The following is a 134,395-nucleotide window of genomic DNA, read 5'->3' on the forward strand; positions in this document are numbered from 1 at the left end:
CAACTAACTTATCAAGACGCTATGTCGGGCTGGAGAGATGGCTCAGTGGTTAAGAGCACTGTCTGATCTTCCAAAGGTCCTGAGTTCAATTCCCAGCAACCACATGGTGGCTCACAGTCATCTAGAATGTGATGCTGCAGGTGGTACATCCAGGCAGAGTACTGTATACGTACTAATAAATAAATCTAAAAAAAAAAAAAAAAAAGACGCCATGTCATATGCATCTTACAGGGGTACCCTGAGGCTTAATGAATAACCAGTACAAGGTGCACTAATAGAAGCAGTTTGCATTACCCCGACACAGCCCTCCTGTCCTCAGAAGACATAAAGACACGACGACACGCTGAGGAGGACTTCTAGAAAAGGCAGGTCACTCAGCCTGGCCCATGCCTATAGTAATATCACTATGCAGGAGGCTGAGGCAAGAGAGCGGAGCAGGATAGGGAGCTTGAGGGAAGGGCAAGGAAGGAGGAAGGAGAAAAGGAGAGGGAAAGTGAGTGGAGGGAGTGAGAGGGTCAAAGGGGGAAGAGGGAAAGACAGAAATATTGAATATATCAGCCCCTACAGACATTTAGGAACTGATCCCTGGGGGGCGTCTATGTGATCTTATCGAACCCCTCTTCCCATCCCCTTTGTGCCACCTTTGTTACCGCGCTCTGTCATCCGCATGGGTGGTCAGTTCGGCCAGGTCCAATACCCAGTGGCCCTTAGCCAGAAGCAAGAAAATTCACTGGCTGGATGCCCCATGGCTCAGTTATGAAGTAGGAGCCTGACTCTTTCCCACTCCGCTAGACCTGTAACTGCTGCTCCGCCTCGGGAGCTCCATCCTTTGCCGCGTAGCCCGGCGAAAGCGAACTCGGCTTTTGCAAACCGTAGGATCTCCACGTGTCGTGTAATCCAGCCAGCCTAGATCTATACTCTGTAAATGCCAGCCCAGCAGTCGGGCGCAAGACGGTCACTAGGGCAGTGGCCCGGAGGTGTCAGGGATGCCCAGGCAATTTGGACCATTGGAACTCACCGCCGGCTGGAGCAGGAGGAAACCAAGCCAGTCCTTCCCAACGGCACCACCCACCTAGAACCAACAGGACGAGTCGCCCCTAGCAACAGCAGCCGGCAGCTTGCTCCGAACACGCTGATTGGCGGAACTCCAGGTGGCCGCGGCGTCACTTCCGGCAGCCGGAGGCAGCGGAGGAAGCCGAGGGGCGGCCATCTTGGGTCTGTGAGGCTCCTGAGGTGCCGGGGAGCGGCGGTGGCAGCCGGCAGGGCGAGGCCGGGCGGAAAGCGAGCGGGAGAAGGGAAAAGCAGCCGGGCGTGGGCGCCTCCTCCGCGGCCCCCTCCATGGTCGGCGCCTGCAGGCCGCGGCGGCCTGTCTTGCGCTTCATCTCCGCTGCATCCTCCTGCGCCGCCGCCGCCTCTTCAGGGGCTGCCGGCCGCGCCGTGTCGAGCCGCCGGGGCTGAGCTCTGCGGCGCTGCGGCTGCGAGCGGCGAGGAGGCGCCCCCGAGGCTTGCGGCAGCCAGCCGGCCCGCTTCCACCGGGCTCCTCGCCGCGGCCGCCGGCGCTGGGGGAGAATGAGCCCCGGGGCCCGCGGGCGCACGGCCCGGGCCAGGCCGGAGATCTAGACTCCGGCAGGGGAGGGCAGGGCCCGGAGGCTCGCGGCCGCTGCTCGCCGGCCGCCCACAGCTGGGCGGTTTTGTTTTCGCCTTGGCGTTGTGCAGAATCAAAGCGCAGTAAGATGTCCACTAGGACCCCTTTGCCAACGGTGAATGAACGAGACACTGAAAACGTGAGTGGACCGCGCCGCGGGCGGGGTGGCAGACCCTCGGGGTGGCAGACCCGCAGGGTGGCAGCAGCGGGGGGATGCTCCAGGCCGGGGCGGGGGGTCAAGGCGCAGCCCTGTCCTGCCGCGCGCGTGCGGGGCGGCCTGCGCGCTGTCCTTACGGTCCGCTGAGCATTACGGGTCCGTGCGCTGGCGCGGCCGGGGCGTGTTTGAACACAACTCTTCCTTTTACACCGGGCAGGTTGACAAACAGCCTGCCTGTCCTTTGGGTGCAGAGTCATAGGACCCGGTCGGGCCGAGTGGACCGTCCTTTAAGATGGGACTAAGTTTAATGACAGGGGCTAAAACCAAGTGCCCCCTGGAGAAAGAGAGAGATCCCTGTGGGCCCCCTTAGTTCCCGAACGCACCCGGGTAGTTGTGCGCCGGCTGCTTTTTTATCAAGGGGTAGCTTCCCGTCTTGCACATCTAAATCAGCTCGGAAGCAGTAGACTTGAGCGTTTTGAGAGACAGATACGAAGCTGTGCGCTGTCCTGCTGCCCAGCTGAGGGACACCCACTGGGTTGGCTTTTCTTTCCGCTGCAGAGGTTGCCTCAGAGGAGCTCGGGCCAGGTCCAGTGTGCACACCCAGCACATCTGTATAAAAGGATTTTGTTCGGAAGGACCTTCAGAAACCACCCAACCAACCACCTGGAGCAGGATTGCTAGGGAGTGACAAACGTGTAGTAGCAGTTCTGTTGAGGAAAGGTTTGGCCTGCCCAAGTGTTTCTTGAACCCTTCTTCCCGCATCGGATTCCAATGTGTCCCAGCCTAGCTTTTGTCCTCTGGAAAGCATTCAGCAACTAACTTGTAAAGAAACTTCACTGGCCTTTCATTATACGGAGCTATGAGGTAACTGCTGGCAAGAAAATGCCATCCTTTTGGAAAAGCTTCTATGCTTCGGTGTTTTCCTGCTTTGAAAATCATCCTGAGACATGGTGACCTAGTGGTATCAAATTCTTTTAATTTTCATCTTCAAGGTACCGCTTGTGCTTGATTGCTAGTGGGTAAATTTAATCTATTTACGTAGACGTTGGTCTGAGTCATCTCGGTAGTGTATTAATATAGTTGTATACGTTCTTCCACGTGAGATAGATTAGAAAATTACCTAGACTGGACCTTTCGCCTTTTCTTCCTCTTCCTTCTTTCCACCGCCCTGCGCTCTTCACTCTTTTCGGTCCATAGTTGTTACTGGGTTGCTTGGCCTAGCTCACAGGAGCTTCTGCCCCACTCTGCCCATAGCTGCCCCACCCATGAGAATGTGGTCATGTCCCACCAGCCCTGAGGTTCAGAGACCTGATGTTCTTTTGAAGAAACTTATTGACTCGATTGACCATCATATTCTTTAGTCACTCTAAAAAACGAAGCAAGTAAATAGATTGATTGGCCTCAATCATTGCTTTGTTTTTGTTTTTTACTCAAAGTCAAAACTTTTTTTTTTTTTTTTTTTTGAGATAGCATTTCTCTGTGTAGCCTTGGCTGTCCTAGACTCGCTTTTGTAGACTAGGCTGGCCTTCTCAATCCGCCTGCCTCTGCCTCCTAAGTGCTGGGATTAAAGGCATGCGCAACCACGCCTGGCGTCAAAATCAAAACTTTAAGTAGAACCAAAATATGGTTTTCTAAACTGAAATAAAAACCAAAAGACTGCATTTGAGTCCTCTTTCAATATGTGTACCACTTATCTATTATCCATCCATCCATCTGTCTGTCTTTCTATCTATAGTCTCACTACGTAGCTCTGACTATCCTGGACTTCACTGTATAGACTAGTGACCTGCACCAGCCTGCCTCTGCCTTCTACGTGCTGGGATTAAAGGCATGTTCCACCATGCCTTGCTTTAATAAGTATATTTCAAAAGAGGTGGGAGGACACAAGGAGAAGAAATTTATTTTTAGTCTGGAATGCATGGTTTAGGTGGTATTTGTGATTATTATAGGCTGAAGTGGCTCATTCTTTACAATTCTTCCCCTTTTTTTCGAGGCAGGGTTTCTCTGTGTAGTTCTGGCTGTTGTGGACTTTGTAGACCAGGCTGGCCTTGAACTCACAGAGATCCATCTGCTTCTGCCTCCCTGAGTTCGGGTTTTACAGGCATGTGCCACCATGCCCAGCAAAGTTACGTATCATTGCTAAAATCAAGAGGTTTGTGGCATATCCAAACTGGTCACACTAATTCATCTTGCCATGCTCCCCTTGTAGTTCTTGCATATGCCTGATATGGAAATAGCTGCCACAATGTGGGGCCTGAGTCACTGTCACATCTCACGTTCAAGCACAGCCTGCCCTTACCTGTCATCGCTGCACAACTTAATGTAGACCTCTGAAGGTAGCATGAAGGTACAGCAGTGAATGTGCGATCTCTGCCTCTTGAGAAGCTCTTGTTAGTCTGGCTTGCAGAGACACAACATCAACACTTTAAGTGGACAGTCTGATGAGTCTGACCGATAATGCAGTCATGTAGGCACCACCACAGTCAAGACAGAGAACATGCTGGGCGTGGTGGCGCACGCATTTAGTCCCAGCACTGGGAGGCAGAGGCAGGCGGTTCGCTGTGAGTTCAAGGCCAGCCTGGTCTACAAGAAGAGTCTAGGACAGGTAGTGTGACACAGAGAAACCCTGTCTCAGAAAACAAAACTAAACTAAACAAAAAACTAAACAAAAAACTAAAACAGCAAGTAAATGATGTACATATCTAGAGCTGTTAATAAGCAAACCTCTGCCTCCAGTCCTCTACCAAATAGTCCAGGCTTGCAAAGTGTCAAACACTTTGAAATCTTTATTCAAATCAACTACAGAACAAAAAATTGGTGGGTAAAGTATCTTTTAAAAGCCTTGTATTTGGGGGCTGGAGAGATGGCTAAATGGTTAAGATGACTGAGTCCCAGCACCCACAACGGGCCTCATAACCACCTGAAATTCCAGTTGCAGGACGTTAGATACACCTTCTGGCGCTAGACAGTTAACTAGTTTTTCTGAGCTTTGATGAACTTTTATTACCCATAAAGGTGAATAGTAACATGTGAAAATCAAAACGCATGAGAACAGAATAGTAGATAAGGAGGAAAAATTATTTTTGCAAATCATGTTTCTTTATTTATATTTACACTGCAGATAAAAGCCAGAGCTTCCACCCACCCCCTCCCCCCCTTTTTTTTAACCCCCACCCCCTCCTGCCCATGACAGGGCCTTCACTGTCTTGGACTCACTTTGTAGACCAGAATGGATGAGTTTGAGGCCAACCTCAGCTACATTGTAAAACTGTCGTAAATTTTGTTTGTTTGTTTTTACTTTTTTTGTTTTTTTTTTTTTTTTTTTGTTTGTTTGTTTGTTTTTTTGGTTTTTCGAGACAGGGTTTCTCTGTGTAGCCTTGGCTATCCTGGACTCACTTTGTAGACCAGGCTGGCCTTGAACTCACAGCGAACCGCCTGCCTCTGCCTCCCAGTGCTGGGACTAAATGTGTGCGCCACCACGCCCAGCATGTTCTCTGTCTTGACTGTGGTGGTGCCTACATGACTGCATTATCGGTCAGACTCATCAGATTGTCCACTTAAAGTGTTGATGTTGTGTCTCTGCAAGCCAGACTAACAAGAGCTTCTCAAGAGGCAGAGATCGCACATTCACTGCTGCACCTTCATGCTACCTTTAGAGGTCTACGTTAAGTTGTGCAGCGATGACAGGTAAGGGCAGGCTGTGCTTGAACGTGAGATGTGACAGTGACTCAGGCCCCACATTGTGGCAGCTATCTCCGTATTTCCATGCCAGGCTTTACTTACTGTTTTATTTATTTCTCCATGGCAGCAGTTCTCTACCTGAGGGTTGTGACCTCTTTGGCTAACCTCTGTCTCCATAAATATTTACATTATGATCTGTAACAGTAGCGACAAAAATAATTTACAAAAATAATTTTATCGTGGAGTCACCACAACATGAAAAACTGTATTAAAGGGTCACAGTGTGTTAGGAAAGTTGACAACCACTGCTCTATGGGCCTGTTCAGGAATTTGCTGTATAGACCAGGCTGGCCTGGAGCTCACAGTGATCTTACTGCCTCAGCCTCACAAATGCTTAAGGTGTGCACCACTGCGCTTTTTTGATCCCATAGCTATAGCAGGTATTTAAAAGTTAGTGCAGAGGGGTCAGAATTGCTGATGTGTGGTATTGTCTAGCCAGCTGCTGATTGGGTGACAGTGAATTAACCTGTTGAACAAATTGGAATGCTTACTGAGTATGAAGCTGTGCCCCAGAGGATGTGTTGTTTACCAGAGAACCAGATTGTTCTTGTGCTTTAGGACTTGCTTGTCCAGCAGAACAAAGTACCCAGGGCTTTGGAACTGTGCTGTCTAACCTGAGCGAACATACCTAGAGGGTTGCTGTTGCTGAGTACTTACCTCACCTTCAACCAGGCTCCACGACAGTGGTGCAGCACACCTAGGGCTCACACTTCAGAAGTCAGTGCCGTGATGTTTAGCTTGCTGACTAGGGACCGTTTAGATTGTCCAGGTTCCTAGAAGAGATTTTTTACTAGATATAATGGGGTTTTCAGATATTAGGAGTTGTTTTGTTTTGGAGACAGGGCTCACATGAGTCTTAGATGCTTGGACTGTCTGCGTAAGTCAGCTAGCCCCAAATGCTATGTGAGTTTTCAATAAATGACTTTAAAAGAAGGTGTGGCTGAATAACAGGAATAGTTAGTACTTGTTCTTACTTCATTATATTCAGGCAACAGTACAAAGTAGTTTATATAGCATCTCATTTAAATATGTACCATGTGGCAGCTGGGCGTGGTGGCCACGCATTTAATCCCAGCACTTGGGAAGCAGAGGCAGGTGGATCACTGTGAGTTTGAGGCCAGCCTGGTCTACAAAGTGAGTCCAGGACAGCCAAGGCTACACAGAGAGACCCTGTCTTGAAAAAAATAAAAATGAAAAATAAATATGTACCATGTGGGGCTGGAAAAATACCTCAGTGGGTAAGAAGAGCACTGGCTGTACATCCAGAGGGCCCAGGTTCCGTTCTGCTACCTACATGGTATAACTCCAGTTCCGGGGGATCCAACAATCTTTTTTGGATTCCTTGGGTACCATGTGTATATGTGGTTCATACACATATATGCAGGCAAACACCTATACACATAAAATAACTTTTAAAATATCTAGCATGGTGGCACATGCCTTTAATCCCAGCACTTGGGAGGCAGAGGCAGGCGGGTCACTGTGAGTTTGAGGTCAGTCTGGTCTACAAAGCGAGTCCAGGACAGCCAGGACTGCACAGAAAAACCCTGTCTTGAAAAGCAAAAAGCAAAACAAACAAACAAACAAAAAAAAATAGCATGAGCTGGGCATGATGGTACATGCTTGCAGTTCCATCAGACTGGGTTGTCTGATGGCCAGTCAACTTGAGTCCAACCTCAAAGTTAATCTTTTTTGGGGGGGCAGCGTTTCTCAATGTAGTCTTGGCTGTCCTGGATTCACTTTGTAGACCAGGCTGGCCTCAAATTCACAAAGATCCGCCTGCCTCTGCGTTGCCATGTGTGGGGATTAAAGGCATGAGCCACTGCACCTGGCAAAGTTAAATTTTTTGTTTTGTTTTGATTTTTTGGTTTTTCGAGACAGGGTTTCTCTGTGTAGCCCTGGCTGTCCTGGACCCGCTTTGTAGACCAGGCTGGCCTCGAACTCACAGCGATCCCCCTGCCTCTGCCTCCTGAGTGCTGGGATTATAGGTGTGCAACACCATGCCCAGCTAAGTTAAATTTTTAAAAAATGATATTTGCCATTTACTTCAAAAAATTATTTTGTACGTGCATAACCATGGAAGTCAACTTTTACCTTCTACCACATGGGCCCTGGTGATTATTATTTTTTTAAAAAGATTTATTTATTTATTAGTATTATGTATACAGTGTTCTGCCTTCATGTACACATGCCAACCAGAAGAGGGCATCAGATCACATTGTAGATGGTTAAGAGCCACCATATGGTTGTTGGGAATTGAACTCAGGACCTCTAGAAGAGCAGCCAGTCCTCTTAACCATTGAGCCATCTCTCCAGCCCTAGGCCCTGGTGATTAAACTCAGGTTGTCAGTAAAGGACCTTTACTTGGTCAGCATTCTCACTCAGTCCAGCTTGTTTCATGTGTAGGGTTGTCTTGCCACCTTTGTGTCTGTATTACATGTGTCACTAGTGCTCCAGAGGCGTCATTGGATCTTTTGGAGATTGTGAGCTGCTGTGTGAGTACTGGGATTAAAACCTGGGTCCTCTGGAAGAGCAGTGCTCTTCAATCAGCAGTTCCCAACCAATGGGGCTGAGACTGGGTTGTCAAAACTTGTATGTCCAAAATATATTTACATTACGATTTATAACAGTAGCAAAACTACAGTTATGAAGTAGCAACAAAAATAGTTTTATGGTTGGCGGTGACCACAACATGAGGAGCTATATTAAAGGGTCACAGCATTAAGAATGTTGAGAACCACTGCCTTAGACTTATACCTGCCAGGTCTGGTGATGCACGTCTTTAATCCCAGCATTTGGGAGGCAGAGGCAGGTGGATCTTTGTGAGTTCGAAGCCAGCCTGGTCTCATGAACGAGTTCCAGGACAGCTAGAGCCTGTCTGGGGGTGGGGGAGGAGAGAGGGACACGGACGGACACACGGACGGACACACGGACACACACACGGACACGGAGACACACACACACACACACACACACACACACACACACACACACACACACTCACACTGACTTATACCCAGTGAGCTAGGTAATCCTAGCACTTGAGAGGCAGAGGATCCAGGATGGGTGGGATGAGGTCAAGAACAACCTGGCTATATACTAAGACCCTGTCTGTCTCTGTCTCATACACAGAGAAAGTGGAAGGATTGGCTCAGTGATTAAGAGCACCCAGCACTGGGAGGTAGAGGTAGGTGGATCTCTGAGTTCGAGGCCAGCCTGGTCTACAAAAAGTCAGGGCAGCCAAGGCTACACAGAGAAACCCTGTCTTCAAAATTAAAAAACAAACAAAAACCACACACACACAAAAAACAAACAACCATGAAAAGAGTGCGTGCTGCTTCTTCCAGAGTGCTTGGGTTCCATCCTCAGTGCCCGCAAGATGACTTGCAACCATCCATAACTCTAGGTCTAGGGTATTTGATGCTCTTTTCTGACTTTTTCATGCACCAGGCATGCAAGTGGTGCACATACATTCATTCAGGCAAAACATTCATATATAAAAATAAATCTTTTCTTTTCTTTTATAAATCTTTTTTTTTTATATCCAAAATGTGTTTATTGGGGTGGTTTCCCCCTCATCTTGAATTAGGTACTTTCAGTGCTGCTTCCTCCTGAAGGAGCATCCTTCTGTCAGCCTTGCTTTTCCTCCTGTAGGCTGACAGAGAACAGTGGAGCAGCCAACACACAAGACCACCGTTTGTGCATGGCTAAAGACCGTGGTGATTTTATAGCAGCCTGGGCACTTCACATCCATAAAGTAGGAACTGGGGCTCTGCCCCAAGTGCTTTTTCTTGTGTTTCCTCTTCTCCTCTTCTGGAGAGGGATGAAGGAGATCCTTTGCGAGAGGCATGTTCTCATGGGGAGGTCGTCACCACCGGAAAGGCAATAATTCTTTTTTTTAAAAAAGGTTCTGGATTTTATTATTCTAAGTTATAACCAAATTTTAGCCCTAGAGTTTGTCCCTAGCTAGAAGTAAGAGCCAGCTTGTGCAGATCCTCCTGACTTGTATCACACCTATTTGGCAATTTCAAATTAAATTTGAACAAAGACTAAATCTGCCTAGAACATTTTCATGTCCATTTGACAGAAGTTAAAGCATACACTTGAGGACTTGGGTTTACCTCCCAGCACCCGCATGATGGCTCACAACCATCTGTAACTCCATTTGGAGGATCTGATGCCCTCTTTTGGCCTCCAGGGTATCAGGCACATATTTGGTTTACATATATACATGTAGGGAGAACATCCATACATATAAAATAAAATTTAAAAAGAAATAAAAAGAATACACGTGAAGGGCTGGAGAGATGGCTCAGAGGTTAAGAGCACTGCTTGCTTTTCCAGAGGTCTTGAGTTCAATTCCCACAACCACATGGTGGCTCACAACCATCTATAATGAGATCTGGTGCTCTCTTCTGGTGTGCAGGCACACGCAACACTTTAAAAATATATATATATAAAACATATATGTATATATATTACACTTGAAGCATTCAAGAGCCTGAGACAAGGAACAACATAGGCTATGAGTTTGAAGTGAGCCTAGGCCCCACTGTGAGATACTCTGTCCTATCTCCATGTGTGGCCTTTTTTGGAGTTGATGTGCCAACCTAAACATGCTTACATCTGACCTACTGACCTGTATGTGCCCTCCTTTAGGAGTAGGGAGAGCAGACATTCACTCAGCAGGACTTTTCACTTTTAGCAGTGAAAAAGGAAAACTGCCTTTTTTTTTTTTTTTTTTTTAAAGATTTACTTATTTATATAGTATTCTGCCTGCATGTACATCTGCAAGCCAGAAGAGGGCACCCAATCCTATTATAGATGGTTCTGAGCCACCATGTGGTTGCTGGGAATTGAACTCAGGACCTTTGGAAGAGCAGCCAGTGCTCTTAACCTCTGAGCCATCTCTCCAGCCCTAGTTCAGATTTTTGTTTTTTTTGTTTTTGTTTGTTTGTTTGGTTTGGTTTTTGTTTTTTTTCCAGACAGGGTTACTCTGTGTATCCTTGGCTGTCCTGGACTCAGTTTGTAGACCAGGCTGGCCTCATACTCAACAGTGATCCACCAGCCTCTGCCTCCCGACTAGTTCAGATTCTTAACAGTTACGTGTCACTGCTGACATAGTTCTCCTTTCAACTGTAGTCACACACTTTCCCAAGTTAATAGTATAAAACAAAGATTGAGAGAGAGAGAGACAGAGAGAGAGCACGCATGTGTGTGTGTGTACGTGTGTGTACATGTGTGTATGTATATGTATGGGTGTTTTGTCTGCATGTGTGTCTATGCAGGCCTGAAGAGAGTGTTAGATCCCCAGGAACCAGAGTTACAGTTGTGAGACATGTGGTTGCTGGGAATTGAATTTAATTCTTTGGAAGAACAGTCAGTGTTAACCACTGAGCCGTCTTTCCAGCCCTGTGAAGCATTTTATTATGTTTAGATTGTTGTGGAAAAAAATCTGATAGAAATGGCTTATCTCTGCTATGCCTGAGGCTTTGCATGGGCTCTTGAAAGGTCCACATTCCACCAGCATTTTGACAGGCATGGTTAGAAGAACGGGTGCTCACCTGGGGCTCTTGGCAAGAGCAGCTACAGTAAGTAGGCTTTGGTAAGGTCATGCTTTGATTGTGTTAACTGTGTTTCTTTCACGGTGGCTCATTGTTTCAGCCAGCCTTTTAGAACAGTCTCAGAAGTCAGTGTTGCTGCCAGTCTATCTTGCCAAAAGCAGCCTAGACACTCAGATTTCAAGAGGAGTGTGAATGTTAACCAGGAGGTGTGTGAAACTTTTTACTTTTTTGTACATAGGGTTTTTCTATGTTATCTTTTTGGCTGTCCTGGGCTCCCTTTGTAGACCAGGTTGGCCTGGAACTCACTTGATCCGCCTTCCTCTGCCTCCAAAGTGCTGGGATTAACATTTCACAGGCTTTAAAAAAAAAAAGAATCACACCACTTCCTTGTGTGTGGTGGTGCTGGTGATTAAGCCTTGGCCTAGACTTGGTAGCAAGTATTCTACTGAGCCAGACCCCACATTTCCTTCAGAGTGATTACTTCCTTTTTTGTTTGTTTGTTTTCAAGACAGGGTCTCTGTAATAGCCCGGGCTGTCTTGGACTCAACTTTGTAGACCAGGCTGGCCTCAAACTCACAGAGATCGGCCTGTCTCTGCATCCCAAGTGCTGGGATTACAGGCGTGCACCACCACAGCCTGGCTCAAATCTGTCTGTCTGTCTCTCTTTCTTTTGTTCTGCTTTCTTTCTTTCTTTCTTCTTTTTTGTTTTTTGTTTTTTGAGACAGGGTTTCTCTGTGTAACAGCCCTGGCTGTCCTGGACTCCCTTTATAGACCAGGTGGGTCTCAAACTCTGTCCTGAACTCCCTTTGTAGACCAGGCTGGCCTCGAACTCAGAGATCCTCTTGCCTCTGCCTCTCAATTGGTGGGATTAAAGGAGTGTGCCACCACGCCTGGCTTTGTGCTGTTTTCATGCACACCAGGGCCTCTGCTAGAGCAGCGAGTGCTCTTAACCACTGAACTATCTCTCCAGTGCCTCAGACTAGTTTCTTTTTGTTTTCTTTCTTTCTTTTTTCTTTCCTCCCCAAGACACGTTTCTCTGTATAGCCTTAGCTGTTTTGGACTTGCTTTGTAAACTAGGCTGGCTTTGTAGACCAGTAATCTGCCTGCCTCTTGCTTCCAGAGTGTGTGCACCACCACACCTGGCCAGACTGATTTCTTAAAGAGTGGATGAAGCCTGGGCATGCTTGGGAGGCATCACTGTGAGTTCGAGGCCAACCTTGTCTACCAAGTGAGGTCAGGACAGCCAAGGCTACACAGAGAAGCCTTGGGGGTGGGATGGGGGGGAAGTGGCCTGATGGAGAAAGGAGAATGGACACGTACCTGAGCCTGTGATGGAGGAAAGGCTGGGTGGAAAAGGTGCGAGCCTCAGTGCAGGAAAGGTTTGGTGTTAGAGACGTAAGCAGGTCTTCAATGGGGTAATCCTTATTTATATATTAAAAAAGCGTGCCAGGCAGTGGTGGCACACGCCTTTAATCCCAGCCCTTGGGAGGCAGAGACAGGTGGATCACTGTGAGTTCGAGACCAGCCTAGTCTACAATGGAATTTCAAGACAGTCAAGGCTACACAGAGAAACCCTATCTCAAAGAGTAACATCATCTACACTTCATTGCTGCTATGATTAAAGTAAAATGCCTATGAAGTGTTTTCCTTTTTTTTTTTTTTTAAAGGCTGGCCACTAAACTGTTTTTAGACACTCACTTTTAAAAAAATTTTTTATTATGTATACAGTATGCATCTGATCACATTATAGATGGTTGTGAGCCACCATGTGATGCTGGGAATTGAACTCAGGACCTCTCCAAGAGCAGTCAGTGCCCTTAACCACTGAGCCATCTCTCCAGCCCCCTATGAAGTGTATTTCAAAGTCCATTCCAGCCAGTAGGGCTTTTTAAAATGTTGATTCTACCTTAAGATAACTTTTGTAGTTTCTCTGGATAAAGTATTTCTGTGCAAAAACTGAATAATCCAAAACCATTGATTTCGTAGTCAGACATTTATTATTGTCATCATTATTACTTATTAATCTATTTTGCCATACTGAGAATTGAACTAGGGCCTCACTTGTGCTAGGCAAGTATCTGTTCTCTTTGTATATCTAACTGTTCACCTATACAAATAATATCCAACCAGACAAGTCAGCTTGGCCATTTGTTTATTTAGCAATTTGATAACTCTTGTGTACAGAGTCCTGTGTACTGATAGTAGAGACTCTTGAGCTCCTCAGTAGAGTTCACAATGAAGCCCTGGGGAGAGAAGGGCAGGTGTGGCATAAGGACCGTCTAGTGAACAGACTGCAGATAAGACATTGCTCCCAGCACTCGGGAGGAAGAAGCAGACGCAGGCGGGTCTCTCTCTCCAGCCTGGTCTACAAAGTGAGTCTAGGACAGCCAAGGCTACACAGAGAGACCCTGTCTGGAGAAACCAAAACAACAACAAAAAAGGATAAGACATTGCTATCACAAGGGGTGGGGGTGCATGCCTTGGCTCGCAATTTGGGGCCTGCATAGGGAGGGGGAATTCCAGACTAGCCAAGGTTACAGACTAAGTGGATAGAGACCCTATCTCAAAAAACCAGGGTAGGGGGCGTGTCAGGGATCTGAAGCTGTGGCTTCAGCATTAAAGGCGTGTGAAGTGAGAGGCATAGGAGGTGAAACAAGCAGATTGAGCTAGAGCCTTGCTCTCTGGCTTTGGTGTGTGAGGAGCTGAAGAGGCTGTATTTGGAGAAGGCTGAGATATGGGCTCTTACCAAATATTCTTGCAAGGATGGTAGAAATGGGGAAGTGATTGAAATGGAGAAGTGGTCAGAGAGACTGAAGATGAAGCCCAGATTGACTTAAAAATGAGGGGAGAGCCGGGCGTGGTGGCGCACGCCTTTAATCCCAGCACTCGGGAGGCAGAGGCAGGCGATCGCTGTGAGTTCGAGGCCAGCCTGGTCTACAAAACGAGTCCAGGACAGCCAAGGCTACACAGAGAAACCCTGTCTCAAAAAAAAAAAAAAAATGAGGGGAGATAGAGAGGTAGGAGCAATGGGTGACTGTAAAGTTCTCTGAACAAGGGAGATTTACAACTGAAAAAAGTAAGATTAGGTTTTAGGAAAAGTTTCATTTCTCTACAACAGACCATCTTAATGGAATGACTGATACCAACAGTTTTTGTTGTTGTTGGGCTTGTGGGCTTTTGTCTAGTTTGTTACTGCTTTTGACTCACTATGGAGCCCAAGCTGGCTGCTTCTCCTCCCCAGCCTTATCAGTGCTAGGATTTCAGACATGTGTTACTATACCAAGCTTTGGACTGCAGTTCTGTGGTTTTTATTTTTTGAGACAGGGCTTCTCTGTGTAGTCCTGGCTGTCCTGGACTCTTGTAGATCAGGCTGGCCTTGAACTCACAGAGGTCCACCTGCCTCTGCCTCCCTGAGTGCTTATATAAAGTCAATTTAATTTAAATATAGCTGACTTTCCAAGAACTACTTACTTAGTGAATTTATAACAGTTGGTCTTATAGCTGAGTGTGGTGGCACATGCCTTTAATCTCAGCACTTGGGAGGCTGAAGCAGGCGGATAGTTGTGAGTTTGAGGCCAGCCTGGTCTACAAAGAGAGTCCAGATTAAAACCCTGTTTTAAAAAAGAAAAGAAAAGAAAGAAGAAAAAGAAAAGAAAAAGTATTAGGTTTTCTTATTCAAACATACTTAGTTTTGGACCCTATGTTGTAAAAGTACCAGTAACTTTTATTCTCCTTGCACAGTTGTTGTCTGGGAGGCGTGTTGCCTCCTTCTGCTAACCTAGGCCTAGTCCTGGAAGCTTCTATCCTCTGTAAAATCTAGTCTAGGCCTAGAATGTTTTAGCCTCTGAGACTTACTTCTTAATAAGCTCACCCTTATTTCTTCTTTCTGAGCTCTGGGCTGGCTGGTTCAACTCAGGTGTCCTGGCTCAAACTCTTATTTAATCTGGCTTCTCTCTCGGCTTGGTCTCAAACTAACTCAGCAATCTGCTTTAATCTTCTGGCTTCTTTTGGCTTCACCTAAGTTGTCCTGGCAAAACTGCCTGCTCTCTCTCTATAAAACTGCCTCTTAACTAGCTTTCCTTTCCTCTCTTCTCTGATTTGTCACCTTCTCTGCCACTCAAGTAGACATCACTTTCAAACACATAAACTAACTTTACCTTTATTTGGGAATAAAGGCATGTATCACTGTGCCTGGATCTAAGCTTTTCTTTACTTGGTTTTTTTGTTTGTTTGAAAAAGCTACAAATATTTATTTACAGTCTCAAAACGAGAAAATATGTGCAGATGTGAGCCATTTATAGGGTTTACCTGATTCTGGCTCTGTACCAGGCTGGCCTTGAACTCACATCTGTTTGCCCGTCTCCTGGATTAAAGGCATGCTTGTGTTCCAGCTGTATCACACAGACCTAGATCTTTGGATGTGATCTCTTGCCAGAACAGCCATGTTCTGAATTAACACTCCTTTACCCAGTTTTAGGCATTTTCTATTGACTTCCCACTAAGGAAGAACAGGGCACTGCCTTTCAGCTACCACTTCTTTTTCTTCCATCCGTTTATGCTTGAGCCCTTTCTAGTCAGGCCAAGTATGATTGTTAGCTCTATCTACTCTGCGCACTATTGTGGGCATGTGGACCTTTTACAGTTGTATAGCATGCAATGATGAGTCTTCCATTTTGTCCATATCGAGATAGTAATAATGATTTGGAAACTGTGCAAAATACATATATTTGTCTGGTAAACTGTGACTCCCCTGTGAGAGTCCTCTGTGGAGCTATTTGTTCTCCATATGCTTTGGTTTTTCATTTGTTTGTTTGGTTTTGAGATATTTTCTTTTCCTTTTTTCTATTTTGGTTTTTTGAGACAGGGCTTTTCTGTGTATCCTTGGCTGTCCTGGACTCACTTTGTAGACCAGGCTGTCTTTGAACTTACAGAGATTTGCCTGCCTCTGCCTCCCAAGTGCTAGGATTAAAGGCGTGCGCCACCGCTGCCTGGCTTTCCCTTTTCTCATTTGTGCCTTGTGTTTCTAGTCACATAAGACCTTCTACTTTGCCTTTTCTCTCTTACTTCCTTACTCAGTTTCCCAAGTGCTTGTTTGTCCTTTCTAGGAAACCTGGATTTTGCTTGTCTTGTGTTTCATTTTGTTTTGTTTTACTAGACTGAGAGAGGAGAAATCCAGTGCACATGGCATTACACAGACTTGCACATCCTGTCTGACTCCTATTTCCAGATGTACTAGATATTGCCAACTAGTGAGTCTTAAGGGCTGAGGGTTAAATAGTATATAATCAAGGGACCCCATTATCTTTTTAGCTGACTAGGAATTCATCTTCATATGTATTAAAGACATTTTCTCTGGAGATAGAGATAGCTGGGCGAGTAGCTGAGATAGCATACTTCTCTTCCAGAGGACCTGAGTTAGACCCAGCACCCATACCAAGTGGCTCACCACCAGCTGTAATTCTAGCTCCAGGGGATCCTCTTCTGGACTCCTTGGACACTTACCCACACTTGCTCATATCCATACAGACATATACATATATACATAATTTAAAAAGAAAAGTAAATCCTAAGCTGAGCTCAGTGGTGCTTGTGTTTAATCCCAGCACTTGGGGAGGCAGAGGCAGATGAGATCTCTGTGAGATTGATGTCAGCCTGGTCTACACAGTAAAGTTCTGTTTCGAGTGCCCCCCCCCCCCGCAGGTAAATCTTAAAGATATTTTCTCTTTTTCAGTTTCTGAAAGATATGATTTTTATCTATTCCTTTGGTTGTTGTTTGTATTGATGAAGCCTCAGGCCCACCATGGGCTGGGCCTTTGTAGCTGATGATGGCTTTGCCCCCCCCCCCCAACCCCAACGTCCTGTTGTGTCTACTTCAAAAGTGCTGGAATTGCAGGTTTACACCAGAACACCTGCCTTGTCATCTGTTCATTTTGTCGTAGGTGGTTTTACTTTCTTTTCATTTAGATGGAATTTTTGGAAAGACAGAGGTAGATGTGGGCATAATCTTTAACCAGAATTGGGTTACATATTTATATGTGCCAATATATCTCTGAAATTTTGCTATTGCTGACTGATAGCACACTAAGATTGAGGAGGATCTGGAGAAGTTGTTGCTAAGTTGGACTATGATGGCATTTGTGCCAGGGAAGTTTTGCCTAGCTGTCTCTGAACTTCATTTTCAGTTAGAACTCTTGTTAATTGGATACTTCACCTCTTCACTTGTAGGACACTTCATTTTCTTCATGTCACCAAAATATGATCATATCCTTTGAGTGCTTAGGGCTACATTATTAGCCTATAGTCACATGGTTATTAGGCATTTGAAATGTTTCTGATCTGACTTAAGATGTTCTGTAAATATGAACCAACTATCCCAAAAACTATTTGTATATGTGCATGTATATGTATGTGTGGGGAACACTTGCATCTCATTACATACGCACCTGTGTATGGGTGCTTGTAGACGTCAGAGGTTAGTTAACATTCCTTGGGTCTCTTTAGATGCTGTCCACCTTCTTTTGTTTTTGTTTTAATATATATTTTTAATGATTTATTTTTATTTTCTTTTATGTTTTAATTTGTTCGCTTTACATCCTGATTGTAGCCCCCTCCCTCATTGTCTCTTGGTCCCACCCTCCTCCCCTAACATCTGACCTCAGCCTATCAAGTCTGATCTCGTTTATCTTCTTCCTCTGTGGCCTGGCAAGGCTGCCCCACCAGGGGGAAGTGATCCACAAGTGGGCACCAGAGTCCATGTCAGAAGTGGTCCCTACTCCTCATATTATGGGGCCCACAAGGAGACTGTGCTGCCTATCTACTACATCTGAGCAGAGGGTCTAGGTCCTCACTGTGTATGGTCCTTGGTTGGTGCATCAGTCTCTCTAGCACCCTCCTCCTCTGCTCGGTTGTTTTAATATTTTTAACATTTATTGTGGGAGTGTATGTGCCACAGCAAACATGTGGAGGTCATCAGGCTTGGCAGCAGGCACCTTTACCTACTGAGGCTTCTCACTCCTTAGTTTGTGAGACCTGGAGTCTGCTGATTAGCCTAGACTGCCTGTCCATGAGGCCCCGAGGTAGTCTTGTTTCTGCCCCCTTAGCACTGGGATTACAACTTGAACCACAGTGCTTGTCTGTTTTGTGTGGGTTCTTGGTTTCAACTCAGATTCTTATGGTTGCACAGCAAATAATGATACTGTGCTTTATCTCTTCAACCCTAAAGACAGTATTTAAAAAAAAAAAAAAGCCAGGCATGGTGGTGCATCCTTTAAAGCCAGCATTCAGGAGGCAGTTTGAGGTGCACACCTTTAATTTTAGTACTCTGAGGCAGAGGCAGGTGGATCTCTTTGAGTTCTAGGCCAGCCTGGTCTACAAAGAGACTTCTAGGACAGCCAGGGCTATTACATAGAGAAACCCTGTCTTGAAAAACCAAAAAAAAAAAAAAAAAAAAAAAAAAAAAAAAAAAGATGATGATGATGGAGGAGAAGAAGAAGAAGGAAAAAAAAAAAAAAACAACCAAGATTATTCTGGTTATATGTGGTGTTACCTGCCTGTATTCCCAACACTAAAGAGTTCGAGACAAAGATCTGCAAGTTTGTGGCCAAGCTGGGCCAATGATGAATAGAGAAAGGTAGGGTGAAATGAAAAGGGGCGGGGCACAAAGATTAAATTCTAAAATTTCTCCATTGACTGTAACATTTGCTAGGATTGTTGTTGGAGGACGAAAACAGGAGGATCAGGAATTCAAAGTCATTCTTCAGTTACGTAGTGAGTTTGAAGCCAACTTGTTATCAGAGACCCAGTATCCAAAATAGAGAGAGAGAGAACTGAAAAGAAGCAAGTTTATTTAGTACTCTGCCAAGAGAACAGTGGGCAGCATGGCAGTGCCTGGGCTATGGCACTGTGATCTTTATCAAGTCAAGGAAGATCCGTTGTATGTTTGTTTTTGAGACAGGGTGGCTGTCCTGGAACTCTGTAGACAAGGCTGGCCTTGAATGCAGAGATCTACCTGCCTCTGTCATCTCAGTGCTGGCATTAAAAGTATGTACTACACCATTCTGGGCTAGGTCTATTCTTATCCTAGTTTGCTAGTAGATTTTCTTTTTAGTCATAAGTTGTTCAGTTTTATGGAGTCCTTTTTCTGTAGTGGATAAAATAATGTCCTACCTATTTACCCCCACCCCAAGAATTCTCTGTATAGCCCTGGCTGTCAAAGAACTCACTCTATAGTCAAGGTTGGGCTCCAACTCAAAAGACCTACCTGCCTCCACCTCCGGAGTGCTGAGATTAAAGTTGTGCACCACCACCCCAGGCTCCCGAGATGTTTTTAAAAGTAAAATTTGGAAGATAGTCACTTAATGGCACAATTTGGCTTTGTAGATTATTATTTTTAACATTTAGAAAACCTTCCCTAGCCGGGTGGGGTGGCACATGCCTTTAATCCCAGCACTTAGGAGGCAGAGGCAGGCGGATCGCTGTGAGTTCGAGGCCAGCCTGGTCTATAAAGTGAGTCTACACAGAGAAACCTTGTCTCGAGAAAAAAAGAAAAAAGAAAAGAAAACCTTCCCTATAAGTTAAGGATATGGCTTATTTTCAAGATTAGACAAGATGTATAGTATATGTATTGTCTTATAGGGAAGAGACTAGGGCCTTATTCAGGATGACTGGAAATATATGAAGTAGCGTGGAGAGGCTAAAGAGATAGCTCAGTGGTTAAGAACACTTGCTGCTCTTGCAGAGGATTAGCATCCAATAGCTCTCAAAACCACTGTAACTCTCATACCAGAGGTTCTGATGCCCTTGTTTGGCCTCTAGACCACTGCATGCATGCAGGCAAAATAATCATACACATAAAAAAAAAAGCATCTTAAAAGAAGTTGTAGCGCTCTCTTCTTACTCTTCCGTCTTAGTGTTTCTGTCTCTCTCTCTCTCTCGCCCCTCCCTCCTCTGAGGTACCCTTCCCCCCTTTCCTTCTGTTCCCATGCTCATTTAATAAACTCCTCTATAACATTTAAAAAAAAAAAAAAAGTTGTAGCTTGTAAACCTTGGTGTCTTATTAGGGAGATACTGAAGTGGAACTCTTAAGTTCCGGGTTGTTTCTCTGCCCCATAAATATAAACACATAACAATTTTGGAACCATATTTGTTAGGTTAAAATAAAATTTAAAACATATACACACATGCACATACAGGTACCTACATTCTCCCCCCTCTCCAGACAGGGTTTTTTTGTGTCTACCTGGCTGTCCTGGACTCACAGAAGTCTGCCTGCTTCTGCCTCCCAAGTGCTGAGATTAAAGATGTGTGTCACCATGCCCAGCCCATACATACATACTTCTAAAGAGTGTAATTGATAACATTTAGCTCTTTTAAAAAATTGTTTTATATGCTTGAAGGGTTTGCTGCCTGCATGTTTGTACACCATGTGTGTGACTAATGAGTGAGGAGGCTTGAAGAGGGTATCAAATCCCTTGGAATTATTGGAGGTTTTGAGCCAATATATGAGTGCTTGGAATCTGCAGGAGAGACAGTACCCTGACCCATCAAGCCACTTCTCCAGCCTTACGCATCAAAACCTTTAGGATTCAAGTGAAAGGCTTAATGTTTGTTTCTTTCACTAGGTGCTTCTAACACTTGGCAGCACTGTTTATCCTCTAATTTCTTTGTCTGTCTACATTATGTTTCAGCACACTTCACATGGAGACGGGAGGCAAGAAGTCACCTCTCGCACCGGGCGCTCTGGAGCTCGGTGTAGAAACTCAATAGCTTCCTGTGCAGATGAACAGCCTCACATGGGAAACTACAGACTGTTGAAAACAATTGGCAAGGGGAACTTCGCAAAAGTGAAATTGGCAAGACACATCCTTACTGGCAGAGAGGTAAGTGCTTGGGCTTCCTTTTGCTGTGGTATGTGTTCAGTAAAAACTGGGGAGTTTTGCTTTTCTTCCGCTGTAAATACACCACGGGAGTGATCTAACTTGAAAAATGAGTAATGTTCTGTTCTTCTTCAGTGGAAAAACCAATAAAATTGTCTTGAGTTGCATGCATGTATGTCTGTATATAACATAAGCTCATGGCACGTGGAGATCAGTGGTTGTCTGTATTTTCAGGTTATCCCGTGGGTTCCCTCCTTTTCTGAGGATCTCTGGTAGCCCATGTGTGTTGCAAGGTGCATGCTTTCCCGGCTTCTGTAATATTGGGGGTTTCCTCTCTTGTGTTCCTTATCCAAGTACATGTAATGAAACCACAGAATTAACTTCCTCTTTGCTGCTTCTTTTTTTTTTTTTTTTTTTTTTTCTTTCTTTCTTTGCTGCTTCTTGTGTGGTGCAGTCTCTTTTCTGCTTTGACAAAGTTCTCGTGTTTAGGTCTTGGCACCTGTTGTCTGACTGCCTGAAGAGCTCTATATTCTTTGTGTAGGGCTTACTTCTGGGAAGTATTGGTACATCCCTTTGCTCAGGCATTAATAATCCATAAAAATCCAAATACCTCCTTTTTGTTGTTGTTTTTTCAAGACAGGGTTTCTCTGTGTAACCCTGGCTGCCCTGAACTCATAGAGATCAGCCTGCTTTTGCCTTCCGAGTGCTGGGATTAAAGGCGTGTGCCACCACACCCGGCTTGTAAATACTTTTAAAATCATGTATTTACTGTATACTTGCAGCTTCCTCCTTCCCTCTTTCTTTCATCAGGGTTTCTCTGTAGCCCTAGGCTATTCTGGAACTCTCTGCAGACCAGGCTGGCCTCAAGCTCAGGGATCTCACTGTACCTCCCTGAGTGCTGGGATTAAAGCCTTGTGCTGCCACACCCAGCTGTGTATGTGGCGCACATGCTTCTTGCTCTGCCTGCATGTACACCTGTAGGCCAGAAGAAGGCATCAGATCACAATACAGATGGTTGTGAACCGCCATGTGGTTTCTGGGAATTGAACTCAGGACCATTGGAAGAGCAGGTGGCAGTCTTAATCACTGAACCATCTCTCCAGCCCACTATTGTATTTTATTAAGTTGTAATTAGAAATCTTTCTTTAAAGATTTTTTTTTCTTGTATATGTGTTTTACTAGTGTTTAACTTGCATGTATGTATGTGCTACATTCATGTGCCTGGTGCACACAGAGGTCATAGGGTTTGGATCCTCTGGATCTTTTTTTTTTTTTTTTTCCGAGACAGGGTTTCTCTGTGTAGCCTTGGCTGTCCTGGACTCACTTTGTAGACTGGGCTGGCCTCGAACTCGCAGCGATCCGCCTGTGCCTGCCTCCCGAGTGCTGGGATTAAATCATGAAGTGCTTTTAACAGCTTAACCATCTCTTCAGCCCTTTAAGTTTTATTTCGTAACCAGCTACTGTCATTGTTTTAGTTTGCATCCACCATGGACTAAAGGTTTGTCCTCACGTTCACTTGTTGAAGTTCTGGCCTATAGAGTGATTATGTTTGGGTAGCAGAGTCTTTATAGACCTTATGTATCAACAGTATTTGTGTTTTTGTAAAAAGAGACAACAGAGTCATTTCTGTACTATGTAAGGACACAGTCTGGAAGTGGAACAAAGCCCTCACCAGAACCAACCCTGTTGGCCCTTGGATTTTGAAACATCATCCTCTAAAACAGAAAAAAGTGAATTTCTGTTGTTTAAGCTGCCTGTCTGTGGTGTTTATTATGGTAGCTTCAGCAGACTAATATTCCAGCTATTGGGAGAGTTCTTTTTATTATTAAAAGTTTTATTTTGTATGTGTGTGCGTGCGCGCGCGCTGTCTGTGTTGTTTTGTGCTGATGAGTGTAGGTGCCCAAGAAATCCAAAGACATTGGATTTCTCTACAGCCAGATTTCCAGGTGGTTGCCTGCTACTCATCTTGGTTGCTAGGAATTGATTGATCTCAGGCCCTCTGCAAGAGCACTGTACACTTTGGACAGCTCTTTCAATGGTTATGGATGCTTTAACACCTTTCAGGTCAAGATGTTAGGATCTTTTCTTTTCATTAGGAGTTAGGAGGTAAACATTTTTTTCCAGGGGTCTTTGCTTGGCCTGTTCTCCAAACTTTATACTTTGCTTCTGGCATCAGAGTTACTTAGCCTTCATCTTTTTGATACACCACAGTGCTCATACCCCATAGTCACCCTTTGTTGGTGACCTCAAGTTTTTACCTCTGTCTCAACTCTCCAGACTGCAGGTTAATGTGGTGATTGAGGCAGCCTAGCTTGGAAGAGATTGAGAGTGTTCTTCTCAGGCTGTGTAGATATGTTTGCTTTTTGTTTTTCCAGACAGGGTCACTCTGTGTAGCCTTGGCTGTCCTGGACTCACTTTGTAGACCAGGCTGTCCTCAAACTTACATCGATCCGCCTGCCTCTGCCTCCCGAGTGCTGGGACTAAAGGCGTGCGCCACCACGCTCGGCGATATGTTAAGTGATTATCTTTCACTCATAGTAGCCTCGATGACTTTCACCTAATTTAGTAAAGCTGTATACAACATATTTGACCTTTTTTGAAAAGCAATCCCTGATTGGAGTGATGATGGCTCAGCATTGAAAATAGTGGCTGCTTTTGCAGAGTGGGTTCAGTTCCTGACAGCTACATAGCAGCTTACAACTGTTGTAACTCTAGTTTCAGGAGATCCACAGCTGTCTTTTGGCCTCCATGGGCAGAACATGGTGCACCTACATATATGCAGGAAAAAGACTCATTTAAAAAGAAAAACAAACCAAAAAAACTTTGGCTAAGCAGTGGTGGTTTATGCCTTTAATCCCAGCACTTGGGAGGCAGAGGCAGGCAGATCTCTGAGTTGGAGACCAGCCTGGTCTACAGAGCGAGTTCCAGGACAGACGGAGCTGTTACACAGAGAAACCTTGTCTTGAAAAACCCAGAAACAAAGCGGTTCCTGAATGTGAACTATGCAAGAACAGAAGCGGGATAGAATCTTTAGAATAGGAAGATTTACAACCAGAGTAGGTGCTGTGAAGCACAGTATTGAGCTTGGAGACCAGGTTTCAGAATATCGAGGGAAGAAAAGGGAAAATGCCTCAACATTGCCAGACTGAGGGTGATGACCAGAAAAGAAAGGGCTCTCTTTGGAATTAGGGATTCCAAATATTATACCATATAAAACTGTTTATGAAAATTAAATTTGGGAGCTGGAGAGGTGGCTCAGGAGCTAATAGCACTTCCAGAGGACCTAGGTTCAATTCCCACCACCCACATGGCAACTTACAACTGTCTGTAACTCCAGTTTTAGGAGACCTGACACCCTTACACAGACACACATGCCAGCAAAACACTAGTGCACATAAAATCAAATAATAAAAAAGAAAAAGTTTGCTCGGCGTGGTGGCGCATGCCTTTAATCCCAGCACTCAGGAGGCAGAGGCAGGCGGATCGCTGTGAGTTCGAGCCCAGCCTGGTCTACAAAGTGAGTCCAGGATGGCCAAGGCTACACAGAGAAACCCTGTCTCGAAAAACCAAAAAAAAAAAAAAGTTTGAAGAAAAAAAAAGAAAAGAAAAAGGTTGAAAAAAGTTAATTCTTCCCTGAAATACTATACATAAGTGATATTACAATCTGTTAAAATGCTAGAAATCCCCAGCACTTTGGAGGCAGGGGCAGGTGGATGGATCACTGTGAGTTCGAAGCTAGCCTGGTCTACAAAGCGAGTCCAGGACAATCAAGGTTACAACAGAGAAACCCTGATGAGGGAAAAAAAACAAATGCTGGAAGTCATGTGTGTGTGTGTGTGTGTTTTTTTTTTTCCATTGTCCTATCTCCATATTTAATGTATTTTTGGTTGCTGATTACAAGTGGTCAAGGCCTTACATCAGGTCAGAAAACTTAAATACCGTGTTCTTTCTTTGCATGACAGAACTTTGCCTCGGGAGATGTTACCCAAAAATCTACTCACCCCAGCTCATGACAAATCGAAGTACACATACCACTGAAGTCCAGCTTGGTGAACCGTTAGTCTTGCTGGGGTTGCTTACAGGGCTATAAGAACAAAACCCACTCAGATAGCTGTATTCACTAAATCCACCCAGCTCACAAGGTTGGGAACCAGAGCACACTGCACAGCCTGCAGGCAGCTCAACAGGTTGCAGAGTGTCCTTTCCAGATGCCTCAGTTGGTCTTCCAGGCAGCTGGTCTGCTCTGTAGTCTTCTTTGCAGATAAACTCCATTTATCTGAGAGGGGTTCTCAGGTTTTTGTTGGTAGTGGTCAGTTGGTTTTGTTTTTTGAGACAGGGTTTCTCTGTATAACTCTGGAACTCACAGAAGTCCTTCTGCCTGCTGGAATTAAAGACATGTGCTACCACACCTCGTTAGGGAGGGGCCTAGTGAATCTAGTCAGTTTCAGGGATTTCCTGAAGCTATTTTGAGTTGTTTATCTTCCTGCTGAAGAGCTTCACAGCACAGTGGAATGTTTTAGCCTCAGAGGAAACTGTTATCCAACCCGTGCCCAACCAAAGTACAAGTTGGACTATAAAGATAAATAAATAACCTGGCTCTTCCCCAGATGAGATATGTGTAGGTAGTATTCGAATATCCTACCAGCAAATTAACTTTTTTTCTCTTTTTAAGTACAGTTTCCAATTAAATTTAATGTTTTCCAAATATGGAACTAGTATTTTGACTTGACTTTCTTTTTTCTTTTTGGTTTTTTGAGACAGGGTTTCTCTGTGTAGCCTTGGCTGTCCTGGACTCGCTTTGTAGACAAGGCTGGCCTTGAACTCACAGCGATCCGCCTGCCTCTGCCTCCCGAGTGCTGGGATTAATGGTATGCGCCACCACCGCCCGGCTGACTTTCTTTTTTAAACAAGTGTGTGCACATATATTCTCCACATTTTTCTCAGTTCTGAGTTGCCTTGAAGTAGATGGGGTAGTTTTTCACCCTAGAGTCAAAATTATTTCTATGGTGGTTCTTCTTCTTATTTCTGGAGGCTAACAGGTTCTTAGAGAATCAGTAATTTGATCAGGTAAAGGTTTTAGACCAAATTAAGTAGTTATTTTTTAAAAATATTATAGTGTTGGACTGGCAAAATGACTCTCAGCGAGTAAAGGTTCCTACAGCTTAGCCTCATCAGACGATCTAAATTTAATACCTGGAGACCACACAGTGGACAGAGAGAATTGACTTCAGACAGTTGTCATCTGAGGCACGCATGTGTGCACATACACACTAAATAGGCAGACAAATAATAAATGAATGAATGAATTTTATTGTTTGTTTTTTATTTTAAAGACAGGGTTTCTTTGTGTAGCCCTGGCACTCTTCTCTGTAGACACAGCTAGCCACAAACTCACAGATCTGCTGCCTCTGCCTCCAAAGTGCTGGGATTAAAGATGTGCACCACCATGCCAGACACAAAAATAAAACTTAAAAAGCAATTTTCCTACTAATATTAAGACATTTACTTTTTCTCATTTTCACACAAATGGAAAGTAGGATTCCCAGAGGCCGTGTTACAGCACGTATCACAATAGAGGAAATACAGATGCATAAGCTGGTACAACCTTTAATTCCAGTATTCAGGAAGCAGGGACGAGCAGACTTCTGTGAATTCAAAGCTAGCCTGGTCTACAGAGTGAGTTACAGGCTAGCTGAAACTATATAGTGAGACTCTGCTTTTAAAACAAAAATAATTTCATTAAATATGTCGTGGTAACATAGTGGGTTTGTTATTTTGTAATGAATGGGTAGATACTTATTTTTATAATTTTTCTGTTTTCATTTGTGGTGTGGTAAATGTTGACAGTGATTCTTAAAAAGGATCAAATGCACCAAGAAGTATGAGAAGCATTGGCATGGAGAGTCTGCAAGCCCTTGTCCCAGGCTTTGGCCAGCACATACTTTCTTGAGTGGGTTTTCAGGGTCTGAGTTGTGCAGGGCGCACAGTGGGAAAGGGCTCTCCTGCATCTTACGGGACAGTCTGCTGGCTGATCTGTACTTTAAGTGGAAGCTGAGTTCAATTCATACTCTAGTCGTAACTAATCCTTTTCTTCTTAAGTTCCCCTCCACTTTTCAGCACTTGACACATAATCTGTAGAAAAAAACATATTTAATTCCACTTTCCTTTTTTGTTGTTGGAGATCAAACCCAAGACCTTACGCATGGTATGAACATGCTCTTACCACTGCACTTCCAGCCATCTTAATGCAACAAGCTTGTTGCAGTCAGCTTGTGAGGTGAGGATACTCATCCATTTACTAAATATTACTGACACTGATCTCTTCCCTTCTAAGGAAGACATACTTTTTTGAGACAGGGTTTCTCTGTGTAGCCTTAGCTGTCCTGGACTTGCTTTGTAGACCAGGCTGGCCTCGAACTCAAGAGATCTGACTACCTCTGCCTCCTTAGTGCTGGGATTAAAGTTGTGTGCCACTACCACACCTGGTAGAAGCCATAGTTTTCCCCTATATTCTAGTAGCTTCTCCTCCCACCCCCTTCTAAAAGATTTTACTTATTTTATGTATATAAGTATTCTATCTGCATGTATACCTGCATGCCAGAACAGGGCATCAGATGGTTGTGAGCCACCATCTAGTTGCTGGGAATTGACGTCAGGACCTCTGGAAGAGCAGACAGTGCTCTTAACCACTGAGCCATCTCTCCAGCGCTCCTTTTTCTCTTAAATACTATCTGCTGGTATCCTCTTTCTGAACAAAGGTTGTCAGGTAACACACTTATTGCCTCAGTATATGTTTTGCATGGTTAGCCCACAGAATCGTCTGGAGCTCTCTCTGGGAGTTTTCTACTGTTCTCTGAAGCAGGTTCATGCTTGGATACTCCATCTGGTCTCCTGGCACCAGGACACTTCCTGCTGCTAGATGCTTTTACATTCAGCACCAGTTTAAGAAAGCTCTATGTACAAGACATTCCGACAGGTATTTAAGGCTGAACATTCCTTTCAGGTTTCTGCTCTGGGATTCCAAAATCTGAAATTAGTTTCAGTAAATAGCAAAGTGGCAATGGGGGCTAAAGATCAGTGGCAGAACACTTGTCCAGCATGAGAGAAGGATGGAGGGATCTCACCCTCCTCTATGTAAATAACAAATGTAAAAAATGTTAACATGTTATAATAATATCATTTGCGTGAACTATCTGTTTTTTTTGTTTTGACTTTGTGTTTTGGTTTTTAGAGACAGGCTTTCTCTGTGTAGCCTTGGCTGTCCTACACTTGCTTTGTAGATTAGGCTGGCCTCACAGCGATCTACCTGCCTCTGCCTCCAGAATGCTAAGATTCAAGATGTGGACCACTACCCCTGGCTTTTTTTTTTTTTTTTTTTTTTTTTTTGCTTTATGAGATAGGTTTACTCTGTAGCCCTGGCTGCCCTGGAACTCACTGTGCAGACCAGGCTGGCCTTGAACTCACAGATCTCCACCTGCCTCTCTCTCTTAACTGCTGGTATTAAAGGCATGCTCCACCACTGCCCAGAGAGGTCTCTGTTTTTTGGTTCTTGGTATTTTTTTTTAAAGATTTATTTATTTATTATGTATACAGTGTTCTGCCTGCACTTCAGAAGAAAGCACCAGATCTCATTACAGATGGTTGTGAGCCACCATGTGGTTGCTGGGAATTGAACTCAGGACCTCTGGAAGAGCAGTGAGTGCTCTTAACCTCTGAGCTATCTCTTCAGCCCAAGGTCTCTGTTTTTTAATCATATAGTCTTATGAAGTTCTAATTGCTTTGTCACAACTAGCTGAGATTTGCTTTTTTTTTTAATTGCCTTTTTGTTTTGTTTTGTTTTTTGAGACAGGGTCTCTCTGTGTATATCCTTGACTGTCCTGGACTCGCTTTGTAGACCAGGCTGGTCTTGAACTCACAGCAATACACCTGCCTCTGCCTCCCAAGTGCTGGGATTAAAGGCGTGCGCCACCACCCAGCCTTAAATTGCTGTTTAAAACAATGCCATATATGTGAGAATTTACAAAACTATTACTGGTTAATCTATAATTAGCAAGTTCTAAACGTCTGTAAATACTTTTTCCCTCCCTAGGTTGCAATAAAAATAATTGACAAAACTCAGTTGAATCCAACAAGTCTACAAAAGGTATGTTGATTTAGTATTTAATTTTTAATTTTTGTCTTAATTGCTGTGTAATTTGCCTCTTACATCTCTTAACTATTAGTAGTGCAGTAACCCTTTCTGTTCCTCCAGTGAGTGTAGTTGCTGAGCATGATAAGCGTACATGCCTTCAACCCCAGCATTGAAAGGCAGAGACAGAAACCCTGACCCCCTCAAGTTGAAGGACAGTCTGGGCTTTCTAGTTAGGCATCTCTCTTCTTTTTGTAAATGGAATATTTCATAAAAATAGTTCAGTTAACTTCAATTGAGGCTAATTTGACTAATTTAAGAATTTTTTAAAATTAAAATATTTTCATTTAAGACATTTACTTTCTTAAAGTGATACCAACTGAACCCAGTTGAAACAAATGAAGCCTGTACTACTTACAGCAAATGCTAAAGTCTTTGAGCCCTGCTCTGACCAGGCCTAGTGATTCACAGCTCTCGTCCCAGCTCCTGCTGAAGTGGCTGAAGAAAGACTGTTTGAACTCAAAACTGTGAGACTGGACCAAAAAATTTGGAAGCTGGGCACGGTGGCACATACCTGTAACCCCAGCACTCGGGAGGCAGAGGCAGGTGGATCACTGCGAGTTTGAAGCCAGCCTGGTCTGCAAAGTGAATCCAAGACAGCCAAGGCTACACAGAGAAACCGTGTCTTGGGGAAAAAAATTGAGATTATAATTTACAATGTTTCTCAGTTCTCTTTCTTCCCTTCAAGCCCTCCCATAAATCCTTCCCTGCTCCCCTGTACGTTCATGGCCTCTTTTTTTCACCAACTGTTATTGCATCTATTTCTAAATATAACCTGTTCAGCACATATATATAATGCCACTTATATGTATATTTTTAGCTGACCATAAGGCACTGGACAACCATTGTTTGCTCATCCCTAGGGAAGACTACCTTTCCTTTCCTCAGTTGTCTGTAGTTTTGTATAGGGTTGAGGCTCCATGATCCTTCTGTCCAGTTTGGTATATTTATTGGTGTCATCCTTGTTCAACTCACATTTGGACAGTCATGTTGATGAGACTTTATGAGTTACTAGGAGACACAGCCTCACGGAAAACTCCATGAACTCTGGCTCTTTCGATCTTTCTGTAATGTTTGACCCTTAGGTGCAAGACTATTGGTGTGCTTTGTTGAGACAGGTTTTCTGTTGTTTGGGTTTTTTTTTTTTTTTTTTTTTCTTTTTAAAGATTTATTTATTATCATGTACACAGTACTCTGCCTGCATGAACATAAGCAGGCTAGAAGAGGGCACCAGATCTCATTATAGATGGTTGTGAGCCACCATGTGGTTGCTAGGAGTTGAGCTTAGGACCTCTGGAAGAGCAGGCAGTGCTCTAAATCTCTGAGCCATCTCGCCAGCTAAAACAGGGTTTCTTTGTGTAGCCCTGGCTGTCCTAGAACTCCACTCTGTAGACGAGACTTTAAAGTTATTCCTCTCATAGGAAAGAAGTGAGATTTAGGAAGTGAATGGTGGTTTACAATCAGTTTTAAGTGTTATATTTGTGTTTACTCATTTAACTGTTGTAATTTATAAAGCAGATCTTATTCTATCCATCTGGTTTTTTTTGTTTGTTTTGTTTTGTGTTTTTCCTGCTACCGAGTCTTATTATGGAGGTCTGGCTGTTCTGGAACTTGGCTTCGTAGACCAGGCTGGCCTCAAACTTGCAGAGATCCACTTGCCTCTCTGTCTCTGGAATGCTAGATCGAAGGCATGTCCTACTTCTTACCCTGAGGTAGGCCTTGTTAAGGTGAGAGAGGCAGTGGGATTATGTTACCTGCCCTAATTGATGAAGGATGAAATTTAGCCACCTATTCATCCTGTGATATGTGTGAAGGAACCATTGATAGATAAAGCCTTGCTGGGATTGATACTGTGCGTTGGTGAGCATAGGCATTTGTTGCCATCAGATGCTAGACTGTACTTCTCCTTGCTCTTCTCTTAGAATGTTACCTGTGGGCTGGAGAGATGGCTCAGGGGTGAAGAGCACTGGCTGTTCTTCCAGAGGTCCTGAGTTCAATTCCCAGCAACCACATGGTGGCTCACAGCCATCTATAATGTGATCTGATGCCCTCTTCTGGCCTGCAGGGGTACAAGCAGACAGAGCACTGTATACATAATAAATAAATAAATCTTTAAAAAAGAAAAAGAATGTTACCTCTTCTGATGGACATGTTTTCACCTTCACTTTCTTTTTAAAAAGATTTGTTTGTTTATTGTATATGAGGGCTCTATCTGCATTGTGAGCCGCTGTATGGTTGCTGGGAATTGAACTCAGGACCTCTGGAAGAACAGCCAGTGCCCTTAACCTCTGAGCCATCTCTCCAGCTCCCACCTTCACTTTCTTATTGCCCTCTTACTTTCTACTGAGGAAACACTCCTGAGAAATTGATGTAGTCAAGCCCTCCATCTAGTCAGTGATGGAGCAGGAAAGAAAAAAATCCCCCATTTAATACTCTGTTATGCTGCATTTCTATGACTATATTTCCTTAGTTCAGGATTAGGTAAGAACTGAGCCGAGGCTTTCTGTTGAAAGAGCTATAAAGAAGTAAAGAAGGTGGTTATAGCCAGGCGGTGGTGGCTCATGCCTGTAATCAAAGCACTCGGGAGGCAGAGGCAGGTGGATCGCTGTGAGTTCGAGACCAGCCTGCTCTACAAAGTGAGTCCAGGACAGCCAAGGCTACACAGAGAAACCCTGTTGGGGCGGGGGGAATTAGTCATTAGTTTCAATCTGAGAGACTCTTTCAAGTACCTATAAGAAGCAGCTGTGAACCACCCTGGCGCGCCCAAGGCAAGCTAGGTTTTCAATCTACGTTCATTCCATTCATTCATTCATTTAATCCATCTATCCATTCATTCATTCATTAAGTAGCCGTTTAAATACCTGCTGCATGTCAGGCACTGTTCTGTGGACAATGAGTACAGCATTGAGCCAGCTAAAGTTCTTGCTTTCTTGAAAGCTACTATGAATAAAACCAAAGCTTTGCACTGTTATTTTTCTGTAGTCTTAGTTCTGTCTTATCTGGGCCCTTGCTGGCTCTACCCAGGGTGAGCTAATTCTTAGCCATAACAAAGTACCATCCCTTAGGTGTGCCTTTCATATGCAAAGCAGACATGTCATAGCCTGTATTTTAAACTACTGGCTCTCTCTTGCTTTTACATACACCCTAGGGCCATACATCAACAAGAGACTCTGTATCTCAAGAGTTTCTGAAATTATCCAGAGTAGCCAGTCCAAGCCAGCTTCTTGCTCTGGTTTGCTTTTCCCTGGGAGCCATAATAAAGGCCTGACTCTTTGTTTTCCCTGCCCCACTCTGCCTCCTGGCCAGCTCTGGTGCTCCTGGTGTGTGACTCTGCATATCATGGTGGGTCCCCTCCTCTTAGAAAACTGTAAGAAGCTACCTCTTCATTGGCAGTCACACGGTAGCATGGGTTGCAAATGAAAAGGGAGCTTCTTTGTAGTAGTTCATTTAAGAAATGTCCTTGCCCTCTGTGCAAGGCTCCGAAGCTACCAGGGAAGCACAGCTGACCTCAGCGCTGCACCGTAGCACTCTACCCCATGCAAAGACCTCATTTGAGTGAACACATGGGAGCTCAGTGTCAGTGCACAATGACTGATGAGTAACAGCCGTAGACGCTCTTAGAGGTCTCACTTCTGTCCTCTGACAGAAACTTGCCGCTACTGTAATATAATCAGCCATCTTTTTCTTAAACTGGAACCATCTAATTAAAAACAAGACATTTGTAACATGTGACAAAATAGTTGGTGTTTTTTAAATGTAGCCATGATTTAGGCTATTATCTGTGAGTTCGAGGCCAGCCTGGTCTACAAAGTAAGTCCAGGGGCCACACAGAGAAACCCTGTCCCAAAAAAGAAAAAGAAAAGAAAAGGAAAAAGAAAAAAAAATATAACCATGATTGCTGGCTGGTTTGCTGGTCAGTCTTACCTTCCCACAGTGCCTGGTGTCTAGCAGCTTTTATTATTATTTGTTGTTATTAGACAGCTTTTCTCCCTTGCTGTAGATGACATGTGTCTTGGAAACTTCTTTCTATACCTCTGTTCTCTGTTTCACCATATGGAGTTCCATATGTACAGTATACCGGTCCAAATAACAGCCAGCCTTTGAGGTCTTCTCAATTCTTTCTTCTCCAAAGTAAACACTCTCAGATTTTTGGTCGCCCACAGGAGATGTTCTCTTTTTGTTTTTTTGTTTCTCGAGACAGGGTTTCTCTGTAACAGCTCTAGCTATCCTGGAATTCTCTTTGTAGACCAGGCTGGCCTCGAATTCACAGAGATCTGCTTGTCTCTGCCTTCCAAGTGATGGGATTAAAGGTGTGCACCACCACTGTCACCACCAACTGAGCCACTAGACTTTTTGTTTGTTTGTTTTTCTTGTAGTCCTGTCTTTGTAGACCAGGCTGGCCTCGAACTCACAGAGATCCACCTACTTCTGCCTCCCTAGTGCTGGGATTAAAGGCATGCGCCATCACGTCTGGCTCCACGAGGCTTTTTGTATTAACTATCATTTCTACATTGATGCTATCTAAATTAAATATGGAGTTTTTACCCATTTAAAATACTCAGCAAGACAGTAAAGAATATTTCTTCTAAGTTGTTGTTGTGGACTTGGACTCAGTATTAAAGCATTTAGATTTACTTTGTGTTTTATAAACGTTTTGCCTGTGTGCAAAAATGTGTACTGCCTGTGTGCTTGTTGGATTCCATAGGACTAGAGTTATAGATGGCTGTGAGCCACCACATGTGGCTCCTCTGTAAGAGTAGTAAGGGCTCTTAACTACTGAGCCATCTCTCCAGCCCCCCTAAAGCATTTTTTTAAATTGTTTTTGGGTTTTTTGTTTGATTTTTTTTTTTCCCCCTTTTTTTCTTTCTTTCTTTCTTTTTGTTTTTTTGTTTTGTTTTGTTTTGTTTTTTGAGACAGGGTTTCTCTTTGTAGCTTTGTCTGTCCTGTTGTTTGGTTTTTTTTTTTTCAACATAGTATTTCTGTGTATCTCTGGCTGTCCTGGAACTAGCTCTGTAGACCAGACTAGTCTTGACTCACAGAGATCCTCCTGCCTCTGCCTCCCTAGTGTTGGGATTAAAGAGGTGTACCATCACGTCCGGCCATAACATCTTATTTTTGAAGACAGCATATCTTTATGCTGCCTAGGTTGGTCTCAAACTCCTAGGTCCATATGAGCCTCCATGTTAGTGCTGGAGCCATCAGCTTCTGTTTCTTCCCCATTTATTTGTTTGAATTTAATTGGTTGCTTGATGATTTAAAAAAAAAAAATTAAGCTGGGTGTGATGGTGCATGCCTTTAATCCCAGCACTTGGGAGGCAGAGGCAAGCAGACCTTTGCGTTCAGGCCAGCCTGGTCTACAGAGGTGGTGCCAGGACAGCCTGGACTAGACAGAGGAACCCTGTCTTGGAAAACCAAAAAGAAAAAAGAAATCTATCAATACATTTTAGTTTTCAAAAACATAGAGGCTTTCTTTTCTTCTTTTCCTTCCATCTACTAATTTAGACTAAAGTCTAAAAGGAGAAAACCAAGTCTTGTGCAGTATTTTAAGCACACATAACTAAGAAGTGTGTCTAAAACAGGCTGCCCTGTGGCTAGAGAGATGGCACAATACACATATAATAAAAGGAATTCATCTAACTAAAAAATTTTAAACAGGCTGTCTTGTAGAAGAGTGTCTTACCAGACCTTTCTCATCCCCATGGCTGTCTATTGTCCCAGCCCTTTTACTCAGGACCACTAGGGAAGAAGCCTTGTCTTTCAAAAAAGAAGTCACAAACGACTCTGATGTGCATCCAATGCACAGCAAATGTTGAAAGCTACTGTTTGTTTCTAACATTATTATTTTGTGTATTTGACAGTTTTGCCTGCCTGCCTTTCTTGGTATCATATACATGTCTGATGCTCCCTGAGATCAGAAGGTGTTAGATCCTATGAGACTGGAGTTACAAACAGTTGTGAATTGCCATATGGGTGCTTGGAATTGAATCCTGGTCCTCTACAATAGTAGCAAGTGCTGATAACCACTGAGCCACCTTCTAGCCCTAACTAGCCAATTGGCAGGAGTACAACAAGCCACATGAAGAACACTAAGTGGTTCTCTCTGCCTGGAAAATGGTTTTGTTTCTTTTTTTTTTCTCATTTTCCCCTAAGACAGGGTTTCTCTGTGTAACCCTGGCTGTCCTAGACAGTTTCTTGAATATGCCACACCTGAAAATCCTCATGATGCCATAAAGGCCACCACTGCTACATAACTATTATTTGCCAAAAGTGGCATCAAAAAAACCACCAGCATTGAAAAGAATATGGTCAGCTTGGTGGCCTCTGTCTATAATTCCAACTCTTAGAGACCAGTGGAGCGGACTAGTCTATAGAGTGGATTATTCTAACCCTCAGAGGCCAGTGGAGAGGACTAGTCTACAGAATGTATTTCGGCTTTGACTGGACAATTTAGTTAGACACTGTCTCAAAATAAAAGTGAGATAGTGGGTTGGTAATGTGCCTCAGTGATAGAACACTTGCCTTGTATGTACAAGGCCCTAGGTTGTTGACCCAGCACATTAGTGCTAATGGCTCCAAGATTAAAAAAAAGAAGTCTTAGATGCCAAGTCTCATCACGTTACATTGTTCCTTCTTACCTCCACCCCAACAGAAGACCGTCGATCTGTAAAGGTCTGATCTAGCTAACATTTAGAGGATTACTCCAAATTCATCACAACTGAGGACAGTAAAAAGAACAAAACCCAGTCCTAACAAAGGGTATGGTGGGGATGCATGGATTTTAACCCTAGTATTTGGGAAGCAGAGGCAGGTAGATTTCTGTGAGTTCAAGGTTACCCTGATCTACTTAGTAAGTTTCAGGCAAGCCAGCTACATTGTAGGACCTTGTCTTAAGGGAAAGGGGAGAGATAAAAAAGGAGGTTATAGGAAAGATGGCTCAGTAGTTACGAGCACTGGCTTCTCTTTCAGATGACTCAGATTTGGTTCCCAGCACCCATGTGGTGGCTCACAGTGACCTGTAACTATACTTCCTAGCATCCAGCACCCTCTGCTGCCCTCCACAGCACAGCATGCACGTAGTGCACTTATGTGCAGACAAAGTATTCATACTCATAGAATAAATAAATTTTAAAAATCCTTTAAAAAAAAAAGTCGGCTCAGGTGTGGTAGCACACACATTTAACCCCAGCACTTGGGAGGTAGAAGTAGGCAGATCTCTTGAGTTCGAGGCCAGCCTGGTATCTTAAAGGATCAAAAGTGTGCTATGCCACAGTGCTGGTTGATTTAGTGTGGGAATTCAACACAGGGTTTCTCTGGACTCACTTTGTAGACTAGGCTAGCCTCGAACTCACAGAGCTCTGCCTGTCTCTGCCTCCCGGGTGCTGGGATTACAGGCTTGTGCTACCACACAAAGTGATTTAGTGTTATTTTGCAGTCATTTATCAAGGGCTTTTGTTTCTGCTGAGTGTCAGACTTGGTCCTGTGGAAGATTGCATGATAATTAATAAACATCTGCACAAAAAATGTATAGAGCTGGGCACAGAGGCACACTGTTTGCTTGACAGAGGAAGCCAGAAAAGAGACCCAACCTGAGTGGTTGTCAGACTTGTGGTTGTGTCTGTCTGGTCCAGAGACTAATCTATGACAGTCAGACTTGGGTTTTGATTGAATGAGTTTATTAGGTATACAGGAAACCAAAAATAAAAGAGTTAAGTAGCAAGTAGAATTTAGACAGACAGCAGCCAGCAAACACCATCAAATTGGGGACTCAGAACATCAGACAGACTTCAGCTGGGGAATCCCTTTTGAGGCAGCCAGCTGGAGTTCCCAATAGAAAGACTCTTGGGCAGAGAAGAAGGTTCCCTCAGATGAGGTTTCCAAGTAAAGAAGTAAATAACAACAGAGAAAGCAGCAACTTCATCAGATTAGTAGAAACTGACTGGCTAGGAAAGTTGAAACAGTCAGCTAGTTAGTTTCCTGTTGAGCTTTCTCTCTATGCCTGAGCCTTCCATGGCTTTAGCCACTTTGATGCCATGGGATAAACAATAGTAACCTGTGTCGGAGATGCGCTGCTCTCTAGGGCTCTTCTTAAAGACTCTTTTTGCTTTGGGTTGTTTTGCTCTTATCTCCTCCCTGTCATAGTCAGGGGCCATCCCCAGGCAAGGAGTCCTGGAAGACACTTGACATAACCATGCCTGGGTTTGAAGTTCAAGAGATAAACCAGATTCCACAGCTCTAACAGCACATGGCAATTTTTTAATATAATGAACATTCCAGGGTGGCAGGAAGTATTTATGTTGGAAATAAAAGCACTTCTGTTCTGCTAGGCATGGTGGCATATGGCCGGGGAGACAAAGGCAAGATTAGTCAATGTTGGGACTGGATCAGTGATTAGAGCACCTGTGGCTTTTAGAGTCCTGGGCTTGGTTCCGTGCACCCTCTTGGCAACTCACAACGAGCAGAAACCCCATCTAGTTCCAGGGAATCAAGTGTCCTCTTCTGACTTCCTAGGGCACCAGGAATATATGTGGTGCACATAAACACATGCAAGCCAAGCAGTCTCCCTCCAATGCAACATTCTATCTCTCTGTTTCTGTCTCTCTTTCTCTCACGCACACACATATACACACACAGCCAAAAAAAAAAAAAAAAAAAATCAGTCTAACAAGATACTTGAGTTAGCTGGGTGGTGGCAGCATACACCTTTGATCCCAGCGCTTGGATCTCTGTGGGTTGGAGATCAGCCTGGGCTACAGAGTGAGTTCAAGGACAGCCAGGGATGTTACACAGAGAAACTGTGTCTCAAAAAGTTTTCTGTTCTTACTGAGGACCTTGGTTCAGTTCCCAGCACCTGCATTGGATGACTTAGAACCACCTGTAACTCCAGAGGTTCTGACACTTGGCCTCCACGGGTACTTGTGCTCACTTGGACTTACCCATTATTAAACGTATTCAGTATTTATCATAGGAGACTTTACCAGTCTTTATACTTACTAAGATCTGAGCTCAGATTATGTATCAAAACCTGCCCATAGCTATCTACCTGCAGCTGTTCGTTTAAACTTAGGTTAGACACAGTGAACAGAGCAGGCAAAGTGGGAATCCCGACCTTCTCAGCAGCCTCCTTTCAGCAGACACAAGCTGTTCCAAGACTTGATCAGTGTATTCCCCATAGAAAGATAGCACAACTTGGGAAGAGGTTGGCCAAAATGAGCCCTATCACTTCGTAGCTTTTGAGTCCTATTGTTAATTCAGTCCAAAGTGACAAACTTCTTCCCGTCTTCAAGTCCCCAGCATGTGTCTCTACCACACATTGTAGCTGTGTGGTGTGGTGTTGGCAGGGGCTGTACTCTGGGGAGAGGGTTTCTTTCTCTGTACTACCTCTCATCCTGAAAGGCAGGCCCAGCTTCATGCTGTTCTCAGATAGTAGACCCTGATAGCCTAACATTTCCTCCAGTTTCTGTGCACTTTGACTTTGCTAGTGTTGCATTGGCCCCTGTAGCTGTGTGGGGTGTGGCTCAGGGGGCCTGTGTGGCAGATGGCTCCCACTGTACTGTCACCCACCTTCTCCAGTGAGGCCTTCCACATTGGTACCCTTCAGAATCTTACTGAAGAATCATAACAAATCTCATGTAACTGGAACACAGGTCACTGGGACTGCACAGGGTTTTATTGGACTCAGGTATGTGGGAAAGGAATTGGGCCAAGTTTAACCACAAACTGTTCTTTTCATTTTTCTTTTCTTCTTCTCTTTTCTCTTTCTTCTCTTTCTTTCTTTCTTTCTTTCTTTCTTTCTTTCTTTCTTTCTTTCTTTCTTTCTTTCTTTCTTTTCGAGATAGGGTCTCTGTGTGTAGCCTTGGTTGTCCTGAACTCGCTTTGTAGACCAGACTGGCGTCAAACTCACAGAGACCCTCCTGCCTCTGCCTCCTGAGTGCTGGGATTAAAGGCGTGTGCCACCAGCACACAGCAGTCACAAACTATTCTAACCTAAAAATCTGTTTTTAAGATGGCAAATATATTCAGAGTGTGTGGTACTTGTTGCTCTCAGGACTGCTGCTGTCTCCGTTAATGGAAGTATTTAGGAATACTGTTTGGTAATAGTAAGTGTACTTCAGGGTTACTCTGGATTTCCGTGTTATTTTAATCTTAGGAATAGGGTAATAAATATAAGTAATGAAGCAGTTATCTAAAAGAAAATTTACAGAGTAAGTATAACATTTAATAATATAGGAGTTTGTCTTTTGCTTTGTTTTTTAGCTCTTCAGAGAAGTAAGAATAATGAAGATTTTAAATCATCCAAACATAGGTACTTTCTGTTTTCTTAAATACTTGGGGTTTAAATATGTAGTCTTTAAAATATGTCATAAAGCTAAACATGTATTTCTGAAGCGATAGGAAGATCTATCCCTTTTCCCCATTCCCATGTATTTTTTAATTTAAAAAATATATACATATATACATACAAGTTATTGTTTGTACTAGTTTGAAATTACAGGTATTAAGCATTTGAAATAAGCTTTAGTACCATAGAAGTATGTATAATCAGGCTGACTTTTTAAAAAAAATAGTTTATTTGGAAATGTAACTGCATTTCATTACTTGGTAATATTTTCAAAGAATAGTATATAAAAGACAGGATACATGTTATATAATGTAATTTGTTTTTTGGTTTTTCAAGGCAGGGTCTCTCTGTGTTAGCTTTGTAGACCAGGGTGGCCTCGAACTCAAGGAGGTCTGCCTGCCTCTACCTTCCAAGTGCTGGGATTAAAGGCGTGCACCACCATGCCCAGTTCTATAATATAATTTGTAAAGGAGCTATCTATATGTCCTCTGTGCACAACTGTGATAAGCATTTAAAGATGAGGAAAGAACTTTGTTCTGCCCTCATTTAACTATAGAACCAAGATGACACACACAGATTGACACCAATTAATTTGATTCTGGGGACTGGAGAGATGGCTCAGAAGCTAAGAGCACTGGCTACTCTTTCAAAGATCCTGAGTTCAATCCTAGCATCACATAGTGACTCATAATCATCTATAATGAGATGTGGTGCCCTCTTCTGGCAGGCAGGTATACATGCAGGCAGAAATTGTATACATAATAAATAAAAAAATCTTTAAAAATTTTTTTTGGAGAACTAACCTTTAAAGGATTAAAAAAAATCTATATTTCAGAATTTTGTAACAACATAGAAACCATAAAAAAAAAAAATAAAGATTTTCATTTTGTTTTTTGTTTTTTTTTCCAAGACAGGGTTTCTCTGTGTAGCCCTGGCTTTCCTGGATTCACTTTGTAGACCAGGCTTGCCTCGAACTCTCAGAGATCTGCTTGCCTCTCCGGAGTGCTAGGATTAGAGGTGTGCATCATCACGTTTGGCTAATAAAGATTATTTCTGTCTGGGTGTTGAGAATGCGCCCAGCAGTCTGGTCATATGACTGCTGCTCACTTCCTCTCTTCCTGTTCCTGTCTGTGATGGTTGATGGTGTCTGTGCGGGTGGGCTGTCCTCTTATCTGCTGATCTTCTGGAAAGTACAAGCAGGCCCTTTTCTTTGTCACTGTGGCCTGTTTTTGAAACAGGGTTTCTCTGTGTAGCCCTGGCTGTCCTGGAACTCTGTTTGTAGACCAGGCTGGCCTCAAACTCACAGCTGTCACTATGGTTTTAAGGTGAGATTCCACCTGAGACTTTTATAACTTGGGAGACTTATCACAACTCTTAGACAACTAGGTTCCATTGTTACTATTTTGAGAGTAAAACTAGAAATAATTAGCGAAATGTGGCAGTTAAATACCTTTCCCCCTGTTGTAGTACTGAGAATTCAGTCTAGGGTCTCAAGAATGCTAGTCAAGCGCTGTCCCCAAACCTTTTCCTGTTTATTTAGATATAAGTTGTAAGGTTGGCCTTGAACTCATTCTGCAGTTTAGACAAGCTGTGGATTAGGGTTTTCCTGCTTTAGCCTCCCTAGAAGGTAAGACTGTGCCACAACCCAGCTAAAATAACTTAGCCCCCCTTTCCTCTGGAATTGAGGTCTAAGCCCAGGATTTTAGGCTTGCTAGAAATGTTCTATCATCAAGCTAAATTCCCAACCCCCAGAACTTCTTTTAAAAAATGATTTTCAGAGTTCCAGGACAGCCAGAACTACACAGAGAAACCTTGTCTCAAAAAACAAAAACAAAAACAAAAACAAAAATTCCCAAACAAACCAAACCCAAACTTTAAATCTGTTACAATTATTAAGTAGATCAATCAAACTCACTTTACACTAGCCTGGCACACACAATGCCTTGTGCCCTGATCCCAGGGACGGTAGTGATCAAATATTTAGTGATAAAATTCTGAGCAGTAGTTATAAAGTAAATTTTTGGTGAAAAATTGAAATCTAAACTCCAGATATTAATGGTTAACCTCAAAGGGTTGAAATGAAAAACAAAGAAAGGGATTCTTTCCATCATTTTACTTTTAGTGATTTTTTTTCTTTTCCTTCAAACGTATTTATTGATTCTAATATATACAATTTTTCATTAATATCATTTTAGAATGAAGGTAGCATTTTTGCATAGTAGTATGGTTTTTTAAATGACTGACTAATTTAATAAAATAGAGTATACATTATTCAAGTACATATTCAAATAATTCTGTGTGGAAGCCTTTTATTTTCTGTGGTTATAGTCTGGAGAATTCATACATTGTCCTAAATATGACATAACCCATCTTATTTACTCTTGAAATAAAATACTTTATTAGAATTTTATTTTATTTTAAAGATGTATTTATTATGTATACATTGTTCTGCCTGCATGTACACCTGGAAGCTAGAAGAGGGCATCAGATCACATTGTAGATGGTTGTGAGCCACCATGTGATTGCTGGAAATTGAACTCAGGACCTTTGGAAGAACAGATAGTGTTCTTGACCTCTGAGCCATCTCTCCAACCCCTAGAATTTGTTAGAATAATGCCACTGGCAGGTTGTAGGTCTTTTGTTTTCTTTCTTTCTTGTCCCCCCCCCCCCCCCCAACCATGCTGGCCTTGAACTCACAGTGATCCGCCTGCCTCTGCCTCCTGAGTGCTGGGATTAAAGGCATGCGCCACCATGCCCAGCACCCTGAAGTTGTGTGTCTTTAATCCCAGCATTCAAAAGCAGAAGAAGACAGATCTCTATGAGTTCAAGGCAAACCTGGTCTACAGAGTGAGTTCCAGGATAGGCAGGGATGTACATAGAAAACCTGACTAGAAAAACAAAACAAAGCAAAGAATAAAGGAGCCAATATTTTATAAAAATGTACTTAGGTTATTTAAAAGGCTCTATAATGAATAAAAAACTTATTATGTATACAATGTTCTGCCTGCATTTGTGCCTGCCTGCCAGAAGAGGGCACCAGATCTCACTATTGATGGTTGTGAGCCACCATGGGGCTGCTGGGAATTGAACTTAGGACCTTTGGAAGAGCCGTCAGTGCTCTCAACCTCTGAGCCATCTCTCCAGCCCTCCAAAAACTTTTAACAGGAAACATTTGGGAATTTTGTAGTTTATAGGTGCATGTTCTATACATACAGACATTTGTTCTTTCCTCGTCTATCTTCTTCCTTCCCCCAGTGAAGTTGTTCGAGGTTGTTGAAACGGAAAAAACGCTCTACCTAATCATGGAATATGCAAGTGGAGGTAAGCACATTTATATTGCAGAGAGAGAGGGAGGAGGGAGGGGGAAAGAGAGAGAATATCTGTCTATTTTCCTTTTTTCTCTTTATAAACACTGCAGAACCACAGTGCCTGTATGGATAGTCATTAAAGTTTTATTTAACACTCAGGCATAGTAAACTGGGATCAGACTCAAAAATCCTGGCCTTGCCTCATCAGTTCTGTGGGTTGTAGTATTTGATTATTAACATTACTATTTTTTATTACATTTATTTGTTATGTATATGTATGGACATTTGCAACAGCACACATGTAGAGGTGAGAGGACAAGCAGTCAGACTTGGTTCTTTGCTTCCGCTGTGGCCTTAGACTCAAATGATTAGGCTTGCGTGACCTGCCCTTGGCTCTCTGACCCTCTCTCTGACTTCACTCACTGTTAGCATTACTACTTGATAATATACAGCAATCAGTGTTTCCATTGTGCTAAAGATGTATCACATAAAATGTGGGATTTGAATCTCTCTGTCTCTCCTGATAACCTTGAGCTCTGATCAACTTCCTTTCACCTCCCAGATCTGGAATTATAGATGTGTGCCACCAGCACCCAGTTTTGTTTTGTTTTCTTTTGTTCTGACGAGATTCTGGAGCTGGAACCCAGGGCTTTCTGAATGCTAAGTAAACACTCCACCAAGACAACAACATCTACCCCAGCATTTGCACCACTTTCAAGTGTATAGTTGAATGAGTGTTTCAGTCAAAGTTTCTTTGTTTTTTTTTGTTGTTGTTGTTTGTTTTGTTTTATTTTTGGAGACAGTGTTTCTCTGTGTAGCCCTAGCTGTCCTAGAACTTACTCTGTAGACCAGCTAGCCTCAAACTAGCCTGCCTCTGTCTTCTAAGTGCTGGGATTAAAGGCATATACCACCTGCTTTTAGTCAGGGTTTCTATTGTTGTAATAAACACCATGATCGAAAGTAAGTTGGGGCCTGGTAGTGGTGGTGCATCCCTTTAATCCCAGCACTCCAAAGGTGAGGCAGGAGGGTCTCTGTGAGTTCAAGGTCAGCCTGGTCTACAAGTTAGTTAAGGACAGCCAAGGCTACACAGAGAAACCCTGTCTCAAAAAAGAAAGAAAGAAAAGAAAAGAAAAACAAACAAAAAAAGATTTTAGAGCTAGGTGTGGTGGCGTGTGCCTTTAATCCCAGCACTTGGGAGTCAGAGGCAGACGGATCTCTGTGAGTTCGAGGCCAGCCTGGTCTACAAAGTGAGTCCAGGACAGCCAAGGCTGTTACACAGAGAAACAAACAAACAAACAAACAAAAGTAAGTTGGGGTGAGGGGGAGGGTGTGTTTGTCTTACAGTTCACATTGTACTCCCATCATTTATGGAAGTCAGGACAAGAACTCAAATAGGACAGGAACCTGGAGTCAAGAGCTGATACAGATGCCATGGAGGAGTGTTGTACTGGTTTGCTCCTCCTGGCTCACTCAGTCTGCTTTTTTTATAGAACCCAGGACCACCATCCCAGAGATGGTACCACCCCCAATGGGCTGGGCTCCACTTCACTAATCACCAATTAAAGTGCTCCACATACTCTGCTACAGTCCAGTCTTATGGAGCTATTTTCTCAATCAAGGTTCCCTTCTCTCAAATGTCCCCAGCTTTGTCAAGTTGTCATAAACTAGTTAACACAATGACATTAAGTACATTCAAATAATTATAATGAGGTTGTATAATATTCATCTATTTGTCCCTGACTTACAATAATTTACTTAATATGTCAGAGTCATCTACACTGTGGCATGTACTGGAATTTCCCCCCACACCCCACCCCTTTTTCTCTTTTTTGGTTTTTCCAGACAGAGTTTCAATGTGTAACAGCTCTGGCTGTCCTGGACTCACTTTGTAGACCAGGCTGGCCTCAAACTCACAGATATCTGGCTGCCTCTGCCTCCCAAGTGCTGGAGAGCGCCACCTGCTCTTCCAGAGGTCCTGAGTTCAATTCCCAGCAACCACATGGTGACTCACAACATTCTATAATGTGATCTAGTGCCCTCTTCTGGCATGCAGGTGTACATGTAGATAAGGCACTTAGATATATTAAACAAACAAACAAACAAATAAATCTTTAAAGATATGCCACTATCACGCAGGCCATTTGAGGTTTTTAATCCATATTAGATTTTTCATCTGTTTCTTAGTTTTGTTTGTTGTCATCTTGTTTTTGCTCTGAGGATTGAAATCTGAGGATTTAAAATCATATGGTTTATCACAGAACTACATCTCCAACTCTATCAGATTTTAATGCTATTGCTGTCTTTATCTTTCCCAAAGCCAAAAATGATGGTTTTAGCTCATATAACTACAAATATAGCTTCTGTGGTTCTAAAGAGTCTTCTTAAGGGTTGAGGTTGTTTGGAGCTACCTGAGTTCCACTGTCTGCATAGAACAGGTGCTTCCTGGTTGGCTGCTCTTACTCAGCCTTTAGCACCATGCTTGGCACATAATAGATACCCAACAAGTCAGAATTAGAGTTTATTTTTGTATTAGTTTGCTTTCTGTCCTATAATAAACATCATGACCAAAAGCAGTTGGGGAAGAGAAGGCTTATTTGGCTTCCACATCCTAATCACAGCCTATCACTGAGAAATTCAAGTTGGGATGTAGGCAGAACCATAGAGGAATGCTGCTTACTGGCTTGCCTCTGGCTTCCAGTTCAGCTGCCTTTCTTATGCTTTCCAGGACCACCTGCCCAGGATTGGCACATCCTACAGTGGGTTGGTTCCCCCACATTTAAGAAAGAGAATGCCACACTGGCACATGCCTATAAGCTATTCTGACAGAGGCATTTCCTTAATTGAAGTTTTCTCCTCCCAGGTGACTTTTGCTTTTTTCAAGTTGACAAAAACTAACTAGCACATTTATTAATTTACAAACTCCTAGAGACACATCCTGTTGCATGCCACAGGATTATAATTCTATGACTAATTCATTCATACAAGTTATAAAACCTGAAAGTATAAAGTTAAATCATAGCTTCATTGTTGTGAATTAACCATTAAATCAAGATTATAAGCTTATTGGGACTGGAGAGGTGGCTCAGTGGTTAAGAGCACATGTTTAGTTCCAGCACCCACTTGGGGTTTCACAGCCACTGAACTCCAGTTTCAGGGATCCAACACTCTTTTTTTTAGCCTCTTAGGGCACCATACTTACACATGATGCACAAATATACATGCAGACAAAACATCTATATACATAAAACAATTTTAAATATATTTAAAAGGGAGTTGTTGAAGAGATGATGACTGTTCTTCCAGAGGACCCAGGTTCAATTCCTAACACCCACATGGCAGCTCAGAATTGTCTGTAACTCCAATTCCAGAGATTTTGACATCCTCACATAGACATACATGCAGGCAAAATACAAATGCACATGAAATGGAAATAAATTGCAAAAGAAACATTTACAAGCTTATCATGGGATGGATGAGTTATTATGGGTCTACCCCCAACACCACTCTTCCATACTCTGAATCCATTATTGACTATATATTTTGTGTTTATTTTTATTTAATTTAATATTTAAGTTTTTTGTTTATGTATATGTGGGTGAGACTGCATGAATTTCTGTATACCACATGGATGCTGGTACCCACAGAGAGCATCTGATCCCCTGAAACTATAGTTAGAGGCAGTTGTAACAGTTGTAAGCCTCCTTATGTCAGTGCTGGGAACTGAACCCAAGTTCCCTGCAAGAGCAGCGTGCAGCGCGCAGCGCGCGCGCGCACACACACGCACACACACACTCCCCCCCACCCCCTTTCTCACCTCTCCAACACTCTTGAGGGCAAAGATAGGAGGGTTGAGGGGACTTGCTGGGTACCTTCCTAGCTTCAGATTCAGTTATAGAAAATAAAACAGAATGATACAGAAGTGCGCCTGATGTCATTCTCTGCCTTCCTCCAGCATAGGCTCCCACCTGCACATACATGTGCTTACACATATACTACACACAGGGGTGTTTTTTGTTTGTTTGTTTGTTTTGTTTTTTTATTAAACTAGTCTCTTTTAAAAAGGCAGGGTGGCAAAAAAATTTTTAATTGTGTGTTGGGGTATAGTGACTTGTACTTGTGGTTGTCTGTCCTTTTTTTTTTTAAGATTTATTTATTTATTATTATGTATACAGTGCTCTACCTGCATGTACACCTGCAGGCCAGAATAGGACATCAGATCACATTACAGATGGTTGTGAACCACCGTGTGGTTTCTGGGAATTGAACTCAGGACCTCCAGAAGTGCAGTCCATGTGCTTAACCTCTGAACCATCTCTCCAGCCCAGCAAAATTTTTTAAATTTTAATTTATTGTTATCCCCTTGCTTATATCGTCCTGTTCCCACCTTCCCTCCCTCTTCTGCCCTATTCCCCTCTCCTAGACAGAAGGGGACCTTCTCCCCCACCATATGACCACAGCCTAACAGTTCTCATCCAGAGAGTCTGTTTCCCCTTCTCTGTGTCCCACCAGGCCTCCCCACCAAGAGGAAGTGATCAAATCTGGGGCACCGGAGTTCATGTCAGAGGCAGTCCCCGCTCCCCCACAACCGTGGAGAATGACCTGTCCATTGGTTATATCTGAACAGGCACAATTTGTTTTAATCCCATCACTTCTGGCCGAACCAAAAGGATCTCTGAGTTCAAGGCCATCCTCTTCTACATAGTACATTCCAGGCCACCGACAGAGCTAGAACCTCTGTTTTGTTAGTCTGTCACTGGTTTCTGTTTCTTTTTAAAGTGTCCCAGCTACAGATTATTATGCTTAAGTGGAAGCAAGAATAAAACATAGGAGAAGCATCTTGGTTTGGTAAAATGAAGACAGGCTTTGGAAAGACAAATTGTGGGGTGAACTCAGTGGCTGTGGGGCCTGGCATATGGATGGCATCTGCTGGGCTGAACATCACAGTAGATATGCAGATGCAGCCCTCAGCAGTTTAACTTAAGGTGTCCTATGGTCTTCAATATGCCATGTCTTGTTTAAATGAACTCAGCAACACACTGTCAGTCAACTGGCTCAACCACTACCAAACTTGGTAGCTTTTCTCTTCCCTCTCTCCTCCTGTTTCCCTCCCTTTCTTTGTGTGTGAGACAGGCTTCCCTGTGCAGTTGTTGCTGCCTCAGAACTTGCTCTGCAGACAAGCTGGCCTGAAACCCATGGAGATGTGCCTGGTTTGGCCTTCTGTGCACTGGAAATAAACGCATGCAGATCTGCCTGGCAGCACCTTGTTGTTGGCTGATATCTTAGAATTGCCAAGAAATGTTTACAAGTCATTCATGGCATCTACTTGTTATAGGTAAAGTTAAAGCTCAGAAAGGTCATGCCTGCCAGGGATGCCATAGTGAGCTGAGTTCAAGGCCCGAAATTTACAGTTAAGTTAAAGGCATTCTGTTCCCCGTTCAGCCCTCCATCCCAGCCATGCTATCCCTGTCCTGGAGTGCTGCCAGCATTTCTCACATAGGAAATACCTTTAGAGGCTTTCAGTGCAGCTGCTTAATCTGAGTGCTAATACATTCTTAATAGGAAATTTTTTCCAGCTTATCAATTGTATTCCTGGTTTATAAAACCTAGTTATTTTGAGTGTGCTTCATATGTGCAGAAATCTCTTACTTAAGAGTTTATGTTGCATTTAAATTTATAAATTATGATTTGGATATTTGGACATCATCTACTTTTTTTATGTGTATGTGGTGTGTGTGCATGTGTGTGCATGGGGCTTGTGCTTGTGTATGCATGTCATAGAAAATGGGGTGTGGTTAGGTTTTCTCCTCTGTCACTCGGTCCCATACTCTTTAAGGTAGGATCTCTCCTTAGCTTAAAACTAGAGTTTTTCGGGTAGGCTGTGAGGCAGTATGCTCCAGAGCGCCTCCTGACTCTCCCTATATGGCACTGGGGTTATAGGCCCCACAAGAACACATCTGCCTTGTTCCGAGGATGCAATGATCCAACTTAAGTCTTCTTGGTTGAGTAACAAGCACTTTTAACCACTGACTAGGATTTGTTTGTTTGTTTGGTTAGTTGTTGGCTGGTTGATTTTGGGGTATTGGGTAGGGGGCTGGTTTGACAGAGTCTCACGTATCCCAGGCTAGCCATGAACTATGGCTATGTAGCTGTATGTTTGTGTGTTACTTTTCTGTTACTCTGTTAAAACCAAGAGGCAGGCAGAACTCAGAACTCGAGGCCAGCCTGGTCTACAAAGTGAGTCCAGGACAGCCAAGGCTACACAGAGAAACCTTATCTCGAAAAACCCCAAAACCAAAACAGAACAAACCCGCCATGACCTTTATAGAAGAAAGAGTTTACTTGGGCTTGTAGTTTGAGAGGGATAAGCATTCCTCTTGGCAGGGAGGCAGAGCAGCAAATCATGACAGCAGGAATAGGAAGCTGAGCGTTCCCATCTTCAGCCACTAGCACAAAGCAGAGAGAACAAACTGGAAGTGGGGTAAGATTTTAAGCTCTCAAAGCCCACAGTAATAAACATTTTCTTCAGCAAGGCCATACCTGTGAAGACTTCCCAAACAACTGTGAAGCAAGTATCCAAATACCAGAATGTACGGGAGCTCCTGTTTAAACTACTACAGTAGCTAAAGATTACACGCAGGTCCTCCTCTTCCACCATCCTAGGCATGGGATTGCTGTTGGGCACACCACCATACTGAGCTGTGCTGGCCTCACCTTCACCCTGCTCTGAGCCACTGCCACATCTCCATACCGCCAGTCATGCTCAAGCTTGACTTGATAACTGCAGTGGGCTTCTTATCCTGTCTCTCTTCCTGACTCTTTGCACTCTAGAATTCAATGATCCTTTCATGGAGTCAGTTATTTCTTGATAGTTTCTCACCTCACAGAGTCTAGCCAGGGCCCTTTCTAAACCTGATGAACTTTTGTGGCCTTGCCCTCCACTCCATCCATTGCTCACACTTCTCCAATACCTGTGGCTGCCTTACTACACCCTCCCCCCAGGTAGGTGTGTGTGTGTGTGTAGGTGTGTGTAGAATTTCACTCTGATAGCTTTAATGTCCACTCCATCAGACAGTTAGCAGAGTACAAACATGTGTCCTACAAACTTTTTTTTTTTTTTGGATTTTCGAGACAGGGTTTCTCTGTGTAGTCTTGGCTATCCTAGACTCGCTTTGTAGTCCAGGTTGGCCTCAAACTTACAGAGATCCGCCTGCCTCTGCCTCCTGAGTGCGCCACCACGCCCAGCTGTGTCCTACAAACTCTTGTTATTCCTGTTTCTTCACAGCATTCATGGCCCTCTGAGACTCTGAGTACTTGTGTTCCTTGTTTCTCCTGTTAGCAGGAGATCCCGATACTAAGGGCTCTGCTGAACTTGCTGCTGCACTTCCCAGGGCATGAGCCTTGCCTTAGTTAGTTACTAGTGATTCAAACACTTGTTGAATAAAGTAACACTTTATTCACTTACAGTAACACACGAAGATACATTTGGTGGGAGGCGGGGCGGGTGTGTGTGTGTGTGTGTGTGTGTGTGTGTGTGTGTGTATTGATTTAGAGAGAGAGGTAGGGTCTCTCTGTAGACTGGGTTGGTCTTGAACTCAGAGATCTGCCTGTCTCTGCTTTGTGTGTGCTGGGGTTAAAGGCATGTACCACTGTACCTAGCTTACCTTTCCATCTTGATTGCTCGGTTTCTGTTGAGGCCTATTGGAGAGACAGAAAGCTGCATAATTTAAATGTGTTAAGAGTCTTATGGTTATCTCTTTAGCCTGAGGATTATCCTTGTGAGCTTAGTTAAGCTTCAGTTATAGCTTAGTGATCATGTTTTACAACTGGTAACTTCAAACTTAGAGTTGAAGTTATATGAAATTTAAAAATAGGAGCTAGAGCCGGGCGTGGTGGCGCATGCCTTTAATCCCAGCACTCGGGAGGCAGAAGCAGGCGGATCGCTGTGAGTTCGAGGCCAGCCTGGTCTACAAAGTGAGTCCAGGATGGCCAAGGCTACACAGAGAAACCCTGTCTCGAAAAACAAAAACAAAAACAAAAAAAAAAAAATAGGAGCTAGAGAGTTGGCTCAGTGATTAAGAGCACTTACTGCTTTTTCAGGGGACCAGGGTTCAGTTCTCAGCACCCACATGGTGACTCACAACCATCCATTTGTAACTCAAGTTCTGGGGGAATAAAATACTTCTTTTTACCTCTACAAGCACCAGGCATACATCCAGGCAAAACACTTATACACATAAAATAAAATAAATAAATGTAAAAATTTTTAAATAAAAAAGGACTAGAACTTTGCTAAAACTGGATCATTATCAATTTGTGGGAAAATTAATGCCCAGATGTAGGATTTCTGCTTAATTATATTTCTCTCTATTGTAGGTGAAGTATTTGACTATTTGGTTGCCCATGGAAGAATGAAGGAAAAAGAAGCAAGAGCTAAATTTAGACAAGTATGAATTAGCATGTCTTTACTTTTTTTTTTTTTTTTTTTTTAATGTCTTTACTTTGTTAATTCAGTAAGTTACGTTGTTAATCCTGGAAGTGCAATTAAGAGTGGCATCCAGGGCTAAGAAGATGGATCAGTCAGTAAAGTGCCTGCTGTGCAAGCTCAAGGAACTAGGTTTGAATCCCCCAGAACCCACAGAAAGCTGCATCTATAACCACCACGCTGGGAAAGGAGATAGGAAGCAGTAAAGGAAGACACTCAGTGTTAACCTCTGACCTCCATATAGACACACACAGTCGTCAGTAAATAAAGGTGGAAAGCAATTGATGAAAAACATCTTGTGTTTACCTCTGGGCTCCACACAAACATGCACACGCAGTTTCTCAGAATATTGATTGGCTATTAAAAATATTTAAGTACTTTTTATACCTGAAACACTGTTAGCAGTGAATGTGGATCACACTTGATGGGTTCTGTAGGGTTTTTAAATTAGATTTATTTAGTGTGTATACATACTAGCACAGATTTGCCAGGGCATGCATGTAGCGGTCAGGACAAGCACCTAAATCTTCTTTTACTGCCTTCTGTTTTATTTTTGGGAAATGGTTTCTCACTGACTCTGGTTCTCACTGATTTGCTAGACTGACTGGACAGTAAGCTTCAAAGCTGTGCTGGTCCCCTCTTTCCCAGTGTTGCAGTTATAGGTGACATCACTATGCTCAGCTTTCTGTGTGTTCGGAGGGATTCAAACATAGGTCAGTTCTTTCCTTCCACCATGTGGGCCCCAGAGATTGAGCATAGGTCATCAGGCTTGAAGGTAGGTATCTCAGAGTCCAACGTAGAAAATACCCAGGCTCCAAGTCTTTCTTAGAAATAATTATTTTGGCCCTGCAGTGGTTGTGCATGCCTTTAATTTCAGCACCTAGGAGGCAGAGGCAGGTGGATCTATTGTGAGTTTGAAGCCAGCCTGGTCTACAGAGTGTCCAGGATAGCCGGGGATATTACACAGAGAAACCCTGTCTCAAAAGCACACCCCCTAACCCACAACAAAAACAACAACAACAACAAAAAGGAAAGAAAGAATTGTTTAATGTAGAAAACACTCAGGCTCTGGGTCTTTCTAAAAATAACTGTTTCTAGCTTAATACCAGAAAACGAACAACAAGGCTTTTTTTTAAAAAGTTATTTATTTTTACTTCATGTGCATTGGTGGCATGTATGCCTGTATGAGCGTATCAGATCTCCTAGAACTGGAGTTACAGATAGCTGTGATCTGTCATGTGGGTGCTAGGAATCAAACCTGGGTCCTCAGGAAGAGCAACTCTTAGCTGCCAAGACCCCCAGCAATCAGTTTTGAGTATTTTGCAGCCACTGTGGTGTCAGGTTAGAGTTGTTTGGAGCTAGAGGAAGAGATATGGAAAGCGGCAAGAGATTGTAAGATATGATTCAAAAGCAGAATCCAAAAGTAACCTTTAAGAAAAACCTCAAAAGCCAGGCACAGTGGTGCACGCCTATAATCCTAGCACTCAGGAAGGCAGAGGCTGGCAGGTCTCATTGAGTTAGAGGCCAGCCTGGTCTACAAAGGGAGTCCAGGACAGCTAAGGTTATACAGAGAAACCCTGTCTTGAAAAACACAGAAAAATGGGCTGGAGAGATGGCTCGGTGGTTAAGACTACTGTTTGCTTTTCCAAAGGATCTAGGTTCAATTCCCAGCACCCACATGGCAGCTCATAACTGCCTGTCACTCCAGTTCCAGGTGATCTGACAGCCTCACACCAATGCTCATAAAATAAAATTAAATGAATTAAAGAAAAAAAGGAAGACGAGACAAGGATAAACAAATATTATAATTGTGAGTTTATACCAGTGGTGATTAACCCAACTTTTCTCATATCCAGATTGTATCTGCAGTACAGTATTGTCACCAAAAACGGATTGTTCACAGAGACCTCAAGGTGAGCCCAAACACCCTTACTAAGTTATATATATAGTTCTCTTGGTGGACATTTTGCAGATGAAGGTTAGATCGTGTTGTTCAATAAGAAAAATATGTTGTGTGATGGTTGACTCCTTTTGACCAAGGTGGCGGGGGGGGGGGGGGGGAGTCTTAGGAGACAGGGTTTTTCTGTGTAGCCTTGGATATCCTGGATTCACTTTGTAGACCAGGCTGGCCTTGAACTCACAGAAATCTGCTTGCCTCTCCCTCCCTCAGTGCTGGGATTAATGGAATGCTCCACCTAGCCTGGCCTTTCACCAAGATATCTAGCGAAGAGCTTTTTGTTGTTTTAAGTAAAGTTTATAGAAAGTATTTCAGATCTCAGTAAAGGTGCCTAGTGGTTCATCTCTGGAGGACAGCCACACAGAGGTACCCTGAAACACAGTGGATGCCTGTACCTTTTAGAAGGCAATCTGTCTTGTAAGCTGTGGTGCCTGTTAGAGGCCTCCAAGGGCTGCATCACTGCTCTCCTTTGGCAAAGAATTAGGCCTCACAGAGCAGGAAGAAAATGCCCATAAAATTGTCATTTCCTTGTTCAACAACTCTTGAGTGGTTTTCTGTCCCCTTGAGGGTAGAAAACTGAAGTTCCTTAGCCCTGTTTGTTTGGTGCCTGCCCTCTCCCAAGCCATGCTCACTGTGGGGCCTCTTTCTCCATTCATTGCCTCTGAGTTGTTGACAGAATTGTTGTCTCACCTGTGTGCACGTCTAGCCCTTTAGTCTGCCCTCAAACACAGCTGAGACAAGCTATACCTTTCTCTGTCTCACTTCCTCTGAGAGTTTCTGTGAACCCCTTGTGCTTGGCCTGTAGCTTGTGGTTACCCACCCATCATAGTACTCAGATCTCCACAGCCTATTACCTTCCTGCTTTCCCACCCTACCATATGAGCTCCTGGGGCCAGCCCTGTCTTGTTCAGCTTTGTGCATCCAGAGAGCAGGCTATCAGCTGCAGTCAACACAAGTGACTGGTGTGTCTCTGCAGTGAGGCTGGGCGTTCTCCTTCCCCTGTAATACCCAATTACAGCCATTTAGTGGTTTTTATCAAATGTGACTACCTAAAACAACTTTTTTAAGCCTCTTAGTAATTGAAGAAGCTTTATAAGTTTCTTGACCTTGAAGTATTTGGTATTTAAATTTGTCTTACAATTTATCTGTATTTAGTTGTTAATATCAAATTAAGAATTTTAAGTTATCTTTTTTCTCTAAAAATAGTATTTTACTAATTAGGATATAAGTCTTTGTATAAAGCCTTTATGAAATACCTGAGACTGTTATCACAATTGTATTTTAGTTGAGTTTCATTTTTGTCTTGATGTTTTCCCTCTAGGCTGAAAATCTGTTATTAGATGCAGATATGAACATCAAAATAGCAGATTTTGGTTTTAGCAATGAATTTACTGTTGGCAGTAAACTAGACACGTTTTGTGGTAGTCCTCCATATGCAGCCCCTGAGCTCTTCCAGGGCAAGAAGTATGATGGGCCAGAAGTCGACGTGTGGAGTCTCGGCGTCATCCTGTATACCCTTGTCAGTGGGTCCCTTCCCTTTGATGGTCAAAATCTGAAGGTATAAGAAACAGTTGCAACTAAGAGCTTTGAAAACTAAGCAGTTTTATAAAATTGCATAGTTTAACGTTTTTGATGCTCCATTTGTTTGGGTGCTTTTATGAGTTTGGTTTTAGTGTCACTGTTTTTAATCTAAAATTAACTATTCATTCTTCCCTGCATCTCCAAAGGAACTAAGAGAGAGAGTACTGCGAGGGAAGTATAGAATCCCTTTCTACATGTCCACGGACTGTGAGAACCTTCTCAAACGCTTCCTGGTGCTGAACCCAGTTAAACGTGGCACTCTCGAGGTAACCACGCCAGTAGGAAGGGACACTATTTATAGAATTTGGCTCAGTTTGTGTGACACTGACACTTGCCTGGGGTTTTAAGTAGTAAGTGAAACAAACAAACAAATCCTCTTTTGTTTCCTTTAAAGTGTTATTCACTGAAGTGTTAAATGATGGCCCTAAATATTGTGATTGTTGAGGTACTTTGTTCTGTGCTGCTAACACACAGCTCACCTTTCAGCAAATCATGAAGGACAGGTGGATCAACGCAGGTCATGAGGAGGACGAACTTAAGCCATTTGTTGAACCAGAACTAGACATCTCAGACCAGAAGAGGATAGGTAACTACTATGTCTACAAGTTTGTGTGTGTGGACTGTACATGCTTTACTCCTGTGAGTGTGGCTCAAACAACAGTGAAGGGACGGGAAGCACAGAATTTAGAGATGGGTGACCTGTTGTGTCTTAGTCAGGAGCTTACTACCTGCAGTGTTCTGTAGCTGCTCCAAGAACCCAGGGATACCAGCAGCTCTTAAGTTAGAAAACAAGTAACCTTCTAAATCAAAGAACGTTCGTTTTCCTATGCTAGCATGATTTCCAATTCAAGTAAAATATATAAATCACATTTTATCTTTTAGATATTATGGTGGGAATGGGATATTCCCAAGAAGAAATTCAAGAATCTCTTAGTAAAATGAAATATGATGAAATCACAGCTACATACTTGTTACTGGGGAGAAAGTCTTCAGAGGTAAGAGTACTTAGAGAGGAAAAGCTGCATACCCTGTGTAGGAAAGATCAGTTTGCTATGCATGATGGCATATGCCTGTATTGGTAGCACTCAGGAAGTGGAAACAGGAGAATCAGGAATTTATACTGTCCTCAGCTGTATAATGAGTTCAAGGCCTGTACTTAAAAACAAAGCCCTGTCTCCAAAAAAGTTAATTTTAATTTATCTTAAAAGATAAAAAAATAGCCGGGCGTGGTGGCGCACGCCTTTAATCCCAGCACTCGGGAGGCAGAGGCAGGTGGATCGCTGTGAGTTCGAGGCCAGCCTGGTCTACAAAGTAAGTCCAGGATGGCCAGGGCTACACAGAGAAACCCTGTCTCGAAAAACCAAATAAATAAATAAATAAATTTAAAAATAAAAATTATGCTGGGCAGTGGTGGTGCACACCTTTAATCCCAGCACTCAGGAGGCAGAGGCAGGTGGGTCCCTGTGAGTTTGAGGCCAGCCTGGTCTATAATGCGAGACCAGGACAGCCAAGGCTACACAGAGAAACCCTGTCTCAAAAACAAAACAAACAAACAAACCCCCCAAAAAAACAAAACAAAAAAATTATTGGTTATGTAACTCTTTCCTTAATTTTTTTCAATATAACATTTGGTATTTATTTTAGAACTTTACCTATAGGGGCTGGAGAGATGGCTTAGTGGTTAAGAGCACTGGCTGCTCTTCCAAAGGTCCTGAGTTCAATTCCCAGCAACCACATGGTGGCTCACAACCATCTATAATGAGATCTGATGCCCTCTCCTATCCTGCAGGTGTACATGTAGGCAGAGCACTGTGTACATAATAATAACTCTTAAAACAAACAAACAAACAAACAAAAAACTTTGCCTATAAACAGTGATCTAACATCATTGACCATTATAAGCTACTATTTTATATTTTTGGTTGTGAGTCTAGCCTTTAATGCTTGCCCATCTCCCCAGCCCATAAGCTACTATTTTAACTTAAAGATAATAACCTTTATGATCAATAATGTCACAAATGTATACAATTATAAGTTAACTTTAGTCACTAGTAGTTTGAAAATGGTGTTAAAATAACCAGAAGGGGAAACAGCACATGCTATCTTAGTTCCTTGAAAAGGCCCAGGAAGGAGATCATTAATGTACAGTCTTGTTCCCAGCATTCCCAGCAGTCAGAAACACTGTTTTGACTGAGTTTACATTGTTGTTTTGTACATTGTGATGACCCCTCTCTGACTAAGAGGAGTGTGTCAGTGAGAAGTGTCCTGACAAGGCGTTGGGCTCTGTGCATGGTTGCTGCTCTTCTCATTTTCCCGTAGCTGGACGCTAGCGACTCCAGTTCTAGCAGCAACCTTTCACTTGCTAAGGTGCGGCCAAGCAGTGACCTCAGCAACAGCACTGGCCAGTCTCCTCACCACAAAGTGCAAAGAAGTGTTTCTTCAAGTCAGAAGCAGAGACGGTATAGTGATCATGGTAAGTTTGAGACCATTCTAGTAGCTTCTGAATGTGTTCTACTGTGTAGGCAAGATTGGTGGGGCAGGGGTGGAGAGATGGCTCAGTGGTTAAGAGCACTGCCTGCTGACCCGAGTTCAATTCCCAGCACCCACATGGCAGCTCACAACTGTCTGTAACTCCAAGATCTGACACCCTCACACCAACAGACATAAATTAAAATAAAATAAAAATGTTTAAGCTGGGTGTGGTGGAGTCACATGCCTTTAATCCCAGCACTCGGGAGGCAGAGGCAGGCGGATCACTGTGAGTTCGAGGCCAACCTGGTCTACAGAGTGAGTCTGGGACAGCCAAGGCTACACAGAGAACCCCTGTCTAAATAAAATTAGTGAGGCAGAGATTGGCTTGCTGTCCCTGTGTAGCATCAGAGGCTGGTGTGGGTACGGTCCTCTAACTGTTGGAACATCTGCTGGGCTGCTGTGGGTGGGCTTAGCAGAATTGCAGCCTCATGTTAGTTATGCACATCCTTCTTCTAACTGTGGGATCACTGTGGAGCACTGCAGGTGGCGGGGCTCTCTGTACTGATGGGAATATTCTCTGTTCAGTCAGGGTTACAACGACTAACCAGAGGAAGCTGTTGAGTGCTTAAATGGAGGAAATGACTTTCAGTGTAAGAGTATTTTAACTTGGTGCCCACGGAAGGCAGATAGTGTGTCAAGTCTCCTGGAACTAGGATTATAGATGCTTGTGAGCCATCATGTGGGTGCTGGGTCTCCTGCAAGAGTAGGCAGCGCTCTTAACTGCTGGATCATCTTTTTAGCTTCAAGGTTTTCTTATTTATTTGTTTGGTTGCTTGGTTTGGTGCACTCCTTTAATCCCAGCATTCAGGGAGGCAGAGGCAGGTGCATCTCTGTGAGTTCCGGGACAGCCAGGGCTACACAGTGAAACCCTGTCCCAAAAAACAAAAGCAAAAGCAAAAACAAAAACAAAAAAAATGAAGGTTGGGGCTAGAGAAATGGCTTTCTGGTTAAGAGCACTTGCTGATCTTCCAAAGGACCTGTGTGCCTGTGTTCAGTTCCCAGCACCCACACTTTCTAGTATTCACGTCTATCTGTAATTTCAGTTCTAGAGGATCTAACTCCATCTTTGCCCATTGTGCCCTCTAGGCACACATGTGCACAGACATACATGCATGCAAAACAACTATCTGCATAAAATACTATTTTTTTAAACTTCAAAAGAAGGTAAGGTTATCCTTGAATATATCCCAAGTTTGAAATTGCAAAAGAAGGAGGGGCTTGGGAAAAAGGACAGAAAGAAGACAAAAACCTGTGTGGGTAATTTACCCTGTCTGCAGGGTGTGTAAATAAGACGGTGTTGCTCTTTCTCTTCCTGTATACTCATGTTAGCTAGCAAGGGAGAGTCGTCAGGGCCAGTGGACTGAGTGTGAACTGCAGTTGCCTACATACTGCCCTTAAGATAGCCAGTTTAAGGAGAATTACTCCTAAATCCCTAAAGAAACCGATGGAATTTTCTCATTTACCAAGGGAATAATCTTAGTAAATTTATTCTTCCTTAAGTACGTAGATTTCACCTGGATTTCTTTTTTTTCTGTGAATATCATTGTTTTAATAACAAAATACAAGGTACAAAATACCGTACAAGTATACTTTTACTACACAGAGATGGAATAGCATGCATGTATTTTTACCAGAATCTGTATCACCAAATACTTTTACCACAGTACCAATGACTTTCCAGACATTTTAGGCTTCCTATGCAATTTATCATGAATAAAAAAGCTTACAACTCTTTTCAACCAATGCAGATTTACATTTGTTAATATTCCTCTTGTTCAAGGTGCTTTGGAAAACTGTTAAATATAAAATTACCTTTAAAAAAATTACCTTAGCTTAAAGGGCTTTTCTGGTTTTTGGTTTTTTGTTTTGTTTTCGAAACAGGGTTTCTCTGTGTGGCCTTGGCTGTCCTGGGCTTGCTTTGTAGACCAGGCTGCCCTTGAACTCGCAGTGGTCCACCTGCCTCTGCCTTCCGAGTGCTGGGATTAAAGGTGTGTGCCACCACGCCCAGCTAGCTTAAAGTTTTGAGTGGGTAGTGCTATCTCACATTGATCAAGTCTCCCTTATACTGGTATTGCAAAGACACAGTGCACTTATTTGGGGTCAAAGTTTTATGTATGTCAACAGCCCTGATACTATGTAGGAAAGCAAATAATCAGTTTCTGAAAAGTTCAGAATATCAGAAAAGCTACTGGTTAAGCAGAAATGCATGAAAGCCTCTTTACAGAACACAACAGCCACAGAGGATGATAGTGTCCTACTAAAGAAGAGCAGGCTTACAAATGTTGGAACTGTCTGTCTTCCCTGCCTCTAAAAGGTTCACCACATCAAGAGAGAGTAACATCAATCAGTAAAGAAAAAGTAAACTGTGCTGGTGACCAGCATTCAGCAGCCTCCGTAGCATTCCTCACAGTTTTCGGTCATTTCAGTTAAGAGTTGTCTTCTAATACATAAAATAAAACATAAGCAGCAGTACCTTGTAGGGAAATATGAAAAAAAAATACTGTTAATTTCATAAAATATTTTAAAGTAATGGTGTTTTTAAAGTTTTAATTATTCTTGCTGTGAAAAAAAAAAAGTACTGAAAGTTACATCAATCTTTAAAGATGAACATTGGCTTATTTAACATGTTTGGAAACCTGAACTACGTTTTCAGTTGCCAGTGTTTGCTTTATTCTTGATAGAATCATCTTTATTTCTTCTTTTTACATCCCAGTTATAAATGCTGGCCATATTGACTTCTGTAGTGGTAAATTGATCTCGAAGAAAGTCAAGGTCTTCTTCAAGAGAACTAAGATTCTTTGTGGCAGTAGATAAATTCTTTTCCAACAATGCCTGAGCTTCATCAATGTCATATTCAAGCATTACATTAGCCCCCAGCCACAGGCACACTTTATCAGGAAGAGGAACTAATGCTTTGCAGTACATGTTATCTGCCAGTAAGAATCTGGTCTCCATGGAATTGGTAGACCCTTTTTTCTTCTGCATGTATTTCAGAATTTCCAAAGTCTGTTTAATTTCAGAAATCTGACCCTTCAGCCTCTTTTTTTTTTTTTTTTTTTAATGCACATGGTTGAGTTCCATAAATGTATACTTCTGGTATTGTTCATTCAGCTTCTTTAACACTGCATCTGCAGTCTAATTCCCAGGCTGCTTCATGAAGAAATCTACATCTTCCACAAACACTGCTTCTGGTCTGGATTCCGTAGGTGGAGGCGCTACCCGTTTCCAGGAGCATTGTCTAGGCCACATCCATCCTTAGCCACGACCGTCTTAGGAAAAACCTCCCCTGGATTTTTTTTTTTTTTTTAAAGATTTATTTTATTATTATGTATACAGTGTTGTCTGCTTGTTTACCTTCAGACCAGAAGAGGGCACCAGGTTACATTATAGATGGTTGCTGGGAATTGAACTCAGGACCTTTGGAAGAGCAGATGGTGCTCACAACCACTGAGCCATCCCTCCAGCCCGCCTCCCCTGGATTTCTAATGACTTTTTTTCCAAAGATAAAAATGGCTTTAGAACTGGAGCCACATATCACTAAGGCATGGGGAAAGGAACGTCAGCTGTCTCCCAGGGGACAGAGCAACAGAGGAACGCTGGCACAGGCTGACTCCTCATGCCCAGTACTTAGCTTATCTACTCATAATCCATTTTCACCAGGCAAAGTTCTGTGTGGCCTCAGGTGTATAGGTGTATATAGACCTGCCAAATCACAAAAGTAATTATTTTCAAGTATACATGTGATGTCACTATTTTATTAAAGGGGAGTTTTGATGCTAATGAGATATCCATTCCTGCTTATTTTTACATGGAGAGAGTTTTTCTTGTTGGTTTTTTATTTTTCTTTGTTTTATTGAGACAAGGTAGTCCTGGGTGGCCTGAAACTTGATATATAGAATCAGGCTGGTCTTGAACTCCTAAAAGCTGCTTGCCTCTGCCTCCTGAGTTTGGGATTAAAGGACTATATCAATAGAACATTAATATTATTTTTCCAAATTGATTGATGTCTTTACTTTTGGTAATAATTTTGTATTATAAGAATAATATTTTATGCCAGGCAGTGGTTGAGCATTCTTTTAATCCCAGCACTCGGGAGGCAGAGGCAGGAGGATCTCTGTGAGTTTGAGGCCAGGCTCGTCTACAAAGTTAGTCCAGGACAGCCAAGAATATACAGAGAAACCCTGTCTCAAAAAAAAAAAAAAAAAGTATTTTACTATCTTTATAACAATATGAAACTGCTCTGCATATATATAGGGCTGGAGAGGGCTCACACTTAACTGCTCTTTACATATAGGACTACAGTTTGCTTCCCAGCACCCACGTCTCTTATATAATTGCCTGTAACTCCCTGGTTCTGGGGGATCCAGTTTCCTCCCTGGGCTCTTTGCATGCATATGTTCCACATAAACCCACAAAGGCAAACAAACACACACACACATTAAATGCATAGTACAAAGTGGCATTCATATGTTACCTCTGTTCTCAACACGTGTACACATGCCAAGAGGAGAAAAAAATGCTGTCAGGGTTCCTTAGCAGATAAAGATGCTTGCTGGGGGCACACACCTTTAATCCCAGCACTCAGGAGGCAGAGGCAGTAACTTTTGAGGCTAGCCTGGTCTACAGAGTGATTCCAGGACAGCCATGGCTACACAGAGCCTGACAGCTTGAGTTTGATATATGGGACCCATATAGTGGAACGAGAGAATCTTATCTGCAAGTGTCATCTGACCTGCATGCACACCATGGCATGTGTACACACACACACACACACACACACACACACACACACACACACACACACACACACACACACACACAAATAAATGAATGCTTTGCTTGCTTGCTCTATCTTTTTCTCTCTCTCTTTCTTTCTTTCTTTCTTTTTTTAGAGACAAGGTTTCTCTGTGTAACCTTGGCTGTCCTGGACTCACTTTGAGACCAGGCTGGCCTCATACTCAAAAGAGATCCACCTGCCTCTGCCTCCCTGAGTGCTAGGATTATAGATGTGGGCAATCTTGCCCAGCTTTTTTTTTTTTTTTTTTTTTTTTTAAACTTTAAAGAAAAGAGAAAAGAAACTGACTCTGTTGCACACAGCTTGGATGTATGTCAAGAGAGTGATTTAAGCAGAAAGAATAACTCGGGGTCTGGAGAGGTGGCTCAGGTTGTTTAGAGTACTTGTTGCTCTTGCCCAGGGTTAGGAGTCAATGCTGTTAGCTGCATGATGGCTTACAACTGTCCATAACCTCAGTTGCAGGGGATCTGCTCTTTCTGACCTCCACAGTCACCAGACATGCATGTGAAGTATGCTTACTTACATTCAGGCAAACTGTTGACACACATTAAGTAAAAAAAATTTTGAAGATTTATTTCTGCCTGCAGTGTGCCTGCCCACCAGAAGAGGGCACCAGTTCTCACTATAGGTGGTTGTGAGCCACCATGTGGTTGCTGGGAATTAAACTCAGAACCTTTGGAAAACAGCTAGTGCTCCTAGCCAGCTCTCTAGCCCACGTAAGTAAACCTTTAAGAAGAAAGACAATACCCAAGCCAGCAAAACAAGGTAGGAAGGATTTGAACCTGATTCTTTAGAAGCTGAGCCTTGGTTTGTATTTTCTTTTATTTCTTTAAGATTTTATTTATTTATTTATTAGGGGTTTTGTTTTGTTTTTCAAGACAGGGTTTCTCTGTGTTGTCTTGGCTGTCCTGGACTCACTTTGTAGAGCAGGCTGGCCTCGAACTCAGAACGATCCGCCTGCCTCTGCCTCCTGAGCGCTGGGATTAAAGGCGTGCACCACCACGCCCTGCTAGTTTTTTCAAGACAGGTTTTTTTCTGTATTATCTTGGCTGTCATGGAAGAGCAGCCAGTGCTCTTACCCTCTGAGCCATCTCTCCAGTCCCCCAGTTTGCATTTTCTAAATGGAAGTTTAAAAGCACATCAGTAGTAACCTGGAAGTTTACAGTTACACAAGTTGACCTTAACAATATTTGGAAGACAGATGAGTGCCAACAGCATCATCGCCCTATGCTTGGTTAATTCTTAGTTTTATATTTTACAATAGCAAATCTGAGAGCTAAATTAGTGGTCCTTCATAAGTAAAACCTTTTTAAAATTTAATTTCCAAATATAGCTACCATTTTGATTTTTGTGCAGGAAGTAGTTAACTCACCCTTCTTTCTATAGACCTAAGATATGTCTTCTCTATGTAATTGTTGCTGTGCTGTTTTGAGACAAGGTCTCACTGTAAAGTTTAGACTGTCTTAAAACTTGCTGTCTATCTGCCTCAACTTTTTTTTTGAGACACAGTTTCTCTCTGTAGCCCCGGCTGCCCTGGACTCACTTTGTAGATGAGGCTGTCCTCAAACTCACAGCGATAGATCTGCCTGCCTCTCCCTCTCTGAGTGTACTGCTGTGTCCAGCTGCAAGATAGTTTTTCAAAAGAAATGGTACATGAAATTTATGGTATCTTCCACAAAATGAGAATATTTTATGCATAAAGAATGCGGGAGAGATGGCTCAGCAGTTAAGAACACTGTCTGTTCTTCCAGAGGTCCTGAGTTCAATTCCCAGCACCCATATGGTAGTTCACAACTGTCTGTAACTCTAGTTCCAGAGGATCCAACACCCTCTCACAGACATACATGCAAGCAAAACACCAATGCAAGTAAAATAAATAACTGAAAAAAGAAGAAAAGAGTGTAATCTGCTGGGTATGGTGGCGCATGCCTTTAATCCCAGCACTTGGGAGGCAGAGGCAGGTGGATTGCTCTGAGTTCGAGGCCAGCCTGGTCTACAAAGCAAATCTAGGACAGCTAGGGAGGGCTATACAGAGAAACCCTGTCTCGGAAAAGGAAAAAAAAAAAAAAGGATGTAATCTGCAGGGCTGGAGAGATGGCTCAGAGGTTAAGAGCACTGACTGCTCTTCCAGAGGTCCTGAGTTCAATTCCCAGCACTCACATGGTGGCTCACAACCATCTATAATGTGATCTAATGCCTTCTTCTGGTGGGCATTAGATGCATAATAAATAAATCTTTTAAAACTGGAGGAAAGGGGGTCGGGTATGATGGGGCACACCTTTAATCCCAGCACTCGGGAGACAGAGGCAGATGGATCACTATGAGTTTGAGGCCAGCCTGGTCTACAAAGCAAGTCCAGGACAGCCAAGGCTACACAGAGAAACCCTGTCTCGAAAAACCTAAATAAATAAACAAACAAATAAATGGATGGATGGATGGATGGATAATAAGCAAATAAAAGACCCCTTAGAGAATTTTACTAGTTTGCAGTTATACATGAATAAAGATTTAAATGATCTTACAAAAATGTTCATTTTCACAGAATACTGTATGAAGTGCCTTCTGTCTTTTAAAGAGTGAACTCTTTATTGTAGCTGGACCGGCTATTCCTTCAGTTGTGGCATATCCCAAGAGGAGTCAGACCAGCACCACAGACAGTGACCTCAAAGAAGATGGAGTTCCCTCGCGAAAATCAAGTGGCAGTGCTGTAGGAGGAAAGGGGATTGCTCCTGCCAGTCCCATGCTTGGGAACGCAAGCAATCCCAACAAAGCGGATATTCCTGAGCGCAAGAAAAGCCCTGCTGTGCCCAGTGTAAGAGCTCTTGGATGGTAGCCCTCGGTGTTTGCGCTTGAACCTGCTACACTTTTGCATCTGTTCATCTCACACTCTTCTCTGCCTTCGTTGTCTTTCTTCCACACTACCATGCCCGTTTCCTGCACTGCACATATTTCTTTTGATAACTGCTGTTGTTTTGGTTTTACAAGATAGGTTCTCTCTGTGTAGCACTGGCTGTCCTGGACTGACTTTGTAGACCAGGCTGACCTCGAACTCATACCGATCCACCTGCCTCTGTCTCCAGAGTGCTGGGATTAAAGGTGTGCACTACCACACCCAGCCATTTCTTTGTTTATTCATTCGTATTATTTGTTTGTTTGTTTATTTGTTTGTTTGTTTGTTTATTCTATGAGTGCTCTGTCTGCATGTACATTTGCATGCCAGAAGAGGGCATCAGATCTCATTATAGATGGTCGTGAGTCACCATGTGGTTGCTTGTAATTGAACTCAGAACCTCTGGAAGAGCAGACAGTACTCTTAACCTCTGAGCCATCTCTCCAGCCCCCAATTACTACTAGTCTTAATCCTCAATGCTAATCTAGCTTCCTCCTAGTGTAAATCCCAGATGTACTTGCACTTTGTGGCTTTCCCTGTTCACCTGCTCTCTCCTGATGTCTCCTGGACCTCTGCTAGTGGCTAAATCCCCTACTTCCTCCTCTAACTGCCCCACCTCCCTGGCTGGCAGGAAGTCCAGCCCTATTCTCCCCCCTGCTCAGTGATTGGCTGTAAGCTGCTTTATTGGCATATCAGGACAACTGGGGAGCAGTGTTTACACAACATTGAGACAGGAGAATCTCACAAGGATTCTAGCCAGATATTGGGGGGCGTACAGAAATCAGCATTTGAATTAGACAGTAACCTTATTCTAATACTATAGTATGCTGGTAGTGGTCAGAGGACAACTCTGTAAAATTGTTTGTCTCTACCAAGTGGTTCCTAGAGATTGGACCGACATGGGGCCTCGCTGTGTAATCCAGGGTAGCCTTGAATTCAGAACAGCTCTCCTGCCTCAGCCTAAAGAGTGTTAACACTATGGCTAGGTTTTAGGCTTTCATTTTTCTTGTGTATATGACTAGGGATAAAAATTGTTGGATTGTATTGTAATTGTAGTTTAATTTGAGGAACAGCCAAACTGTTTTGTTTTACATGTTTTTTGTTTTGTTTTTGTTTTTGGAGACAGGGTCTCCCTGTGTTAGCCCTGGCTGTCATGGACTTGCTTTGTAGACCAGGTTGGCCTCGAACTCACAGAGATCCACCTGCCTCTGCCTCCCTAGTGCTGGGATTACAGGTGTGTGCGCCACGCCCGGCTTTGTTTGCATATGTATTTTTTATATTCCTTCCAGCAATAAGGGTTTCTATCATCTTCCTTCTTGCTAGTACTTGTGTGTTTGTTGTGATGGTGTATGTGTAGGTGTTTGTGGGCACACAGGTGTGCTCATAGAGGCCAGCGACTACCGTGCCCTCTTCAGTTACTCCCCAACTTCTGTCTTGGAGACAGGGTCTCAGTAAACCTAGATTGCTAATTGAGCTTGATTGGCTAGTCAGCAAGTCACAGGTTACACAGCACACTGCAATGCCTGACTTATACATGAGTTGTTCAGATCTGAATTCGGGTCCTTAGCAAGTGCTTTGCCCTCTAAATCCTTCACCTTTTCTTTTCTTTCTTTCTCTTTTTTTTTTTTTTTTTTTTTAAGATTTATTTATTATTTACACAGTATTCTGCCCACACGTGTGCCTGCCCACCACAAGAAGGCACCGGATCTCATTACAGGTAGTTGTAAGCCATGATATGGTTCATGGGAATTGAACTCAGGACCTTCAGAAGAACACACGGTGCTCTCAACCTCTAAGCCATCTCTCCTGCCCCCTCTTCATGTTTTCTTTTCTTCCTTCCTTCCTTTTTTTCTTTTTCTTTTTTTCTTTTTTATAGCCATCCTGAGTAGGTTAGAAGTAATACTTCCTGGTTCGTATTGAGCATCATTACATGTGCCTTTTTGTCATTGTATAACTGTTTTGGAGAATAATCTTTTCAAATTGCCAATTAAAAAAAACTTTGCCAGGCGTGGTGGCACACGCCTTTAATCCCAGCACTCGGGAGGCAGAGACAGTGGGATTGCTGTGAGTTTGAGGCCAGCCTGGTCTACCAAGTTACCAGGACAGCCAAGATATAACCTAGAGATACCCTGTCTCAAGAAAACATAACAAAGCTTTCTGTTGAGCTGGGCGTGATGGTTCACACCTTTAATCCCGGCACTACAGAGGCAGAGGCAGGCTGACTTTGTGAGTTCCAGGCCAGCCTCATCTACAAAGAGAGTTCCAGGGTTGGGGGGGAGGCGGCATGGGGGAGTAGTTATTCTGCAATTATGTTGTAAGGATTCCTGGTACATTCTGAATACTAGACACTAATCAGATATTTTGCAAGTATTTCCTGTCCTTGTGTGTATTCTTTCTTCCTTTCACAATATTCTTGGCACTTTTGAAAAAAATGTATTTGAATGTTTTACAAACTACATGTGCCCTAACCCTAACCCTGTGTGCCACACATGTTCATAGTGCCTATAGAAGCCTAAAGAACATCGGATCCCAGGACTGGAGGTACAGGTGGGATTGTGAACCACCATGTGCTACCTCTCCATTCCCATCCTTTATACTTTTTTAATTTTTTGTCCATATTTGTGCTATCTTTATCTGTTAATATGTTGTCAAATCCCAACATCTTGTAAATATATTCTAGTATCTAATTTTTTTCCTTTTGTCTTTTGAGATAAGGGCTTGCTATGTAACTCAGACTGGCCACAGCTTACGATCCTCCTGCCTTAGCCTCCCGTATGATAGGATTACTAGATTTATTTAGAGACTATTTTTCAAACACTGGACTGGAGTGATGACTCAGTGGTTAAGAGTACTTTCTATTCTTGCTGAGGACCAGAGTGTAGTTCCTAATACCTATGCTAGCAACTATGAGGAACTCAGCTCCAGAGGATCAGTGCTCTCTTCTGGCTTCTTCAGGCACACACATGCATGAACAAACAGACTATTTTTATTTGTTTGTTTGTTTGTTTATGAATGACAATGGTGGTTGGGGAAATGATTTAATGGATAATATGCTTGACATCCAAGTGTGAGTTCCAGAGTTCAGAACCCCAGCACCCACATAAAAAACAGGTGGATGTGGCTGCTTGCCTGTAATCTCGGTGCTCTAAATGCAGAGACAGGATGTCCTTGGAGAAACTGGCTAAATAGTGTGGCCTCAGTCTGCAAGCTCTGAGTTCAAGCACCTTTCCTACTGATAGAGAATGATCCAAGCCGGGCACAGAGGCAAGCAAATCTCTCCGAGTTCAAGGCCAGCCTGTTTATAAAGTGAGTCCAGGACAGCCAGGACTACACAGAAAAACCCTGTCTAGAAAAACAAAAATCAGTGATCCAGAAAGACAGCAGATGTTAACCCCAAACACATTAACAACTTCCCTCTTCCACTGGTTTTGTTTGCATAAACTTGTTAGATTTGGGGTTTTTTGGCTTGGTTTGGTTTGGTATTTTCATTGCTGAATTATACTTACCAACTAATCCAAGGTGACAATGTCTTTCTCTTTCAGAGTAATACAGCATCTGGTGGAATGACTCGGCGGAACACATACGTTTGCAGTGAGCGGTCTGCAGCAGACAGACATTCAGTGATTCAGAACGGCAAAGAGAACAGGTATGAGCTCTGCCTCCTGGCAGAAGTGTGTTTCCTCCTACGAGAAGTGGAAGCCTGTTACTTCTCATTTCATGATCAAATTCAAATGGCTAATGGTTGTTGTTTAAAGGTAAGTAAACTTTAAATGTTAATTCCTAGCAAGAGAGCATTTACCTCTATGACTGCTAATTATGACGAGGAAAAGTTACGGTCGAGCCAAAGCGGTTTTAGAAAGACTGATAGCATGCTGTGGTTTCAACAGAATGGTGAATAGGGCAATGGAGGAGATTTTGAGTGTGTTCATCTTTTGAAAAGGATCTGGGATATGGCTTGGGTATACTGCCATTATTGTGTGCATGGTTCCATTTCCAGCTCTGCAGTGATGATGATGATGATGATAAATACCATCGTCATCTTAAAGAGAATGAAAGGGAAGAATGTAGAAGACTGAGGCGAGGGGCCTCACCTGGGCGTACGAGCCCTAAGTGCAGGTGAGGGTTCAGTGAAAGGGTGACAGTTTGCCACCACGTGCCAATGGCTGGTAGTAGCATAGTCTCCACATCAGAGAAATACACTTGAGACTCTAAGAACACAGAGAGCCCGTCTTCTGCATGGCTTGAATTACTAATGAAATCATGTGTCCGTAAGATAATATCATACAAACAGCCTGCCAGAGTTCATGAAATAAGAGTAAGAAAATGGGATTGGGTAGATCTAGGAACCATGGCTCTCTTGATTTGGGGCGAGGAAGCAAAAGAATCCCCTAGTTGATGGGATTTGATTAAATACATACTCTGTATAGGATAAGCTAAATTCTAAGTGAGGAGATGAAAGTCAAACTGTGTCTCAGAGAACCCCAATAAATGAATTCACATTATCTTTTGTTGACCTCTGGCTTGCATCTTGACCACTATCTGGTCATATTTAGCAGTGTGTGTGTGTGTGTTTTAGTGTGTGTGTTTTAGTGTGTGTGTTTTACAGGTGTTTTGGAACAGGCATGTCTGTAACGTGTGAGGCCCTGAGGTCCTGAGGCTCAGTCACCGGCCCCGCATCAACAACATAAAAGGTGTACAGAGTTGAGATGGGGTGACATTAGGGTTTTGTTGTTGTTGTTGTTGTTGTTGTTGTTGTTTTAACTTAAGGCTTAAAATTTCTAATCCTCCTGCCTCCACCTTCAAGTACTAGGATTCTAGTGTGTGCTACCACTTGTCTTGTAACATTGATCTGTTTTGTTGAATTGGAGGTTTCTGTCTGTCTGATCCCATTAGTTAGACAAAATATATGACTGGTGACCTCTGTGATTGCCTGAGAAAGATCCATATTAGGTGGTTTTCTTATTGCTAGGACAAAATACCTCAACAAAAAAAAATGGAGCTTATCTGGGCATGTAGTTCATGGTGTTGAGAGGTCATGGCTACATCATGCACGGCAGCAAGAGTCAGGACCCAGAGAGAGATGGCTGCTGTGCTCAGAGCCCCACCTAGGAAGTGGAGTCTCCCGCAGTTAAAGTGCTTCTTCCCAACTCAGTTAGCCAAATCTAGATAATCCTCACACATGTGCCCAGAGGCTGCTCTCATAAGTGAGTTACCCGGGGCTGGAGAGATGGCTCAGAGGTTAAGAGCACTGACTGCTCCTCCGAAGGTCCTGAGTTCAATTCCCAGCAACCACATGGTGGCTCACAACCATCTATAATGAGATCTGGTGTCCTCTTCTGGCCTGCAGGTGTACACACAAGCAGAGTGCTATATATATAATAAATAAATAAATCTAAAAAAAAAAAAAAAATAAGTGAGTTACCCATCACACCCTAGAAGTAAACCTCCTTAAGCTATGGGACTGTTGGTCAGCTGGCCTTGCCTTGTAAAATTATCAGTGCTCTCCCACCCCCAGGGTTTCTCTGTGTAGCTCTGTCTCTCCTGGAATTCACAGTGCCTCCTGAGTGCTGGGATTAAAGTAGTGTGCCACCACCTGGCAGCCAGCCCTTATTTCTTGATATTTATTTTTGGTAGACTTGCTTTTAACACAGTTCCATTCTCTACTCCTTCAAGAATATTCTAGATCACAAGTGTGAAAGCCTAGAATTTCTTCCACGGGACTCAAAAGCTGTTGTTTCATGGTCCTTCTTGTTGTTGTTGTTGTTGTTGTTGTTTTAAAGTTTCTTAGTTGTTGAACTACTGAAAGTCCCTTTGGGGCTTTAAAGTGTGGTGGGTACCACTCTCTGGCCTGGGCTTCTGAACCACGGCAAAAGGACAAACCATGTTGTTCACAACCCACAGTCAGACCTTTTACAGGGCTGGGTCTGGAGCCTCCAGGCCTCTGTGGCTGACTGCATCTGCATACACTTTACTAAACCCTCACACTGTTCTTCTAACTCACCAGCTCACTTCCTCTAAACCACTATTCAGCCTTTGGAGACAGTTTGAAGACATCTTTATTTAATTTCTTTACAGTCGTTTTCTTTCTGTGTTCTAGTGAAGAGATCCTCTTTCTTGAGGTTGATTCCTTTGTATCCTACCAGAGCCTGTTTGCTTCTCTCAGCAGCATTCATTGAAAATACTTTACTCAGCCTAGGGAGATGACCCAGTAAGATGAGCAGTTACTCTGTAAGCATGAGGGACATGAGTTTGACTTTCCAACACCTTTGTAAAAGCCAAGGATGCCTGTGCATGCAACTCCAGCACTGTGGGATGTAGACAGCCAGTCAGCCTTGCCAAAATGCTGAGCTTCTGCTTCAGTGAGAGACCTTGTCTCAAGGCATTAAAAGGTGATAGAAAACACCTGACAAACAGGAGCATACACCACATTTGGCACACCAAAAAGGAGGAGGACAACAATGGACAGACAAATGCTTTCTCTTTTTTGTTTGTTTGTTTTGGGGGGTTCAAGACAGGATTTCTCTGTGTAGCCCTGGCATTCCTGGAACTCATTCTAGACCAGGCTGGCTTTGACCTTGGAGATCCGCCTGCCTCTGCCTCCCCAGTGCTGAGATTAAAGCCATCAAGTTCTTCTTTTTTTATTTTTAGTTTTATTTTTTGTATGAGTGTTCTGGGATTACAGGTGTGTGCCACTGCCCAGCTCATTTGTTCCTCCCCCCCCCCACCTCCCCGAGACAGGGTTTCTCTGTGTAGCCTTGGCTTTGTAGACCAGGATAACCTCAAACTAATATCAATCCCATCAGTCAACTTGCCTCTGCCACCACATCCAGCAGCCTGGCTCATTTTTATAGAATTTAGCGGAGAGTATCCAGAAAGCAACTTTAATAGCAGAACCAAATCTTTGGTAATGATAAACATATAAGAGTGTACTGAACAATACAGTTCAAAATTATGAACTAAATTGCTCTTTCAATTTATTTACAATGAAAAGTAGACAATTAGGAGGAGAGAGCGTCTTCCATACAATGAATGACTAGCACTTCTGGAAATTTTCTTTCTTTCCTTTCTTCTAGACCAGGCTGTCCTCCAACTCACAGTGATCCGCCTGCCTCAGCCTCCTGAGTGCTGGGATTAAAGGCATGCACCACCACGCCCACTTTATATTAAATAGCATTGGTTTAGTGCTTTATGCCCTGATTGTGATTGTTTCTGTACTAGAAATTTGTCTTGTTGTGATTTTTTTTTTTTCCCCTCCATGAAGGGACTATTGATGCTGAGTTATTCTCTAGAGGAAAACAAAAAACATTTTAACAAAAATCAAGCAAGCAAACAACAAGAAAATTCTAGCCAGGCTGTGGTGGCACATGCCTTTTAATACTAGCACTCAGGAAGCAGAGGCAAATTTCTCTGTGAGTTCGAGGCCAGCCTGGTCTACAAAGCATGCCCAGGATAGGCAAGAAAACACACACACGCACACGCACGGGGGGTGGGGGGTGTGAATTCTAAGTTCTGGCTGCAACAACAGAGCCTTGCCCCTCATTCTTTAGAATTTAGGTGTTGCCTCTCAAGAACTGAATTCTGAAGGCTTTTCAGAGGTCTCCTCTACACAAAGGCACTTTACTTTTCAGCAGGTCGGTTTCTGCATACCAGGCCTCCGATAGGATCCAGGAGTGTCTGAAGTCTCAGCCAGGCTTCCTGGTTTGCCAGGTGTGTCTAGGTTACGCAAAGGCTCTGTGAATCCTTCAGGAAAACAACTTCATAAACCTCAGATAACAATCACTAGTTACAAAAGGCTACTTCAAAGCCTAGGTGCCCTCACTGGGAATTCATGCCAGATAAAATGGCTCTGCTAAGATTCTGCTACACTTTTTTAGGGGGGCACGGGGCAGAGGCGAGTCCAGATACTTTAACCGAGTCCAGTCTGTCCTGGACTTTCTTTGTAGACCAGGCTGGCCTAGAACTCAGATCCACCTGCCTCTGCCTCTCAAGTGCTAGGATTGAAGGCACTTAGTGAGAGCTCCAGGAGAGCCAGTGCTATTATACAGAGAAACCCTGTCTCGAAAAACCTCAATAAATAATAAAATAAATACGCGTGAACTGTAGGATGTCTTATTTATGTTCTTTGACTTGTGAGACCAGTCCATTCCATTATGTCTTAAATATTGTGGCCTGTCTCCCACATGATGTTATAAAGAATTCCAGCACAAGCCGGGCGTGGTGGCGCACGCCTTTAATCCCAGCACTCGGGAGGCAGAGGCAGGCGGATCGCTGTGAGTTCGAGGCCAGCCTGGTCTACAAACTGAGTCCAGGATGGCCAAGGCTACACAGAGAAACCTTGTCTCGAAAAAAAAAAAACCAAAGAATTCCAGCACAGCAGTGATCTTCTATGATAAAACCATGCATGACACATGTCTTAACAATTTCTAAGTACTTTCATTCGCCTACTCTGTACTTGAAAAATTGTCAAGGCTCACCAAATAATAGTATTTTCTTGCCGTGTGTAGTGGTGTTATTATGTCGTAAGAGTTTTTGTTTCTATGACAAAACTCCTTGACCAAAAGCAACTGGGAGAGGAAAGGTTTATCTCACCTCACTGGTTACAGTAGATCACAGAGGGAAGTCAGAGCAGGACCCCAGAGGCAAGAATTGAGGCTGAGGCCATGGGGAAGTGCTGCTTACTAGCTTGGTAGGCTTCCTTCCTTTTTTTTTTTCCTCCTTGCCCCTCACCCCCCAGAGACAGGGTCTCCCTGGACTCGCTTTGGTTTTTTGGGTTTTTTTTTATTAATTTATTCATATTATAACTCAGTTGCCATCCCATCACTTGTATCCTCCCATTCCTCCCTCCCTCCCACTTTCACCCTATTCCCTTCCCCTAGGTCTGTGACCGAGGGGGACCTCCTCCCCCACTATATGGTCATATGCTATCAAGTCTCATCTTGGTAGCCTGATTATTCTTTCTTTGAATGCCATCAGGCCTCCCCACTAAGGGGAGGTGGTCAAATATGGGGCACCAGAGTTCATGTCAAAGTCAGTCCCCGCTCTCCACATAACTGTGGAGAATGTCCTGTCCATTGGGTAGATCAGAGTAGGGGTTCGATGTTTACAATTATATTTTCCTTGGTTAGTGCAATAGTTTGAGGAGACCCCCCGCCCCCGGGCCCCAATCCACCCATCATGATGTTTTTCTTGTAGGTTTCTAGGACCCTCTGGGTCCTTCTATTTCCGCATCTCCTATATTTCTCTTACCTAGAGTCTCAGTAGGATGTCCTCACATCTATCCCAATCTCCTGGTAAGTAAAGACTTTCATGGGACATGCCTTTTGGGCTAGTGCCCAATTATGAGTGAGTATATACCATGTGCGTCTTTCTGCTTCTGGTTTTACTCACTCAGTATGACCATCTCTAGTCCCATCCATTTGTCCACAAATTTCGGGATTTTCTTGTTTTTAATAGCTGAGTAGTATTCCATAGTGTAAATGTACCACAGTTTCTTTATCCATTCTTCAACTAAGAGGCATTTAGGCTCTTTCCAGGTTCTGGCTATTATGAATAAGGCTGCTGTGAACATGGTTGAGCATATATCCTTGTTGTGTGGTGAAGCATTTTCTGGGTATATTCCAAGGAGTGGAATAGCTGGGTCTTGAGGAAGCCCTATTCCCAGTTTTCTGAGAAAGTGCCAGATAGATTTCCAAAGTGGTTGTACAAGTTTGCATTCCCACCAGCAATGAAGGAATGTTCCTCTTTCTCTACATCCTCGACAGCATGTGGTGTCACTTGAATTTTTGTTTTTTGTTTGTTTGTTTGTTTTTGTTTTTCGAGACAGGGTTTCTCTGTGTAGCCTTGGCCATCCTGGACTCACTTTGTAGACCAGGCTGGCCTTGAACTCACAGCGATCCGCCTGCCTCTGCCTCCCGAGTGCTGGGATTAAAAGCGTGCGCCACCACGCCCAGCTGAATTTTTTATCTTAGCCATTCTAATGGGTGTAAGATGGGATCTCAGAGTCACTGTGATTTGCATTTCTCTGATGACTAAAGATGTTGAGCATTTCTTTGTTTCTCAGCCATTCGATATTCCTCAAAAGCAATTTACAGATTCAATGCAATCCCTATCAAAATACCTACACAATATTTTAAAGACATTGAGAGATCAATTCTCAACTTCATGTGGAGAAACAAAAAACCCATAATAGCTAAAACAATCCTATACAATAAAAGATCCTCTTGAAGAATTTCCATACCCAGTCTCAAGCTGTACTATAGAGCAACAGTGATTAAAACAGCATGGTACTGGCACAGCAATAGGCTGGTTGATCAATGGAATCGAATTGAAGACCCAGAAATGAATCCATACACATATGGTCACTTGATTTTTGACAAAGAAGCCAAATCTATTCTATGGAAAAAGGATAGCATCTGCAACAAATAGTGCTGGTCTAACTGGATGTCTACATGTAGAAAAATGCAATTGGACCCATATTTGTCACCATGCTCAAAACTCAAGTCCAAGTCGATTAAAGACCTTAACATAAAACCAGAGACACTAAATCGGTTAGAAGAAAAAGTGGGGAAGAGCCTGGAAACATTGGCACAGAAGACAACTTCCTGAACAGAACACCAACAGCCCCAGGCCTTAAGGTCAACAATTAATAAATGGGACCTCATGAGGCTGAGGAGCTTCTGTAAGGCAGGAGACACTGTCAACAGAACAAAGCAACAGCCTACAGACTGGGAAAAGATCTTCACCAACCCTTCATCTGACAAAGGCCTAATATCCAAAATATATAAACTTAAGAAATTAAGTGGTGAAATCTGGACTCACTTTGTAGACCAGGTTGGCCTTGAATTCACAGCGATCTCCCTGCCTCTGCCTCCCACGTGCTGGGGTTAAAGGCGTGCGCCACCACACCTGGTAAGAAAACACTTTCTGCCAGATGGTGACGGTGGAGATCAGCCTGGTCTGCAGAGTGAGTTCTAGAACAGCCAGGACTACACCAAGAAATCCTGTCTCAAGGGGAAATGAGAAAAGTAAAAAGAAAAGCACTTTCTATCAGATTTTTAAAATGAGACTGGGCATTGTAGTACGTACCTGGAATCACAGCACTTGAGAGGCAGAGTCAGAAGGGTTTGGTTTTGTTTGGTTTTTCCAAGACAGGGTTTCTCTGTGTAGTCCTGGCTGTCCTGGGCTTGCTTTGTGGAGCAAGCTAGCCTTGAACTCACAGAGATCCACCTGCCTCTGCCTCAGGAGTGCTGGGATTAAAGGCGAGCGCCACCATGCCCAGTTCTTGAAATTTTTATAACAACCAACTTGATGAACTTTTAGAATATGTTGCCTGCTATGATTGGTGTAGGGGCTATTTGTCATAAATGGAATGTTTTTAAGAATTTGATTGTGCCCATCTAAAATTTAGCTAACACTAAACCATGGTGTTAGGCCTAATATAGACATTAAAAATAGATCTGTTGCTGGGTATGGTGGCACTGACACTGAGGCAGAAGCAGGTATACCTCTGAGTTCAAGGCCAACCTGATCAACAGCCAGGGCTGTACAGTGTTACCCTGTTTCAAAAAAAATAAAAAAGAGACTGGTAAGCTAGAGATATGACTCCGCAGTTAAGAGCATTTATTGCTCTTGTAGAAGACCAGAATTCCAACTTCAGCTCCAGGAGATCTAGTACCCTCTTCTAGAGTTTCCAAGCATAGTCACTCAAATATGTACACGCACAGGGGAGGGGGAGCACGCTCACACACATAATTTTAAAAATAATTTTTAAAAATGTATTCAAGTTGTTGATAGACTATGAACTATACTTTTCTTTAGAGAGGTCTTGCACTTCAAGCAGGATCCAGTCAATGTTGCAGAGTGTCTGCCCATGCTCTCTTCATGTCCATGTCCGTGTAGGTCCTACCTGGACTATTGGGCCAACCTCCCCTGTAGCTACTTCCTGGGGAAGGAGAACAACCTCTTCCTCTACACCCAAGCCTGTCCCTTCTCCAGTCTTTAAGAGCGCTTATGTTCTCCAGAGAAGAAGCCAGACAGCTCCTGCCTTTTCTCTTCTTGCTGTGTTCCATGCACATGTTGATCCTAGCTTCCAGTTTGGTAAAAATTGTCAGCAGCTGGGCAGAGCAATCAAATGTATTGACCACTCTCTAGACCTGAACGGATAAGAGCCAGTGAGACAGCTTAACAGATAAAGGCACTTGTCAGTTGCACACAGACCTAGTAACTGGAATCTGACCTTCAGAACCCATGTAAAGGTGAAAAGCAAGAACCAGTTCCTAGGGCTCTCCTCATGATAGTTGTGCTGGTCTGACACTGAAGGCTTTAATCACCATGCTACTCTGTCTCTAAGTAGTCCATATGCTGAGCTTTCCTGTCTTGATAAGAAGGCCCTCTGGGGGGCTAGAGAGATGGCTCAGAGGTTAAGCGTTCAATTTCCAGCACCCATGTGCTGGTTCGCAACCATCTATAATGAGATCTGGTGTCCTCTTTTAGCATGCAGGCAGAGCACTGTATATATAGTAAATCTTAAAAATAAAAAATAAGAGCCAAGCATGGTGGAGCACGCATTTAATCCTAGCACTCAGGAGGCAGAGGCAGGCAGATCACTGAGTTCAAGGCCAGCCTGGTCTACAAAGTAAGTCCAGGACAGCCAAGATAACAGAGAAACCCTGTCTCAAAAAAACCAGAAAATAAAAATAAAAAAGAAGGGCCTCTAGACCTACTAGGAGTGCTGACTGCTCTTTATGAATGAGTAAATGTCTTTTGAGTGACAGTGTTCTAAACTGTGTTGTTCAGATGGCATAGGGTATCCAGTGTATAGTGCCTGGTATGCCCATGATTTCGGCCATCCATTCAAAAGGGATCAAATGAAAGGTACAGTGTGCTAATGCCAAATTTATTTTTAACCATTAAATTTATATAGAGACATCTCCTTTAGGATGTATTTTATTTTAGGCAGAGTTTGGTGGGCACATATAGGAATATTTAAACATGTAAAGTGTTGTTTTCTTTAAGATAATGAACTTTTAAACTGCTGCTTGCAAAAGCAGCTACAGTTGCCCCAGAATCTCCAAACAAGTTAAAGAGATTCTTAATCTCTGGAGGTCTACAGGGTCTGGGGAGAAGTGTGTGCATTTGACAGCAGGCTGCTCTTTAGTCACTGTTCCATCACACTGTTGTTTCTGCCTCTGCCTGAACCCAAACCCTCTCCCAGCCTGACAGAAGTGTTCGCTTATGCAGCTAGCCCTGCCTCACTCTGTGCCACATCTACCTGTCGGCTGAGACATCAGAAGTCGATGTCCATGTCAGCCTCTGGGCACCCCAAGATGATGTTACCTCCAATAGACAGTGAAGGAGATAACTTCAAGGCTATGTAAGAAAATGCACATTCTTTGTGAAGCTAATGTGTACCCACTGCCGCTTAAGTCTGTGCTGTGGATTTTATGGTCCAAGATTTTGTTACAGTTGCTCCCAAGATGTTCTTCTTCCATACGGTGTTAGTGAAGCCCACCCTGCTGGCTGCGTCTGTGCTGCCTGTGTGTGTGTCTGTGCTGCCTTCGTGCCTTGGCGTGCTACAGCGGGCATAAGAAATCTCCACCCCAACTTGCTTCCAGCATGTGGGATTTTTATATTATACCATCTGTGTGCTTCCAGAAATGTTTGGTTGCCTGTCCCTTTTCACATGCAAGCCTTTCTTTTCTTTGGCATTATTCTCTGTGTAGAAGCAGCTGAAAGGGAGGTAGAGGGGACTTGAGTCAGCCATTCTCCACCCTCCATTGTCTGCCCTTGAGAATGTCCATGTGCTGTGCCCTAAATTCTTTGAGCTCTGTCTCTTGTCATGTTCCTTTGATATCCTTTCCCACTGGGCTTACTTTTGCTCCTACGACCTGTAAAATATCCCTTGGATCTGGATTCACAATGGCTAACTTACTTCACTATGGGTAAAAGGTATATTGTGCTTATAGATTTTTATGTGTCATGATTTTGGAACAAAGATGTGTCTTTTTCTGCTTTCCTAGCACTATTCCAGATCAGAGAACTCCAGTTGCTTCTACCCACAGTATTAGCAGTGCGACCACCCCCGATCGCATCCGATTCCCAAGGGGTACGGCCAGCCGTAGCACTTTCCACGGCCAACCTCGGGAGCGGCGAACTGCAACGTATAATGGCCCACCTGCCTCACCCAGCTTATCCCACGAAGCCACGCCACTGTCCCAGACTCGAAGCCGAGGCTCCACTAATCTTTTTAGTAAATTAACTTCAAAACTCACAAGGAGGTAAGTGTCATGAGATGGCTCCACTGGAGCAAACACAAAGAGTGCGTGTCTTTGCTAGTGCGTGAAGCTGCTGCCTGCATCCTTTTCCTGCTGCCTTTGGCTCCTGTGTTTCTAGTTCCTAAAGTGTATCCAACTTTAGACTTTGGGAGTTTTAAAGTAGAATTACACACTGTTTCACAGTACTAAAAGTTGTATGGCTCCTGTAATCCCAGCACTTAGGAGGCAGAGGCAGGCAGATCTCTGTGAGTTAGTGGCCAGCCTGGTCTACAAAGTCTGTCGAGGACACGGGGAAATCCTGTCTCAAAAAACCAAAAAAAGAAAGAAAGAAAAACACATTCCTTGTGATTATCTCTAAACATGCAGCCCTCTCTCTCTTCCATGTCTAGGTTTTTACCAAGCGTCTCACTCACTGAGCCCTCTCACCAGCCCTACAACTGACCCTTGAGCATCATTAAAATCCTCCAACTTATTTGTCTCCTTTGTGCTCTTTGATTATGTAAGACTAGCATTGATTTAAAATCTCAGCACTTAGTTAGGCTAAGTAGTACACACCTGTAATCCCAGCACTCTGGGAGGCAGAGGCAGGCAGATCTCTCTGAGTTAGAGACCAGCTTGGTCTAAGAGTGAGTCTCAAAGTGCTGGGATTATAGGCGTGCACCACCACGCTCGACCCTATTTATTTTTTGTTTTTGTTTTTTGAAACAGGGTTTCTCTGTGCAGCCCTTGCTATATTGGACTTACTTTATAGACTAGACCAGGCTGGCCTCGAACTCACAGAGATCTGTTTACCTCTGCCTCCCAAGTGCTGGGATTAAAGACTAGCACCAACCACCACTGCCTGGCTTCATAAAAATGTTTTTAAAGGGAAAAAAAAATCAGTATTTGAATGTTTATTTTGTCCTGAGATACTTAGGTCGATATCTATGCATATGTAGTTTGTTTGGTTTAGTTTTTTTGGTTATTTTATGTTTTGTTCTAGTAAGTTTATTTTATTTTATGAGTACAAGTGTTTTGTTTAAATAAATGTACTGTGTACCACATGCATGCCTGGTGCTGGAGGAGGATAGAGAGGGTATCAGATTCCCTGGAACTGGAGTTCCGGACAGTTGTGAGACATTATGTGGGTTCTGAGAATCAAACCTGGGTCCTCTGAAAGAGCAAGTGCTCTGGCTATCATTTTGACTTCGTTTGTTTTTTGTTTTTTTCGAGACAGGGACTCTCTGTTATCTTGTCTGTCATAGACTCCCTTTGTAGACCAGGCTGGCCTGGAACTCACAGAGATCCACCAGCCCCTGCCTCCCAAGTGCAGGGATTAAAGGCGTGTACCACCATGCCTGGCCTTTTGTTTTGTTTTAAGATTTAAATTTTTTGGACTAGGCGGTAGTGGTGCAGGCTTTTAATCCCAGTACTTGGGAGGCAGAAGCAGCTGGATCTCTGTGAGTTTGAGGCCAGTCTGGTCTACAAAACAAGTTCTAGACAGCCAAGGCTACACAGAGAAACCTTATCTCAAAAAACCAAAACAAATAGACATAAAATTTTAAATTATGTAGCCGGGCGGTAGTGGCGCACGCCTTTAATCCCAGCACTAAGGAGGCAGAGGCAAGCGGGTCTCTGAGTTCAAGGCCACCCTGGTCTACAAAGCGAGTCCAGGACAGCCAGGGCTGCACAGTGAAACCCTGTCCTGGGGAAAAACACAAAACAAAACAAAAAAGTACCATACTGATCTTATAGAGGACAGGAGTTTGATTTCTAATACCCCACTCGATGTGACTCACAGCCTCCTATAACTGGAGCTCTAGAAGGACATGATACCAAATATGTATAGTGCGCTCGAGCATGCACACACCCCAAACAAACAAATGAATGAATCTCTCTGTGGGACTCTGTAGGCAGTATATGGCTCCAGCCCAGACACAGAACTTCCACACAAGCCTAAGCATAGTACACGTCTTCAATCTGTTTTCCATTCTCTCTCTGTGTCTCTCTCTCTCTCTCTCTCTCTCTCTCTCTCTCTCTCTCTCTCTCTCTCTCTCTCTCTTTAAATTTTTATGTATATAGTGCTCCGCCTTCACATGTACCTGCAGCCCAGAAGAGGGCATTAGATCACATTGTAGATGGTTGTGAGCCACCATGTGGTTGCTGGGAATTGAACTCAGAACCTCTGGAGGAGTAGTTAGTCCCCTTAACCTCTGAGCCATCTCTCCAGCCCTGTTTTCCATTCTCTTACTTTCACCTTATTTGGGTATTTAAAAAGGTTTGAGGGGGAGGCAGAGGCAGGTGGATCGCTGTGAGTTCGAGGCCAGCCTGGTCTACAGAGCGAGTCCAGGACAGCCAAGGCTACACAGAGAAACCCTGTCTCAAAAAAAAAAAAAAAAAAAAGGTTTGAGGGAGAAATAAGAAAAGTACTTCAATTTCATTCGACAGTAACTTTTGACTTAGCAGGTAGAAAATCAGGAACTGAAATATATTTTTAAAACGTTGTGAACGCCAGGCATGGTGGCGCACAACTTTAATCCCAGCAGTCGGGAGGCAGAGGCAGGCGGATCTCTGTGAGTTCGAGGCCAGCCTGGTCTACAAAGTGAGTCCAGGACAGCCAAGGGTACACAGAGAAACCCTGTCTCAAAAAACAACAACAACAAAAACTTTGTGGAGGGGAGCCAGGCATGGTGGCACATACCTATAATCTCAGCACTCAGAGAGGCAGAGGCAGGCGGATCTCTGAGTTGTAGGTTAGCCGTGTCTACAAAGCAAGCCCAGGACAGTCAAGGCTACACAGAGAAACCCTGTCTTGCGGGGGGACGGGACTTTGTGAGGGGCTGGAGAGCCAGCTCAGCAGTTACGTGCATGCACTGCTTTTAGCAGACTTGTGCTCAGTTCCCAACACCACTTGCCTGCTGATTACTGATGACTGTCCACTGTTCCAGTTCTGCAGAGTCTTGTTACCTTCTGACCTCCTTGACCCTTCACACCTGTGGTACACTCATTCACATACAGGCAAATACTCATATATCTCAAATATATAAATAAATACTTAAAAGACTTTGTTATCTAGGCATGTAGTTCAGTCAGTGACAATCCACAAGGTTTGATCTCCTGCACTGGGATAGGAAGGTGGACCCTGATAATCATTTGAAATAATATATCTATATTTATATAGTGTCTAATTTAAAATATTTTACCGCACAATCTTGTATACAGTGCTTACCCTGCTGTATCCATTGTTTGGTGTATGCTGTGGATACCAGTTGTCTATAGAGTATGGACATGCACTCCAGAGCAGCTCTGAATGGGGCCCAGCACAGCTGCCACACCACAAGGTCAGAGTGTGGACTTCCCTAAAGACAGTACACAGTTAAACCCAAAGGGGAAATGTAAACATTTGTCAGTGCCAGCATTTGGTGAATGTGTGTCTGTGGTGCCCGTTAGAACACTGGGCTTTTCTTTACCTACACTTGCCCAGATGTGCTTACTGTGTGAAAGATCTTGTCAGATTCTGTTCAGCACAGCCTGTGTCTCTAAAATTTTTTGTTGTTGTGTTTTGGTTTGGTTTGGTTGTTAGTTTTTGAGACAGGGTTTCTTGTTCCCAGGCTGACTCCAAACTCACTATGTAGCCAAAAGTGACTTTGAACTTCTGATCCTCTTAGTTCCAAAACAGAAATGGCCAGCCAGGTCCGATTTCATGCAGTACTGGAGATTAATCCCCAAGTTTTCATGAACGCTAGGCAAACACTCTACCAAGCAGCATTATCAGCCCTACCCCCTTTTCAATACATGATCTTGCTATGTAGCCCTGGCTCTGGAACTTGGTATTATAGAATTGGCTGGCCTCAAATTTACAGCACCCCTGCCTCTGTCTTCACATGCTATATTGTAGGAACATGCCATCACACATAGCTCAGTGATTGTCCTCTTAATGTTTGATGACCTCTAATTAGAGATTTTGTGTTTATGAACAGAAGGCAAAAGTTCTGCTCATAAGATAGTCTGTAGGAATCTGAGTGATGTTATTTATCACAAGTGTATTGCAAGGTACTGGTTACTTCTTTAAGATACCAAATCTGCAGGCCTGGTGGCAGGTCTGTATTCCCAGCACTCAGGCTGAGGCAGGTTGCAAGTGCAAGGCCAGCCTCTGATACACGTACAAGGCCCTAAATCAATAATAACATAATAATGATTTTTGTTTTGTTTTGTTTTTCAAAGCAGGGTTTCTCTGTGTAGCCCTGGGTGTCCTGGACTCGCTTTGTAGACCAGGCTGGCCTCAAACTCATAGAAATCTGCCTGAAACTGCCTCTCAAGTGCTGGGATTAAAGGCGTGTGCCACCACTGCCTGGCTTATTTTAAAAGCTTTTGTAATAAATTTAGTTAGTATGGCTAAACATGTGTTTATGTTTCAAATTAAAAGACTACATGCTCAGATTTTAAGTGTTTATAATAATTTCACTTTTTCAACAAATGTTGCTTTTATTGATCATTGGCCAGCAGAGGAGCCCTGATGCTTGGTTTGGGGATTTTTGCTGTTGTTGTTATTGTTTGTTCGTTTGGTTTGTTTTTCTGTTCTTTCTATAATTAATTAGATTTTCTTTTATGTTAATTTTTTGGCTTAATTTCTTTTAGAAACATGTCATTCAGGTTTATCAAAAGGTATGATTTATATATGTACACTTACTTTTCAGTCCTCACCCCACCCTCCCCAAATGGCTCCTGCAATTAACATCAGGTTTGGCTTTTGGTCCTGTTTTTTGTTATTGTTGTTGTTTTCTTTCTTTTCTTTAAAACTAAACCTTCTGCTAAGAACTAAATCCTTATTTCCTTAAAAGGAAACTGGAAAGAAATAGATTAACTCTGCTGGGCATTTTAAAGGAACTCTAGCACCCACTCAACAAAAGGCCTGTGCATGCCCTGTGCACTCTTCTTTCTTCAGTAGAGTGATTTAGCATCCAGATAATTCTGTCTTGGTACTAATAGCACTTAGCATGCTCCTGTTAAAGATGTCAGTGATCAGTGTACATTAAAGATTTAGCCACAAGCATGCAGAAGGTAAGTGGTAATTGTGTTAGTTGTTACTGTTATTTTACTGAGGATTGAGTTGACAAAAGACTATAAAATGACATGGTGGCTAATTCTCCAATATTGGCATAAAATCCTCCATACTCATTTGATTTGGCTCATGTAGAAATTCAGATATGAGTACCTTCAGAGCAGAAGTGTCTGATACTTCTGGAGAGTTGAGGAGCAAATAGTATTCTTGACAGCCACTTCCCAGTGAAGACAGCAGCTGTCATAGTTTCACTGGAGTCTGATAGGAAGTAGGTTCCAGTTGGGTTAACAGTTGGTGTTGACAGTAAGAGACCAAAAATATTGATGTCCTTGGAACGTGCACATATAAGGCAGAAACTCTGCTGTTACAGTTGCTGCCTAGCCAGGCATAGTGGCACACAGTCTTACTCCCATCACTGGGAGGCAGAGGCAGGCCAAACTCTTACTTCCAAAGCCAGCCTCATCTATATATTGTTGTAGCGTGGCCAGGACTACATAAAAGACCCTATTTCCAAAAAAAGAAAAGAAAAGAAAAAAAGTTGCTGCCTGCTTGTGGCTCTCAAGAAGGCCAGGCTGCACCTGTGTGTTTATGAAACATGATCTCTTTGTTAAAAACTGAGCGGAAGTACTTTTTGTTGCAAGTGCCACTCTACGATGATTTTTCAGGTGATCGTCCCAAAGAGCTAGTTTTTCACTCAACAAATATATTATATTTGAATGTAAAGGTTTACTGATAACCTCATTTCTTTCCAGATAGAAACTGTATTGCATAGAGTGGTAATAGAACAGAGCAGTTCTAGTCCAAAGCCATGAGTACACACAGCAGGAAGAAAACCTTGGTGAATGTGCAACCTGCCTCTTGACACAGCTTTGTCCTAGTGAAGAGTACATCATCATCTGAGTCAGAGGAGTAGGGTCTGAATTAGTTCAGTGGTAACTGAGAGGTGCCTTGGGCTTATTCATTGCATGATGTTTTGTTGATGTATGGGTGGTCATGTACCAGTGTGTAAGATTTCTTTTCTCTTTCCCACTTTCCTTTGCTTCTACGTTCTGTCCATTGAGACTTCCAACTGAATATGAGAGGAACGGGAGATATGAGGGTTCAAGGTGAGGGAAATTATTTTTATTTCAATTTTTTAAGTATTTACCTATCTTCTTCTTGTGGCAGAGATGACCAATGCTGGGATATTTTTGTTTTAGGTGTGTTGTTTTTTTGGTTTTTTTTTTGTTTGTTTGTTTGTTTTGGTTTGGTTTGGTTTGGTTGTTGTTGTTGTTGTTCATTTAAGTACAGTGGGCCTGATACTGTGCTGAAGTTCTGGTTCTAGAATATTCTTGAGGCTCTGCTTGCTGGACCTAGGAAACTGCTTTATCCCCCAGCAGCCACAAGGCGGCACTGGTGTGCCACCAGAGCCTTCCTGAGCACCCTTAGCCCCTCTTCACAGTTGGGTCTTGATGCCTTGAATAAAGTCGGGAGGGCTGAGTTGTTGTTTCTTTCTAAATGATTATAGAAGTTATCCGTTTGCTTTTTGTTTTGTGTAGCTCTCCTTGTGAATATGGAGTCACAGATAGGCTCAAGACTCCATCCCTATAGTGGGAGGCCCACCTACCACTTTCCAGTACAGGCCCCATGACACTAGGGTTCCAAGTGAAAATCATCTCCTTTGGCACCTACTGCTTGACCAACTGTCTGTCCCTGTGAGGCCCTGAGCATGGTGTAGGCTGCCCTTCAAGGTAGAGTTGGGGTACGCTCCAGGCAGTCTACTCCCAGGCCTGTCACAACTTAAAGCAGTGTCTGCCTTTCCATATGTATGGCCCCATCCACAACAGAAAGGTGGTGATAGAATCTGCCTCCTGGTATGGAGCAAGACAGTGCTCGCCATGCCAGCGCTTTCTAAGAGCCAGCGGCTTTGTATATGTCCCTCTGAACTTGTCTGGTGGGTCTGTTCACTTTCATACCTCTGTGCATTTTGTGGCAATATTCTGTTCAAAATAAAGACTCAACAGACATGGTGGCAAACACCTATAGTCCTAGACAGAGCAGGCAGACCAGGGCAAGTCTGAGCTGCATGAGACCCTGTTGCTACAAAAAGAAAAAAACCAACAAGAGCACAGAATCTCTGCTTCTGGTTTAATTAAATTGTATTAGGTTTTCTGTAGCCAGCCTCCTTGTCTGCCCCACCTTACTCTTCCCTCCTGTAACGCCAGCGGACTGCCCAAGTTTTGTGTGCTGCATCTGCCTCCTCACCTAAGCTTTTCTCATCCCAAAAACATTGCCAAGCTTGTGCTTGCCTCTGTGACCTGCGGAGTATCTAACGTAGCAATTTAGCTGTACTTCAAGCCCTCACCTTGTGCAGACCAGTCATTTCAGTTCTCCACAGACAAGTGAGCTGTAGCATTTCATTTTTCTGTCTGTTTCATTAGGATTATATCATCTAAGTTGTGGTGTTTGGTTTTGACTATTTTGAGATGGGCCTCACTCTTAGCCAGGCTTACCTCAGACTCCTACGCTCCTGAGATCCTTCCATCTCAGCCTTCCGAGCAGCCAATACCACAGGAGCGTGACCTGGATATTTTTAGCTATGAAATTTGAATTTTAACAAATTTGAGAAAAACAGTAAAGTGGTGACGCAATGGCTGCATAGCTGTATACTGGGCCCCTGACTGAGGGGCAGTATAGCTAAGTTAACTTTTGAACATCACTTTCTGTGGTACTTGTGGCAAGCATAACTGTGGTTACAGAGAAGCTATGGGTGAAGAAGCCGAGGGTAAGAGTGCACCCTGTGCCTGTGCTGCCTGATTCCAAACAGTCTCCAGCACAAGGCTGGGCATTTTCTAGCCAGGTAGATTTTTGTGTAAATGTGTGTGTTTAGGGGCTGGGGTATAGGTGTATGCCTTTTGATAAATGCGAGGTGGATGAGATCACATGTCATTTGTGCTGAAGGAGCTGATAACTAGCTAAGATGAAAAGGTTCCTTTTCCAGGGTAATTAAAAACCACCCTGCCCTGTGCATTTCAGTCGCAATGTGTCTTCAGAACAAAAGGACGAGAACAAAGAGGCCAAGCCTCGCTCGCTGCGCTTCACCTGGAGCATGAAAACCACGAGCTCCATGGACCCCAGCGACATGATGCGGGAGATCCGCAAAGTGCTGGACGCCAACAACTGCGACTATGAGCAGAGGGAGCGCTTCCTGCTCTTCTGTGTCCATGGCGACGGGCATGCAGAGAACCTGGTGCAGTGGGAAATGGAAGTCTGTAAGCTGCCAAGACTGTCTCTGAATGGAGTCCGGTTTAAACGGATATCAGGGACATCCATAGCTTTCAAAAATATTGCTTCCAAAATTGCCAATGAGCTAAAGCTGTAACCCAGTAATTATGGTGTAAATTAAGTAGCAATTTCAAGGTGTTTTCCAGAACACTGATGGAAATGTATAGAGTAATATTTAGGCAATAAGGACTGCATCTTCTAAATCATGACATTACAGTCTGAGGGCGAGAGCACGCCTGGGAGCGAAGGCTGGCCTTTTCTACGAATGCACTACATTAAAGTCTGTGACCTCGTGCCTCTGTCTTGTTTCCATTGCCCTGGGAGTCAGAGTGTACCACCATCTGCACGAGACGCCTGTGTGTGGTATGAGTGGATGGTGTGTGGGGGAAGGACTGCATTGGAAACGTCTCCTCACACTGGCAGCCAGCATTACTAGTACCTCTGTAGGAGATCATTTGGTGCTAAAACATTACAGTTGCCAAGAAGGAAAATACTGAATTACTGCTAAGAATTAACCTTAGGACTAGTTAATTAATACAGGTTTACAGTTCATGCCTGTGGTTTTGTGTTTGTTTCGTGATTTTTTTTTTTTTTTTGCTTTTTTTTTTTTTTTTTAGTGCAAAAGGTTTAAATTTATAGTTGTGAACATTGCTTGTGTGTGTTTTTCTAAGTAGATTCACAAGATAATTAAAAATTCACTTTTTCTCAGTAAAATCTTGCACTGTCTCCTCATGCTGTACTGAAGCCTCAGTCTAAGGCAGTCCTGAAGCGGCTGCTGCCTCCCCTTGGGTGGAGCAGAGGCAGTGGACGTGTGTGAAGCTCGGAGCATTGAGTGCTCTACATAGGTCCCAGCAGTTTGGATCAGTAGCATCCTTTCTCCCTGCCCTCCAGATCCCTGGGAGGGGATGGTGGCTGCTGAGTCCTTGGGGACTTTGCACTCCCATGAGGGAGTACCCTGCCCTGACACTGCCAAGCTGTTTTTTCCATATGGTACCTGATAGTCCTGTCCTTGCGTGTAATTTACACACGAACCAGACTTACAGCTTTTCCCCAATGTCTACATGGCTATATTGGGGGAAGAGGGGCTATGAATTTGACACTTACTTTAACATTTTAATGTCACAAGGAAATTGTCACATTGGTTGAGAATACTTTCTGGGTTGTTGCCTGGGTCATGAAATCTGAACTAGAGCTTAAGTCACAGCTGCCTGCCATGCTCAAGACACTCTTACACAAGACAACGTGGATGAGTAAAAACACAGACCCGAGAGACCTTGATGCTTGCATTCCAGCAATCAGTCAACGAGAAGTCGGAACTTAGTGCCTGGAGAGATTGCTGAGTGCTCAGGAGCACAAGCTGTGTTTGCCAAAGGCCAGGGTTTGATTTCCAGCATCCACATATGGTGGCTCACAAACATCTGTGACCCTAGCTCCAGGGCATCCCACTTCTGACCTTCATGGGCACTTAAACTCACATGCATACACAAACATTTACGTTTAACTATCTTTTTAAAAGAAGTGAGGGTTCCAGAACATCCAGGTCTACACAGAGAGACCCTGTCTTGAAAAACCTGTACATTGCAGAGCAGCTGGGAAACTCCAGAGGGTCCAGGGTCCCCGAGGCCTGCAGGAGTGGAGACTTGGTTAGGATGGTTCAGTAGGCCCTGAGGCCACAAAGTGCTCCAACCGGTCTGATTCTGGTTGTCAGCCATCTCTGGCAACTGTGTGTGGAATTCATCATAAGGAGAGAGAGCTAGAGCCAGGGGTGGTGGCACATGCCTTTAATCCAGGCACTCGGAGACAGAGGCAGGTGGAGCACTGTAAATTCGAGGCCAGCCTGGTCTACAAAGCAAATCTAGGACAGCCAAGGCTACACAGAGAAACCCTGTCAAAAAAAAAAAAAAAAAAAAAAAAAAAAAGAGGGAAGCTGGAGAGATGGTTCAGCGGTTAAAAGCACTCACTGGCTGCTCTTCCAGAGGACCCAGGTTCAATTTCCAGCACCCACATGGCAGTTCACAACTGTCTGTAACTCCAGGTCCAGGGGATCTGATATACATGCAAACAATAATGCCTATAAAATAAAAATAAATAAAAATTAAAACAAGGCCGGGCATGGTGGCGCACGCCTGTAATCCCAGCACTTGGGAGGCAGAGGCAGGTGGATCACTGTGAATTCAAGGCCAGCCTGCTCTACAAAGTGAGTCCAGGACTGCCAAAGCTACACAGAGAAACCCTGTCTCCAAAAAAAAAAAAAAAATTAAAGCAAAACAAAAAGGCGGGGGAGCTACAAGAAGCCAAGGAAGCTAAGCAGGGTCCTCATCATGGCCAGCTGGGAGCAGGCCTGCTGGACTCTGGGTACACTCTGAGCAACAGCATGAACTCTCTGATTGGTTTAGGGTGAGTGAGAAAAGAGGCCTGTTTTTGCTGTGAGCCGCAGGTTGGAGCAAGAGCTCAGTGGGGAGGAAGAACCCCAAGGAACAGGCTTAGCAGGGGAAAAGACACTCGGGGATCCTCAGCAGGTGGGTAAAGACAAAAACTGAGGAGAGCTGGGATACAGTCCTGACCCCATGGAGAGAGTTTCACGGGAGAAGTGGTCAGGCAAGCAGTACAGTAGGAGGAAGGCCCCCAGGAACAAGTCAACTATGGGAGCTGCTTGCCTTTTGACCCTGAAGTCATAGCATCTCTTAGTTCTTGGGACTCAGGGCCTCTAGAGAGAAGGGCCCTGCCAGGCAGAGGTGACTGTCCAGCCTCTTGGTCTGGAGCCAGCTGTCTATATCCCTTTAAACTTTAGAACATCCTTTAAGGGGTCACAGGGCCCACCGAGACAGAAGAATGTGGGCTGTCCTGGTACACACGGGCTTCTCGGGTGGTCCACATGCGCATTGTGCCCACTGGTGCTCTGGGTCCCTTTGTGCTAGACAGACAGCCATGTGACTTTCCCTATCAAGGCAGTTTCTGAGATTTAGGAACCATGACCAGCTGTTGCTCCCTGCCCTAAGCTGGGTATGGTGACATGACTTAGTAAGACCCCTTGTCAAAGAATCCTGCCCTAGAAATGCAATCAAGCCGGGCGTGGTGGCGCACGCCTTTAATCCCAGCACTCGGGAGGCAGAGGCAGGCGGATCGCTGTGAGTTCGAGGCCAGCCTGGTCTACAAAGTGAGTCCAGGATGGCTACACAGAGAAACCCTGTCTTGAAAAACCAAAAAAAAAAAAAAAGAAATGCAATCAATTTTAATCCCAGCACTCGGGAGGCAGAGGCAGGCGGATCGCTGTGAGTTCGAGGCCAGCCTGGTCTACAAAGTGAGTCCAGGATGGCCAAGGCTACACAGAGAAACCTTGTCTCAAAAGAAAAAAAGAAATGCAATCAAGACGGCCCACACACAGAACCCATGTGGAGGCCTATCAAGATAGGGCTCGTGCTTGGTGTGGTGGTGCACAGCTTTAATCAAAGCCGTGGAGAGACAGAGATGAGCAGCAGGGGTTACATGGCAAATTCCAAGCCAGCCAGAGCCCAAGAAAAGGAAGAAATGGCCGGGCGGTGGTGGCGCTCGCCTTTAATCCCAGCACTAGGGAGGCAGAGGCAGGTGGATCATGTGAGTTCGAGGCCAGCCTGGTCTACAAAGTGAGTCCAGGACAGCCAGGGCTACACAGAGAAACCCTGTCTCAAAAAACTTAAAAAAAAAAAAAAGAAAGAAAGAAAGAAAAGGAAGAAATGGCTCTTGTTAACTGCTTTTCCATCTCTATATTCTCTTTTTTTTATTTTTTATTTTTTAATATTTTTTTTGCTTATTTATTATGTATACTGTGCACATCAGATCACATTACAGATGGTTGTGAGCCACTATGTGGTTGCTGGGAATTGAACTCAGGACCTCTGGAAGAGCAGTCGGTGCTCTTAACTGCTGAGCCATCTCTCCAGCCCCATCTCTATATTCTCAAAGCCAGGAGGATGGAAGAAGTCTGCCATGTGCCCTGATTGAGCATAGCCACTTTGTGGGAATCAGAGCGCTCTGGTTAGGTTGGTTTGCTTTGCCATTTGGCTTCATTTTAATGTTCTGGATCAAATGAATAACTGCATCTTTTTTTGTTTGTTTTTTGTTTTTCAAGACAGGGTTTCTCTGTAACAGCTCTAGCTGTCCTGGAACTTGCTCTGTAGACCAGGCTGGCCTCGAACTCAGAGATCCTCCTGCCTCTGCCTCCCAAGTGCTGGGATTAAAGGCGTGCAACACTACGCCCAGTTGAATAACTGCCTCTGAAAGAAGTATAAACAACCACTGAGTTCCTGACTCGTTGTATTTAGGAAACTTCCTGATTTTTTTTTAATGATTGATTTATTATGTATACAGTGCTCTGTCTGCATGTATACCTGCACACCAAAAGAGGGCATCAGATCACATAGGTGGTTGTGAGCCACCACGTGGTTGCTGGGAATTGAACTCAGGACCTCCGGAAGAGCAGGTAGTGCTCTTAACCTCTGAGCCATCTCTCCAGCCCCATGTTGCTCTGTGTTTTTAAGACAGAGTCTCTTTTTTATTGGTTTTTGTTTTGTTTCTTTGATTGATTGATTTCGAGACAGGGTTTCTGTGTACCCTGGCTGTCCTGGACTCACTTTGTAAACCAGGCTGGTGTTGAACTCACAGAGATCCTCCTCTCCCAACTGCTGGGATTACAGGAAAATGCCAGAGCGCCCAGCTCCAGGTTTGTTTCTGTTTTGTTTTCTCCTGTCACTAATTTGGTTAGCCATGCGTCGTCTTATGTCAGCTGTGGTGAAACTGGCTATAAAACCAGAGCTCCTTATTTCTCTAGCCATAAGTACATCGTGTGTCTCCTGGTTGTAGATAAACTGAGGACCTTTTGCAGTCTCACCAGAAAGAGGAACACATGGGCTGCAAAGACTGCTCAGCAGCTAAAAACCAGCACTTGCTGCTGCTGCTCCAGAGGACCTGAGTCTCTGGCGTCCACTCAGACAGCCTCTCCGCCCAGGGGGTCCAGTGCCCTTTGGCCTCTGCAAGCCCCTGCACATGTGGCACTCAGACACACATAAAAATACATTTTAAAAAGGAACAAGCCAGCCATGGAAGCACACACCTCTAATCCCAGCACTCAGAAGGCAGGAGCAGACAATCTCTGAGTTTGAGGCCAGCCTGATCTACAGAGCCAGTTCCAGGACAGCCAGGGCTACACAGAGAAACCCTGTCTCCAACAACCAAAAATAAAATCTAAAGAGAACAAGTCCTGCTGTGGCTCTTGCCCTGACTCTGGCCTTGTGCATACTCCTGCTCTTTATACCTTCCAAAACTAAGCCATCACTGTCTGCACCTCTAGCGTCAGGGGTCCCAGCGTTGTCCAGGGACTCAGGAAGCTGGACAGCAGCAATTGCTTTTTCCTAGGAGACATCTACTTCCTGGACTGCCCGAGAGTCTTCTGTCTTGGGACTCAAGTATTGAAGATGTAAATTAAAATCTTCAATTTTAATGTTAAAAAAATAATAAGTTGAAAAAAATGGAGGCTTAGCTGGCTGTGATGGCGCATACCTTTAATCCCAGCACTTGGGAGGCAGAGGCAGGCAGCTCGCTGGGAGTTCGAGGCCAGCCTGGTCTACAAAGTGAGTCCAGGACAGCCAGGGCTACACAAAGTCAAGACTTGGCTTCCTCTTGGTTATCTGCTCCCAGGCCCTTTGCCAGTTGGATGATGTATCTGTTAGTGTTGGGACGTGGCTAAGGAAGGGGGCTACTGTGGAGGACCTTGTGCTGATCCTACGGACTCAAAAATGAACAAGGAATAGGCTCCTCTATTCAAAGCTCAGGCTCCAGGCTGAGAGAGACAATATAGGAGGCCAAGGGGTAGCACTAGCAGGTGAAGGCAGAGATGCAGAGATGACAGGAACAGTGACTGCAGAGGAAGAGGGAGGAGCTGTAGGTGGGTGGGAAGGCGGCACAGAGCCCACTTCATGTCTCACTCATGCCGTGTGGGGCCATGACACCCACCAAGTCTCCAGTGCCCTAGCTCCTCGGGGAAGATCAAGACAGACCCACCGTATGGGATGGCTTGCACCAGGGATCTGGAGGAAAGGCCTGACATGCAGCCTGACTCTGCCACGCCTTTCTGAGCAGGATCTGCACTGGCTTGCCTTCTCAAGGGAGCTGCCCGCAGGCGTGGGCTGTGCAGACACATTCTCAAAGCGGTCCTGGAGGTAGCACATAGTCATTTTCATTGGCGTGGCACCAGAAGTCCTAGGCAGAGGAGCCTCAGAGTGCCCCTTCCAGCCTCATGAGGCTGCATTCCAGACCACCCTGAGTATTCGAGGTCTGGGTCTGCTGCTCCCCACCTTCTTTCAGGCCAGACTCTCCCAGGTCTGAGCCCCAGCCCCCTCCCTGGCCACACCCCTCCTGGGAGCCCTAGGGGAACCCACCCTGTCACTAAGAGCAGCCATGCTGCACACCCCTTTGTCCTGCCTGATGCAGTGCAGAGTGGAATGTTATTAATGAACTTAAGCAAACACTGGGACTTTACTAAAAAAGCAAAGTCATGTAATCCCTGACTGCAGGCCAGAGAGAAGCAGCGCCTGGGCCCTCCTTTCAGTCTCCAGTTCTAAGGACGAGGTTAGGCCTCCGGCCCAGGCACAGGTGGTCCTTGTCAAGCCAGAGTCAACAACTGCGGGTCTGATGGGACAGGATGAGCTGGGTTTTTGTTTTGGTTTGGTTTGGTTTGGTTGGGGGGGGGGGTGATGAGCTGTTTTTAATGTCTCAACATCTGGTCCATCCGAGCTCCCTCCGTATACACAGGCTCCCTCGCTCATGAGTGGTCAGAGGCTTTTAACAAAACTAGGTTTTGCTTTCAATGGAATACATTTGCTAAAGCTTTTTTCCTACTTGTTTTTGTTTCTGATTTTTTGGTTGGTTGGTTGGTTTTGGTTTTTCGAGACAGGGTTTCTCTGTGTAACCTTGGCTGCCCAGGACTCATTTTGTAGACCAGACTAGACTGGACTTGAACTCACAAAGATCAGCCTCCCTCTGCCTCCCTGAGTGCTGGGATTACAGGCGTGCACCACCACACCCAGCTTGTTTTGGGGTTGGGCTGTTTGGGCGGGCGGGGGCACAGGGCGGGTGTTGGAAGAACTTTGACATAGTGAACACACTGCTTGTCAACACCAGGGTGAAGAATTGACTAAGAACACAGGGTAAAGAGACCAGTGAGGGGCTGGAGAGATGGTTCAGTGGTTAAGAACACCGACTGCTCTTCCAGAGGACCTGGGTTCAATTCCCAGCACCCACATGGCAGCTCACAACTGTCTGTAACTTCAAGATCTGACACCTTCAGACAGACATACCTGCAGGCAAAACACAAATGCACATAAAATAAAATTTTAAAAAAAAGAACGGGAGTCCGCTGTAGCAAGGCCACCTTTGCTGATTATAGGCATGGTAGACTTTGCAAAGTGAAGCCTGGCCTGCGCTAGGCACAAAGCTACCTAACTTACAGAGCCTGACACTACTATCAGACCAACTTAGTGAGTCATCGTAAGTGGGGATAGGCCCTCCCCCCCAGATTACCCTTGATTGCACCACATTCCAACCCCACCGATCCACAGTCTGCCCTGCTCGGCAGTGAAGCTGCTGTTAAGAGAGTTGGACAGCAGTCCTCGATGGTCTCTTCCCAGGAGTGATTTAAGCACGACACACGTTTCCATTAGAACCTAGTGACTAGGTTGACACAAACACAGCCCCCTCCCCACTTGTGCAGGATGACCTTATACTCACGTCCCAAGGTGGCTACCTGAATATCCATGCACCTTGTCGCCTAGCCAAGCTAAAGCAAGGTGGCAACAGGGGGTGGGTGACCACAAGCCATCAGTGCCTTAAAGCTTGGCTAGAGGGAGCTCCTGGCAGCCATCTTGTATCTTGTCTGGGTCTTTTTTTGTTTGTTTGTTTTTCGAGACAGGGTTTCTCTGTGTAGCCTTGGCCATTCTGGACTCACTTTGTAGACCAGGCTTGTCTGGGTCTTTTTGTCTTAATTCTCTGGCTAGCCTGCAACGCAGAGATCCAGCTGCTGCCTCTGCCTCCATAGTGCTGTGATTAAATGTGTGTGATACCGCCAGGTGGTGGTGGCACACCCTTTAATCCCAGCACTTGGGAGGCAGGGGCAGGCAGATCTCTGTGAGTTCAAGCCCGGCCTGGTCTACAAAGCTAGTCCAGGACAGTCAAGGCTACACAGAGAAACCCTGTCTCGATAAACCAAAAATAAATAAGTAAATAAAAATAAAGGGTTTAATATCACTCCCAGCTGTTGTGCAGCCTTTAAGTAGGGGCAGTAGCTGACAAGGTGTAGTAGACAGGACATCTGAACCTCCGCCAAAACCCTTCCTCAGCAAGCAAAAGCAAAGGCGCCATGACAAGGCAGGGGGCTGCCTGGCACGCTGGGGTCCCAACACTCTGCTAAAAAGCCTTGCTTCTCTAGACTGTGTCACCCACTGCGCTAGTAAAATGACTCTCCTTTTTCCCAGTGGGAAAGACGTTTAACTTGAACACCTGTGGTTATGGTGTGTGGCTGCCTCGGGCATCAGGGAGGCTTGTTAAGTACCAGGCTGGGTCAGAAATAGGAGTGCTGTGTAAGAAGCCCTGTGGGCAATTGCAGCCTTCTAAGCTGTTATTGGGAGAAGGAGGAACCACCCCTGAGGAGTGTGGAGAAGGAAAGACCCAAGGGCAGGGGGATTAAACCCTGACTGGGAGGCCAGACTCCACTTGGCCTAGAGTTAGGCTTTCTCTCTGAGCCTTGGCCTCCCCATCATAGGGAAGGGTGACAGTGGATTCCTTCCTGCTACAGTGTTTATTTATTTTGTTTGTTTGTTTGGGCGTTTTTGGGTTTTGTTTTGTTTGTTTTTGAAACAGGGTTTCTCTGTATAGCTTTGGCTGTCCTGGACTCCCTTTGTAGACCAGGCTGGCCTCGAACTCACAGATAGTCACCTGCCTCCGTCTCCCAAGTGCTGGGTTTATAGGCATGGGCCAACATACCCGGCCCTGCTACCGTCTTTTTTTTTTTCTTTCCCTGCTACTGTCTTAATGAACCCCCACCAACTGTGACATTAAATTCTTAAAATATAAATAGAAGGAAAAAAAAAAAGAAAATATTTTCAATTTTCCCGGGACAGGGCTGGGCTGTTGCTCAGTCAGCAAACCGATAACTAGCATGAAGCCCTTAGTTTAATCCTAAACACTGCATTGCAAAAACAGAGTGTGGTAGTGTACATCCATAATCCCAGCAGGTGGTGGGTGGTAGCAGAAGGATCCAACGTTCAATGTCATCCTCAGGTACATAGGGAGGGCTGGGGTGTGGCTTAGTGGCATGGAGGGCTGAAGTGTAGCTCAGTGGCAGGGAGGGCTGTGGTGTGGCTCAGTGGCAGGGAGGGCTGGGGTGTGGCTCCATGGCAGAGCACTTATTTAGCATATACAGAGAGCCCTGAGTTTGACCCTCAACCTGGCAAGAACCATGGTCTTATATAAGCAATACATGTTGCCTGGAAGAAATTTGGAAAAAGAAATATAAAGAAGGAAGTCACCTGTTACCCCACCACCCACAGCCAGACTGTTCTGGGGGTTTTTCCATACATAATTTGTGTGGGATCTCAGTATGAGCTGAGCTGTTTTATAACCCATGCTTGCTCCTTGTCTTTCTCGGCCTGTCTTCTTCACAGCGCTGAGTGTGAAGTTTGCTTGCACCAAGTAGGAGGGGTGGGGGCAAGCTTTTTTTTTTTTTTCTTCAGGTAAACAGTTCTGACCAGTTCTTTCCTGCTCTAAGCAGTTGTATTTCCTGGTTATTTCTGTAGGAGAGTGGTCTTCTGTTTGTGCGCCATCATGAGAGGTTCAAGGTCAGGAACACCACTTAAAGGTGTCTTAGTGGACAGAGCACCCGCCTGGTGCTCCCAATGCAATGTTGGTGCTCCAATATGAAATCTTTCCAGACAAGAAATCAGGGCTTAGGCCGGGCGTGGTGGCGCACGCCTTTAATCCCAGCACTCAGGAGGCAGAGGCAGGCGGATCGCTGTGAGTTCGAGGCCAGCCTGGTCTACAAAGTGAGTCCAGGATGGCCAAGGCTACACAGAGAAACCCTGTCTCGAAAAACCAAAAAAAGAAAAAAGAAAAGAAAGAAAGAAAGAAAGAAATCAGGGCTTCCCCAGGTGTAAGCAGAATGTTTAGTGTGTCCAGACTGTCCTGGGGGCACCTTGCCTCACCCCTGCCCCCAGTGAGCAAGCACCTTCCTCCCTACACCCCCCCACATTCCATCCCAGCAGGGCAAAGCCAGATCTGATGCACTCATTTGAACCTCAGATCAAGGGGAAGCCCCACAGTCCACAGGAAGTTGAACCATCCCATCAGCACCACAATTCCTATGCAGTTTACAGTGGACCATACAGCCCAGTAGAGGCAACACAAGCAACAGCATCCTGCCTGCGTGAGTTCGGGGAAAGAGACCTCAGAGCCTGGTAGAGATCTGAGCTCCCTGTGGCCAGGATGCCCCGAAGGGACTTGGGGGCAAGGTCTCCTCTCCAGTGCCCTCACAGGCCCTGCTCAGCTGGTGAGATAGAGCCAGCTGGGGTAGGTGCCCAAGTGGCTGGTCCAAGACAGCCATGAGATTCATAGCCTGCAAAATAAAAAAGTCTTCCCAGGCTAGGCCCTGCCCTCTGGGGCCTGGGGAGGTGGAGTGGGGGTTTCAGGTCACAGTTCTCTGGATCCTTAGGGTTTGGAGCAGGGGGCAGGATGCTCAGTGCTGTGCCCACCTCCAGCAGAGGACGGTATCTGTCTTATCCTAGCCACCACGGGTTAGCTGGCCCTGGCCCTGCTGGTGGTAAGGGCCCGGAACCAGCAGGAGAACCTTCTGGGTTCAAGGGGCAGGAGGAGGAAGGGTTGTGTTCTAGGTGGGGACTTCCTAGGCCTGAGGCAGTTATAGGAAGATAGACCAGGAAACCTTCACCCATAGCAGGGATCCTGTGCTCCTGCCTCCTGTCATTTGGTCTTTTGATGTGTAACAGCAGACATGAGGGGTTTGGCCATGCATGTCCCCCTGTACCTATTATCTCTCTCTTGCCAGAGAGATTTGCTTCCTTTGTGGAAATGGTTCAAAGGGCTGATTTTTTTTTTTCCCTGTCTTTTTGAGATAGGGTTTGTAGTCATGTCCATCCTGGCCTGGAACTTGCTCTATAGACCAGTCTGGCCTTGAACTCAGAGATCCACCTGCCCCTGCCTCCCTAAAGGCACGTGCCACTGCCACCCAGCCAAAGGGTTGCTTTTGGTCAACAGACTGAAGTGTTCAGTGTGCTGGCGGGAGGCCATCAAAGAGAGTGATGTCAGCCCACACCCTAGCTTTGTCTGGGTCCCAGGCATTCCTGACAGAAGTGCTAGCTGTGACGTAATTAGGACATCCTAGGAGAGGAGTGTCACCCCAGGACACTAAGGAAGGATGCAGAAGTCCCTGACCCTCTTGCGCTCTCTGGGGACCTGTGCTGTTCTGGGCCCAGCCTACTCAGCGAGGTGGATCTGACAGCTAGCATTCCACAGAGATGGAGCCTCTCTCATTAGGGTCCTCCCAGGCTGGACCCCACTGAGATAAGCCCATAGCTGGCCATTGAAGCAAACACCAAGACACACCTCTTGTAGCTCAAGGCTGCCTCCCCACCTACAGACCGGGCCTGGGCTGATCCCTGTGTTCAATCTTCATCGGGTAAGAATGCCGTCTGACCAGCAGGGGGCAGAACAAGACTGCCTTCTTGGAAGAGGCACCGTGTGGGTGGGGAATTGTAGTTCCAGCCTTTGGTTGACGTGGTCCTTTCTAGGCTTTCAAATGTGGGCCAGATCTTTTCATGAGGCCCAACCGGGATAAGCCACCATGAAGATGGCTCTTTAGACAGCCCAGCCTTTTTTTTTTTTTTTTTTTTTTTTTTTTTTTTGTGCCCGAGACCCCGATGTAAGCTTTGGAGCACCTAACTTACAGCAGAGTCCCCCTAGATACTGTCCGGTCTCCTTGATGACGTGGCACAAACCTAGATGAGTGGAAGCAGAGGGTTGCCTCTGGCCAGGCCCCAGGGGCCGGGGAGGAAGCTGAGAAGAGGGGCTGGACTGGAAGGGCCCTGCGAGAGCGAGGAGGATGAAAGCTGGAGGTAGGGGAGGAAAGGTTACTTAGGAGCTGCGGCAGGAGTCTGGAGAGGGGCGAGGCCTGAGGGAAGAAGGAGCAAGAAGATGGAGCTTTGGATTTTTCAGGCCGCCAGGAAGACGGCAGAAAGGAACTGGGAGCGGGTCAGGTTTCTGACTGCCCTCCGCTGGCTGGAGCTGAGGAAACACGAGGCTCCACCCTGCAAGTATGAATGTCCTTAGATGCTCAGGCTTGAACGGCTGAGCCTTGAGAATACCTCCCCCTCCCTCCCTCCGTGCCTGCCCTGGATCTTCTATGGCTCGCGTTCCAACTGCTAGTGGAGTCAACACAGATGGCCAGCGCGCCCCCCCACCCCCACAAACACACACACACATCGCTGTCTCTAGGAAAAGAGAGGCACCACTCAGAGACATAGGGCAGGCCAAACCCTACTTTATTTCAGTGTCAGCAACAGCTTAGCCATCAAAAAAATAAACTCTACCCAGGGCGACAGGAGTCTCTACAGCGAGGCTAAGGGCTCAGCCGCCAGGCGGCAGACATCAGGGATGCATGGCGGGCACTGCCCAGGTAATAAGTTAGGAAGCAGCAGGCTGGTGGTAGCGAGGGCCAGGCTTCACTTCTGGGCAGGCATGAGGTCATCAATAGCCTGACCCTGCTCAAGCCGCTGTTCCATCTCAATGAGTAACTTCACGCCATCCACCACCATTTGCACCAGCTCCACCTCCGAGAAGCCCAGGCGGTCTGCGTTGGAGACGTCGAAAACTCCACCAACAGCTGCGGTGTCCACACCACCTGGGGATGGAAGACAGGCAGGTCAGCGGGGCTGAGGACACCATCATCTTCCGCCTCTAACCTGAGCTGCACGCCCCTCACCTGTGCCTCGCTTCTGAAGCCGCAGCCGCTTGAGCACCTCCGAGAACCTCTCGTGCTTGCCCAGGTGGGGCAGCTTGATGTGCACGCCTGCCCGCAGCCCGGTACCCAGGTTGGACGGGCAAGTGAGGATGTAGCCCAGGTGAGGGTTCCACATGAACTCGTAGTTCTTAGACTTGAACAGAGTTTCAATCTGAAGGTGGAGAAGAGACTGTTCAGAGGGGAGCCTGCCTGCAAGCCCTGAAGGGACGCTGGGAGATGTGGACTCTGATCTGCCCTCTGCCCCCACCCCCACCCCCATTATCAGGCCCTGGGAGTGGGCTCCAGGCCTGACCTGGGTGAGGCCAGTGCAGAATCGGGTGAACACTTCCTTCATGTTGCCCCCCTTCTGCATGGAGATGACCCGCAGGTGGTCCTCCTCGTTAATCCACACTAGGAAAGTCTTATTGTCGTTGTGCCTGGGGGGAGGGGCATAGTCAAGCCAAAGTCCCCGCCAGAATAAGGTCTCAGAGCTCATCCAGAAAGACACCGCAGGTGGGTGGCCTCAAACAAAAAGAGCTTCCCAAATCACAGAGGTGTTTATTCCAGCAAGGTGTGGGAGTGTGGGTGTCACCAAGACTCCAATCCTAGCAAGGCAGGGGGGAAGGGGGCCGGAGCACCTCATCACCCCAATCCACCAGTCACGTGCTGTGTGGCAGGCAAGGGTCTGGAGCAGCCAGAGCAGCCCACAGAGGAAGCCGCCTCCGCCTGCACAGTCTGCAGAGGTAGGAGCCCTGCCGGGATGGGTGCGGAGGCTTTTGCGTCACTGGCACCTAGCAGAATCCCGGCGGAATAAGGGGGTGAGAACCAGGAGAGAAAACAAGAAGCGCCGGCTCCCAAGAGGAGGGTGGAGAACAGACGCCAAAGAGACTGGTCACCACCCTTGAATCCCTGGAGACTGTGGCCTCCCGCAGTGCAGGGACCGCAGGCACCTGGGGACCAAGGTCACCTGCGAGTAGGGCTGACACAAGGTGACACCCTATGAGCCAGGAACTCAGGCCAGGCCCCACCTTCCGGGGGAGGCGGGGGAGGGGGGAGGCTCATACCATATGCCGCGAGCATCCGGCCAGTCGCGGGCCATGCCGGAGGCCAGCAGCAGAGGCGACACAGGCTTGTCAAAGAGGAAGTGGTCGTCAATGAGCTGCTGCTGCTCCGCTTCGGTCATACTCTTGAGCGCGTAGTACCTGCCTGACAGGTCGCCATCCAGGCTGGACAGGGCTGCGGGAGGGCAGAGTTCAAGGCCCGGGTGGGCGAGCGAACAGCCGCCCCTGCGGGTGTGCCCCTGCGGGTGTGCCCCTGCGGGTGTGCCCCTGCGGGTGTGCCCCTGCGGGTGAGGCTGTGCCTTGGACCCTCTGTCCCCTGGAGAAAGACCCGTGAGCACGCAGGTAAGAACGCAGCAGCTCTGGCGGCTGATACCGGCCCCCTACCTTCTACCGCCAGCTTCTCGATGGCGCGGCGCTCCCCGCGACTGCAGTGTGGGGGGAGACAGAAGCCGCGGATGCTGCGGCCGGTGCGCACCCGCGAGCTCAGCACGTAGTTGGGGTCCAGGTCATCGCCGCCCTAGGGACGCAAGGTGGTGGCGGGAGTGAGCGCCGAGACCCCTCGCCCCAGCACGCCCGGACCCGGCCGCCCCGCACCTGCAGGTTGTCTGGGTTGAGGTCCGTCTTGTGCTCATCGGTGGGCTGGTAGCCGCCGTGCCGGTCCTCAATGATGGGGTCGAAGAGGTCCTTGAACACGACGTAAGAATCCTCGTCGCCCGCCACCGCACCCACCGTCAAGATGTAAGGGTGGCCTGGGGGAGGGGCGCGGCGACAGTGACGTCACCGCTAAGCTGGGGCAAGCCACTGAGGCCCCCAAGGGGACCAGGGGACCCCAGCCCGCGGGAGGTTAAGGGAAAAGCAGTGGGATCCTTGCCCCGGGGGGTTTTCTTGGAGAGAATAAAGCCTGACGCCTACAGGGTGTGCATACCCGGATTATCTACCCCAGTCTGAATGGCGTCGTCCAACGTGAAGCCGCTCGGCGTGCACTTGGCTCGGAGTTCAGCGTACAGCTCGGGGGTCAGCACCTTAGCCATATAGTTGTTGTGGCTACTCAGGTCAGGGTACTCATCCTCGGCCGGGAAGCGCAGCTTCTGCGTGTTATGGCTGTTGGAGAAGGGCATGGCGGCGGCGGCGGCGGCGGGCTGCGGGGAGGAACAGGGTCAGAGGAGCTTTGCGCACCGGCCTCCAGGGACCTGCAGACCGCTTGAAACTCTTGTGTCCCGGCCGCCCCCCCCCCCCCCCCTATGCCGCCAAGGTCAGCAAGGTCTGCATCTTCTGCGCCCAGCGTCAGAGCATCCCAAGTCCCCCGCAGGTCCAATGCGCGCTCCCGGCCGCGCATAATCCCTACCCCACCGGTCCCCGCACCTCACCGCATCGCGCCTCCCACGGCTACCCCTGACCCTTGGACCCGCTCACCGGGATGCCGGACGGAGCAGAGAGCGCAGTGCCTGGGCAGCTCCTAGCGCAGCGCAGACGAACAGCGGCCGCTCGCTGCTCCCGCAGCTCTTAAAGGGCGCGTCGCCGGCCGCCCATTGGCGGCTATTTATAGCCCATTCATTCCATTGGCCAGCACTTTGGGGTGGTGCCGCTTTGTCCGAGGCAGCGGCCCTCAACACCCCTAGGCGCCCACCCCAGCGGTCCCCAGCCTTCTACTCGGCCGAGCAGCTTGACCACCCCATGACGCTTGCGCTGGATCCTGAAAGCGGAATCCCGGGGCCTTAGATACCTTAGTCCTCTTCTCGCACACTGCTTCGGAGCGGGAAACTGAGTCTGGAAACCTAGCTGGTACTTGAGGCTCCTGCCTTCCCTGCCTCCTGCCTTGTTTGGCCCACCGCGGTGGCGAGGGGACATGGAGAGAGCGTACAGGTTTTTAACAGTAGGTAAGGCAACCATCCACTGCATCCAGGCGGTACAAAATGGCACAGAGCCACTGACCTTCCTCAAGGTGCCCGCCGGCATCTCCTGGGTGTTCTTAGTGCAGCACCAGAGGCGCAGTCTGGCTGTGGTCCCGCCCGGAAACACCCAGGGTGTTCTGACCTTGGGCGGCCTCTGAGAATCAGAGCCAAGACCCTTGGACCCAGACCCTGAAAGACTCAAGACACTGAGTTTTAAGAGGCTGTTTTTGAACCTCCAAAACCCTATCCCCTGGCCCTCTCCTCAGGGGAACAGTTTCTACTACCCCACCCACAGTCGCCAGGCAAACTAGGGGTGGAAGAAGGACAGGTCAAAAATAAACGCAAACACACACACACACACACACATCAGAGTCAACACATGGAAACCGTCTCTCCCGGTGTCCCCCACACAAAGGTATGGTGAAACCAGGAAAACTGACTCCATAGCCAGTGCCAGCTGTGAATTGGAATGTGTGAAGATAGGCGTTCCCTGACTGCAGCTGCCAAGCGCTTCATCTTTTCTGGAAAGTAATCTGGCAGGATTTATTAAAAAAAAACAACCCCCCTCAAAAAAACGCTGGTCAGTGGTGGCACACACATTTAATCCCAGCACTGGGGAGGCAGAGGCAGGCAGATCGTTGAGGTCAAGGCCAGCATGGTCTACAATGTGAGTCCAGAACAGCCAAGACTACACATATAAACCCTGTCGTGTGTGTGTGTGTGTGTGTGTGTGTGTGTGTGTGTGTGTGTGTGTGTGTGTGTGTGTGTAATTTATGTGAACTTTCTTGGTTAATGTCCACTCACAACCCCCTCACTGCTGGACTAATAAAAGTAAGAATGAGAGAGAGACCTTTCATTTTTGATGTTTGACAGACTTCCTCCAGTCATTTGTCTTTTTTTGGATTTTCAAAACAGGGTTTCTCTGTGTGGCCTTGGCTGTCCTGGACTCACTTTGTAAACCAGGCTGGCCTTGAACTCACAGCGATCTGCCTTCCTCTGCCTCCCAAGTGCTGGGATTAAAGGTGTGCACCACCACACCCGGCTAGCCATTTGTCTTTGAAACAGTTTCCCTTTGTAGCCTTGGCTGGAACTCACTGTGTAGACCATGATGGTCTGAGACTCAGAGATCAGCCTGCCTCTGCCTACTGCATGCTGGGATTAAGGGTGTGCTCCAGCAAGCCCTGAGGGACTTTCAGAGAACTGACAGCACACCTGAAGGAGAGGGGAGCAAGGACAGAGGCAGCCCTGGAGGGAGAGAAGCTGAAGGCCACTTTGTGGGGGGGGGCAGCTGTACCACCTGCACCTCTGCCCATATGAGGTGCCGGATGCAAGGAAGTTTCGACCTGAGCAAAAGACCATGGGAGGGGTGCCAGGAATTCCAGGCTTAGAGAAACTGCAGATGTCTCAGCCAAAGGCCCTGGAGTGAAGAGCTCAGGGCAGAAAGCCTGCCTACCTGCCTGCCTGCCTCTGCCTGGGTGAGCATGAAAAAGTACCGCTGTTCTGTCCTCAAAGCTCCTGCGGAGACCCCACCTGCTGTCCTCTTGCTCTCCTTGGCCGGCTTCAACCTGTCCTGTTCTGTTTCGAGACCAGGCTCCTCCTGTCTCAGCCTCCCAAGTTCTGGTATTGTAGCCACCACACCCAGGTCCATTCACTGTTTTGTAGGCCAATAGAACAATCCCATGTAAGAAGGTATCTGCTGGGTATGGCAGTGTCCAAATCCTTTAATCCCAGCACTCAGGAAGTAGAGGCAGATGGATGTCTGTGAGTTAAGGCCAGCCTGGTCTACAGAGTGAGTTCTGGGACAGTTAGGGTTGCATAGAGAGACGCTGTCTCCAAACAAACAAAGAAACAAACAAAACAGCAGGAATTCAAGGCAGCCTGGGCTCCATGAGGTCTTGTCTGAAATAAGACCATCCACCGGCTAGACAGCAGGTGTGCCATAAACATGTAATCCCTGTATTCTGTACCTGACCCCCAGCCTCTCCACCATCTCAGAAATTTCTGCAGCTGCCTACCCAGTCCCTAGCTATCTCAGGGAAGCTGCTCTGCCTGAGCCCCAAGTGCTCAAGTTTCTGTTTGTAGAAACAGAGGAAGCAAACTTAATGTCCAGGCTGGGGTGGGGGTAGGGGGCTCAGGGCTTCCTCTTTGGTCTCCAGCAGTTAAGCTTCTCAGCCCCCTCTCCTCCCACCCCCTCTCCCCTCTCTCAGCCAGAGCAAGGGCAGGACTCTAGCAGTGCTGAGGTACAGAAGGCAGGACTGTAGGGTTACCCACCCTGGCAGTAAGCCACGCCCAGCACAGGCTCCTGTGACCTTTAGCCTCTGGCCTATTCTACTACAGATAAAGGAAGATTGGCTGTTGAGAGAAAGAGGTGCTGGCTCGGAAGTCCAGATATCCCCCAGTGGTCCTAGGGTGACACCCCATTCCCACCCCCACTTGGGATACAAGCAGAAAGCCCTGACAAGGTGACAGCAGGGTAGGGAGATAAAGGGCACTTCAGAGCCTTCAGACCACAGTATCAATGTGAGGCCCCCTCTGGGGGTGTTGCTGGGAAGTCCTGGTGGCCCCCGGAGCAGGAAGCAGCCCGTCCCTGCCTGTGGACCCTCTACCATCCTTGGGACTCAGCAGCTGGTTTGGCAGCTTCTGGCTAGAAGTAGATGACATCACCCAGCAGATTTATGGTCCTAACTGCTTAGAAATCACACCAGGCATACACTAACCACAGAGCCAGAAAGGGCCTCAGAGGAGTTCCGGGTTTTTATTTCACAGAGCAGGGTCCAGCTGAGGAGGGTAAGTGGAGGCGCAGACAGAGCCAGGCTCCAAGTTCCACACAGAGGCCGTCCTCAGTCTGTGCCCAGGCTGCAGCACTTCCTCTCTGGTCCCTTGCTCATGGAATGCAAAGGGGAAGTTGGCAAGGATCAGCAGTGGTTTCGGGGCACAGTGCAGCCAGAGGCCTGTGCCAGTCAGAGGGGACTCTTGGCAACCTGCCACGGTGCAGGTGGAGCAGCGCCCCCTGCAAGGGGCCTTCAGCTTTGATCCCTCCAGGGCTGCCTCTGTCCTTGCTCCCCTCTCCTTCAGGTGTGCTGTCAGTTCTCTGAAAGTCCCTCAGGGCTTGCTGGAGCACACCCTTAATCCCAGTATGCAGTAGGCAGAGGCAGGCTGATCTCTGAGTCTTGGACCATCATGGTCTCCACAGCGAGTTCCAGGCCAGCCAAGGCTACATAGGGAGAGTGTCTCAAAGACAAAATTTAATCCTGCTTGAATCAGGTTGTATGATGTTAGAAAGTGGTCATAAGGGACAGGTGTGGTGGCGCACACCTTTAATCCCAGCACTTGGGAGGCAGAGGAAGGCGGATTGCTGTGAGTTCAAGGCCAGCCTGGACAGCCAAGGCTACACAGAGAAACCCTGTCGGAGGGAGAGGGAGGGGGGAAGAAGTGGTCTTAAGATGGTAGGGGAGGGTTTAATGTCATGACAGTTCAAGGTCACGTAGCCCTGGACAATCCCTACCCCCATCCCACCAGCTAGGATCCCAAAGAGACTGGTTCTGCGTTTAGACTCCAGCCTGAGGCTAGGCATGACAGACAGCTAGCTCTGAGACAGTCCACTGGAGAAGGCACACAGGAAGGACTGGGAAGCCAGCAGTGGGCAGCTGGGACCAAGGGAAAACCCTGTTGAGCTCATAGGCTGGGTGGAGACGTAGTGAGGACTGGTCTCCATGCCAGCTAAGAAGCTGGGGGGAAAGGAAACTCCCAGGGGAAATGCAAAGTGTAACTCTCCAGAGGAGCAATTAGGCTGTGGAGCAAAGTAGCTAGAACATGGGTTGTGGAGCCATGGATATGGCTGGAATATCTCAGCTAAAAATGTGACTCCACAGCATGGGAGACCAAGAAAGTCCCTATTGCTGGCCTAGCCTGGCCCCAGAGGATTCACATAGGTCGGCAGGACTCTAGAAAAGGCAGGCTTGTGGGGTTGAGCCATCCCCATTTTACCAAGCTACAGTAGCCTCCTGGCTGCAGAGCTCAGCCTGGCCTGGCATTGGTCACGGCTTCAGGTTCTGAATAGTTGGTCTCAGCCCCTCCAGTCCTGCTGGCTGAGGTCTACAGGAAGGCTCTCCACTCTCCCTACCCATCCCTCCTCCCTCTCCTCCTCCCCCACTGCACACGCGCCTCTTCATGAAGGAAGAATCTTCCTTCTTGAGGAGCCCCTGGGGGCTCTGGATCAGCTCTGCTGAGACAAAACAACACTGCAGCTTCCCGTTTCTGCCTGGCCTCCAGCAGCTCCTCCCCCCAGGCCACGAGTGAGCCCAATTCACCAGCTCTCAAGAGGTCAGGGATCGTAGGAAGGGGCTCTAGACCCCTTCCCCTTAGGCAGCGCCTGGCCTAGGGCACTTTTACAGAATACTCCTAATCGTACTCCCTTCACTCGGCCTGGCCCTAGCCAAAGACTTTGCGCCCCGCCTCACCCCCTTTGCCCAGCGGTTCCACTTTTTGGGATTCACCCTGGGGCCCAAGCAGGGTGTTTCGGAGTGGTTTGCAAAGACAAAATGTCCTGGTGGGCCCTAGTAGGGAGGCCCTTGGGTTGTACAGTTGTCAAAGTGCGCTTTAGGGTCCGCCGTATACCGCGGGCAAAAGCGCCCCCCCCATCCACTGGGTAACACTTAAAGGCCGCACGCGGACAAGTATCTGGAGAACAGGGGACTTTTATTTTGCACAGCGCTCGGATCTCTTAGGCAACGCGCAAGTATGCACAGAAGACCACAGCCGGGGAGACGACAGCCAGAAAACGTCCTTTGGGAGCGCGTAAAGGACAGCGCGGCGGCTCCCAGCACTCCCTCCGCGGGCCTTGACGTCATCAGAAAGCACCGGAAGTGTGGCGGCTGCCGCGGAGCCACGTGTGGAACCGAGAGCCGGCGTCTGCTGGGTAAGTTTCCGAGCTAGGGCGGGTACATCGCTGCCGGTTTCCTTGCAATTCCCGTGCTGTCCTGAGCGAAGCAAGCCTTCCCTGCGGTCGGAAGCCCTCCCTGGCGACTCTGGGCAAGGGGTTCCCGGGAATCCGGGCTCGGAGGTGACTTTACTGCCCTGCTGGTGCACGCCTCTCAGAGGCCGCTGCCTTCACTGGTAGGGCATGGAGGAAAGCCTATGCTCTGGTCCTTCCTGTGTGGGAATCCTTGGGCCTCTACTACTGCGCACCCTCTCTCGGGTCCTCCGAGATCCAGAAGTTAGGCTCCATATGTTAGGCTAGAGTGCAGCTCAGAACCCCGGGCCCCACACCTCGACCCAGACCCACCTGCCTCCTGGTCCTCTGACCTCCCACCCACACACCACTTCCCCAGGTCTCTGACACTTGGCAGACCTTAAAACCATGAGTTTCGTGGCATACGAGGAGCTGATCAAGGAAGGTGACACAGCCATCCTGTCACTGGGCCATGGCTCAATGGTAGCAGTGCGCGTGCAGCGTGGGGCACAGACCCAGACCCGGCATGGCGTCCTGCGGCACTCGGTGGACCTCATTGGCCGCCCATTTGGCTCCAAGGTGGTCTGCAGCAGAGGTGGCTGGGTGTACGTCCTGCACCCCACCCCTGAGCTCTGGACAGTGAACCTGCCCCACCGCACACAGATCCTTTACTCCACCGACATCGCCTTACTCACCATGATGCTGGAGCTGCGGCCTGGTTCTGTGGTCTGTGAGTCAGGTAAGCTCCTCCGGTGTCTTCAGAGCTGAGCATTTATATGGAAGTGGGAGTCAAACCCACAGTTAAGACAGTTTGCAGCCAACCCCTTCTTGCAGATGTGTGTTGAACGTCTTGGTTTCTATTCTAGTTTTTATTTATTTAGCAACTCCACTTGCCCTGGAAGGTGTGACTGCAGGGAGTGAAGAAAAAAGCAGAAAAACTTACTAGCTGGTGTCGTTGACGTGGCTGCTGGTGGGGGCTGACCTGGGTCGGAGAAGGAAGAGAGGAGGTGGTTGTGCCCTAAGAGGGGCTTGGCCTGCCTTGATGGGTCGAGGCTAGGCTTGCTTGGTGCTGGCCAAGGTGCTGACTACTTATTTCTAAGCCCACAGTTTCTTCCCAGAGACGAGAGCTTACTGTAGAGAGAATTCTGCCCCACTCACCTGGCTCCGTTGAAGATTAGCACTGTCACTGATGTTCCAGGCCAGCGGGTGGACGGATGTGCCTGAGAGCTAGCTATCTCTCACATACTCTTAGGTGTTGTGGCCACTGTGTGAGCAGTCCAGGCATGGACCTCTTCCAAGAATGACTCCAGGATCAGATGTGGCCAGATCTTTGGTGGTGTGTTTCTTGTGGGCTTCGAAAGCTGGGGTTCAGGGTCACAGAGAGTTTCCATTCTCCCTGTTGCTGGCTTTCTGGGCCTTTATATGTTTCTCGCCCTCTGAAGGGAGAGGGTGGATAACAGAATTTAGAGCCAGCTCTAACAGCTCTCCTCATGTAGCCTGCATTAGCCACCATCTTCTCTCAGGCTCTCACCCTGTTTCAGTCAACACACTCTGTGCTCCTGTGTGGTAACAGGTCCCTTCCCTGAGGGCAGAATATGCAGTGAGCCTGGTGATCACTCAGTGCTGTTGGTTGTGAGCAGCTCATAGCACAGAAAGCCTGACTTAGAGAGAGCCTCAAACTCAGGAAGTCAGGGATCTGAGAAGGTGACCTTTAGTTTAGAATGGTGAGGTATTACCAAGAGCCAAAGAAAAGCTGTTCAAATGCCCTGAGGCAGGAGCACGATGCTTGGGCATGTTGGCAAGAAGATGAGCGTGGCTGGAGCTGGAAGTAAGGGTAGAGGAGTCCTAAATGAGGCTGGGAGGCAAGCGGGGCACCTTTGGGCTATCAGGAGCCTGTGGCTGCCCCTGAATGGGAGGGTAAGCCCTGCCACTGTGTGATCTGATCTCATTGACAGTAGTACAAGAACAGAGGCTGCAGATAGCATAGAGGGAGGGACCTGGTGGGATGGCAGAGTGGATGTTGATGGCTGGTGATTTACCAGTCTGGCCCCTGCAGGGGGTGTCACCTCCTGGGTCTTAGAGTGATCAGGATTGGATGGGGCCCAGCTTTGCTCTTAGTGATTTTTAATTTTTTTAAAATTTACTGTTTTTGAGCGGGTCTTGTAAGAGCACTGAGGCAAGCCGGGTGTGGTGGCGCACGCCTTTAATCCCAGCACTCGGGAGGCAGAGGCAGGCGGATTGCTGTGAGTTCGAGGCCAGCCTGGTCTACAAAGCGAGTCCAGGACAGCCAAGGCTACGTAGAGAAACTCTGTCTCGAAAAACCAAAACAAACAAACAAACAAACAAACAAACAAACAAAAAAAGCACTGAGGCAGTGGGGTCAAGAGGGTTACTTGAAGCTGTGGGAAGGGCAGTTATGGGAGTGAGTGAAGGCAGTCAGGTGAAGAAGGGCAGCCTTGCCTCTGAGGAAGAGTGGAGACTTTTTATGTTTGTTTGCTTGTTGACACAGGGTTTCTCTGTGTAGCCCTGGCTGTCCTGGAACTCACTCTGTAGACCATGCTAATTCAGAGATCTGCCTGCCTCTGCCTTTTGAGTGTTGGGATTAAAAGCGTGAGTCACCACTGCTTGGCTGAGTGGAGGCTTTTTGACAGCCTGGGGACATTACGGGAAGGGTGGCTTTATGTCAGATGAGTTGGAGCAACAGCAGGGAGAGTTGGCCCTGTGTGCACATTGGGGGTATGAGCTGACCTGAGTGAGTTGAGGAGGTAAAAAATAAGACAGGCAGCAAGACCTTTGGGCTAGCCATAGTGTAGAAGAGGCTAGGTCCCATGATAGGACAGGCCTGCATTAGCTCTGCCTACACTCACCCCAGGTCAGGCCCGCTGAATCCATGCTTCAGATCAGTTCTGTCTGCACTGTCCTCACCTGTGCCCATACTACACAGCCCATCAACGCCACCCCCAACATCCCAGACCCAGGCCTGAGGCTGCCAAGAGCACACATGTAGCTCATGATGTGACACCCACCTCTGACCCTGGGTCAGCTGCCCTCTGTGCCTGTTAGGAACTCCTCCCTCCCTCCTGGAGAGGATGAAGCTGTTGATGGGCAGGTATGGCCCTCAAATGACCCCTTAATCCTGTCCTGTCTCTCCTGCCAGGCACAGGCAGTGGCTCCGTCTCCCATGCTATCATCCGCAGCATCGCCCCCACTGGCCACCTACACACAGTAGAGTTCCACCAGCAGCGGGCAGACAAGGCGCGGGAGGAGTTCCAGGAGCATCGGGTGAGCCAGTGGGTGACAGTGCACACCCAGGATGTATGCCGCAGTGGCTTTGGTGTGATCCATGTGGCTGATGCGGTCTTCTTGGATATCCCATCACCCTGGGAAGCTGTGGGCCACGCCTGGGATGCCCTCAAGGTTGAAGGTGCGTCAGTGGTGTTGGTAAGGGTGCTAGTAGGGGGCTGAGCCTCTAAGTCATATGGAGCCCAAGAAGACGCAGGTTCCTGTAGGCCACACAGAGTGAGGATTGGCTCAGGCTGGCTGGAGACCAGGGGCAGGGGAGATGAGTCCCGTTCTCCAGCCAAGATGGGAACTCACTGAGCCCCTGAGGCCCTGGCAACTCCATCCAAGTGCAGGCAGGATCTGCATGACAGGACGGGCTAGGATCCAAATGGAGGTCTTAGGCAGTCCCCTACCCCCAGCCATTTCCTGCATTCTCACTGCACCCGTGCTACAGAGCCAGGCAGCTGGACCCTTTTAGGGAAGATGCTGAGTGTGGAGGCGGGGCGATGGGGAGGCCTGGAGAGAGTCGGCCTTGAGCCAGAGAGGTGGCTGCTGAGTCCCAGGGTTTTCGCCTTTTCTGGAGAAGAAGTGGGCTTGGCAACCAGGGCTGCTCTCGTCCCAGCTCTGTACAGAGGGCGGAGGAGCCTCTCAGACAGGCCTCAGGTCCTGCTTTCTGCTGAGGTGATGTAGAGCTGGGAGGGGAAGCCTCGAAGTCCACACCTGAAAGTTCTCTGACACAGGGTGTGGGTCAGTCGAGCCTCAGTGAGGTCCACACCAGGCAGGTGAGCCTCCATGCCGAGCAGTCAGAGGCACCTGTGCCTGTGTTTTGGTCTTGTCACGTGTCCCATGTTCCCTTCTCCTGTGCTCTTTCTCCAGATCTATATGATCTGGGTCCTTAGGTGCCTTTCAAGGCTTGGTGTCTCTGGTGGCCTCCGTCAAGGGGTATTTGGTGAGCTTTGCTCTTTAGTGTGGGCTCTGTGTACTGGGGTCAGGCCTCCTCTTACCTGCAGATGTACTGTGTCAGGGAGCACTCTGGGTACCTGGTCTAGGGACATTTGCATATACTCCGTTCCTGCCCAGACTTGCTTGTGATCCCCGTCAAGATAGAGATAGTGCATTTCCCTGTCTCCGGGCAGGCCAAGGGAAGCCTGTGGGAGGCAGCAGGGAGGAGCGCAGACTGCTCCCTGTAGGCTCCTCCTGTTCCAAGAGCCAACGACAGCCTCTAATTTCCTGTGACAGCAGCCCACACAACGCCCCGTGCTGCCCTATGGTGAGAGCTATTCTTGGGCCTGGCTCTGACAGCCCTGACCCCCCAGTCCTCTATTGCCTCCTACAAGGGAGGGTGGTGATGCCTGCTGGCAGCCAGGGAGACGCAGGCTGGTGGGGCACAGCTGTACAGCTTCCCGAGGCCCCTGCATAGCTCCTCGGTCTGAGGGCTTACAATCTGCAGGCAGCCTGGAGCGAGCCTCAGGTGCAGGGTGGGTTGTGCCCTCTGACCCCGTGTCTTGCTCCCACAGGTGGGCGCCTCTGCTCCTTCTCTCCCTGCATCGAGCAGGTGCAGCGCACATGCCAGGCACTGGCAGCCCGAGGCTTCACAGAGCTCAGCACAGTGGAGGTGCTGCCACAGGTCTACAATGTGCGCACCGTCAGTTTGCCCTTGCCTGACCTAGGGGCCAACGACTTAGAGGTCAGCGTGGGCTCCGATGCCAGCCCCTTCCGTAGTGGCACGCCCATGAAGGAGACTGTGGGCCACACTGGGTACCTGACTTTTGCCACCAAGACCCCAGGCTAATGGGCCTGGGCAGGAGTATCACAGGCAAGCAAGGCTGCCTTATATGGTCAGCCACTGCCTGTGGGGCTTGTGTTTAGAAATAGATGGCAGGGTGGAGCAGGGGCCTTCTGGGTGGTTGAGGGGGGTGCGTAGGCTGGCCCTGTTCAGGAGGAAGGCATCCCTGTCTTCTGAGAGAGACACCACCTCGTCACTGCCCAGCTCTAGCTCTGTCCTGGCTGCTCTCTGTTATCAACATGAAGTTTCCTCTCCATAATCTCTTCTGAGTGTTGAGACCAAATGGTACAAGTTAGCCGCTGCCTGAGGCCTTGGGCTGACATACAGGGGCAGTGGACTGTCCCGCCCCTGATCTAAGGCTCCAGCCACTGGTGGTCCAGAGCTTAGCCAGAATCTGCGGTTGAGCTAACCAGAAAGCTTGGCCCTGCCCTCATGCCCTCTGCACTTCTCCGAGGCTGATGGAGGGACCAGGCTGGCCTGGGGAATCAAAGGAGGTGAAGCCATAGTCTTGGGTGCTGCACAGGCAATGAGTGAGCATACCTGCACCCAGAGTCCCTGATGTGCCATCATCTGAGGTTAGGCACCATCCTCCATGCCTCCAGTCACCTGTCATAGAGGAGGCGGTGCATGGGCTAGGAGCCCTGGCTGTGGAGCTGCTGGGTGTGTCGTCTTGGGCCTGGTGTCCATTCCTGGTGTGTGGTTGCCTTCAAGGGATCACATTGGTGTGAGGCTGCCCTGCACCTACTTGTGATGCATGGAAACAGCCATCGAGAGAACTGCCCGTGTCATGTTGGCCCCTGGGGGTGCCTAATGGAACAATAAACATGTTGCCCTGCTGTGCGGACTGTTCTCCTGGCTGCCCTTGGCTTCCTGACCCCTGTGCTTTCCTCTCTGCCCTGAGTAGGTACTGTGGGGATTTTGAGCCCTAGGAGAGTGGTGCAGGACCCCACACAAAGGTACAGTGTATGGCCACCTCCACCCACTGCAGGAAGGCCATGTTCTTAGAGGTAGCTATTGAGTCTCTGTGGCTTAAGCTACCAGGTCTCCCTCTATAGCTCTTGCCCTGGGCAACTTCCCACAGTCCCTTGAGGACCTAACAGCATCTTGTTAGTGGCTTCGCAGGCTGTCTGCTCTCTGTGCAGTGTCAACTGTAGACCCTGGAGATCCATGTCCTGAGAGGCCTGTGTGCCCTCAGAGTGTTCCAGGGGCCTACCCCCCTGCAGGACCTGGTCTCAGCTCTAACATATGCCTAGCATGAAGGATGGAGGAGCAGTGCCTGGGCCTTGTTCAACATGAAGTGAGTGCCTTGCTGCTAGGAGCTCCTACAGGGTTGTAAGCTGGATGATCTGGGTACCCTGTTACCTGGCCTGACCAGCCCAGGCCCTCTGACTTCAGGGAGGGGCTCCTAGGCAGCAGGTACAGGTCAAGAGATGGCACTACTGTGGAGCAGAGTCTGTTCAGTCATGGAACACGTAGGCTGTATAGCATGTAAGGCTCAGGTTATGTCTTTTTTCCCTGTGGCTAGGTGTCCTGCAGAAGGCATAGCTAGGGCTGGAAGAACCCAGTCTACCTGCTGTCCCGTGGGATAAACTCAGATCTGCCTCTTCCTGCCTCCTGAGTACTAGTATTAAAGTTGGTGCCACCATGCCTAGCTAAATCAGCCCTGCTTGATGCTTTCCCAGACCTGCCTACTCTGAGGCAGGAGCATTCAGCTCAGCCATGCTCCATTCATACCCTACACTGATCTGCTGAGGGCTGCCTCAGCATGAAGCCCCCACCTGCACCCCCATGGCAGGGGAGGAGAGTCTAGGTCCTCCCCAGTGTTACGACTGAGCCTGACTCCCGAACGGTGTCCCCGCACCCATGCTTGCTAAGCGCAGTTAGCTGATCCTGTGTGTACCTGACTCAGAGGCTTGGGACTCATCATGGGGCTAGATCCTGGAAACTTCTACCCAGCCTGATCCCCGGTTCTCTGGCCCTCGGTTTTTCCTTAGCTCTTCTCCTGGTTCACAACCTTCTACATTGTGGCCAGGCGGCAGCGTATCTCCTTGGCAAGAGCTTGATTTGCAGTGCCAAGCCCTGGGAGGCCCTGATCCACCTGGAAGGGCTCCTGAGCCAGAATAGTCAGCTTCCTGGGGTGTGCCTCCTCCTGGCCACCTGAAGCCGTGCCCAGGCCTCAAAACACGCTGCCCTGTGTCTGCGCGCTTTCCAGCAAGGGCCCTGGGATCTAGTGTTATGCTCTGGGTGAGGAGTGAGTGGTGCTGGGGTTGTCAGGGACGCCTTTGCTTTTTATGTTGTCCAGGTCTCCCAGAACCTGCCCTTGGTGATGTGTGCACTGAGGGTGATGTGTCCCCTCCTGGCCGTTGTACTGCTGCCTCTTCCTGCCTCAGTCTGTATCCTGGGAACAGGCAGGCCGCCATGGAGAGGCACTCCCTGCTCCCCAGTGCTACACAGATGGAGAAAGAAGTCTCTCCACACAGATTGTACACCAGAAAAGGGGTGGGTTGGTGAACACCTGTGGGCATATGGCCACCCTAGGGTGCTCTTGCTTGGTCAGTTCAATGGGACTCCTTAGGGAGGGGCCTCCTTCCGGCCAGAACTCATGAGACCATAGGAAGGTCTGGGAGACGTCAGTGCCTAGTGCTCCCAGCTCTGTGTCCCCACTGGGGAGGAACTTTTACAACTGGCCTGGCTTGAACCAGACACAGCATGGAAGACGGAAGCAACACAGGAAAGCAGGGCTCAGCTCTGCTATATGGGTTGGGAAGACTCCCCCGCCACCCCGCAAGGAGGGGACCTCAGGTTTATAGACTTGACCCTCTGGGCAGCAGGGCTTGGTGGGTAACCCGCCCTCAGGAGTGCAGGGGTGGGGTGTGCTCAGTCTCTCACACGACACTCAGGTTGGTGGTGAGTCACCTCCCTGTGGGGATGAGACAGTGACTGCCTCGTGGCTGAGAGTGTGTCATGGCACTGTGATTACTGCTCCCTGCTTCCAGAAGCCCTCCTTTTAGGGGAGTGTATCTGGCAAGATGGCTGAGCAAGTGAAGGCCGGCTCTTGCCACCAAACTGATGACCCAACTTCAGTCTCTACCCACATGGTGGACGGAGAAAACCAACTCCCTCTGACTTCCACATGTGCACCATAGAACATGCAAGCAAGCAGTAGAAATGTGTATGTGCTTGTAAGAATGTGTACATGTGTGCGTGAGCATGTGAAAGCCAGAGAGCAGCCACAGGTGTCATCCTTAGGAGTGTCACCCACCTCCTTCAAGACAGGGTCTCCTTCAACAGAGCCTTCGTGCTTAGAAGACAAGATTTTTGGCAACTGGCTGTCACTCCCTCCTGTTTTAGAATCCAAGGCCAGAATTTGGATTCCATCTCTGGTCCATCTGAGAAGCACCCTTTGTGCTCTAGGCAGCAGAGTGGCCTTGGCAGGCACTCCAAATGGCCTTTGCACTCCTGGTACTAAGAACTTGAGCACATTGGGGCACTTGAGTGATCAGAACTACAGAAGAGACTTGCAATCAGCTTTCTAGAAAGTCAGGCCGTCGGCCATGATTCTTGTGGATTGGACCTGACTAGAAGCCCTGCCTGGGCCAGGTATGAGCAGACAGCTTCTCTTCTGACCTGTACGATTTTCTAGGTGGGTGTACTCATTAGCTGCTGCTGCAGGCATGCTGGGTAAGAAGTAACCCCCCCACCCCCCAGAAAGGCTGAGAACAGCAGTCAGACCTGCTCTTGCAAGGCTCAGGGTAAGGCTGAGCTGATGTCAGCCTGCTGCTGCTGGCTGCTGCTCTTGCTCCTGGGCCGTGTGCCAGCATCACGAGCTTAGGTACAGTAGGTCCCAGCCCGGCTGCGCTGCTGCTGGCCAAGCCTTTGGTCTCATTGTGCCCACAGATACCCGCCTAGTCAGTGGTTCAGGCATATCCCATGCCTGGCCTGGAGTAGAGAGAGCAAGCCTGAGGAATGGGGAAGGAACAGCAGGTCACTGGTTTGGGAAGACAGAGGAGCAAGCCCTTGCTGCCCTTTCCTCACCCTGGTGTGTAGCTGAGTAGGCTGTGGGCAGAGCTGGCAGAGCCTGGCTAGCCTGTGGGCTCTGCACAGGGGTCATTGGCAAGTAGGACCCTGTCCATGCAGAGCAGCCTGGCCAGCCTGCTTCGAGTCTGTTGCCAGGACGAGGGCGTTTCAAAGTCAGGCTGCCTCCAAGGCGGGATCTTCTGCGGGAGGGAATAGCTTGGCTCCCACCAGGCTGAGAATAGCTCAGAATTGGGTCACGCTCACCCAGCACTCCGGTCACAGCCTCCAGCCTTTAACAATAATCAGCTTTTTCCCCGACATCTGTCCCTTCAAAGATGGGGGAGGCAGCCAGGGCCACATTTTTAGAAGAATGTGAGGGGATAGGAGAGGAAGTTGTTTGTGATGGACAGCCTCTCTTGTATACAACCCCTCCCCAGGCACCCCCCCCCCAAACATACACACCCACTGGCCACTTTAACCCCTCCCACCCCCCACCCATCCTGTTCCACCATTCCCAGGACTGCTTAGGCTCCTGTTCAAACCAAAGCAACCTTGGTGCCCCTCACAGGTGGAGCTAGGGGTTGTCTGGGAGGCTTGAGCCTGGACTTGCCTACACCCTGCAGCCTGGGCAGCCTAGCTTTTTGTGTCCTGGGGGTCGGGTGGCTGTTTTTCTCTTCTGTGGATGAAGTAATAATAGCAGTGGGCTACTGTTCCTTACGGACTTCCTCAGATCCCAGTGACCTTCACTGAGGCAGCCCAACATGAGATTTGCAAATTGTTTATCCAGATTTACCCAACCACATTTCCATAAAACTCCAGTAGAATTGCCTTGGCTGCTGTGGCCTGGCCCTCCACAGCCTCACTTACCTTGCCTACACATCTCAGCCTCCGTGCCTCTCCTGATGTGCTCTGTCCCAGCAAATGGCAGGTACTAGGCTGGGTGGGGGTTTCAGGACCTTCCCCTTACAGGAGTCCTGAGCAGCTGCAGCCTTGTATTCTGAGTCTCCTTGACCTGGACTCCCGGGGACAAAGGCCTTTCCACCAACTCCTCCCAGGCCTGGGCATCCACCTGCTCAGCTGATGCAGTCTGTGCTTGCAGGAAGGTCAGCGTCAGGCTTGCTCTGCAGGTACGGGCAGATGGCCATGTGCTGCAGCAGGGTCCACACCTAGAAGCTAGCCAGTTGGGTTGGTTGGTTTGTTTCATGCATTTGTGTGCGGTGAAAAGATGATTTGTTTGCTGGGCGTGGTGGCACACGCCTTTAGTCCCAGACTCGAGAGGCAGAGGCAGGCGGATCACTGAGTTCGAGGCCAGCCTGGTCTACAGAGCAAGTCCAGGACAGCTAAGGCTACACGGAGAAACCCTGACTCAAAAAACCAAAAAAAGGGGCTGGAGAGATGGCTCAGAGCTTAAGAGCACTGGCTGCTCTTCCAAAGGTCCTGAGTTCAATTCCAAGCAACCACATGGTGGCTCACAACCATCTACAATGAGACCCGGTGTTCTCTTCTGGTGTGCAGGTGTACATGGAGGCAAAAACACTGTATATATAATCAACAAATAAAACTTAAAAAAAAAGATTTGTTTTTGTTTTGTTTTTGAGACAGGGTTTCTCTGTGTAGCCTTGGCTATCCTGGACTTGCTCTGTAGACCATGCTGGCCTTGAACTCATAGTGATCCGCCTGCCTGCCCAGCCCTCCCGTCTGTCAAGATGATTTGTAGGGATTGGTTCTCTCCTTCCATTGCGTGGTTCTTAGGGACTGAACTCAGGCTGTCAGGCTTGGTTGCAAGTGTCTTTACCTGCTGAGCCATCTCACCGGCCCAAAACACACTAGTTTGAGAACTCTTGGTTTAGCTACAAGGAAACTCATATCCCATTGCTGTCCCTCTAGTGGAAGTGTATAGAATGTTACTCCACTTGCTACTTTCTATCTGTTTTTCCCTGCATCTCGCCTTCCCAGAGTAGCCTTGAGAGTGGGTAAGGTCACAGGACTTTGGAAGCCATGTCCATACTTCCACTCAGGCGTGTTGCCAACAGCTAGTATGGTCAGGCCCATCCTTGTGAGAATGCTGCCTGACAGAGGCGTCCCTTCTGCACAAGTCTTTGCTTCTGTGGTCTTCACAGGCCACTGGGTGGATCTCCTCACGCCAGGCAACAGGATGAGGCATAGCCTCACAATGCTTGCATGAAGCATCCACTGAGGTGCTCATGTGCCCCACCCTGGAAACCCTTTGACAGGCCCAGAAACCCCTACACCCCTACAGGCCATCGGAAGGCTCAAGTCCAACAGCTTCCGCTGGAAGGGCCTGGAATCCCTCAAAGTCACTTTCTTAGTTTGTATTTCTGCAGACACTTCACCTTCTGGTCATGTCCTACGTGAGAGACCCATTGCTCTCAGACCTCCTTGGTTGTTCAGTCCGGGGAAGTGTGCCTTGGTGTTCCCCAAACACTTCAGAATTGTTATCCGCTGGTGGCTGCATCTTGCAAAGACACTGGGGCCTATGGAGAGCCTGCCTGCCCTACTATGCAACGACCTCATGGATCCAAGGTGAGCAAACCAGTCTTTTGCTTGTGTTTTGAGACATGGTCTTAGCCCGCGGTAGTGGTGCTGGTGGTGCTGCTGCCTCACACCTTTAATGCCAACCCTGAGAGGCAGAGGCAGGTGGATCTCTGAGTTCGAGGCCAGATTGAGTTCCAAGACAGCCAGGGCTACACGGAAACCTTGCCCCCCAAAATCAAAGAGATGGGGTCTGATGTACCCAAGATTTCAGGGCTCTTCCGCCTCCCTCATAGTGCTCCGGCACACCCAGTTTCTAAGTGCTTTCTTTCATAAGGCAACTGCCAGGAAACTTGAAATAGATTGATTTGTGTTTTTTCAGGCTGGCCTAAAACTCAGAGATCCACCTGCCTCTGCCTCCCAAGTGCTGGGATTAGAGAGACATGTGCCGCTGGATCGATTCTTGAGTGTTTAAGGCATGACAACGTTTTCAGGGTGCTTAAGGCATTCGTGGGAGGATACAGTGGCGGAGAGTTGCCTGAAAATCACCTCAGTGCAGGGTGAGCAGGGAGTGCGTAGAGACCCAGCAAGCCAGGCTTCGATGGCGCTGGGTGGGCCTGGGAGGCAGGAGCGGCCTCCTCCTGCTCTTCTCTAAGCTGCGGTGCTTCTGTGGTGCTGTGATGGCAGCGATCCCGCTCCAAGCCTCCGTCTCACCAGGAATCCCTCAAGTTGGTGAACTCTGGTGTCTTGAGTCTTCCATCCCTGGGACCAGAGCAAGGCCTGGGATGGCCAGTGGGGTCACATGCTGTGGGGCAGATGTAAGGGGTGTTCCTGGCTCTCGCACAGGTCACTGTGTGCATTCATCCTCTATCCCTCCAAGAGTGGCTGTGAGTCAGGATAGTCCCCATCACATTGGAGCCTCTTAGGCCTGCCTAAGGCAGGGGGAGAGAGCCTAGAGGCACCCCTCCCCCACACTGGCCTCTTTAGGTAGTGCTGGCAGCCTCCTGTCCCTTCTAGAACCTCTGTAGGTCAGCTGCCAACAACAGGTCTGGTCTTAACATTCTGAAAAAAAATAATTGTGTGTGTGTAGGGGTTTCTCTGTGTAGACTAGACTGACCAATAACCCACTGTCCCCCTCTCTGCCTCTGAGTGCTGGGATTTCACTCTGGCTGTAATTACATGAAATCCCTGCCAGAAACCCACTTTCCTGCAGTCTAATTGTGGACTGTACAGCTTGCCCATCCTGTCCTTCTCCAAGCACCCTGCCCAGCCTGTGTACCTGTGAGACTAATGTGGCACCTGGAGGTCTCTCTCAACCCCGCTTTAAGGCATCCACGCAGCTCCTTACTGTTAAATGTGTTGTGTTTGCCTAGAGTTGAGGGTGTCAACGGGGTCACGGGGGAAGCAGGAATGGGATGAGATTTCTGAAGGTTGTGTGTGGCTGCCACAGGAAGGAGCTTTGCCACAGTGCCAGGAGTCAACCCCTGGTGGTCAGCACTGGCGCCTCTGTCACACAGATCGCTGGCCACTCTGAGCTACTGGACACCCTGCGGTAAATGAGCACCCTCCCCCAATCTTGCTTCTTCAGGAAGCTTGGGCCTGCTGAGGTCCTGACCTTGCTGAGAAATGCAGGCACCCGTTGTGGGTGGTAGGGCCAGCTGTGTGGTGGAGATAGTGGGGGTGGCAGAAGCTCGTTGCTAAGTTACAAGAACAGTGGACATTCAGGGCACCAGGCAACAAGGAAGGGGACATTTGGAGAGGGAATGGAGTACCAGTGTCCCCTCGTTCCCGCCTCCCTGGCTCTGCTGTGGATTGTTCCCCACAGGAGATGCAAGCAGCTGGCTGTGGGCACTTCAATGCTATGTGGCTCTTGCAGCTGGTCTGAGGCTGGCTGGCCCGCCCTACCTGATCCTCCTGCCTTTGTCCCTAGCCTCTCTGGTCTTGAGTGTGCATGCCTGGCATCTGCTCCCACAGAGCCAGCCATGAAGGATTCAGGGAGTCCAGGATTTGAGTTGTGGGTGGGCCATGCCTCCACTCAGGCCTTCCACGGGGTTCTTTGTTGTGCACGGCTCTCCTAAGAACCAGGCACCTGCCACACCCTGCACCCTACAAAATGGCTATCCCAGCTGGAAATGTTGGTTGTGCACTCATGGGAGAGTCGTGAGACCCGTATCTGAGTAGCTGTCTGCCTTAATTGGCCTCAGAAGTGGCTGCAGTATATAGGCCAGGGAAGACCAGGAGGGCTGGCTCGCCCCTGCTGGAGAAAGGCTTTCCGGGTGCAGCCTGTGGGAGAGGAGCACCCGCACCCCGGCAAGTGTGTGTTCCGTAAGGAGTCCCTAGACTGAACTGTGGCAGAATCGTGCCTTGATTTGTCGTTAGGACCAAAACAGAAGGCATGGGTGTTGTGTAGTCGCCTGGAGAAGGGATTTCAGCAGCAGCCCCCACCTGAGCCCAGTAGACCAGACCATGCAGACCTGAGGTTCCTGGCTCCTGCCTGAGGCTGGGTGGAGGTTGTTTATCTTACTCCCTTCAGGCTTCACCCCCTCCTTCCATGGAGAGATGGAGAGACTGCTGAAGAGTTCTGGAGTTTGAGAGCTGCCAACTATTTGTGTGTGTGTGTGCGTGTGCGTGTGTGTAGGGGGGATGTTACGTGCTGTGCGTCACCCCATCCTGCCCCCATCTGGCTGTGTTTTCCTGCCTATGTCAGTTTCTAGTCTGGTCACCAGGCCTTCACCCTGGAAGTTCACCAACACACACACACACACAGACATGCCCTCATCTAACAGGCTCTCCCCTGGGGTGTCAGTTCTCAAAAGTCCTCCCCTACACTTCTGTCTCTTATGGAGGGGCCTGAATCTCAGCTGACCCGCGTGCTCCATCTGGGGCTGGGCCTGTAGCTAGCACCCAGTGGGCGTGTGGTAGCACCTGGCTGGCACTATCCATCGAAAATGTTCTGGGGACACACCCTCCCTGCTGTATTTGAACAGCTCTAGTCGCCTGCTCTGCCCCATTGCTGTTGGCCTCCCTGAGCTGGCCCCTAACCCCAGAGTCCTCTGTGCAGCCTCAGAAAGGGTTCTGCCTGCGAACAGTATAGGGGAAGCAATGCTGCTGAAAAGCGCAGTTCCTGGGGTCCTGACTCTGCACTGGGGCTTTGGGCAAAGAGCGTTCTCTCAGCCCATGCTGGGCCCATGTGGGTCTGCTGGGGTGTGCTCAGGAGCTCCACAGGAGAGCTGCACAGGGAAAAACCACAGGCCTGTCCGCTCCCACCACTCAGACATGCACACACTGCACATACACACCAATGCCAGAGGCGAGGAGCTCTGGTTTGTGCATTTTCTGGGTCATTGCCCAAGACCCCATCTCTGGCCAGAAGACAAGCTGCCCACAAATGGCTCATCTTCTGACCTCTGGCTATCCCCCTTAACCACCGCTGAGGTTTGCCTGCTTGGTGACCTGGACAGATAGCTGCACAAGTCCCTTGACCAGGCCTCTGGGCGGAGCCTACACCAACAGGTGCCGTTACTTGATCAGGAGCAGCCTAGGGGTTGGGGTTGTAAGCCCCCTCCCCCACCTGGTGGACTTTACAGAGAGGAAGCCTGGGCCCCTAATGCTGAGCTGGGGCCTTGCAGGGTCTCTCCTAGACCAGGACAGGAGGACAAAGCGGCAGCTGCCAGCGGGGTAGGGTGGGGGCCTGCAGCCTTTGTGCTTGTGGGGCCCCTCCTGGTGACCTCACCATCCACCAGAGAAGGGCCCTTTCTTCCCAAAGGCAGCCCTTGGGAATCCGCCTGGGGACAAAGCCGCTGCCAAGTGGGGGACCAGCGAGTGGCTGGCCCTCCTCATGGCATAAATTAGGGGCGGGCAGAGGAGGGCAGTTGCAGCTGGTGCCTGAGAAGGGGCACACATCCCCCAACTCACACACTGCCCACTCAGCCTCATTCATCTAGTCACCCAGTTCATAGATGGCTCTTGGACACTGGCCCAGGCAGAAGGTGGGTACAGTGATGATGGGGGAGGGCTCCCAAATTTGGGGACAACTGGGACTTGTGGGTCACAGCTGCCTTCCATAATTGTGCACATTGGGGAGATCTGCCACAGGATCACGAGGAGCCAAAGCAACTTGGGGCCACACAGGCTCTGGAGGTCTCAGGAAGTCAGAAAAATATTTGCTTTTCTGTGCATAGTGTCCAGTGACACCCCGTCCTTGACATGAGGCCAAAGGTTTCCTGTCTCCAGGGTGCTCTACAAAGCTTCCTCACAGCTTGCTGGCTTTCAGCCCTGCCCCACTCTGCTGGAGACCCCACTGGGTGGACAGCACAGAGGACTTGCCAGGCCCCAGAAATTGTCCTACTACCCCGAGCTGAGCCAGGTCTGCGGTCTGACCACACTGAGTTGGGGATGGAGTGGGTGATCAGGGTGTGAAGGGCCCTGTCCAGCGAGAGTGAGCAGGATGCCCACAGCCTGACAACACCCTGGCTAGGCAGGGAGCAGACACCCAGAGGCAGGAGCACTTCCAGAGTGCTGGGCCTCCCACATGCTCACTCTTCATTCCCATTTATGGACAAAGAAAGTGAGTCAGTCTCACAGGCCTCGCTAGGCCAAGAGGAGGCCAAGGGTTCCGGGGCACTGGGCTCCTAAAGGTCAGGGGCACGTGTGTCCCCAGGGGCCCTATACCCCCCCCCCCAAGCAGATCAAGGAGTGGGGGTGGGGTGTAAGTAGGCCAGCACTTTGTTCTGCGTTGCTATGGTGCCATCGCCTGCCTGTGCAAGCTTCCTTCTGGGCCTGTTCCCAGGACACCTCGAGCCAGTCCCAGCCTCAGCCCTCCCCATCCCATCCTCAGTAAAGACTGCTCTCAGGCTCCGAGCCCCTCACTATCACGTCTTCCTCATCTCTGCATACATCTTGATACATACAACTGCCAGTACACGTATGTGTGTGTGCTTATGCCTACCTACATTACGTGTACCCACATGTGTAAGTGCACACAAGCACACCCACAATGCATTCTATTAGCATTTGCACACTGGCATGAGCCCATACATGTTCACACATGCATATGTGCACATTACACACAGCCACACACGGGTTGCTCAGTGAAGCTGGCGGAGTACCAGGGCCTTAGGCTCCTTAGGAAGGAGGGCCTGTGAATGGAGCTCTGGCCTCCACAGGACCAGGCACTATGGGGCTGCTCAGACCACAGCAGGGGCTCAGGGGCCTTGGCCAGGTCTCCATCTTAACCATACCATCCTCTCGCTGAGGGTCAGAGGCTATGGCTTAGCTGGGGAGGGAGGGAGGAGGGAAGCAGCCAGGAGCCAAGGGACAAGAGGCCTAAATGGGGCAAGAAATTGGGGCTTGGAGTCGAACCCCTGGGGAAACTGAGGTGTGGGGCCAACTCCCCCTCTTCTGTACCCTAGCATGCTCCAGGGTCACTCCTTACCACAGCCCCTGCCCTCCAGCTCCTTTCCTCCCCCAAGCTTCGCCGTCCCCAATCCTTGACCCTCAACATGGACCGGAACCCTGGGGGTGGGGCAGGTCCTGGGCCCCAGGAACTGCCTTGCTTCTGTGGAGTCTGTCAAAGTGCGCAGCCCCAGGGACCAGCACTAGGGGCTGCTGTTTGGGGAGGAATGTTCTGAAGGCTCGTGGCAGGGAGTGGCATTTCTTTTGGGTTATAAACATGACTATAAACTACACGGGAGTGGTGTGTGTGTGTGTGTGTGTGTGTGTGTGTGTGTGTGTGTGTTGGGGGAAGCACACATCTACCTTTTCAGTCCCACCACCCTGACGACATTGGGACCATGTGGGGACTGTTGGAGAGTGGACCAGGCAGGGCCAGAGCTGGAGACTGCCCCCTGCAGTCAAGTGAAGAGTCTTAGAGTAAGTTAAAAGCTGCCAGATTTGCAGAGCTCCACGCCAACTGCTATTGTTCGTGGTGGGCAGCCATCAGAAGGCTGACTGGAGGACCATCTACCACTGGGTACCAGGCAGCTGCCCAGGTGGTGTCATAGCCACCTGTCCACCATCAGCTGGGACAGGTGCATGCACTGGGGGGAGGCCCAGGCCTGACAGCTGCATGGGCAGCCTGGGCCCTGACCATTTTTGGTGACTTGTGCTCAGGAAAAAAAAAAAAGGCATTGAGTGCCTCCTGGTGGTCACATAGGAAAGAACAAAGCGAGGCTGAGGAACTCTGAAGAAGCAAGTGTGTGTTTAGGGGGTGCTTCAAGGTCATGGCTTCTAAGCTCTATGCAGGTGAACTGGGTGTGGAGGACAGGGGCTGAGGTCCCCTCTGCAAAGCCTGGCAAGGCAAGGCTAGCTCTGTGAGCACCTAGCAATGGGAGCTTTAAGGACAAAGCTGGAACCAGGGAGGATCCCTGGCCGCAGTCCCATCCTGGCACAATGGCCTCTACCACTGTCACCTAGAAGCACCGCTCAGGGCACCCTCTCAGTGACTGGGTGAATGCCCACAACAAAAGTCACCTGACCAGCTGGGCCTGGGGACAGAATCCTGTAATCTCACCCTGTTCAGGAAGCTGGTGCAAGAGGACCATAAACGCCTGCCAGAGCAACAGAGTATGGGCTCAAGGCCAGGCCAGGCATCTTAGCAAGACTCCAGAGTGCCGGCCTAGCAAAGGCAAAAAGCCATGGTTTCATGGTTTTGTTTTGGGTTCCATCTTAAGGAAAGAACGTGAGATTGAACCAGGTGGTGGCGTTCGCGCACACCTTTAATCTCAGCATTTAGGAGGCAGAGGCAGGAGGATTGCTTGAGTTTGAGGCCAGCCTGGTCTATAGAGAGAGCTCCAGGACAGCCAGGGCTACACAGGGAAACCCTGTCTTGAAAACCAAACAAGCCGGGCGTGGTGGCGCACGCCTTTAATCCCAGCACTCGGGAGGCAGAGGCAGGCGGATCTCTGTGAGTTCGAGGCCAGCCTGGTCTACAAAGTGAGTCCAGGATGGCCAAGGCTACACAGAGAGACCCTGTCTCGAAAAAAAAAATCCAAAGTGATGGGAATGAAGAGGCTGCATGGGCTGGATCCAGAGTGCGTCCCCCGTAACCCTGGATGGAGGTGGGGGGCCTATGCCTACGGCCTGTTACTTTCCAAAGATTTATTGCTGGCCAGTGGTGGCACACGCATTTAATCCCAGCACTCAAGAGTCAGCGGCAGGCAGATCTCTGGTTTGAGGCCAGCCTGGTCTACAAAGCGAGTTTATTTTTATTTTAAATGTATGGGCGGTTTGCCCATTTATGTCTCTGTGCATTACACGTGTGCCTGGTGCCTTTCGGGGGGTAGAAGAGGATGATGGATTCCTTAGGACTAGAGTTATAGATGGCTGTCGTGTGACTGCTGGGAATCAAATCTGGGTTCTCTGGGAAAGTAGCCAGTGCTTTTAGTTTTCTAACCACTGAGCCACTGCTCCAGCCCCCTCCCTCCACCTCGTGGCTCTTTCTTGGGAGACCCCTGGTCAAGACAGAGACCTACCCCTTGGTGTGTCCAGTCTGAAGACCCAGGGACCCAGCTCTGCAGACTCTTACCCCATCATGTGGCTAGCTCCAGCGTGAAGACCTCTGCACTGGCTGGTCCCACTTCCCGCATGCTCTTTCCTAGGCCCTCACACAGTCCTGGCCGAGAGGTCACCTCCAATAGCCACGTTGCTTCTGGGATGACTGCTTTCCCTTTGGGTGCCTTGGTTAGAAGTGAGAGGCAGAAGATAAGTCTGCATGAGAAGATGGGAGTTGCCATAGCAGACGAAAGAGGAACATACACTCAGATCACGGGGTCACTGGCTCCTGCTGCAGCCAGTGCCAGGACTGGACTTGAGGCTGCAGAGCGAGGCGGACAGCCTTGCTGTCCAGGCTCAGGCTCCATGAGGACCCTTGCACCTTGAATACCCAGCTCACCTGGCTGTTCAACTAAGCCCAGATTATGTAACCTTTTCACATAACTAACTTCTGCTGTCAGGCAGGCCAAACCCTGAGACTGCACCTCCATCCCTAGTGCCACCCTCGCTGTCTGTCTTCTCACGCCTCCCTGCCTCTTCTCTTGGTCCTGTCCCCCTGGCCCTACAGGTGGGGACAGTTAATACAGACTCCTGACCTAAAATGTCCAAATCATACAGTGTTCAGTCAGAGTCCAACTCTGAACCAGGCCCTCCTAGTTCCCAGCCTTGTCCCACCCTGAGATCTCCCAGGCTCTGAGCCTCCTGTGGCTGTTCCCCTGGGATGCCTCCCTCTCTGGGGGGTTCCTGTAGAGGAGGTGCCCCTAAGGTGGCCTGCACTGCCTTCCTTGTAAAAGTAGCTCCTTCCCTTTCTCCTGGTGCATCTGTGGCATCAAGGCTGGGAGGTCAGGACTCATGTCTGCCTTCTCGGAGTACCTACCTCACTGCTGCCTCCACTCAGCACTTCCTGTCTGCAAACATCACAGGTTTTTAATGACCTGGGTCCTAGGGATGAAGGCGAAGAACAAACCATCTTATGTCCTCAGGGTCTAAGGACGCTGCAACTGGGCTGCCTGCAGGCACTTGATGGGCTCTTGCACTTCCCCTCAAGTTGGGAGCCATGCCCTCCACGGCTCTCTGCGACCAGATGCATTCTCCATCCTGCCTCAGTGGCCAGAGCCAGTGAGCAAGGGCATCACAGCTGCTCTGGGTCAGGCCTGAGCTGGGAACAGGATGCATGGAGTCCATTGGGGGCAGATGGCTCTCTGTCACGCTTTCAGTCTGCCATCTGGATCTTGGACACCTTGCTGTAGGGATGGTTGCTGGACATCTTCCCTACGCCAGGCCTGGCCCTGGGAAGTTGAAGAGACACAAAAAGCCAGTGTCTCTTCCTGCTTTCTGCTTCTCACTTGCCATAATTGCCAAGTACTCCCTGAAGCAGGATGAAAAATGAGGGAAATTAGGAGCAGAGGAAAGGAAAGGAGTCCCCACTACAGCCTCTGATTGAAGCCTCTTGCTAGCTGGAATCAAGAAGTCTTAGCTAGAGCTGGGTGCCGTGGCTCACAACTTTAATCCCAGCAGAGGCAGTACAGGTCTCCAAGTTTCAGACCAGCCTGGTCCACAGATCAATTTCCAGGACAGCCAGGGCTATACACAGAATGTCTCAAAAAACTAAAAAGAAAGAAAAAAAATCATTCTGGCAAACGTAACAAAACTTTCTATGAAAACAACATTCTTATATCAGGCGATTTCAGATCATATCAACAGGGGCTCAGGCACACGCAGCTTGGTTGGTGTTCAGCTAGCACGAATGAAGTCCTGAGCCCAGTCCTCAGCACCATATAAGCCGGGTGTGGTGCCACAGGCTTGTAACCCCAGCACTGGGGAGGTGGAGGCAGAAAAAACCCACACATTTTGGGGGCCCCTAGCAGTGGTGAGCAGGGGACTGTCTCAGTGAGGTGGAAGGTGAGAGGGCGGATGCTTGGAGGCTGTGTTCTGAATTCCAATGGACCTTGACAAGTGCACATCTGCACTCACAAGAGTTTATGTGTGCACATACATGATTAAAAAAGTTAAAATGGCCGGGCGTGGTGGCGCACACCTTTAATCCCAGCACTCGGGAGGCAGAGGCAGGCGGATCGCTGTGAGTTCGAGGCCAGCCTGGTCTACAAAGTGAGTCCAGGATGGCCAAGGCTACACAGAGAAACCCTGTCTCGAAAAACCAAAAAAAAAAAAAAAAAAAAAGTTAAAATGACGATGAGCCATGCTTAAGGCCAGGCCTGAGGGCACTAGGCCCTCTGAGTACATAGTCTTAATTCCTTCCCTGATATATTCTAGGACTCTCAGAAACAAGACCACAAACCTTGGTCTACAGTAAAAACATCAACTTCTCCCCCAAGCCTGCAGCCTAGGCTTCTACCCTAATTGCTCTCTGTACATCAGGGACCACTCTGATCACACTTACTGAGAAAAGTGGTCTCTTAGCAACCTCTTGAGATATAGCTAAAGAAGCCACTAAAATTGTATCTTTTTTGTTTTGTTTTTGTTTTTGTTTTTGTTTTTCGAGACAGGGTTTCTCTGTGTAGCCTTGGCCATCCTGGACTCACTTTGTAGAACAGGCTGTCCTCGAACTCACAGCAATCTGCCTGTGCCTCCCGAGTGCTGGGATTAAAGGCATGCGCCACCATGCCCGGCTCTAAAATTGTATCTTAAGTGAAACTGTTGAGAGGCCCACGCTACACTTTGAGTGCGGCTTCTCTGTCCCCTGGGGCCTCTCTGTGAAACTGCAATTTTGTTTCATTCTCTTCTGAAATTCTTTTTTGTTAAGGATTCCCGCTTCGGCTGGGTGTGAGTTCAAGGCCAGCCTGGTCTACAAATCAAGTCCAGGACAAAACAAAACAAAACTCCACTTCATGCTGGGCTTGGTGGCGTACACCTTTAATCCCAGCACTAGGGAGGCAGAGGCAAGTGGGCCTCTGAGTTCAAGGCCAGCCTAGTACAGAGAGAGTTCCAGGACAGCCACAGAGAAACCATCTCAAAAAAACAAAAACAAGCCAGGCGCACACCTTTAATCCCAGCACTTGGGAGGCAGAGGCAGGTGGATCATTGTGAGTTCGAGGCCAGCCTGGTCTACAAAAGTGAGTCTAGGACAGCCAAGGCTACACAGAGAAACCCTGTCTCCAAAAACCCGAAACAAACAAACAAACAAAAACAAAAAAACCCACCCACTTTAGCTGAGTGACCTGCTGCAGGCAGCAGTGGGTCCTCAGCTGCAGCACTGCCCTGACCCGCCATAACTGGCTTCCTCGGTCTCTGCTATCTCCTGGCCAAATGTGGTTGTTCTGAAGCCAGGCCAGGGCCTCTGTGCCTGCACTGCTCTCTCCCAACCTAGTACAGCTGTCTTTTAGACCTCCACTATCTCTCCCCTGAGCTCCAACTGAGCGGATGGAGGTGCTGGCAACCAGAGCCTGGGGACACTCCAGCCACAGACCCTCTGCCCTCACTCATGTCCTTGGGGAAGGGGCTGGGGAAGGAAACATGCTCAGGGAATGGCAGACTTCGACGACCCTGGAGAGGAAGGAAGTGAGCAGGCAGGCGGGAGAACTTCACGGCCACAGGAGAGACTGTGTGGCCATGGTCTCCCAAGATTGACACTGCCTGGCTACCTTACAGATGTAGCCAACAAATCATTAGTGCTGACCCTGCCTCTGGACAGGAAACAGGTGCGTGGGACATTAGGCCCTTTGGGGGTGTCCCACCTAGGTGGTGGCTGAAACCAAAATGTAGTGGGCCACACTGCCCTGAAGCTGTCCTGCCCTTTTATTCAGCCACAGTGGGGCACAAACTTCTGTGGTTGCTGAAGTCCTGGATTTCCCCCCAGGCAGCCCCCCCAAAAGGGCCCCTAACAAGTGCAGCTGTGGGTACATCCCAAGTTTTGGGGACATGCACGGAGCCCTGTTAGTTAGGTGAGGCATGCCCAGATGACCCACCAGGCCTGCAGCCCTAGACACCACAGAGAAAAAACCCACTCCTGAGCACATTAGAAGCACTCCAAGGCAGCTGGGAGTGGGGGTCCACACTTCTAATTCCAGCCCTGGGAGGCAGAGGCAGCTGGATCTCTGTGTTCTAGGCCAGTGTGGTCTACATAGCAAGTTCCAGGACAACCTGAGCTACATAGAGACCCTGTCTTGAAATAACAAAAAAAAAAATAGAACCACTACAAGGAGAAAAAAATAAATGTCTTCTGAGTGATGGGTGCAGAGGGAAAGGGTGAGGCTGAGGCTGGAGTACAGGGCTTTGTTTTGTTTTTTGAGACAGGGTTTCCCTGTGTAGCCTTGGCTGTCCTGGACTCAGTTTGTAGAGCAGGCTGGCCTCAAACTCTCAGTGATCCACCTGCCTTTGCCTCCCAGGTGCTGGGATTGAAGGCGTGCGCCCCCACGCCTACGGTGTGAGTAGTGGGCTTTGGATGGGGAAGCCTCAGGGTAGGCACAGTCCCTAGTTACGGTGCTGGGAGTCTGACAAAGGCTCTCAGCTCATTTGTGTTCTCAGAAGCCAGTTCATACCCCATACTGTCACTTCTCTCCTACCCACCTCCAGGAAGGTTCTGGATTAGGCATCCCTGCCCCCTCCTTCCTAATGGAAACTCCAGGATCTGAGGCGACATCTGCTCACAGCAGCCACATGGGGTTGAGGCTCTCTGCGGCTGAGGGTGGACTCCTGAGGACAAGAGCCTCTCCAGGGCTGGGCTGTCTGCTGCAGGCCTGTGGACCGGTGGGGATGCAAAGTACAGTGCCTCTTGAGCTCAGGGCTCACATGTCACATGACTCAGGCACCCAAGTAGGGCAGGCAAGCACAGGAGACAGTTTAGCCTCGGGGCAGGTGGGTTTCTGTGAATTTGAGGCCAGCCTGATCTGTAAAAGATCTAAGGACAAGGGTGTGTGTGTGTTAGGCAAAGTGAATATGTATGATCTCATCTATCAATTACATTGGAGAACCACCTAAACTACATCCCGCAATAACTGACTGCTCCTTTGTTCAGACCCTATAAACGTCTGGCATGGTGGCACACCCCTTTAATCCCAGCACTTTGGAGGCAGAGGTAGGTGGATCTCTGTGAGTTCAAGGCCAGCCAAGATAACACAGAGAAACCCTGTCTCAAAACAAAACAAACAAAAAAAAAAACAGACCCTATAAAAAGAAGTCCCAAAGAATAGTCAGGACCTACCAGGCAGTGGTGGCGTTCGCCTTTAATCCCAGCACTCGGGAGGCAGAGGCAGGTGGATCACTGTGAGCTTGAGGCTAGCCTGGTCTACAAAGTGAGTCCAGGACAGCCATGACTACACAGAGAAACCCTGTCTCGAAAAACCAAGGTCAAAAACTTGAAAACTCCTGACTCAGGCTCCAGCCACCAGTAACACACAGGTGAGAACAGTGTCCTGTGAGCACCTGTAGGTGGGAAGCATTTGGGTGGGCCCCAGGGTGAGGGAGTGGGGCCCCAGGGTGGAGGGGTGGGCCCCAGGGTGAAGGAGGTGGGGAAGAACCACAGGGTACCTATGCCATGCAGGCTAGAAGGAAGGAGACCAAGAGTGTGCTCAGGTGGAGACAGTCCTCAGAACGCATCACTGGTCACATGGGCTAGTCCACTCCCGTTGCTCTATTGGGGGACTATGGCCATAGCCCCTGCTAATACATGATAGAGCTGGTGCCCCATCCCTGGATATGATGATGTCCTCGTGACTTTCATCTTGAAGCGATGGTGGCTCTGGGCTGTCACAGTCGGACCCAATTGGAAAGCCTTGAGCTTGGCCAAAATGGAGGACTCCCTTTGTTGGCGAGGCTTCCTCTTCTCTGCCTGGGAAGCCTGGATTCCCCACTTCCTCTACCCAAGGAATATCACATGGTACTCAGGGAATTACAGGCCCAACTCCCTTCTCTCCTCCATGTCAGTGAGGCATTTCAGTACTGTAGCCCTCCAGCCAATGGTCTTTACCCACACCGGAAATCCCCCTTCCCCAAAGTTCTCTATAACCCTCGTTCACCATGAATAAGATTGATCTGCCCCCCCAAAGCTGATCCTGGAAGCTCACTGTGGTGTTCTCACAGGCACTGAATCCCTAGTTTGTCGATTCTGCTCCCTTGTCCCCAGGGACTGGTGGCCAACGATCCCCGAGACAAGGGAGAACTACATGTCCTTGTTAGTTAACTGCTGTGCATCTCTTCCAGGAAGACTCCCCAGACTTCTCAGCCACACATGACCACAGGATGCAGGCCCTTGTGTGGGAATTGTCCCAGTCTCTGACATGGAACAAGAAGTACTTGGCTTCGACCCTTCTTGACACCCTAGTTTTCCCAGAGACTTGTTTGTTCTGTGCCCTGTTCTGCACCCTAGCTCAGTAATTCTGCATCCAGGAGCCTTTCCTGTCCTTTAGAATCAGTCTTAGGGCTGGAGAGCTGGCTCAGAAGTTAAGAGCACTGGCTGCTCTTTCAAAGGTCCTGAGTTCAATCCTCAGCACCCACATCTATAATAAGATCTGGTGCCCTCTCCTGGTGGGCAGGCACACATGCAGGCAGGACATAGTAATAGTAGCAGTAGAAGAATAAATAAATAAATAATAATAATATACTAATACTAATAAATAAAATCAGTCTTGAGGACAGATTTGACATAGCCTCTCCCTGGTCACCCTGCCTCCTGCAAACAGCACTTGTCTGAACAGCCCTAAGTTTAGCAGTTACAAGGCATAGACTTGACTTCTTTATGTTAGCCTTGGCTGTCCTGGATTCATTTTGTGGACCAGGCTGGCCTTGAACTCACAGA

General features: G+C 47.1%; 4 protein-coding genes and 1 pseudogene across 12 annotated transcripts; 2 read left to right on the top strand and 3 right to left on the bottom strand.

The window, feature by feature from the left end:
• The first annotated feature begins 1,550 nt into the window (after positions 1 to 1,550).
• Mark3 (microtubule affinity regulating kinase 3) lies at positions 1,551 to 88,244 on the top strand. Of its 9 annotated transcripts, XM_051151794.1 has the most exons (19): positions 1,552 to 1,784; positions 20,794 to 20,985; positions 29,072 to 29,125; positions 39,425 to 39,473; positions 42,765 to 42,830; positions 51,191 to 51,261; positions 53,156 to 53,212; positions 54,578 to 54,814; positions 54,984 to 55,103; positions 55,324 to 55,423; positions 55,720 to 55,832; positions 57,157 to 57,310; positions 64,759 to 64,976; positions 68,597 to 68,700; positions 78,268 to 78,426; positions 79,073 to 79,330; positions 83,945 to 83,971; positions 85,430 to 85,474; positions 87,384 to 88,244. In XM_051151794.1, the coding sequence occupies exons 1-19, from the start codon at positions 1,734 to 1,736 to the stop codon at positions 87,727 to 87,729; spliced, it is 2,421 nt and encodes an 806-aa protein (XP_051007751.1). In that variant the 5' UTR covers positions 1,552 to 1,733; the 3' UTR covers positions 87,730 to 88,244. The 9 variants fall into 9 exon arrangements, with proteins under 9 accessions (XP_051007768.1, XP_051007751.1, XP_051007760.1 ...); XM_051151811.1 differs by lacking the exon at positions 85,430 to 85,474 and having other exon boundaries at positions 1,551 to 1,784; XM_051151803.1 differs by lacking the exon at positions 83,945 to 83,971.
• On the bottom strand, positions 9,074 to 9,393 carry LOC127194462 (40S ribosomal protein S27-like). The gene has a single exon (XM_051151860.1). It carries the CDS (start codon positions 9,391 to 9,393, stop codon positions 9,139 to 9,141), a length of 255 nt encoding a protein of 84 aa, XP_051007817.1. The 3' UTR covers positions 9,074 to 9,138.
• Positions 60,000 to 60,540, bottom strand: LOC127194472 (prefoldin subunit 3-like; annotated as a pseudogene).
• An 11,945-nt stretch (positions 88,245 to 100,189) lies between the features above and the next one.
• Positions 100,190 to 102,910, bottom strand: Ckb (creatine kinase B). The gene is made up of 7 exons (XM_051151882.1): positions 102,655 to 102,910; positions 102,324 to 102,478; positions 102,114 to 102,246; positions 101,733 to 101,904; positions 100,982 to 101,105; positions 100,651 to 100,840; positions 100,190 to 100,569 (listed from the first exon to the last, which is right to left on the bottom strand). The coding sequence occupies exons 1-7, from the start codon at positions 102,845 to 102,847 to the stop codon at positions 100,391 to 100,393; spliced, it is 1,146 nt and encodes a 381-aa protein (XP_051007839.1). The 5' UTR covers positions 102,848 to 102,910; the 3' UTR covers positions 100,190 to 100,390.
• Positions 102,911 to 108,295: 5,385 nt separating this feature from the next.
• On the top strand, positions 108,296 to 114,161 carry Trmt61a (tRNA methyltransferase 61A). The gene is made up of 4 exons (XM_051151896.1): positions 108,296 to 108,539; positions 108,952 to 109,311; positions 111,730 to 111,996; positions 113,372 to 114,161. The coding sequence occupies exons 2-4, from the start codon at positions 108,981 to 108,983 to the stop codon at positions 113,644 to 113,646; spliced, it is 873 nt and encodes a 290-aa protein (XP_051007853.1). The 5' UTR covers positions 108,296 to 108,539; positions 108,952 to 108,980; the 3' UTR covers positions 113,647 to 114,161.
• Positions 114,162 to 134,395: the final 20,234 nt, after the last annotated feature.

This window comes from Acomys russatus, chromosome 1, assembly GCF_903995435.1.
Source record: "Acomys russatus chromosome 1, mAcoRus1.1, whole genome shotgun sequence".
Classification (NCBI taxonomy): Eukaryota; Metazoa; Chordata; class Mammalia; order Rodentia; family Muridae; genus Acomys; species Acomys russatus.

Coding starts and splice junctions, on each gene's coding strand:
- Mark3 (XM_051151794.1), top strand. CDS start 1,734: ATGTCCACTAGGACCCCTTTGCCAACGGTGAATGAACGAGACACTGAA. Junction 39,474..42,764: donor TTTAAATCATCCAAACATAG/GTACTTTCTGTT, acceptor TCCTTCCCCCAG/TGAAGTTGTTCGAGGTTGTT. Junction 68,701..78,267: donor CAGAACGGCAAAGAGAACAG/GTATGAGCTCTG, acceptor ACCCTCTCCCAG/CCTGACAGAAGTGTTCGCTT.
- LOC127194462 (XM_051151860.1), bottom strand. CDS start 9,393: ATGCCTCTCGCAAAGGATCTCCTTCATCCCTCTCCAGAAGAGGAGAAG.
- Ckb (XM_051151882.1), bottom strand. CDS start 102,847: ATGCCCTTCTCCAACAGCCATAACACGCAGAAGCTGCGCTTCCCGGCC. Junction 101,905..102,113: donor CGAGAAGCTGGCGGTAGAAG/GTAGGGGGCCGG, acceptor GCCCTCCCGCAG/CCCTGTCCAGCCTGGATGGC. Junction 100,841..100,981: donor TCTGCACTGGCCTCACCCAG/GTCAGGCCTGGA, acceptor CTCCACCTTCAG/ATTGAAACTCTGTTCAAGTC.
- Trmt61a (XM_051151896.1), top strand. CDS start 108,981: ATGAGTTTCGTGGCATACGAGGAGCTGATCAAGGAAGGTGACACAGCC. Junction 109,312..111,729: donor TTCTGTGGTCTGTGAGTCAG/GTAAGCTCCTCC, acceptor CTCTCCTGCCAG/GCACAGGCAGTGGCTCCGTC. Junction 111,997..113,371: donor GGATGCCCTCAAGGTTGAAG/GTGCGTCAGTGG, acceptor TTGCTCCCACAG/GTGGGCGCCTCTGCTCCTTC.